This window comes from Rhinolophus ferrumequinum, chromosome 5 (assembly GCF_004115265.2).
Source record: "Rhinolophus ferrumequinum isolate MPI-CBG mRhiFer1 chromosome 5, mRhiFer1_v1.p, whole genome shotgun sequence".
Classification (NCBI taxonomy): domain Eukaryota; kingdom Metazoa; phylum Chordata; class Mammalia; order Chiroptera; family Rhinolophidae; genus Rhinolophus; species Rhinolophus ferrumequinum.
In genome coordinates, this window is record NC_046288.1 from 6,908,205 (window position 1) to 7,052,383 (window position 144,179).

General features: G+C 35.0%; 1 pseudogene; it reads right to left on the reverse strand.

Annotated features, from left to right (window-relative positions):
• Nucleotides 1-133,939: 133,939 nt before the first annotated feature.
• Nucleotides 133,940-134,679, reverse strand: LOC117022596 (elongation factor 1-alpha 1-like; annotated as a pseudogene).
• Between the last annotated feature and the right edge of the window lie 9,500 nt (nucleotides 134,680-144,179).

A 144,179-nucleotide genomic window follows, 5' to 3' on the forward strand; every position in this document is an offset into this window, starting at 1 on the left:
ATTATCTTATAGTTTTACTGTGTTTGAGGGATTAATTAGTAATTGACCTTCAGAAAATTAAGCAAAAAAGCATAAAATATGTCAAAAGTTAATTTAGAAAGTTGAAAATATAGATATGTCTAGTTTTATTTTTATTAATATTTTTATCAGACTTATTAAAGTATAAACTAAATATAATGAAATTCACCATTTTAAATGTATAGTTTAATGAGTTTTGATGAAAAGTACAGCTATACCACCTCTACAATCAAGGTACATAACACTCCCCCAAAATTCTTTCCTGCTTTTTGGTAACCAATCCCTCTGCTCAAACCTACCCTTAGATAACTACTTATGTACTCTCTATCACTACAGTTCTCCCTGTTCTAGAATTTCCAGTATATAGTCATTTGTGTGGCTTCTATGACTTAGCATAATGCTTTTAAGATCTATCCATGCTGCTTCATTTATCAGTAGCTCTGTAAAGAACTGTGAAGTGTTGGAAATTTTATCCTGCTTGCCTGCTAACAAGTGAGCCTGCCACAGTTTCGTAGATTCTAACAGAAGACACTAGACTGCTGAGTCAGAGATGAAGGACTTGCATTACTTATGACTCAGCAGGAAGCATGAGCTTCATCATGTTCTCTTTTCCCTCCAAGTCACCTAGTGCATTGGGTTTGTGTCACGGGGGAGGAACTCGGAGCTTCCAAGTCTGGCAGCAAATCTGCCAGGCAACGTGCCTAGCTTTCAACCCTGGAGGAAGACACTGTCTTCACTGTGATAGTCAGAAAACAGTATCACAATGAAAACACGATCTCCACCCTCCCAGGCTGCTTTTCATACAAACATCCTTTAAACGGCAGTCCGGGAAAAAGTTGTCACAAGAAGTATAGGAGTCCCATGGAACATTGTCATCAAAAAGGTTCATTCCTTTTTATTGCTTCATAGTATTCCACTGTATGGATACACAACAATATACTTATCTGTTAATCAGTTGATTAGCATTGGTTGTTTCTGGATTAGGCTAATAAAGCTACATTAAACATTAATTTATAATTTGCTGTGTAGACGTGTTTTCTTTATCTTGGTGAACATCTAAGTGTGGGATTTCTGGTTCATATGTTAAGTATATGTTTAATTTTTTCTTTTTTTGGAAATTATCAAAGTATTTTGCAAAGTGGTTGCCATTTTGCACTTCCAACAGCAAAGGACGAGAGTTTCAGTTGCTGCATATCTATGTCAACACTTTGTGGTTGTAATTTACATTTCCTTAAAAAATAATAATGTTGAACGTCTTTTATATGTTCTTGTTTGCCATTTTGTACCATCTTTGGTTAAGTTTCTGTTCAAATTTTTCTTTTTAAAAATCTGGTTAACTATGTTCTTAATGTTGAGTTGTAAGTGTTGACAAAGATTCTCATTGATCAAATTTTACACAGACTCCTCTGGTCTGTTTTTGACAAGGCCTCATCCTTGGGTCCTGTGTTCAGCCTTCCCAGTTCAGTTACGGTAACAATCCTGCTAAGTCAGTTTAGAGCGATATCAATCACCATTGATATCCAATCAAATTCCTCATCTTTATCTTTCATGTCTAAGCCCTTGTCTTGCCTTTACCAAGAATCTTGTAACGTCAGTTTAGCAAGAATCCCCCTACTCTTGATGTCTCCTCTTAGTTTTTCAATGACTTACCCCCTCACTCTGCTCAATGTCTTCTTTATATCCTGAGCTATCTTTGCTGTATTTGGAGATAAGCCCAATCTCTCTGCCCAATTGCAATAACCCCAGCCTTACTGAAATATAAAAAATAAAGTCTTCCTTACTGTTTTAACAAGTGTCAGAATAATATTTAAACAATGGTTTTTTTTTTAACATATATTTTACATACAGTCCATACTCAGATATTGAAATCTCTATTATTATTTTGTTTTACTCCTATAAATTTTATTGGATTTTGAATTTATCATCTCTGAAATTTCCATTTGAATAATTTTTATATTTTCCATTTTTTTTGTGCTTATATTCTCCCTTACCTCATTAAGCATATTTCTAATAGCTATTTTAGAGCTTTGTCTTATAATTACATTGTGTCTGCCCTTTCTGTCTGTTACTACTAATTAATATTCCTCATGTTATGTGTATGTTCCTACTTCTTTGTATGCCTGGTAAGACCTTCCTGATTATGAGACATAGTGAATTTATGTGTTGAGTGCAGGATGTTGTTTTATTCCATTAAAAGAATGTTGGATTTTGTACTGGCATTCAACAGTGGCTACACTCTTTGAGGATTTTTCCTAGTGCCCCAAGCTTTTAGAAGTCTTTTTATTTTAGGTGATGAAACACAAACTATTCCCATCTCTATGTTAGATCTGAGAAATGTTTGGTTGACTACTTGCTTTCTGGATTTTCTTTCTGACATCATGGACATTCTCTCAGATCTACTTAGGTCACTACTCAGCCAAAGACATGGGATTCCTCAGCAGATCTCTGGAACAGTGTGTATTTGTGTGCGCACGCGCACGCATGTGTCCCTATTTTCTGGTATTTTGTTTCATAATTTCCAGCTGCATCAGTTTCACTGAATTGTCTCTGCTCAACTAAGCAAGGCATCCCAGCTCCATTTATGTACCCCCTCCCTGCCTCGCAGGCCAAAACTGCCTCAAGGAAGTAAGCTCATTCCCTTGTTCCTTTTCCTCCTATGTTGCATGATGTCCATGTCTGATCACATTTTTTTCATATGTAGCTGAAATTCCTTATTTACAAATTCCATTTTGCTAATTCACCTACTTGCAAAAATATATTTGTAATATCCACATCATGGCTAGTGATGCTTTTGCATCGTTTGCAGCCATGCACAGAGTGGAGGAAAGTTTGAGTTACCCAACACACTCTTTCCCCACTGAAGCCCAATAAGAGTACATACACTCTGCCTTCCTGTTTCAATTCTCTTACTGTAAACAAGAGTTCTTTTCCCAGTCTGTTTAAAATCACTTTTTTTTTCCTGCATTTTTGTAGGGGGTTTTTGGTTGTTGGTGATTTCACTGTTTAAAATAGCCCTTAAGCTTAGTGCTGAAACACCATCTAATATTCCTAAAAACAGAAAAGCTGAGATGTATGTTAAGGAGAAAACATGTATGTTTATTCAGGCATGAGTTATACTGCTGTTGGCCCTCAGGTCAAGGTTAATTAATTAATATTATATATGAAATAGGGTATCTTGAAACATAAACACACATAAAACAAGGTTCCATTTGATAGGATGATAAAAATGTTGTGATAAGAGTCTCTGGTTGGTTTCTTTCTTCATTATAGGACATACAACTATATTCTCTGTGGTGTAAATGAATGTACATAAATATACATGCATTGGGAAAATTTACTTCTAAAGAACAAATATGCATTTAAAATTTTCAGCCAGAACACTCCTTCCTTCCCCCTTCCCCCCAAAATACATAAACACTAAGTAACCTGTTTATTACATGCAGTCTTTGTTTCTTGTTTACACATGTGCCCTAGACATGTTGTTATGTTTCTAATTTCTTGACACATTAGTAATTATATTCTAAACTGGACACCTCACATATCCGTCATCAACTTCAATAATGATAACCATCTTCAGACATCCCTACATAAATGATTGATTCTATTTAGGTGTGCGCATGACTAGATGTTTATCTATCTGTCTTCTTGAGAACTGGGCCTTGTCTTTACTAAATATTATCTTTCCCCTATTATCTAGCAGAAAGCCTGCTCTTCTAATAGTTAGTACCTGTAGACCCACAACTCATACACACACACATACACCCTGGAACATTGCTAAAAGGACTGTTAGACTGGGGTGTGTGTGTGTGTGTGTGTGTGTGTGTGTGTGTGTGTGTGTTTAAATCAGGGATAACCTTTAGTGCATATAAAATAGAGGTACAAAAGTGAACTGTTTTGTGGGAAGGTCCCCTTCCATACAGTCTGAAATTCTACTATTGAATTCCTTTGAGTTAGTAAGTCTGTTATTTTAAAAATTCAAATAATTATTTATTATGTCCAAACTTTGCAACTTAGCAGTATGATAGAGACAGTCTTGTGGTGATCACATTTTCTGATTTTCAAGGAGAGCTCTATGTTCATATAGCCTGTCTTTTAAATAAATTCTCCACTAGGTGACTTGTTTCAGTGTTCTTTTCAGAAAATAAAGTTGCCTATGCCTAATGCAGAGACCCCAAAGACTTACAACAGTCATTTCCCCTCTAAGTGTGAAATGCAATTAGATATATGTTGAGGAAACTGAAATTTGAAAGTACAGATAAATAGCCAGAATGAATTACTATATAAGGAAGGAGGCATTGTGAGGACTCTCAGCAGACCAAGGATTCAGAAAGGAAGTGGATACAGGGGTGGCTTGAAGCCAGAAGGTGAAATAACAATTTTGGAAGGCATTTGGAAAGACCGTAATTACATATTTACTAGATCCCAGCCAACTATATAATTGTCAAAATACACTGACAGGTCCCAATTTTTGTCTCTTCATACATTTAACCAGTGAAATTAATTCCATCATCTTATGCTTGTGATTAAACAATTTCCAGGAGTTCCTGAAATCTGCTGTTGCAAACTTGTTTATATTTTCTTGGCCTTACACCATGTGGAGGTCAAGTGCGCCAACCACAAGGTTTATGTATCCTTAACTAAAAGTATGCAGAGGTTATGTGATTCATTTTGTCATGTCTAGTTGCCCATGTGGCACAGGAATGCACTGCAGAAAGAAGCAAGGGTACTCTATACAGCATTCTTTCTGCACTGAGCACAAAAGACATTACAATATCTATGTGGCATTTTTTAAATACCCTGAATTTAAACATCCTGAATGACCATCTCAGATTCCTGGCCTAGGTGTGTCCTGGAGTCAGTTCCTTCACTCATCTGTTTTCATGATTTCTCATTGCCCTGAGGGAGAAGCTACAGAATTGATGGTGACAGTAATTGTGGCAAGAGATAGCCAACTTATTAAGAGTTGATAAATATCTATTTAGAAAGAATTACTTGGGCCCAATTTGGCAACTGTTTAAAGGTATGAACTTGGGGAAGTCTGTGGCTATTCTCAGCAAACTGTTAGTATCTTGAATTAGTCTACATCTTTCCATCCCCACTGTCCCTACTTCACTAGCCAAAATAATCTTTCACCCAGATTAACCATGGTGGCCTCTTACCTAATTTCCTACCTTCTGTCTTCCGCCCCATTGGTTCTCCAGACAGAATTCAGAATAATTTCTCTAACATCTGTTTATGTTAGTCTCCCTTTCCCTCTGATAAATTCCAGTCAAATCATGATCTGATTTCTGCTGAGGTCTTGTGTCTCATGTCTGGACAACTTCCTTTCATCAGTGTGCTCCAGTTAAATTTATCTTTTAGTTCCAGGTCTGAACCCATTCTTGAAATCTAGAACTATATTTTTAAAAAATCACTGGATATTTACTCCTGGAACTCTCATAGGCATTTTTTTTAATGTTTCTGTATTTTGTTTTTTTAATTTGTTTTTTTATGAGTTTCAGGTATACAAAACAACATAGCTATTCAACATTTATATACCTCACAAAGCAATAACCCCAATAAGTCTGTTACCCATCTGACCATACACATAGTTATTACAATATTGTTGGCTAAAAATAGATTTTATGCTGTACTTTATATCCCTGTGACTATTTTTTAAAATTATAGTTGACATTCAATATTATTTTACATTAGCTTCAGGGGTATAGCATAGTGGTTAGACATTTAGGGAAATAAATGAAAAAATAGAAAATTTTAAATAATGTGAAAGAAAAATTGAATCAAGACTCTTCTGGTTAGAATTGAGAGAATTTGATAGTTGATTGGGTAAAGAAGAGTTTTTCAATATTAAATTTTAAGTATCCAGCTTTAGAGTCTTATTGGAGGAATGAATAACGCAGACAGAAATAGGATCTAGTGGGAAAAATAGACTTCAGCTTTGGGCTATGTATAAATGGCATCTTTTTTTTTTTAAATTGTGATAAGAACACTTAACATATGATCCACCCTCTTTATAAAGTTTTAAATCCCATAGGCATCTTAAACTTACATAGCCCAAAGCTATGTATTACCTGGTCCCACCTTTTCTACCCTTGTTTTTCTATTCTGTTTGGTTTTTTTATTACAATTTTATCACATGTTACTCTGTATTGTTTTTTTTTAATATGTGCAAACCACCTAAATCCCTTCCTGGAATAAGATAAAATGAAATAAACACAAATGGCATTAACTAATTAGGATAATTCATTGAATATACAAATTTGTAATACCTGTCTAAATCTAAATTCCATCTTTGATTTCATTAGCAATAACCACTGAAAGGTATAGTTCTTGTGAAGGATCCTCTATCCATTTTTCCAGCACTTTCTTCAAAAAAGAATAATTTAATATTAAGTAAGTATATCACTCTACAGTTCATAATCCTACATTAGCTTATTTATCTTCCCACGAAAGTCCTCTGAGTCAAAAAGAGAAGATAACACTGTCTTCATTTTATGGATAAAAATGCTTCAAAAGTCTAAAAAGTTTACCTAAAACTCATAGAACTTGTAAGTATCAGAACCTTGGGCCTTGCTTTTATGCCATCAAGACCCCAAAGAACAAATCACAATTCCTACTGCTCTCTCCTAGAAGATCAAGGGGCACCAGATACTATCTGGGCTGTGGTTATTTTTCATAGGAGTTAAAAACATTTACTGCTGCTAAGTTTTCAACATTGCTAGAATTTTGAACCTTGAATGTAATGATGTACCTAGCTTTTAAATCCCAGTGTATACTGTTGCCTTTAAATTACTATCAAATAATTAAATTGAGAACCATAGAGCTAAGTGTCCTATGGCAGGGTGATTTTTCAAGGAGATGACTGCCAACATAGTTGATAACTGGATAGAGGGGAAATGTATCTGGTAAGTATCTTCTAAGGGGGCTGATAAATTCTTCATAATTAATTTAAGCTGTGAAAGCATTCAGATATAACATCTTGAGTTATTTACACCTTAACTGAAACCGAATTTTAGTGCTCTCTAGAGGGGGCTGTGAAGAATTGTGTGCAGCAGTGGTACTCATCTTCTCCTGGGCCACTCCAGCTTCACGGCCTGAGAACTACTTTGACATATGCTGTGAAACTGCATTTTCAAGTGTGTTTACAGCTCCAGTATTGATTGCACAATTCTGTCCAACTACCCCTTGCCAAAAACAACCCTGCTAGAGCCTGCACTGCTGGGAAGAAGTGATGCATTATTTAACAGTAGCTAATCAATATAAAACAAGCCGTCTTTGTTACAGCAGTCCTATTGATAGACTGCTTCTCCACTTTAATTTTTTATTGTTTTTCATTGATTTCTGAAACTCAATTCTGTATCTTACTTTTCTTCCATCAGTAACTGTGAGCTGAGCCCTACCTGACTAGAAATCTAACATCCTTCTTGAATCACAAATTCAAGTTAGATAACTTAATTAAGAAACAATTAGTTGAGAGTTTTAAAAAAAATCATTCAACTTCGTTCTGATCACATTTAATGAGTATGACATATCAAATGCAGGGTTTGAGGGAGGGCACATTAAGAAAAATCTGAAAAAACAAGATTTTTGCTGCTGTATCTGTTTTAGGGAGCAGGCTCTCAAATGTTCCCATTTAGCCTGGGTGAACATGGTGGGGGCAGTGGAAATTCAGGCATGTAACTGCCATTAACACTAATAGGGACTTGTCCTGTAAATTCTGCTATGTCAATGGAAGAATAGGGCCTTTAGTTTTTCTCTTTCTTCTTTCCTTTTTGCTTTTTATATATTTGCTGAATGGTCTAGAATAAAACATAAATGTCAGCTATGTTAGGCGTTGCTGCACCTGAGTGCTAACCTCTAATCAGCCAAACATAAAAATAAGATTATCTACCTACATAAACAGCATGAAAGGGGCAATCAGGTGCTAGTGGGCACACAGATGCATGTGGATGATGCAGCTTGTAGAGAGATGCCATCTGGTCCATTCATTTACTAGAGTGTTCTCAGCTATCCTTTTTGGCCTATTATAAAGCAATAACAATGAAAGTTGTGTTTCTAGATAACTCATACACATTGAAGATTTATGTACTAAAAATATTTTTGGTTAATTATGTCATCAATGAATATTTGTTGTTTTATATGTGCTTTCAGACTACAAGAAAAATTCAAATTCTATGCAAAAATATTAGCAAATACATGAGTAGAAAGAAAAATACCAATTGCCCCATTCCTACTTTGGTAACAATTGTTATGTTATTAAAATTTTGGTGTGTACACCCTGCAATTCGTTCTTTTTTTTCACCCCATATACAATTAACCCATGTTATTTGGAGTAAAAATTATACAGAATGTCAAGTCCAACTTGTACATAATTTTGTACAATGTAACTGAGGTTAGGTTATAAATTAATTTAGTAGTGGTTTATTTTTGTCACCACTATTGAAAAAGTCACTTTGACGTGGCATACTATATTAATATTGAATTGTATGTTTTCTGTGTGTGTTAAATTACAATTAATTTGGTAAGGAACAGAGGGTTGTCAATATTTATTCACCAGTATAGGTTCAACTATCCCAAGGCCAACTATCCCAACTATATATTTAATATATCCAAATTATTAAATAAAAAGATTAAAAACAAGCCAGAAATAAGTGTGAGCTCTGAGTAAATTGGAAGCAGGAAGCCAGAAGATCACAGGCAAAGGGGTTTATGGAACCGGGATGGTTTCAGCTCACAAATTAAAATAAAGTATGAAAAGAAAAATCAGAAGTCCCTCAGAAAGGGAAGGAGTCTAGGTGTAGATTTTCACTTATACCTATGGTGTCTCCATTCTAATTTTCTTTTTTGTTTGTTCATTTCACCCATTTCGCCACTTCCCACCCCTTTTGGCAAACATCAGCTTGATCTTTATTTGTGGATCTGTTTCTGTTTTGTTTTGTTTGTTTGTTTTGGTTTTTTACATTCCACGTATAAGTGAAATCGTACGGTATTAGTCTTTCTCTGTCGGATTTATTCCACTTAGCATAATGTCCTCTAGGTCCAGCCACATTGTTGCAGACAGCAAGGTTTTAGTTTGTTTAGCACATCTTCTTTTTCCATTAAACTATCGATGGATAGTTTAATAACTATTAATAGTTTAAAACCTATTGATGGATAGTTTAGCTAGGTTGCTTCCATATTTTAGCTATTGTAAATAATGTTGCAATGAACATATGGGAGTATACGGGAGAAGAATAGTTATAGCTTCTCAAAATAGTGCTTTTGCTTCCTTCAATAAATGCCCAGAAGTGGTATTGCTGGGTGGTAGTAGCTTTATTTTTTCATTTTTTGAGGAATCTTCATACTGTTTTTGCATAGTGGCTGCATCAATTTACAGTCCCATCAACAGTTTATGAAGGTTCCATTTTCTCCACGTCTTCACCAGAAATTGTTACTTGTTGATTTTTTTTATGATAGCCATTCTACAGGAGTGAGGTGTTATCTCATTGTGGTTTTGATTGCATTTCTTTGATGATTAGAGATGAGCATCTCTTCATATGTTTGTTGGCCATCTGCATGTCTTCTTTGGAGAAATGTCTACTCAGATCCTCTGCCCAATTTTTAATTAGAGTTTATTTTTGGGGTGTTAAATTGTATGAGTTCCCTATATATTATAGATATTAACCCTTATCAGATATATCATTTGTGAATATCTTCTCATATTCAGTAGATTGTCTTTTCCTTTTGTTGATGGTTTCCTTCATTGTGCAAGCTCCTTTTAGTTTGACATGGTCCAAACTCTTTTTAGTTTGACATGGTCCCATTTGTTTATTTTTGCTTTTATTGTCCTTGATTGAGGAGACATATCCAAAACGATATTGCTAAGATCAATGTCAAATGGAGTGTTATGATTTCAGGTCCTACATTTAAGTCTTTAATCCATTTTGAGTTTATTTTTGTATATTGTGTAAGAAAGTGGTCTAGTTTTATTTTTTGCATTTATCTGTCCAGTTCTCCCACTTATTGAAGAAACTGTCTTTACTTTAGTGTATACTCTTGTTTTTTTTGTTATAGATTAAATGACCATATACCGTGTTTCCCCAAAAATAAAACCTAGAGAGACCATCAGCTCTAATGCGTCTTTTGGAGCAAACATTAATATAAGACCCGGTCTTATTTAATATAACATAAGACTGGGTCAATATAATATAATATAATATAATATAATATAATATAATATAATATAATATAATGTAACATAATACAGGGTCTTATATCAATTTTTGCTCCAAAAGATGCATTAGAGCTGATAGTCTGGCTAGGTCTTGTCTTTGGGGAAACACGGTAAGTGAGGATTTATTTCTGGGTTCTCTATTCCATTCCATGGATCTATATATCTTTTGTTATGCCAGCACCACACTGTTTTCATTATCATAGATTTGTAATATAGTTTGAAATCAGGAAGTGTTATACATCCAACTTTGTTTTTTCTCAAGATTCATTTGGTCATTTGTGGTGTTTATTGGTTCCATATAAATTTTGGGAGTAGTTGTTCTAGTTATGAGAAGAATGCCATTTGTATTTTAATAGGATTGTATTCAATATGTATATTGCTATAAGTAGTAAGAACATTTTAAAAATACTAATTCATCCAATCTATCAGCATGGTATATTCTCTCATTTATTTGTATCTTCTTCAATTTCTTTCTTTAATTTCATAGTTTTCAGAGTATAGGTCTTTCACTTCTTTGGTTAAATTATTCCTAGGTATTTCATGTTTTTTGATTGAAATTGTAAATGGGATTGTTTTCTTAATTTCTCCTCGTGATCATTCATTACTGGTGGATAGAAATGCACCAGATTTCTATATATTGATTTTGTATCCTGCAACTTTACTAAATTCATTAATTAGTGCTAATAGTTTTTTGGTGGAGTCCCTAGGGTTTCCTATATGTCATCTGCAAATAATGAGAGTTTTACTTCTTTCAATTTGGATGCCTTTCATTTTTTTTCTTGTCAGATTGCTGTGGCTAGAACTTCCAACACTATGTTGAATAGACCTGATGATAGTGGGTATCTTTGAGATGTTTCTATCTTAGAGGGAAAGCTTTCAGCTTTTAACCATTGAGTATGATGTTAGCCGTGAGTTTGTCATATATTGTCTTTATTATTTTGAGGTATGTTTCCTCTATACCCATTTCACGGAGAGTTTTTATCATACAAAATGTTGGATTTGTTCAAATGCTTTTTCTGCATTGATTCAGATAATCATATAATTTTTTATCCTTCATTTTGTTAATGTGCTGTATCATGTTTATTGATTTATGGATGTTGAACCATCTTTGCATCCCTGGGATAAATCCCACTTAGTCATGGTGTATAATTCTTTTAATGTATTGTTGAATCAAGTTTGCTAATATTTTGTTGAGTATTTTTGCATCTATATATATCAAGGATATTGGCCTATAATTTTCTTGTTTGTTATCTTTGTCTAATTTTGGTATCAGGGTAATGCTGACTTCATAAATTTAGTTTAGAAACATTTCTTCTTCTTCTTCTCCTTCTTCTTCTTTTTCGTCAATTTTTTGGAATAGTTTAAGAAGGGTAGATATTAATTCTTCTATAAATATTTGGTAGAATTCACTTGTGAAGTCATCTAATCCTGGACCTTTGTTTGATGGGAGTTTTTAAATTACTGCTTCCATTTCATTGCTAGTAATCATTCTGCTTAGATTTTCTATTATTTCTTGGTTCACTCTTGGAAGGTTGTATGCTTTTAGAAGTTTACTCATTTCTTCCAGATTGTGTAATTTGTTGGCATATAATAATGCATAGTATTCTTTAATGATCCTTTGCATTTCTGTGGTGTATGAACATGCATACATGTATAAACTGTGTGGAGCACTACATGTATGTGTATAAACATATAAATATACCCTTATATGATCTGTTTTCATGGAGCTCACCTTTCTTATTCATGGATCATAAAAATTACCTCATATTAGATTAGATTAAAAAATCTCAACAGAAATAGATTTTCTGAAGCCTCAGTATTTTCCTCCTTATACATATCATAATGTAACTTACAAGGATGCATATTAGATAACCTAATTTGGTCTGTGTCATGCATGGTGACTCTTGTTTTCATGATATAGTCTGAAGAGTAATTTTGAAAAATTTCCAGTCTGATTAAAATATGTTCTTTGTTTAGCCTAAATGCACAATCATCAAGTAATAATAACAGCAAAACATGAAAAGACAAATGAAATAGAAAATATGAAACCACTCTAATGAAACATCCCCACATAAAGAGGTCTTTATTACTTTATAATTATTACAGTTAGCATGTAAAATACTCTTTTTGATACTATTATATATCCTTATCACATCTTTTCCTAATTCTAACAAAAGTTTATTTCTACTTTGTAGCCTGGGAAAATGAGGAGGCATAGAGAGCTTATTTAGGTTGTGAGTTTACATAATAAACTATGTGTCAGGTTATCAGAATTGTAATATAAAATATAAGATATACTAGAAGTATATCAAACATTTTATAGGCCAGGAGTGAAGTTTATGTTTAACAGGAGTTTTTGCATAATCCTCCAGCCCATTTTGCGTGTGTCTTATTTGCCTGCAATTTTTCCAATATTGTTTAAAAATTCAATACTTTCTATTAAAATAAGATTATGCAGTTATATAGGTAAAACATTTATTTTTTTCAGCCCTATACTTGTTTTCCTTTTCATTCCAAATTTCTCCTCCAGAAGCTATAAAATACTTCTAAAAATTCACGGATTACCAATGAAAGCTGTTATTCAATTACGAACTCGGCTGATTTCTTAAATAGATTCTTAGCTAATGTATTCCCTTAAGAACTCTAATCAGATAGACACAGCTAAATTTTCTCTAATATATTCACTAACATATTCAGCCGGGAAATAAGAGATATTGGTAGATAAACATAGTGTGAAGAGACATGATTTATTGTTTCATTATCTCAAAATGCTTTATAGATATATGATCCTTTAGTTTTAAAAAAAAAAAGCAAAAACAAAAAAAACAGACTGCCACATTTTCTTTAGTTTCTTTTTATAGCCTCCTTTTCTTTGGGGATAATATGGCTAAGGCTTCAGCATTGTAATGAAGCCACCAGCCATTCTCCATACAGAATCTATCCTCACTGATAGAGTCAGGTTGTCTTGTTGCATAAGGAAGACTGAAGATATACAGGCCAGAGAAACAAAGATAATAACGTTTTCACATTTTAGGTACATAATATACCTTCTCTGTTTCCTCCAATAGAAAAAGGAAATTGATGTCCCTTTTCACTAAAACTAAATAAAATATTTTAAATGAAAATATTTATTTTCCTAAAATGATAATATATTTGGTGGCTCCTCTTAGTCAATGGAGGTCATGTATTATTTTAAGAGTATAGATTTAGGACATTTCTCTAACTAACTATTATTGGCAGTTACCATTATAATTAAAATAGCAATGGTCTGATAACAGAACATACTATGAACAAAAGTTCTTCCAAAATATAATTCCCTAGCCCTGGTTGTAATATAAAGCATATATAACCATATTTTGGACATAATTAGAGTTGATTGTAACGTGATTTTATATATCAAAATAACACGCCACAGAACATAGAAAAATGAAATGTTTTAGGCTATGAAGCAAGTAAAGATTTATATGTGTGGCTAATTGGCTGGTAGTTCTTCACCAAGGACAAGAATTTCGGATTCCTTGAAAGAAGCAAATGTACTTGTACATGACCTTGAATTCATATTTAATCTTCCTCTGGGGAGTTTGTGTATTTCATAGGCATTTAATTTAATTTTTCAATTATTTATTTTTTCCAATTACAGTCGACATTCAATATTATTTTATATTAATTTCAGATGTACAGCATAGTGGTTAGACATTTATCTAATTTATGTAGTGATTCCCCCCGATTAGTCTAGTACCATAGGCATTTTAAATTCTCTTCCCCAGTTCTTTTTTTCAGAGTGTTTTTAGAGACAGCAGACACTATACATAGTTATTACGATATTATTGATGATATTCCTTATGCTATACTTTACATCCCCATGACTATTTTGTAACTACCAATTTGTACTTGTTAATCTCTTCACCTTTTTCATTCAGCCCAACTTCTCCTATCCATCAACCATCATTGTGTTTCCTTCGTAAATTATATAAATGTCTAACCACTATGCTGTATACCTGAAACTAATAGAAAATAATATTGAATGTCAACTGTAATTGAAAAATTTTGAAAAGAAATAAAAAAACTATTGATTCACACAAAAACATAAATGATTAAATGCACTTTGCTAATTGTAAGAAGCCAGACCAAAATAAAACAAAAAGAGTCAGAGTGGCAACTATTCCCCTAAAACACAAAGGGACAGTGAGGCTCATGACTCATCCAGAGTCACCAAGTAAATGCAGCACAAGTGAGGGCAGAATCAGATCACTCAGTTCAGTGCACAAGACCATTCTTCTTTCTCTTACCCACTAAAGAAAGTGTTTCAGTAGCTTTAATCATAAAATTTGACCTAAAAGCACGAGCAATTATCCCTGGACAGGGAATAACACATTTAACATAAAATTGGCCTTGTAATAAACTAATTATTTCAGCTCAATTTCTCTTTCTTTGCTTCTATAATGAAGGAAAGACAAACAGTAAAATTACAAAGGTGGACAAAAGGACAGAAATCCAGAACTCAAGTTCATGCAAACAACCATCTCCTGAATAATCAAAAATTGGCTGTGATTAGAAGCAAAGACGATATAGTTGTTATCAAGCAAACATTTAAATGAGACCCACTGAGTAAAATGTATATTCCAAAGCTCTTTATTTCTTGTAGAGGCTGAATTTGAAAAAATATTGATCTCTTCTCATTTACATCTTTGTGAAAGGCAATTAGTATTACCTATCTGTGAGCGTCAGAGAATCCTGCGAATTTGAAAAATATGGTTCTACTGCAGGCTTTGTAGGCTGGTAGTTCCAAACAAGATTTCAGTCTTTGCCTTGCTCTGAAAACTTCCTTTTCCAACAGTGTTACTGTGCTTGCCAAGAGTGACATAACCTTGAAGTTATTTGTTACATTTTCCAATGAACAATCCCAGCTTGTTAAGGAAATATGCAGTCTATATCATTAGCAAAGAGTACAATAGTGGACTCATAATTCAGCATTGAGTGGTGGGCCCAGAGTATTGCTTATTTCTGGGAAATCCCTCTGATTTTAGAAACAATCCAGTGTATTAACTCTGCTGGTAGTGTTGGGCTAGCTTCTTGAGGTTGTTAGTGAAGTGTGCCACCTCCTGCAACGCATGAGATCTTCAATATATTCCAGTCCAAAAAACATTTACACTTATTTTAATTGCACTTAACATATTATAGTGGTCTTTCTTTGAACTGGGATTGTTGGCAATGAAATAAAATCTTGACAGCAACTGTTACTATTTTTCTGATTATCAAATTAATGCACTCCTACTGCAGACAATTTAATAGTATTCTAAAGAACTAAATAGAAAACAAAATCACTATCTTACCAGCCAAAGATACGACAGTGAACACACAGCCTCATATAATTATCCAACTAGAACTAATTATCATGCAATATATGTAGTATGATTCAGGATAATAGGAATATTGATATAATGACACATTTACAGATTTAAACAAGAACCAATCCATTAATATTTTATACTATTAATATTATCTATTATTGTTTGTGGATAATGTGATATCTAGCAATAAGATTCTTCTGGGAAATACCATAATGGAAAATTTGGTTTGGAGAAAGATTGATGTGTGGAATTAACCTACAAGAAGTAGGTGCTTTCCGTTTTTCCTTTGAAATGTATATTATACTGTAGCTTTTGAAGTTCATTTTATTTTTGAATAAGTAATATTTGCATGTTTTCCATACAATAATCTATATATAGGAAGGGATATTTTGAAAACTCTTGTTTCCATTCTTATCTCTGCCTATTCCATTACACCTCCTAATAAGAAAAGATCTTTATTAGTTTTGTGTGTATATTTTCAGTTTTTCTTTATGCAATATAAGTACACATGAATATGTTTTCTTATTTTCTACCTGTTTTGCAGAAAGAGTAGCGTACTGTGTTGACTTTAGGCATCTAACAGTTCCTGCAAGACTTTTCCATATAAGTGTATAGAAAACTTCAGTTGCTTATGTTCATATAGTCAGAACTTCTATTCCCATGTGTGGAAGTACTACAGTTAAGTAGTTACCTATAGAAAGACAATTCCTTTGCAATATTTTCTAATTACAAACAATGCTGCCATGATAACCTTGCGAAAATATTATTTTGTACTTTTGCATACATTTAGGATAAATTCCCTGAAGAGGGATTGCTGGGTCAAAAAGTAAATTCATTTGTAATTTTGAAAGATTTTAACCTTCTTACAGATTTTTAACATTTTGCAATACCACCAGAAATAGAATTGTCTGTTTTTCTTCAGTCATACCAACATTCTGTGTTATCAATCATTTAAATTTTTGTGATTCTGATGAGTGAGAGATTATATCTCATTGTAGTTTCAGTTTGCATTAAACTTTTAAAAGATATTGAACATCGTTTTTACATGTTTGCAAATGTTGTGTTCCTTTTCTGGAAAATTAGTTGTCCTGTTCTCTGCCTATTTCTGTTGGGTTCTTCCTAATTTTTAGGGCACATTATACATTAGAGTAATTAACCCTTCATGATATGAGTTGCAAAGTTGTTGCTAGCTTTTTTATACCTATAATATTTGTTTTGAAGTGTGAATTTTGTTTTTTTGGGTTTTTTTAATTTTGTCTATGCACATTCCTTGGATTTTTATGGGATCAAATTTATCAGCCTATTATCACCACAGCCTAAATTCTGTCACTGTTAACCAAAATTCTGTATAATAGAATACATTACATATTTTAAATATTTTCTTCTTCATAAAGTAACCACTTAGAATAAGGCATTTTTGATGAAAGATAATGCTATGTCATCCTGAAGAGAAGCATTGCAAATCTCTAATTTATTTAAAGTTTAATATCATGTTTCCTCTTAAATCAAAATGTTAACACTACAAACTCTTGGGATTTGACTATTACGGTGTCTAATTCCACATACACAGTATGAAGCTTTTTATGATTATGAATGTTTGATGAATTTATATGCTTTTTCATTATGGAGATATAGATCTCAATATCAATTCCAAATGGTCTAAAATGCTCCCTTGGAAGATTAATATGACTCAGAATTTCTGGTATTGAATTAACTGTAGGAAAACATCAAGGGATATATGTGGATAAATGTCTCATGTATTCATAGTAGAAGGCTAAAAAAGTATAGGAATGACATTCTTATATGTTAGTTTAATGTTCGCATCATTTTATATTCAGTATACAACTGATAATACCTTGAGGTCAATAACAATTGGGAACATTTCCATCTGCTCTGGGCAGCTGGTACAGTAGTATGTGGTGATATTTGTGATAACTATCAACTTGTTTATTCAGCATCCACTGCCTTGGGTTAAAGTTTGAACATATCTTAAACTCTGTATGTCAGGAGTGTTTAGGACAACTCTATCATTTATTTAGCAAGTACTGATACCACTCCCTGATGGATAGATTCAGAGCTAAGCTCCAAGGCTCCAGCTCTAATTAGAGAAATCTCTGACAAATTCCCACAGCATTCCATTTGGATACGTATTGCTGTTCTGTTATGAACATTCTCTACTTGGCTTACCCACAGTGACAGCCCCACTAATACAATCCTGTCCTACAAGAACGGCTGTGGTGGACAGTATATCATTGGATTGATTTGATGGAGTCAGATTTTTTCCTTCTTAGCCTCAGAGGAGACTCATTCTGCCATTTCAATTTCCTATTTTGCAGGAATAATGGATGAGGCAAAGAGATGATAAATGCTGACAGAAAGCCAAGTCGTATTTTCTGCTTACATGAAAATACTCATTCTGAAAACACGGGGCCTCCTTTATCACACTTGACCAGAACTGCTCCTTCTTTTCCCATAAACATCTCTTTATTAACTCCTTAAGACATGTGCAAAAGGTCTCCATGACCATAAAACTATCTTACAAACATGTTTTCTACCATGGATACTTTATTTTGTCATTTAACAAATATAACTTCAACCTATGCTTATTCTAATTTATTTATTTATTTATTTTTATTTCTTAATGCCTTGACAGATCTCTTCATTCATGCATTAGTTTATTTATCAGTTATATACTTACTTTGTGTGGGCGATATACTGACATTGGCTAGTTTCTGTGACTACTCAGAAAAATGAGACACAGCCCCTGACTATCGGGGGCTCATGGTCGGTGGAAAAACATCCATAGAAAGAGACAATAATACAGTCATGTGGCAGGTCAGAGGGTCAGAGAGGTGGATGCTAGTTTTTCAAAGTCATGCTGTATTATTGAGTTAGTAATTTGTTCCACAATAATTTGCTTGGCTCCTCTGAAATCATTGAAAACCGGCCAAAATCCAACATAACCTGGTTGATAGGGGTCTAGCACGGGGTGTAGCTCCTGGAGACTTTGCTCCTGGGCCTTTCCTAATGTCGCTGTAGGCAGCTTGGGGAACAGCCCCTTCGCCCTTGGCACTCTGGGAATCTGCCATGACATGGAGATTACACTTACTTATCAGGCCTATTTCTAAAAATATTATCATATTTTTATTTCTGCTTTTGTATATTTGACATTTCTTTTCCTGAAACATCTGGGCCCCTTGTTCTTGATTATATTCACTTTGTATTTAACAACTGGCAGCTACTTGTCTTACTTTGCAGTACTGTATTTTGTTCCTGTCACTTGGGGGACAGCTTGTTGTCATGGAGAAACCAAAGTCTTAAGTGCTCATGATCTCGGCATCGAATTAATCATGCTGCATGAATCGTACCCCAGTTTAATTCTGGGTCTCTCTTAGTAGCCATGTGACTTTGGGTAACACAAAACTAAGAGCTTCCTTCCTTTATTATTATTGTTACTAATTTATTAATATTATAATATTAATTACATAACTTTTTATTACTAAGGAGATACTCTATTTAAGGCATTGTGATGGGTGCTTTGCATGAATTCTCTCATTCTCATCATGCCATCTCTCTTAATAAAAATCACATATTAGCTTCTATCATTGAGTGGCTAATATCTGCTCTGCTAAAACATTCTACCTATATTATTTCATTTAATATGCATAATAGTCCTATGAGATAGATGCTATAATTGACTTCATTTTATAGATGAAAAATTGGAAGCATAGATAATTTCACTTACTTTCCCTATGTTACACATTGAGCAAGAAAGCCCAATTCAAACCCAGGTATATCTGATACCAGAACAAGCCCAATTTCACACACACACAAAAGTATCTTTATTCATTAAAGTAATATATATGCATGTAAAAATATTAGAATCGTGAAGATGACAATAAGATAAAAATTAAAAACTTTGAGTCTCAATTTCTTTCCCCATAGGTGTACACTCTCATGCCAGAAATTGTATGTGCCTACACAAGCATATACTCACACCCACACACATGCACACATATTGTCTATGTCACAAATGAACTTGCTAACTGTGTTCAACAACTTGCTTTTTTCCCCACTTAATATATGTCCAAGCTATATCTATATGCCTATTTATGCATCTCTTTCCCTATTTCTGCCTCTACATATCAGTCATGGAAGGCTTCAGTAAAAGGTGACATTGAATCAAATGCTTGTAGGAGGTGTGAAGGGAGCTGTGAGGATCTCTTGGGGCAAAGTTACCAGACAAAGTGAACAGCAAGTGCAGCATCTCTGAGGCTGGAACACATGAGCTTATCAAAGGCTCAGCAAGGAAGTCACCATGGTGCAGGAGAGAGGAAGGTAAAGGAGGTAAATTTTGGAGGTGAGGGTCCTGATTGGGCAGGGTCTGATGGGCTATTGTATGGACTTTGACTTGCTCTGGGTGAGGAGGATAATCACTGGGCAATTTTAAACCCATGGGTGACATACCTGATTTACGTCGTATCTGATCCTTCTGGCTGCCATGTTATATACGTCATGTAGGGAGCAAGGGAGGAAGCAGGGATACTTATTATCAGGCTATTAATATCAATCCAGACAGAGGTGATATTAGCTGGTATCAGTGTAGAGTTGGGGAGTGAATGAAGACTGATAAATCTGTGGATATAGTGGGGGTGCCAAAAAAATGTATACACGTGACTTCTATTCATTTTTTGTTATTAGTATATATTATTACAATTTTAATATAGTTTTTTTTTCCTTTCTTAAAATTTGTATACATTTTTTTTGGTGCCCTCTCTATTTTATAGATCAAATTACCAGGATATACTGATGGATTGGATAGAGATTATGAAAGAAAGAAAATAATCAAAATGATGCCAGGGTGCTTGACCCAAGCAACAAAAACAGATGAGGAAGACAGTGAGAAAGTCAAGTTTGTAAGAGAAAAGATCAGGCATTTAGTTTGGGCATGTTAAAACTCACATTTGTATTAGACATCTAAGTAGTGATTTGTTTGGATAGTAGCGATCAGGGGAGAGGCCTGAGTTGGAGATATAAATGCAGGCATACCGCATTTTCCCGAAAATAAGACCTAGCCGGACCATCAGCAGTAATGCATCTTTTGGAGCAAAAATTAATATAAGACAGGGTCTTATATACTATACTATATTACACTATACTATACTATATATTCTATAATATAATACCAGGCATAATATAATATAATATAATACCGGGTCTTATATTAATTTTTGCTCCAAAAGACGCATTAGAGCTGATGGTCCGGTTAGGTCTTATTTTCGGGGAAACACAGTAGTTAGCACATAGATTTTATCAGTTAAAGCCTTAAAAATATAATACATCACCTACGAAAGATGTAAAAATAAAAAAAAATTAAGAAATGAACTCAGGACTGAGATTATATTAATATAATGTAAACGTTTTTGGTTTTGCTTTTTGACTTGGTTTATACTATTTTTGACAAAGTTTTCAGTACTGCCTCTGTACTTCTTAAAGGTAGAACTTTTTAATCTCCATTTACAAACAAGCAGAATCAGCAGCAATAATAAAGAACTTGAGGCTCAAAGGGATGAACTCATGTCTCCACAATCTAAAAGCTAACAGGCCTCAGAGCCTCAATTGGCCTCTCTGCATTCCTGATCTAAAGTCCAAGCTCTTCATGCTGACCAAGTGTCTCCTTATGGAGCATTTCCTCTTTTCCTTTTTTCACCTGTAGGGGAGAAAATGTAACTTACTTTGGCCAAAACATACTCAATTAAAAAACAAATAGAGTTTCTTTAGCTATGCTTATGTTGGGTCTCCTGTTGGATTTTTGTTGACATCTTACCATAGTGTCCCAGAGATTCAGATTGAGAGCCAATACTATTGTGTATTGTGTTCCAGACACCAGGCTCAGCCCTTTAACATTCACTAATTTCAGTAAGTCTACAATAACCCTGATGAGAGTTTTTATCTTCCTATCATTGAGTAGTAAATAGAGGGGGAAGAGAATCAAACGTAGGCCTCTAACAATTGTATTTACATACAGCTTTATTGATTCCAGAAGATGTGGATTTTCTCTATCATGGACTTCTCGGGGACTGATCTTTAATTTAGTCAGTTCTTTTCCTTGTATGCCTTACTTGCATATCCGTGGAATCCATTATGTACCTCTCATAGATTCTAGAACACTGTTGTTTTATTTTGGTTTTTTAATTAAAGTTTATCAGGGTGACAATTGTACAGAATTGTACACTGGAAACCTATATAACTTTACTAGAACACTTTTGCTTAATAAACATATCAGTCAAGGTTAACTGACTTGCCCAAGGTCATACAATAAATTAGTATTATTGTGACTGAGAAACAAACTCTGCACATGTCCCCTTGATCCAGGATATAACTGTATCCCTTTGGCCCAACTATTTTTATAGTTTTCAGGATTTGAAATACACATTTTACTTTTTGTAGAAAATACCACTTGAAGTAGGAAAGGCCATGCTAGCCTAGCATCTCTTAGCCTGTTACAAACATTACCTTCCAAGAGGCATATTAAGCAACACTTACCACAGGTATTCGGAGTTAGGGCCTGGTTTTTGAGCAGCTGTTTTGGCTGTGGCCCTGAGGAAGGTGAGCAGATCATTTGTGGGTAAAGTATTAGATAATCACCTTAAATCTGTTTTCTGATGAGGCCAGTGTGTTACCCAGGAGAGAGCTACTCATGATGTGCTTAAGGCATTCACCCAGTAGATTGCCTAAGCCTCATTTTTGGAGGCCTTGGGAGAATTCAATAACATTAGAAATAGATGAACAATGGGTCATTCTGAATCCCCTGCAGGACTAATTGCTAACACAGGAGAAAGCTCTGTCAGTGACCTAGCATTTATTGAGCATCTACAGAGCAAAAAAAAAAAAAAAAGAAGTATTGTGGACTCACACCTTTTCTGTAAGCCTAAATACACTCTCAACTAGTAAAGCCCTTTCCTTAAACTGTCTTGTTTACCAAAGATACCTGAAAATCTAGTATTAAAATGGGTGTGCTTCAATATTTAGATTTATAATCACTTGTTTTGAAAATTGAACAACCTGTGTCAAATTATTATATTCCTTTGGACATTGTTTTAATTGAAATTTTCTTCAAACTTGAATCATTGTATATTAAACGTTAGTGGTTCCTCTTTGGTTCTTTGGGTACTCCACACCTAATAGTTCTCCAGTTGCCATTACACTTCATCTAGCTGAAATCCCATGCCTTTTTGTTATCAGTAAAGCTTTAAAACAATCATTTTCAAATTGAAAGAACTGTGTCAATTTCAACAATAACTGTTTCTTTCTTAGATACAATATGATTTCAGTTTGAGCTAATTTTCTTAATCTATTGAGAGCTAGGACAGTGGTATGGGTTATGTCACCATATATGAGGGGAATATCTAAGTTCCTGCAGTTAAAACGTGAGTATGGGTAATCACTCTAAATGGATACCTGTTTCTCCAAAACAAAGTGTCCAGTAGGAAAAAGCTGCTAGCATTATGTATACATGATTTAAACTGCAAAGGGCATGATTTTAAAATCCCTTATAAAAATGAAGAAAAAGGTTTAAAAGAAGTATCTTTTCTGCCTATGGGTAATTCAGAATAATAATAATGCAAAATACTATTCATTTGTCTGTAGTATAGAATCATTTAATGGAGTCTTAGAAGCACGATACAGTGCATTGATTATTTAATCTCTTCATTTTAGAGGTGAGAAAAAGTTGTAGTACAATAATAGCAGTAGTAATAGTGTTGTAGGAAAGAGGGTTTTTGGCTTTACGCAGGAAAGAATTCAAGTGTGAGCCAGACAAAAGAGCAAAAGCAGTTTATTGAGAGGTAGTCCATTCCACAGACAGAGTAGAGACTACCCTTAGGCAAGAGACAGCCCTAATCCTGATTACAGCTCTGGTTTTTATTAATCAAGCTTTTTAATATGGAAATAAGGGGGAGGAATATTCTTACTAATTCTCGAAAGGGGTGGCTTTTTCTAGGAATTTAGACTACACTTTTTTGTTCTTATATGGTCCTCTCCAGGGGTGTCATGGTGCTGGTAGGTGTGTCATTTAGTATGGAGATCTATTACAATGACACTATAATGTGGCTGGTGGTTACTTGGAGATGAATCTTGTCTCCATCTTGGATTTTGGCCAGTTCTGGCTGGTTTCCTTGTCTCATCTTGATTTACTGGTCCTTTGTCTTCAGATGGCAGTTAGTGATTTTTCTTGGAAGCCCTGCCCTCGCCCTAGCTTAGTAATAATAATAACCATATAATAGCTGCAGCTAAAACTTATTGAGCACTTACAATATCACAGGGCACTGTTATAAGCACAGTATTAGCTTATTTCATCCTCTCATGATGCTATAAAATCAATACCATAAAGAAAGCACATTCATGTGTTCACATAACTTGATCCAACTCCTTGTTTGATGACAGCCTTAGGATTATTGTACTTACAGATATTTGCTTCCTTCTTAAGGATAAAGGACCACCTGTTGGTCTAGGGGCCTGAGCTAATACCCTCAAGTTTTTCACTGAATGAAATGAAAGAGCATCTTAGTTCATCCTACAAGGGACGCACGTGCACTCACTTGTGACAAACACACATATATCCACATTCTGAAATATATAAATTTATACTTGCAAGAATTTATATCTACCACATTTATATTCAGGAGGAATCACCCAACTGAAAATGGTCAAAGGGCTTAAAAGACATTTTTTCTAAAGAAGATATACAGATAGCCAACAGATTACATGAAGAGGTACTTAACATCACTAATTATCAGAAAAAGGCAAATTAAAACCACAGTGAGATTTCACCTCATACCTATTAGGATGTCTTTTACAAAAAATACAAGAGATAACAAATGCTGGTGAGGATGTGGACAAAAGGGAACCCTGTACACTGTTGGTGGGAATGTGAATTGGTACAGCCCCTATAGTAAACTACACAGGGGTTCCTCAAGAAATTAAAAATAGAACTACCATATCATCCAGCAATTCAACTTTGGGTATATATCCAATGGAAACAAGATTAATGTCTCAAAGAGATATCTGTACTCCCATGTTTATTTCAGCAATTATGCACAATAGCCAAAGCATAGGAACAACTTACGTGTCTGTTGATGAATCCCTAAAGAAAAGGAAATCTTCTCATTTGTGACAATATGAAGGAAGCTGGAGGGCATTACGCTAAGTTGTATTAGCCAGACAGAGAAAGACACATACTGTATGGTATCATTTATATGTGGAATAAAAAAAAAAGTTATACAGAGAGTAGAATTGTGGTTACAAAGGGCTTGGTGATGGGAGAAATAGGCAAAGGTTGATAAAAGGATACAAATGGCTAGTTATAAGAAGAATAAGGCCTGAGGATCTAATGACATAGTGATTATAGTTGATAACATTGTTTTCTTATAATTAAAATTTGCTGAGAGAGTAGACTTAAATGTTCTCACCAAAATAAATAAGTAAATTAAATAATTAATTAAATGCATATGTGAGGTGATGGATATGATAATTAACTCAATGGGGAGAATCCTTTCACAGTGTATACATATATCACATCATCACATTGTACACTTTAAATATCTTACAATTTTGTCTATTATATGTCAATATAGCTGGAAAAAAACAAACAGTGTTTCCATCATGAATATACAAAGTAGAGACTAAAAAACCCTAGAAAACAGATGATAACTAATATGAAGTTTATTGCTTTTAAAAACGAGTGAGTACTGTAAAATTTTGGAGGCTATAGACATTATTTTTCAATAATCTTAAAAGAATGTCTTTTTGTCTATTACATTTTTAAATGATATCAAATTTCTTGTTTTGAGCAACAAATTACTAAATGTAGTCATGTTATCAAAAAAAAACAAACAAACAACCTTGACTTACCATTTAATATATGATCCCTTGATGACACTGAGGAATTATTCTGTAAAGTTACCTGGATGTGTCCCTAGAACTCCTTATCCATACAAACAGAGATACACTTATATACTTAAATAAAGATCATTAAACATATGCAGAGTTAAAATAATCCACAAGACCTTTCTCCCCAGTGTATCTTAGCACAATGAGTAAATGTTGAAGGCAACAGTAGGAAGATTTCTCAACTAATTAGCAACGTGATCACAGAACTCCCTATTTCTTATCATCCCCTTTCTCCAGCAAATACTCTAAAATCTCGAACAGAACATGATCTAGCGATCCAAAAGTTACATGAGAAAACCATTAATTAACTAATTAATTTGACAAACATTCATTGGGCACCTATGATATGCCAAACAGTGGTCGAGGTGCTGGGGTTACAGGAGTAAACAAAAAACAAAAGAATAAAACCACCACCACCAACAACAACAAAAAAAAACACCTACTTTTACGATGTTTCCGTAATCAAAGAACTTTGTGTCATCTTGTCTCAAGTTTAAAAATATTCTGTTTTCTCAAGAATCTGGAGCCCATTGCTATTCCAAATATTGCTTTTCTTTGCTCTTGGGAGATAAACCTGTAGGAAGTGAGAAAATCAGGACAGGCAAAGGGAGAAGCTGCCTCACGATTAAAATGCAACTGACATCCGCCCATCTTAACCCAGACACTAAGTTGATACCCATTTCAAATTAAGGCAAGGCCTTCATCCCCCAATGTCATACAGTCATTGGTCACTGTATGAAATCTCTTCTAAGGTAGATTTAATTCTTTTAAGTGTCGTTTTGGAAATGCTAGCTTTTGTTTAAAAGAAAGAAGGTGCAATGCTTTAGGATTTACCAACTTGTGTTTTAGATGTAAATATTCTTTAATAAAAAATACATATGATTTGCAAACAATTTTAATTGTTATTCTGGGATCTTAGTCATCATTTATTTATATCTTTTTCTATCATTAAGACTTTTGTCTTTCACCTCTGTGGCTTCTTGAAGTGCAATAATCCAGGGAAGAGCACTGTCCCATCCATTTGTTTACCAGTGAAGAGGGCTACCTGACAGCTTCCCTGAACAAAATGAGCTTCCTTGTTAGAAGGTTGTTTGATCCTATCACAAACCTTGTCATCTGTTGAATAAAAATAGGCTAGTAAAAGTTGAAATCGTGCAAACATGTGAAAACATGCAGGGCTGCTCTATATGGACTCCTGAAATTCAAATGGCTCTTGAATAATTTTATGGCATTTGGGAAAATGTTATTAGGCATGAAGTCTACCAAACATTGGATATTTAAGTTGGCTTTTCTGACTATTTTCTTCAAAAAGTAATAAGAGTCATTTTCTTGGTAAAAGCTCCTACTATTTTCCTTATCATTTCTATACTCCTTCTCAGTGATGCCTCAATGCCTTACACCTTCACTCTCCTGAGGTAATGTATTAGGAAAAGGAAAAGAGGAAGACAGTAAGAGATAGAGAGAGAGGGAAGGAAGGAAGGAAAGAAGAATGGAAGGAAGGAAGGAAAGGAAAAAGGAAAGGAAAGGAAGAGAGAGAGGGAGGGTGGGGGGAGAGAGAGAAAGAGAGAGAGACAGAGAGAAAGAGAGAGAGAGAGAGAGAGAGAGAGAGAGAGAGAGAGAGAGAGAGAGAGAAAGAGAGAAAGAGAGAAAGAAAGAAAGAAAGAAAGAAAGAAAGAAAGAAAGAAAGAAAGAAAGAAAGAAAGAAAGAAAGAAAGAAAGAAAGAAAGAAAGAAAGAAAGAAAGAAAGAAAGAAAGAAAGAAAGAAAGAAAGAAAGAAAGAAAGAAAGAAAGAAAGGGCTTGGTCTTCAATAGGCAGGAAAAAACGTCAAATCTAAATTGAACCCTTAGCTCTCATTCCATGAGTAGAAATTTGAAGATCTTTTCCAGGTTTCTTGATATTTTTTTTTCTGTACTGTTTGAAAGTTGCATTTTCTGTGTGCCTATAATAATATTTTTGGAGAAATTAAAGACTGCTTATGAACATGTAAGTCCAGAAGACTCACTCTTGGCAAAATCTCAACACTTTTAATTCTCTACATTGGATATATTTAGGTTAAGTTTTTTGCCCAATTTTCCTTGCTGAGTTTTCAATGCCAATATGCAAATGATGAATAAAGTGACAGATATAACATCTTTCATTAATTTTTAAACATCTTTCTTTATATGAATTGTGGACCAAGAACAAAATATTTTAAGTACTGTAACACACAACAGTAAGCATATCCAGTATTCCTTTTATTTTTTAGAGAATTGGCATTGGGGTTGTTATTTTATCTTTGCACTTATAGTTAAATGTAGACCATTTTATTGAAAAATCTATTGGCTACTTTAATATCCTTGGCAATCAGATACAGTGTTTAGCACAACCAAAAGAGAACATTTTGTGACTACTATTCTTTGCCAGGCACTGTTTTAAGCACTTTACATCCATGAAATCATTTACACAACAACTTACGAAGTCGGTAGTAATATTACACCATTAAATCATGAAGAGATCATCTTGCTTGTCTTAAGTTACACAGCTAATAAATGGTAGAGTCAGCATCAGAACACAGACAATCCAACAGATATGAGGCAGTCCCCCCCGCCACCACCCCCCCACACAGTGTATTTCTTTTTTTAATTAAAGTTTATTGGGGTGACAGTTGTTAGTACAGTTCAATAGATTTCAGGTGTACAATTTTGTATTACATCATCTATAAATCTCATTGTGTGTTCACCACCCAGAGTCAGTTCTCCTTCCATCACCATATATTTGATCCCCCTTACCCTCATCTCCCACCCCCCTCCCCCCTTACCCTCTGGTAACCGCTAAACTATTGTCTGTGTCTATGAATTTTTGTTTCTCATTTGTTTGTCTTGTTCTTTTGTTGTTTTTGGTTTATATACCACATATCAGTGAAATCATATGGTTCTCTGCTTTTTCTGTCTGACTTATCTCGCTTAGCATTATACTCTCAAGATCCATCCATGTTGTCACAAATGTTCCTATATCATCTTTTCTTACCACCGCATAGTATTCCATTGTGTGTATATACCACAACTTCTTTATCCATTCTTCTATCGAAGGAACATTTTGGTTGTTTCCATGTCTTGGCCACCTTAAATAAAGCTGCACTGAACATTGGGGCACAAATGTCTTTATATATAAATGTTTTCAGATTTTTTGGGTAGATACCCAGGAAAGGGATTGCTGGGTCATAAGGTAATTCTATCTGTAATTTTTTGAGGAACCTCCACACTGCCTTCCATATTGGCTGCACCAGTCTACATTCCCACCAACATTTATGAGGGTTCCTTTTTCTCCACAGCCTCTCCAACACTTGTTACTATTTGTCTTGTTGATGATAGCCATTCTAACTGGGGTGAGGTGATATCTCATTGTGATTTTTATTTGCATTTCTCTGATGATTTGTGATGTTGAGCATTTTTTCATATGTCTGTTTGCCATTTGTATATGCTCTTTGGAGAAATGTCTCTTCAGGTCGTCTGTCCATTTTTCAATTGGGTTGTTTGTTTTTTTGTTGTTGAGTTTCATGAGTTCTTTGTATATTTTGAATATTAGCCCCTTATCGGAGGCACTGTTTGCAAAAATCTTCTCACATTCACTTGGTTGCCTCTTTATTTTGTCGATGGTATCTTTTGCTGTGCAGAAGTTTTTAAGTTTCATATAGTCCCATTGATTTATTTTAGCTTTTACTTCCCTTGCTTTTGGAGTCAAAATCATAAAACGCTCTTTGAACCCAAGGTCCATAAGTTTAGTACCTATGTTTTCTTCTATGCAGTTTATTGTTTCAGGTCTTATGCTTAAGTCTTTGATCCATTTTGAATTAATTTTGGTACATGGTGACAGATAGCAGTCCAGTTTCATTCTTTTGCACGTGGCTTTCCAATTCTCCCAGCACCATTTATTGAAGAGGCTGTCTTATCTCCATTGTGTTTTTTGCTTCTTTGTCAAAAATTATCTGTCCATATATATGAGGTTTTATTTCTGAGTTCTCAATTCTATTACATTGGTCTACGTGTCTGTTTTTCTGCCAATACCATGCTGTTTTGATTATTGTTGCCCTGTAGTACAACCTAAAGTCAGGGAGTGTGATACCTCCAGCACTCTTTGTTTTTCTTAAGATTGCTTGGGCTATTCGGGGTCTTTTGTGGTTCCATACAAATCTGATGATTTTTTGTTCTATTTCTTTAAAAAATGCCATTGGGATTTTGATGGGGATTGCATTAAATCTGTATATTGCTTTGGGTAATATGGCCATTTTAACTATGTTGATTCTTCCAATCCATGAGCACAGAATGTCTTTCCATTTCTTTGTGTCTTCTTCAATTTCTTTTAAAAATGTCTTGTAGTTTTCAGCATATAGGTCTTTCACATCCTTGGTTAAGTTTCTTCCTAGGTTTTTATTCTTTTTGCTGAAATTGCAAAAGGAATTGGGGTTTTTTTTATTTCTTTTTCTGAGATTTCATTGTTAGTATATAGGAATGCAATGGACTTCTGTACGTTGATTTTGTAGCCGGCAACTTTACTGTATTCGTTGATTGTTTCTAATAGCTTTTTGGTGGAGTCTTTAGGGTTTTCTATTTATAGCATCATGTCATCTGCAAAGAGTGACAATTTAACTTCTTCATCCCCAATTTGGATACCTTTTATTTCTTTCTCTTGCCTGATTGCTCTGGCGAGGACTTCCAACACTATGTTGAAAAGCAGAGGTGATAGGGGACAGCCCTGTCATGTTCCTGAATGTAGAGCAAAGGGCTTGTTTTTCACCGTTAATTATGAGATTAGCTGAGGGTTTGTCATATATGGCCTTTATTACGTTAAGGTATTTTCTTTCTATACCTATTTTATTACGTGTTTTAATCATAAGTGGATGTTGTCTCTTGTCAAATGCTCTTCCTGCATCAATTTATATAATCATATGATTTTTGTCCTTCATTTTGTTTATGTGATGTATCACATTGATGGATTTTTGGATGTTGAATCATCCTTGTGCCCCTGGGATGAACCCCATTGGTTGTGATGAATAATCCTTTTAATGCATTGTTGCATCCGATTTGCTAGAATTTTGTATAGGATTGTTGCATCTGTATTCATCAGAGATATTGGTCTGTAGTTCTCTTTTTTTGTGTTGTCCTTACCAGGTTTTAGGATCAGGGTAATGTTGGCCTCATAAAATGAGTTAGGGAGTACTGTCTCTTCTTCAATTTTTTTGGAAGAGTTTGAGCAGGATTGGTATTAGATCCTCTTTGAAGGTTTGGTAGAATTCACTGGTGAAGCCATCTGGTCCCGGACTTTGGCTTTTGGGAAGGTTTTGGATGACTGCTTCAATTTCGTTACTGGTGATCTGTCTGTTTAGATTTTCCAGTTCTTCATGGTTCAGCCTAGGAAGGCTATATGTTTCTAAGAACTTGTCCATATCTTCTAGGTTATTGAATTTGGTGGCATATAGTGCTTTACAGTATTCTTGGATGATCCTTTGTATTTCTGTGGCATCCATGATAACTTCCCCTTTTTCATTTCTGATTTTATTTATTAGTGTTTTCTCTCTTTTTATGTTAGTGAGCCTAGCCAAGAGTTTGTCAATTTTGTTAATCTTTTCAAAGAACCAGCTCTTTGTCACATTAATTTTTTCTATTGTCTTTTTGTTTTCTATTTCATTTAGTTCTGCTCTGATTTTTATTATTTCCTTTCTCCTGCTCAACTTGGGTTCCATTTGTTCTTCTTTTTCTAGTTCTTTAAGGTGCAAGTGAGGTTATTTATTTGGGATTTTGCTTGTTTCTTGAGATAGGCCTGTAATGATATAAATTTCCCTCTTAAAACTGCTTTCGCTGCATCCCAAAAATTTTGGTAGGATGTATTTTCATTGTCATTTGTTTCTATGTATCTTTTGATCTCTCCTCTAATTTCTTCTTTGATTGACCCGGTTGTTCTTTAAAAGTATGTTGTTTAATCTCCATGTATTTGTTTTTTTTCCTGCTTTCTTTTTGCAGTTGATATCCAATTTCAAAGCCATGTGATCAGAGAATATGATTGGTACGATTTCAATCTTCCTAAATTTGCTGAGGTTCATTTTATGTTCCAATATATGGTCTATCCTTGAGAATGTTCCATGTACACTAGAAAAAACTGTATAGTCTGATGTTTTAGGATGAAGTGCTCTATATATGTCAATTATGTCCATTTTATCTAATGTGTCATTTAGGGCTGCTATTTCATTATTTATTTTCTGTTTGGATGATCTATCCAAAGCTGTCAATGACGCATTTCGGTCCCCTACGATAATTGTGTTTTGGTCAATTTCTCCCTTTAGTTCTGTTAGTTGTTGCTTGGTATATTTCGGTGCTCCCTGATTGGGGGCATAAATATTGATGACTGTTATGTCTTCTTGTTGTATAGTCCCCATTACCATTATGAAATGTCCATCTTTGTCTCTTGTTACCTTTTTCATCCTGAAGTCTGTTTCATCTGATATCAGTATGGCTACACCTGATTTTCTCTGGATACCATTTGCTTGGAGTGTCAATTTCTACTCTTTTACTTTAAGTCTATGCTTGTCCTTGTAGCTGAGATGTGTCTCTTGGAGACAGCATATGGTTGGGTTTAGTTTTTTGATCCAATCTGCTACTCTATGCCTTTTTATTGGTGAGTTCAGTCAATTTATATTTAGGGTGATTATTGATATGTGAGGATTTCCTATCATTCTATCTTTAGTTTTCTGGTTAAGACTGTGTCTCCACTGTTTCTTTGTCTTTTTTGTTGTTGTCTATTATTTCTGTGGGTGGTACTCTGTGATATTTCCCTTTGTTTCTTCTTTTATTACAGTATATATTTCAGTTCTGGATTCTTTTTGAATGGTTACCCTTAAGTTTATGTAAAAGAAAGTTTGATATTTAGAGTATTCCATTTTCTTCAGCATGCCTACTTTCTCCATTTCCATATTCTGGTTCAGAACTTTACTCTCCCCCCCTTTTTATGTTTTTGTTGCCACAAATTGTCCCCGTTTATGGTGGTCGAATAGCATCCTTTAGTATTTCTTATAGTGCAGGTCGTGTATTAGAAAATTCCCTCAGCTTCTGTATGTCTGGAAAAGTGTTTATTCCTCCTTCATATCTAAAGGATATCTTTGCTGGGTATATTATTCTTGGCTCATAATTTCTCTCTTTCAACAGTTTGAATATTTGGTTTCACTCCCTCATTGCTTGTAGAGTTTCTGCTGAGAAATCTGCTGATAATCTAATGGGCTTTCCTTTGTAGGTTACCGTCTTCCTTTCCCTGGCAGCCTTGAGAATTCTCTCTTTGTCATTGATTTTTGACAGCTTCAATACAATGTGCCTTGGAGAAGGCCTGTTGGAGTTGAGGTAATTAGGTGTTCTATTTGCTTCTTGGATTCCAGGATCCAGTTCTTTCCACAAGTTTGGGAAGTTCTCATCGACCATTTGTTTGAATATACTCTCTGTTCCCTCTCTCTTCCTTCTCCTTCTGGTATGCCCATTATTCTTATATTGCTCTTTCTGATGGAGTCAGAAAGTTGTTGTAGAGTTCTTTCATTTCTTTTAAGTCTCAAGTCTCTTTCTTCTTCCATCCATGTCATTTCCAGGTTTCTATCTTCGATGTCACTGATTCTTTCCTCCATCTGGTCAACTCTACTACCTAAGCTGGCGATTTCATTCTTCATCTCTTCTATTGAGTTGTTAATCTCCAGAAATTCTATTTGGTTCTTTTTTAAATTTTCAATCTCTTTGGTAAAATGTTCATGTTGTTCTTTGATTTTGTTTCTGAGTTTATTTCTGTGTTTTCTTGCATTTCGTTGAGTTTTTCAGAACTGCAATCTTGAATTCTCTGTCATTTAAGTCATATATTTCCATATCTTTAAGTTCCTTTTCTGGAGACTTTCACTTTCTTTCTGAGCTGTCTTGTTGCCTTGGTTATTCATGGCAATTAATGATTTATTATTTCTCTTCCTAGACATCTACAGGAGTGGGTTCTACAACAGGTTGATAGGAAGAGGTCTTTCTTTTGTTTTCCAGTACTTGTTTGTAGAATGTTTTATTTTGTCTCCGACTCTAGCCTTTTTTTCTCTCTCACACTGTAGTGTTATGTTTTCTCTGCACTATTCCAGCTTCTTACACAATGGGGGGGGGGATTCCCTGGAAGGCGGGCTTCTCCTCTGTTAACAGTTTGCCTGGGTCATAGGGCACCACATCCCTGTAGGGATGCGGAGAGCTTTTGAAGTTCCAAAACTCTTTCTGCACCAGAGTCAGAGCCCATGTGTTTCAGCAGTTCTGTTTACTCCTTCAGGGATCCGCCCAGATTGGTGGGGACAGGGGCGGGGTGAGTTATGAGAATTGACCCAGAGCAATGGCTGCGACCACCACGAAAGCCGGTCCTGCTTCCACAGCTCCCTCCCCTTTGCAGGAACTAGTTGGGCTTCGAATCTGTGTCTGCAAACCACAGTTCTCAGAACTGCAAATATTCTGTTCTTTTGATCTGACACTGCTACTGTTCTGCTTCTAACACTGGGCAGGGGGTGCGGGGCGAGCTCTGGGAGGGTAGGGAGGGGGCGGCTAGTCTCAGTGCCTAAAGCTTCCATTCTCTGTAGCAGTGAGTGCTTAAACTACCATTTTCAGTCTTCCCTCAGTCTTTGCTCCGAGGTCTCTGCCATGAGCGTTGGGTTTAGCCGTGTTATATGCTGTCCCCTCAGCCCTGTGGGCTATAAACGGAGCCCTAGCAGTCCGAGTTCTTCCCTCTCCCCCAGCTGTGATTGTTTCAAGATGCGGCAGACACAGAGCACTAAGCTAGGTCTGCGTCCTGCGCCTGCACGGCCCCGTCTCACTTCTCCCTTCTCTCCTCCCCTGCTCACGCAATTTGCCCACCTTTAGGTGAATTCAATAGTGAGACTCTTCGTCTTGCCTGTCTGCTGTGCAGGGAATCATTTGTGGAGTTATAGTTTTTCAAATTGTTGTAAATTCCAGGGGAGATTTCCAGAGGCTCACCTCACACTGCCATTTTGACCTAAAACCTCTACACACAATGTATTTTAACTGCTGTTGGTAAAGTCCGTTGCATCTTTCCACTCCATTATCCTTTCCATCACACTTCCTCTCATGTCTGACTGCTCTGAAGGAACCCTGGACATTTTGGGTGTCTGTCAAAGGAGGAGTTGAATGGAGACATACTTAATTTGGGGTTTGGTGACTTATTTACATAGTTCACAGTTACTGCTGCATGTAGTTGTTACTACTAACTCTCCTGGTGTAGAAATGAGTTCTAGAAATAAGCTTATTGCTCACTCTGCCAATTCACTTGACATTGTGACACAAAGGTGCAAGAACATATAGGTCAGTGCACAATGCAACAGGTTCAGCAGTGTCCAACGGTGCACAGCACAAAAGTATGTCTAATGCAAAGAAATAGGTTTGAAAGACAAGCTTCTGTATGTAGACAAGCTTCTGTATGCAGACAGAAGCTTGTCTTGCAAACTTTATGGCTCATAAATTAAATAAGGTTAATAGAGCTGTTCGCAAATTTGACAGCAATCCTAAAAATTTACTTTACATTACTATTAATAAGTCATAAAGCTAAAATATTTTTTTCTAAACAATGAGAAATAAGAAACACATTTTCATCGACCATGCCAGATGGAAGACTAATTTATCTTTCTACACTCTCATAGAAAATAAGCAGCAGCAATCACAGGGTGGGTACACAGCAAAAAAAGACATATAGTGGAGAAAGTATTATGAAAGCATTTCAATTAGATAATGAAAACATGCTGCTTTCTAGATTTTGTATGTTCATAAGCTTTTAAAATTGTAACTTGTGGTGATTTATTTTTACATTTTAAATAAATGTTTACTTTCAGACCTATTTTTGTAATCCTAGAAAAACCTCTGTGTTTTTTTTTTAGGAACCCCCAAATCTGTCGTAGCTTCAGGTTGGGAGGATTAAACATGAGTCTGCTGCGAGGATCAACATGTACTTACATATGTTTTATAGCACATGGCACAGAAGAATCATTAATTTTTAATCTTTTATTCCTTTTCCTTTTAAAATATTACTTAGTGAGATAATGGAGTTTTCTGAACTTACTAGTCCCAGGGAGAAGCTAAAAGAAACTCTTTCAATATGAATCTTTTAAGCATACAAAAATATTCTTTAATTAACTAATAAGGTCTGATAATCCTGTGTCAAAATGTTTAATACACACATACACACACACGCAAGTTCAGACAAGTAAGTTTGCGAACTTTCCACTATGTAAGATATATATATAGATATCTATATCTATATGTCTATGTCTATATCTATATCTATCTATCTATCTATCTATCTATATCTATATATCTATATATCTATATATATCTCTCTCTATATATATATCTATCTATATATATATATAGATAGATAGATAGATAGATAGATAGATAGATAGATAGATAGATAGATAGATATTTAAAAACTACAACAACTTCTTTACTGATTCCTCTGACAACCCGGCAACAATTTTTCCCACTTCAATCCATGCTTTAGACTATATCTTGCCAGAAAGTACTTTTGAAAATGCAACTTTGATCACACCATTCTCCTGTTTAAAACCCTTCATTACTCTTGGGATACAGTACCCATTTCCTCCCATGTCTTGCATGTTCTGTTAGAATATGGTAACTACTTACCACTTCTCTCCTACCTAATTGCCCATATATCTACATTGCACAAATAATCCATGCTTTAAATATTCCCACACTCTTTCAGCCTGTAGATTTGTTTTACTTGGCCCATAATGCACTTAAAATCATTTCTTTGTTGCTAATGTTTACAAATTGGGAGATTTTACATAAGAATATTTGGGTTTTCACCTTTTCTTAAAATGCGACACAGTGTGCCAATATTTGTTTTGCATTTCCAGTGCCCCCTTTGGACAGCCCAGGAGTTTATAGATTTTAGCAGTGATCATTATTCCTGATGGTCCCTAACCAACTCACTTCACTAACATACACCATATTCCTAGCTTCTGTAGCACGGAGATTTCTGGACCCTGCCCAAAGTGAGATATTTAGTTAAACGTAGATAATACACAAAATTATTCTACCTTTTCTCCTGAATGCTTTGGCATCATTTAGAAGAAATATAAACAGCACATCTTCTCTGAGCTAAGAAAGCAGAATTTGAGTCAGTTTCTGAATGCTAAGAAACTGTAAGCTTTGCATATTAAATTAAGTTTGCTTTAGTCATTCTTCTCTGCAATTCTTATAGCTTTTTAAACTCTGCTTTCTAACTGAGCATTTTATTATACAATTTCTTGCACTGCTTGCTGCTTTTTCATGGGTGTTAGTCTTTATGAGGACAGAGCCCCAGAGAGCAGTTTCCAGGCTCTCGGCCTCACGTGGAAGGGCGCTGGCTCGGGTCGTAGATGGACGTCAGCTATGGCTAGTTGGCCGTCAGCTGTAACCAGCGAGCCACTGGCCACTAATATAACTGCCGTGGCTACGTTGGGGAGTCGAGGAGAGTCGAGGGAAGTCAGAGAGTTGGTCGGTTGGCAGAAAAGCAGACAGCAGGTCGCACGTCGTGTGAATCCAGCCTCCAGTGAGACTATAGTGGTATGACTCCCCTACCTATGGCTCCGTGGGTGTTCCTTTTTGCCCTCACCATATCCTGTGTTCTTATGTGGGGAGCGGGAGCTGAGACCCCATATGACACCCCGCGTGACAGTCTTGATTTTTCTACCAGACTCAACACTCACTGAATGTAGGAGTCATGTCAGGTAATTTATAGGAGAAGCTGTCAATGAACGCTGATTGATGATTCGATAAAGTGTATTATTCTAAACACTGGACAGATATCTTGGTCATTGACAAAGCTGAATTAGAACAAGTCAGCCAACTCTTTGGAAAAGATCATTGTCTGCTTCCATAAAGCAGGCCAGAGTAAAATAAGGATATGTTGTAATCCAAATCTGCCTTCTGCGTTCATTTTTCAACCCAGGAGTTTCTCAAGATAAAAATAGCACCACAGATGATTCTTTCCTTCCATGGGGGTGGGGGGAATGGGGGGGGTGGAGCACAAGTAAAATCTCTCAGTAGGTTCCAGCTCTGCCTTTCTCTGATGTCACCAGGATTTGCATGCCAAAGGGAAGCCTGCAGGCAGAGTGGCACTCTCTGGGGATAGGTGCAGCCCAGATCTGGAGACTGACAGCTCTTGGTCAGGGCACAGAGAAAGGCTCTGCAAGTAGCCCTGGCACCGCCATAGGGCTCCTTGGAAGAAACAGGAACCAAGGGCAGGCCAAGAGCTGGAGGTCAGGGAGGCTGCAGTTGCAAAATCTTACTAAAGACAGGGTTGTTTCTGCTTTAGGATAATTAATCTATTGAAGTAATGACAGTTCCCATAATTCGATGCTTCTTCTTTGTGCCTTACTTTCCAACTGATGCAAGGTTTTATAACTTTAGAATTATTTTCTTCTCTCAGATGAAGATAGGTTTAAGAGCTATATGACAGTATTCAAATGGATGCTTAACATTTCTGTAGACACTTATGAAAACTATTTGTCAAAGTTAGGTAACTAAATTGACTGGAGGCAACTGACCTCAGAAGGGAATGAAGATGACTGCTTCCGTTGTAAATCCTCACTCAGACATTGATGTCTTCCTTTCATATTGATTTGAATGAACACTGATGAATGATACAAAGCTCTGCCAAACTTCAGAACAAACAAATAGGGAAAATGACAAGACTATGACTACATATTTTAGTGATTTTTGGTAATGGATAATAAGATATACATGATTTTCATGAGTAGTCTATAAATTAAACAGTAAAATAAACTCATTTCAGTCAGTACTCTCTTTATGCAAAAATAAGTATGACTAAATGATAAATTAAACTGGATTAAATTTCATCCTTCCAGAGTAACCTCTCAAAATAGATTCCCTCACAGACTCACTGATCTATATGCATGTGCACAGCCTCTCTTTGAACATACACACATACATACGGACACTGGTACGTCTTTATGGGAGAGATAAGTATATTAACTGCTAGTACTAGTAGCAAAGGGAGAAGGGGAAGAAAGGGCTTAGCAGGTCACGATTTGTCAGCATTGACACTGTCCACATTTTAAGCTGGATCATCACTTGTTATGGAGCCTGTTATATGCATTGTAGGATGTTTAGCGAAATTCTTGTCCTCTACCTATGAGATACCCGTAGCACACCTCCCTTTCAGTTGGGACAATCAAAAATGTCTTTAGGTATACTGTCAAGGGTGACATCAGTAAAATGGCAAAAATAGGAAACCCCAGCCTATGTCCCCCTACAAAGTTCAATGATTAGGCAGCTACCGATGAACAAAAATAGCCTGGGAGAGCTCTGTAGTCCACTTCAGAAACTTCAGCAACACAGTGAAGAAAATAAAAGAAAGAAAGAAACAGAAAATAACTACACAAGAAGAAAAAGAAGACAGTTTTATTTTGCCTTCAAAATTCCACCCCCCAAGCCAGCATTGCTCAGTGCCGGGAGGGAAATTACTAGCTAGAAGAAGCTCCCATGCCAGGAAAGAAAGTGAATGACCGGTTTCCCCAACCTTTTGGTGCACCACATGAAGACCCTGCTTTGTTTCCACCCAACTCAGATCAGCAAAGCTGAGACACAAAGATGGCTAGGGACAAGGAGAAATAGCAGGGGCTACCAATAGTAGTCACATGGCTAGAGTAATAATAATTTATAATGACATGCACTGCAGACAAACCCAGCAGATTTCACTACTGACAAAAGAATGACAGAACAGCCACTATGGACCCCTTGCAGATTTCCAGCTTTCACCCCACAGGAATAAACATTTGTGGATGCCAGTTGCTTGAGTTCCTTCTCACTCCCTCCTTCACCGGCCCACTGGAACCCAAATACTGCACTGGAATCCAGCTCAGTCCTTTGTTGCTGCAAAAATGCAATATGCCAGCTTAGACTCCAAAGGCTGACCCGCACCTCACCACTGAGCATGAACATGGGACTAGTCCCTCCAGCTGTGCACTTGCATGCTGCTGAACAGACACCTGTCGCCAGTGTCCACTGCAGCCCACACAGCTGCGGGTGGGGTGGTGAGGGGGAACATGTGCAGCCACGAGAGAGCATGCCAACAGCCCTGGCCCCTGCAGCTGCATGTGGGCCTGAATTAGGCCCTGTCTTCTATCACTGGCCTTCATCACTGTGATCAACTAGCCCCTCCAGCTGTGTACCTGCTTACGTGTCGCCCAACCCCCATATCAGCCTCTACTTTCATGTGCCCATGGCAAAACCCAGCAGGCACAGCAGTGCATGCCAATAGTCTGGTCATCTAAGGCTGCCAGTGAGCACTTAGTTGGTCCTGGTCCTTGCTGCTTACCCTGGCCACCACCACTACATGTGTCATTACACAACTGGCCCCTGTCATTACACAGGCCCATCCAGCTGGCCCCTGCAGCTAAATGTGTGCATACCATCAACTCTGGCACCACTGTGGCCTGCCCTTGTCCGTAGCCTTTGGACCTGGAGGTGCAACTGAAGACACTAACAGCCCTTAAAGCCACTGCAGTCCCCAGCAGTGCTTCACAAGAACCACACAGTCATCAATGCTGTGAAACCTAGCATCACGAGCAAAAGAGATATCACCCCACCAGACCCTAGCCACCACGTGCCCCTATATGAGGCATTCTGTACCCTAAACACAGGGAAGAGCTTGCTGCAGCATGTCCCATGTCTAGGTAAAAGTCTTCTCTTACCAAAGTCAGCCCATAAAGTCTGGAAATGATTACTGTTTCTTGAAATATGCAGACACCTACACAAAGCTACAGGGATCACAAAGAATCAGGGAAACGTGAATCCACCAAAGAATTTCAGTAAACCTCCAATAATTGGTCCTACAGAAATGGAGATTTAGGAATTGCTTGACAAAGAATTAAAAAACCTCAAGAGGAGAAAACCCTCCTAAACTCATTTTTGAGGCCAGTATGACCCTGATACCAAAGCCAGTTATGGATACTACAAAAACAAACAAAAAATCTGCAGACCAATATCCCTGATGTATATAAATGTAAAAATCCTCAACAAAATATTAGCAAACAGAAGCCAAGCACAATAAAATGATCATACACCATGATAAAGTGGAATTCATCCCTGGGGTGCAAGGATGGTTCAATATACAAAAATCAATAGATGTGAAACACCACATTAATGAACGAAAAGATGAAAATCATGTCGTCATCTCAATAGATGCAGAAAAAGCATTTGACAAAATTAAACATCCTTTCATGTAAAATTGCTCAACAAATTGATTATAAAGAAATATACCTCAACATAATGAAAGCCATATATGACCAGCCCACAGCTGAAATCATATTCAATGGTGATATATTGAAAGTTTTTCCTCTAAAATTAGGAACAAAGCAAGGGTCCAACTCCCATCACTCCTATTTAGCATAGTACTGGAGTCCTAGGCAGAATTATCTGTCAAGAAAAAAAACATAAAAGTTATCTAAATTAAAAAGGAAGAAGTAAAATTTTCTTTGTTTGCAGATGATATAATCTTATATATTGAAAATTTTAAAGACTTCATTAAAAAATTGTTAGAACTAATCAATGAATTCAGAAAAGTTGCAGGATAGAAAATTAACATGCAGAAGTCAGTTGCATTTCTATACACTAACAATAACATAGAGAAAAATAGATTTTTAAAAATCACATTTACGACAATATCAAAACAATAAAATACTTTGGAATAAATTTAGCCAAGGAGGTAAAATCTGTGCAGTGAAAACTACAAAATATTGACGGAAGAAACTAAAGAAGACACACACAAATGGATTGATATCCTATGTTCATAGATCAAAAGAATTAATATTATTAAAATATCAATACTATTCAAAGCCAACTATAGTTTCATTGTAATCCCTATCAAAATCCCAATAGCAGTTTTCACAGGTAGAAAAACGTACTAAAATTTCTACCAAAAAAAAACTGAATAGTCAAAGTAATTCTGAGGAAAAACAAAACTGGAGGCATCACACTTCCTGATCTTGAGATATAGTACAAAGCTATAATAATCAAAAGAGTATGTTACTGGCATAAAAATATACACATAGACCAGAATCAATACCCCAGAGGTAAATCCTCACATATACAGCTAACTATTATTAGACAGCGGAGCCATGAATACTTAATAGGAAAGGATACTCTCTTCAATAAATGGTATTGGGGAAAGTGTGTAACCACATACAAAAATAATGAAATTGAACCCTATCTTATACCATTTATAAAAATTAGCTTAGAAAGGACTGAAACTATAAAACTCCTAAAAGAAAGCATTGGGATAAATCTTGATATGAGTCTTGGCAATTATTTTTTTAGATTTGATATCAAAAGCAAAAATTAATAAGTGAGACTATATCAAACTAAAAAGTCTCTGCAGTTACAGAAACAATCACCAAAATGGAAAGGCAACCTATGGAATGGGAGAAAATATTTGCAAACCATATATCTGATAGAGGTTAAAGTACAAAATATAGAAAGGATTCACACAACTCAATAGCAAAAAAAAAAAAAAAAAAAAAGACAAAGGAACTAGACATTTTTCCAAAGAAGTCATACAAATGGCTAGCAGAGACAGAAAAATATGTTCAATATTGCTAATCATCAGGGAAATGAAAATCAAAACCACAACGAGATATCACCTCACACTTGTTAGAATGGCTATCATGAAAAGACAAAAGACAACAAATTTTGGCAAGGACATGGAGAAAAGTGAACACTCTTGGTGGGAATATAAATTGATGCAACCACTATGGACACAGCCTGGAGTTTCCTCAAAAAATTAAAACTAGAACTACCGTGGAATCCAGCAATTCCACTTCTGGGTATACACCTAAATTCATGGAAAACGGGTTATTGATGAGATATTTGTACTCCCATATTCATCACAGCATTATTCAAGATTTCTATGGTGTGAAAACAACCTATGTTACCATCAGTGGATGAATGGATAAAGATGTACAACGGAATATTATTCAGACATTAGAAAAAAGGAAATTCTGCCATTTGTGATAACATGGACAGACCTTAAGTACATTATGCTAAGTGAAATACATCAGAGAAAGAAAAATGCTGTATGTCTATCACTCATTTGTGGAATCTAAAAAGGCCAAACTCACATAAACAGAGAGGACAGTAGTGGTTACAAGGTGCTGGCGGGTGGGGGAAATGGAGGAAATGTTGGTCAAAGGGTACAAACTTCCAATTATAAAATGAAAAAGTTCTGGGGATCTAATGTACAGCACGGTGATTGTGGTTAATAATATTATATTGTGTATTTGAAAGTTGCTAAGAGAGTAGATCTTAAGTGTTCTGACTATAGAAAAGAAATGGTAATAATGTGACAAAATGAAGGAGTTAGCTAATGCTGATAGTAATCATTGTGCAATATACGAGTATAAATATATCCAATCAACAAGTTGTACATCCTAAAATTATACGATGTTATATTTCAATTATATCTAAATAAAACTGGAAAACATCTCCAAATAGGGTCAAAATCACGCCAGTGAGAACTGGCTTAAATGATCTGGTCCTAGCCTTGTGCTTTCCTTTGTGGGGATAGAATAATTTTTACTGAATTTCAGATTAAAGCATGATGCTATTGAATGATGCTATCGGTATCTATGCGATCTCATTATTTGTATTTAAGAAGACCCTTGGGAGAATTACTTTATTTAGAATCGAGAATAGTGGTACTCCCTCTCAGCAATTTATTTGTGTGTCTCTAACCAGTTGCATTTTTAACTCATATTAGCACATACGTACGTATGTTGGTGATTTCCTACCTTTTCTTACTGTATATTGTAGTGAAAAAAACACACAAAACACTTTTTTCCAGTAGTCCAGCACGCTGCTTTTTGTTGCTGTTGTTGTTTTTTGGGGGGGAGGTGGGGATTGCTCTTCCAGCACATCAACTATATGGTTCAAATGAGGATTCTTAGTATTTCACCATGATTGATCAGTTCAGGGGTAGCAGCTGACCCAGAGAAGCCAGTAAAACTCTTGGCCTAAAGCAAAAAGTTAGTCTCTTTCTCGTGATGAAGTAGTGAATTATGGGTGGAAGTTTTTCTTGTCAGGAGAGAAGAAGAAATGGGAAAGTCCTGTCTGCTGGTGATTGTATCGCTGTTTCCACCTGACCCACAGGCCCAGCTCTACCCTTGATCTTTCTATGGATACACGTCAGTGTGACTTCTAAAAGATTACCAATGAAACAGTAGACTTAAATCTTTACACTCAGGTATGTTAAATCCTTACACTCAGGAACATGTATGATAACTTTTACAATATTGACCATTAAAAAATACCACAGGATTTCAGAAGGGAGGAGAAAATGACCACGGTGAGAGATTTACATTGGAGGTATTTCTTGAGGAGGACAATTAAGTGTGGGTAAGATGTAGATTTAAAAGTTTCAGAGACGGTGTAAATACTCTCTGTGTATATTAGTATATAAGGTCCAGTGGGCAGCACAGATTACAGGGTATATGTAATAAAAAGCCTTAAAAGGCAAGCAGGGACATTTGGAGGTATTAGATTGTGAAGAAATATATATTCATGTGTCTCATATTTTGTTCTTTAATTTTTCTGCATTTTTCTTTTTTTCCACTTAACTATTTTTAATTCATTAATTTTGTGTTCAGCTATGTCCAAATTGTTTTAAAATCCATTCTTGGAATGGAATGGAATAGATTCTTAATGCATTCTTGTCATGTATTTTATTTGTCAGATTTTGAGTGTCCAGTCAATCACTTTTTTTCTAATTTATTGGGGTGACAATTGTTAGTAAAATTACATAGATTTCAGGTGTACAATTCTGTATTACATCATCTATAAATCCCATTGTGTGTTCACGACCCAGAGTCAGTTCTCCTTCCATCACCATATATTTGATCCCCCTTACCCTCATCTCCCACACCCCTCCCCCCTTACCCTCTGGTAACCACTAAACTATTGTCTGTGTCTATGAGCTTTTGTTTCTCATTTGTTTGTCTTGTTCTTTTGTTGTTTTTTGGTTTATATACCACATATCAGTGAAATCATATGGTTCTCTGCTTTTTCTGTCTGACTTATTTTGCTTAGCATTATAATCTCAAGATCCATCCATGTTGTCACAAATGTTCCTATATCATCTTTTCTTACCACTGAATAATATTCCATTGTGTATATATACCACAACTTCTTTATCCATTCATCTATCGAAGGATATTTTGGTTGTTTCCATGTCTTGGCCACCATAAACAAAGCTGCAATGAACATTGGAGCACACGTGTCTTTATGGAGAAATGTTTTCAGATATTTTGGGTAGATACCTAGGAGAGGGATTGCTGGGTCATACGGTAATTCTATTTGTAATTTTTTGAGGAACCTCCACGTTGCCTTCCATAACTGCTGCACCAGTCTGCATTCCCACCAACAGTGTATGAGGGTTCCTTTTTCTCCACAGCCTCTCCAACACTTTTTGCTATTTGTCTTGTTGATGATAGCCATTCTGACTGGGGTGAGGTGATATCTCATTGTGGTTTTTATTTGCATTTCTCTGATGATTAGTGATGTTGAGCATTTTTTCATATGTCTATTTGCCATTTGTATGTCCTCTTTGGAGAAATGTCTCTTCAGGTCTTCTGCCCATTTTTCAATTGGGTTGTTTGTTTTTTTGTTGTTGAGTTTCATGAGTTCCTTGTATATTTTGGATATTAGCCCCTTATCGGAGGCACTGTTTGCAAAAATCTTCTCCCATTCAGTCGGTTGCCTCTTTATTTTGTCGATGGTTTCTTCAATCACTTTTTATAAACTCCAATTCTTCATTGAAAATCTCCAAATCTTTATATATTTTACGTACCCTTTATTCTGTGTTTTGAATGGACTAAGCATAGTTATTTTAAATTCATTGAAAAATAATCCAATAGTTGAATGATCTGTTGGTCTGCTCTTATGGGGTTGTTTTGTTTGTTTCGTTTTGTTTCCTATTATTTATTGTTCATAGAGACTTATTTCTTTATGTAGTAGATTAATTGCATTTACGACCTGGAATTTTATCCCTTCCTTTATCTCCCGTCTACAAATTGCTTTTTAAGTTTTCAGTGCTCTCACCCCTGGCATGGTGTTTTGCTCCCCGACTTGAGTTTAGGCTTAGCCATATGACATGCTTTGGCCTTTTAACAAAATGGCACAAGCAGAGACTTGAAAAGTGCCTGTTTCTTTTTGCCATCATACTCATCTGCCTTTGTTATGAGGATATGGACATATGAGCTTGCTGGAAGATAAGGCACATGGAGCTGAGCCAAACTATCCACATAATTCCAGCCAAATCAGACAATACTTGGCCAACTTCCAGTCAGGAGAGACTCCAAGAACTGCCCATCTGAAGTCAGTGTAGCTCACTGACTCTAGAATTGTGGCTCACTGACTCTAGAATTGTGGCCTAAGTAAATGTCGTACGACCCTAAGGTTGAGTAGTTATTTGTTAGTTAACGTTATTGTGACAATGTAGAACTTATATACTTCATATACCCAGTAAATTTTAGTTCTATGCTAGACATTGTGTACAAAAATGATAGTAGCTGAAGATGATGTTATCTTCCACCAGAAAAGGTTAGCACTTTATTTGACTCTCCTAGTCAGAGATTGGGGGCTCATTATCCTTAATCCAGTAATGAATTTAGCTGGATCAAGGCTGGGTTCAAGTTTTAGTAAAATTTCATCTGTCCTTGGTTTTTTTCCTGTTCTCAAGAGCATGGATTTTGAGGACTTTTATTTGAAAATCTTGTATGTCTTTGTTTCCTCAGTACCTAAAACCTGTAGGAATGTCTGCTTTATTTCTCAGAGGTTTTCTACTTAGATCTATAGCCTCCCTCTCTGGACAGCTTCATAATGTAGCAAATATCTTACAGGGGAGCTCTGCTGTCAATTTAAATTTCCTCAAATCTCTAATTTTGTCATTCCAGCTCTGTACCAAAGGCTCTGCTAGTTTTAAATCTCCCCCAATCGTTTCCTGTGCTAGAGTCAAAGCACCTAGTTGTGCCCATATCAGCAAAACCCCAGGAAAAAATTGATTGGTGATTGTTCACTTTGAATTTACTACTCCAGAAAGGTTTTCAACTCTCACTTATTTCTTAGAGGGTCCCACTGGACGGTCTTTCTCTCCTAAGCATTGTGATTTTACACTCTAGAGCTATTATGACTTAGCTGTTTGACCACCATTTCCACTTCAAACTTGAGCAAATGTTTTAAGGCAGAAGCCAAGCATGTGTTTGATTGAGATCCCTCGAGTCTTCAACTTTGTCACCTAGCTCCATGGGATTGCCAAATGCTGTGCTGGTTTTCCAGACCCTACGGCAGCTTCAGCCACTGGCCTTTACCCAGAATCAGCAAATACCCACAAAGACATCTGTAGCTCTTCAGTCTACCTCTGAAAGTTTCTCCTACCTGGGAATTTTTCTTTTTCTACTCCTGACCCCTCCCATTCTCTGATCCCTCCAAGTAGAAGATTTCCAGTCTCCATCTTTCTTAGTGCTTCTCAGTGGGAGCACTGCTCTGTCCTGTACACTCTACCACATGTGCAAGTGGAAGTCCAGGGCAGGATATTTACCTGGTATGCATTGATTGAATTTCTGAGGTGAAATTTTTATACACAGAGATAGCTTAACTCAGTAGGTGCTCAAGACATCTTTCGTGTTATTGATAATACTGACTGAAATGTGACGTTACTTGTGGAATTTTCTTTAAAAAAATCAATAAAAACTTCCATACAGCTTACTTACAATCATCTTTATGACTATCATCATTTAAGAATAAGGAACCTCTGAAAACAAGTTAATACTTGTGGAAGAGAATAGTATATATGTGTTGTATAATATGATATAGGGAGAAAGAGCTTCTTTAACTTGATATTTTAACAGAGAAGGAAATAACAGTGCATGTGGGGAAACAACTGAAAAAGGTATTAGTTGAGAAGAAAATGTTTGGTTAATTCCTTTTTATTAGTATGTTGGATATGGGAGATAAATGCTCTGGCTACACATTATTCAGGTCTAATTTCCTTTCTCAGTATCCTGGAAACTTTCTGTAAAACATTTACAATTGATGGAAGTTAAGAAAGTGACTTAGTTTTTATTTAGAAACAAAAATCTTATACTGTTTGAACAATATTATTCATTGAATTTCCTCTTTGCGTCTTTAGGTCACATCCTGCATGCCTTTACCAGCAAATACTGCAGTGATGTCATAGTTTTGTTAATTGCTATTTTGTTTAGTCTTGGATTCCACCTCTGCAAACAACCCTAGCTTAGATAACATCAGTTTCATATCACAGAATGAAACTATAATTTTTTACTTTTTTTATATACTTTTATATACTTTTATATATTTTTTTTACTTTTTTTATATACTTTTAGCATATAATTTTTACTTTGAATTGCCATTACCTTTTTCACAAAGGAACCAAAATTAAATTTCACCCATGAGATATCAGCCAAAAACCTGAACCAATAAAATATGAAAAATGTTCAGAATATTAAAAGAAAAAATGTCCAGCAACTTCTTTAATGGTTTAGTAAGGCTGTGTTGACAGGGAAACAATTGGTATAGTTCAAAAGATAAGGGGTTCAGACTCAGAAAATCAACATCTGAGTCCACGATTTGTAGCCATGAACACATTCCAGAACCTCTTAAACCTCTGAACACCTCATTTTCCTCAGCTGGTAAGTTATGGCATTGTGATGTAAAGATTTAAATAATACAAACAAAAATATGCTATTCAACTGTTTATCTGAGGTAAACATATTAAATATAAATTAAAATATGAAAACATTAGGTTAGCCCTGTTCCACAGTGCAAATAACACTAAGTTAAATACAATTTTTTATCTGCATCAGCAGAAAATCATGAACTTACCTACTTGACTGTTTGAATTGGTCCAGGACTTGGAACCATGCTTAGGGGCAAGTGGGAAGAGTTCACAGCATAGTTGTCTGTGCAGTGTAAATACAACATTTTAGAAAACATCATCAGACTGGGATTTTAATTTTAGCCCTTTTCGGAAACTAAATTTCTTTATACATATACCTTTGGTAGAGCATAAGCTTCAAAAATAAGGGGGGAGAAGAGGGCAAAGGGGATCAAGTATATAGTGATGGAAGGAGAACTGACTCTGGGTGGTCAACACACAATGTGATATACAGATGGTGTATTATAGAAATGTACACTCAAAACCTATATAATTTTACTAATGTCACTCCAGTAAATTTAATAAAAAATTTTAAAAATTTTTTAAAGAATTTAAAAATGTAAATCACCCCATCCAGAATGGCAAAAGCAGACAAATGTCTCGCTGACTCATGGACACTATGTTACTTCATGAGACACGTGAGTCACAAAGTTTAACAAATGCTCACAAAGTTTTATTGAATGTCATCAAATGCTTATAAACATTCTTGCAGAATTATGGAATATTACATATTTTAAAATTCCATTTTCACTTGTGATTGTGAAACAAATAATTCAGGTTGGAAACCTTCAGGGAGCGGTGACTGATTTAAAATATTAAATATTGTATTTTTACAAATGAGCCATCTGTAAAAGTTATTTTGGGTGTATATGTAGTTTAAATATATAATTGTACTTGTTTCGTTGAATATATAACACCCAGTCAGCTAAACATTTATTTTCTAGGACCTGGAAAATTTAAGTGGAAAAGACCTTGACTCTGACATGTAAGAGTTTACAATCTCCTGGGGGAAGTGAACATATAAGTAGATAATTTCAATAAATGTGATGGGGAAATTGGGGTCTTGTAAGGTGAGTTAAGCCTTAAACAGAAGAGGAGCATCTCCCCCTGTCTACCCAGAGAAAGCGCACAACAGACGTGAAGGTGTAACAACAGGCCTAAGGTTAAAGGAAGCCTGAGTTTGACAAATGAAGACCGGTTTGGCCTGGCAAGGGGTTAGGGAGAGTTATTTTGAATTGCAAAACTGTAATGTATTAGGAAGAGAAGGATAAACAAAGATAATAAATAGGCAGAGACCAAAAGAGAAAGGTTTATGTCTAAACATAAACTGTTAAAAAACTTGTGCATGAAAGTTGATAGGTGCTTTAATTGGAACAGCCAAAAACTGGAAACAATCCAAATGTCCATCAGCAGGTGAATGGATAAACATATCGTGGTGTATCTGTACAATGGAATTCTACTCAACATTGAAAGATTCCTCTACTGAAACATGCAACAACTTGAATGAGTCTCAAAATAACTGCTGAATGAAATGAACCAAACACAAACAATGACATCCTATATGATTCCATATAGACAAAATTGTAGAAAAACAAATCTACAGTTTCAGAAGGCAGATCTGTGGGAGGTAGGAGGTGGGGAAGGGAAGGATCAAGGAAACTTTTGATGGTGGTGGATATATTTATTACCTTGATTGTGGTGATAATTTCTTGGATGTATAGTTATATAAAAACTCACCAAATTGGACACTTTAAGCATATACAGGTTATTTTACATCAATTACATCTTAATAAAGCTGTAAAGGGTTTTAGACAATAGTCCTTAAAATGATGTAAGCAGGAAGATAGCATGGGCAATTTTATATTTCAGGAAATTAAGATGTATCCCTGGTTTCTCACATGGACAAAGAAAACTGGAAAATGACAATTGTTATACAGCAGTCTCCCCTTATCTGTGGTGGATACTTTCCAAGAATCCTAGTAGATACCTGAAACCACAAATAGTATGGAACTACACATACACATACACATACACACACACATACACACACGCACATGCACACGCACGCACACACACACACCACATACATTTTTTAATACATACATACTTAAGATGAAGTTTAATTTATAAATTAGGCACAGTAAAAGATTGACAACAGTAACTAATAATGAAATAGAACAATTATAATATATACTGTAATAGAGTTATATAGATGTGGTCTCTCAAAATATCTTATTTTACTGTACTCACCTTTTCACTTAAAAGAAGTACTTTGCATATACGAATTGCCAGAATAACTGCTCTTTCACTTTGGGGCCATTATCAAGTAAAATAAGTGTTACTTGAATGCAAGCCCTGCAATACCAATAGATCTGATTACCTAGACTGATACCAAGTGACTTCCCCAGGGTGGGGGGAGTGTATACAGCGTGGATATGCTGGGTAAAGATATGATTCACGTCTGGTGGGATGGAGCTGGGCAGTGAGGGATTGCATCACACTACTCAAAACAGCATACAATTTAAAACTTATGAATTGTTTATTTCTTGATTTTTTCTTTCAATATTTTCAGAACTCATTTGATCACAGGTAACTAAAACAGCAGAAATTGAAAATGCAGATGGGTGGCGGGAGAAACACTACCATAAAACGATTCTTTTCCTTCCTTTTGCTTACTCAGAAATGCAGCTCTTTAAAATTTAAATTTATTAGGGTGACATTGGTTAATAACATTATATAAATTTCAGGTTACGTCTTTATAACACAACATCTGTATACTTTTGTGTACTCACCACATGAAGTCTAGTCTTCCACCACCATATATTTGACCCCCTTTACCCTCTTCATTCTCCCCCCTAACCCCCTTCCCCTCTGGTAACCACCATTCTGTTGTCTGTATTTATTAGTCAATTGTTTATTTTGTTTGTTTGTTGCTTTTTGTTTTTAATCCCACATTTGTGTGAAATCATATGGCTCTTGTCCTTTTCCATCTGATTTACTTTGCTTAGCATAATATTCTCAAGATCCATGTTGTCAAAAATGACCTTTAATCTTTTTTTTATGGCTGAGTAGTTTATTCTATGTCTTCTTCATCCAATAATCCATCAAAGGACACTTAAGTTGTTTCCGTGTTTTGGCTATTGTGAATAATGCTTCAATGAATATAGGGGTATGTATATCTTTATTAATAAGTGTTTTCAAATATTGGGGGTAGACACCCAGGAGAGGGATTACTGAGTAATATGATAGCTCTAGTCTTAATTTTTTGAGGAAACTCCATACTGTTTTTCCATAGTGGCTGTACCAATTTACATTCCTATCAACAGTGTGTGAGGGTTCCCTTTTCTTCACAGCCTCTCCAACACTTTTGATTTCTTGTCTCATTGGTAATAGCCATTCTAATAGGTTTGAGAGATGTGAGGTGGTATCTCATAGATATTTTCATTTGCATTTCCCTTGTAACTAGTGAGGTTGAGTTTTTTTTCACATATCTTTTAGCCATTTGTATGTCTTCTGGGGAGATGCTTCTGTTCAGGTCCTCTGCCCATTTTTTAATCAGATTGTTTTGTTGTTGTTGAGTTGTATGAGTTTTTTATGTATTTTGGATATTAGCCCCTTATCAGTGGTGTTGTTTGCAAATATCTTGTCCCATTTGGTTGGTTGCCTCTTTGTTATGTTGATGGTTTCTTTGGCTGTACAAAAGCTTTTTACTTTGATATAGTCCCATTCGTTTATTTTTGCTTTTATTTCCCATGCCTTTGAGGTCAAACTCATAAAATCCTCTCTAAGACCAAGGTCCATAAGTTTAGTGCCTATGTTTTCTTCTATTATTTTATTATTTCAGGTCTTATATTCAGTCTTTAAACTATTTTGAGTTAATTTTTGAGTATGGTGTCAGACAGCAGTCTAGTTTCATTCTTTTGTATGTGGCTTTCCAGTTTTCCCAAAAGCATTTACTGAAGAGATTTTCTGTTCTTCATTGTATGTTTTTGGCTCCCCATTATATATTTTTGGCTCCTTTGCATGGATTTATATCTGGCTTCTCAATTCTTTTCTATTGGTCTGTTGTCTGTAATTCTGCCAATATTGTACTGTTTTGATACTATAGCTTTAGCTGTATAGTATAGTTTAAAGTCAGAGAGTGTGGTATCTCGGACTTTGTTGTTGTTTTGTATTTCTTTGGCTATTCACAGTTTTTTGTAGTTCCATGCAAATTTTATAATTCTTTAGTTGTATTTCTATGAAAAATGCTGTTGAGATTTTGATAGGGATTGCATTAAGTCTGTATATTACTTTAGAAAATAAGTTCATTTTAACAAGTTACTTCTTCCAATCCATGAACATGGAGTATCTTTCCATATTTTTCCATATATTTTTCAATTTCTTTCAACAATGTCTTGAAGTTTTCAGTGTACAGGTCCTTCACTTCCTTTTTAAAGTTCATTTATATGTATTTTATCCTTTTTGTTGCAATTGTAAATTGAATTGTTTCCTTCACTCTCATTCTGATGTTTTTTACTTAGTGTATAGGAACACAGTAGATTTTTGTATGTTGATTTTTGTATCCTGAAAGTTTAGAAACAATACCCTGAAACTATTAGAAACTATTAGAAATAGTATTATAACTATTGTATTGTAACAATACTTACTTATTGTTTCTAATAGTTTCTTGGTGGAGTCTTTAGGGTTTTCTATATATAGAATCATGTCATCTACAAATAATGGCATTTTTACTTCCTCATTCCCAATTTGGATGCTTTCTATATCATTTTCTTGCCTAATTGCTCTGGCTAGGACTTACAGTGGGCATCCTTGTCTTGCTCCTGACCTTAAAGGAAAAGCTTTCATTTTATTCCCCATTGAATATGATATTAGCTGAAGGACTGTCATGTATGGGCTTTATTATGTTGCGGTACTTTCTTCCTATACTCATTTCTTTGAGTGTTTTCATCATAAATGGATGAGGTATCTTGTCAAATGCTTTTTCTGCATCTATTGATATGATCATATAGTTTTTATCCTTTATTTTGTTAATGTGGTGTATCACATTGGTCGATTTGCCTATGTTGAGCCAGGCTTCTATCCCTGGGATCAACCCCACTTGATTGTGATATGTGATCTTTTTAAAGTAGTGCAGTCATTCTTTTGCTAGTATTTTCTTTAGTATTTTTGCATCTCTGTTCAGCAGAGATATTGGCATGTGATGTGTGATGAGTGTGTGTGTGTGTGTGTGTGTGTGTGTGTGTGTGTGTGTTTGTCTTTGCTTGGTTTTGGTATCAGAGTAATGTTGGCCTCATAAAATGTGTTAGGAAGTGTTCGCTTCTCTTCAATTTTTGGGAAAAAGTTGAAAAGGATTGGTATTAAATCATCTTTAAAGGTTTGGTAAACTTCACTAGTGAAACCATCTCGTCCTGGACTTTTGTTTTTTGGGAAGTTTTTGATTATTGTTTTGATTTCCTTACTAGTGATTGGTCTATTTAAGTTTTTCAGTTCTTCATGATTCAGACTAGAGAAGTTGTATATTTTTAAGAATTTGTCCATTTCTTCTACATGATCAAAGCCAGTGGTGTATAGCCTTTCATAATACTCTAGTATAATCCTTTGTATTTCTGTGGTGTCTGTTGTAACTTCTCCTCTTTCATTTCTGATTTTATGTCAGTCTTCTCCCTTTTTTCTTTAGTGAGTCTAGTCAGTGGTTTGTTAAGTTCGTTTATCTTTACAAAGTATCAGCTCTTTATTTTGTTAATTATTTTCTTGTCTTTTTGTTCTCTATTTCATTTATTTCTGCTCTGATTTTTATTATTTCCTTCCTTCTACTAACTTTGGGCTTCATTTTTTCTTCTTTTTCTAGTTCTGGAAGGTGTAATGGTAAATTGTTTATTTGAGATTTTTCTTGTTTCTTGATGTAGGCCTGTAATGCTAAAAACTTCCCTCTTAGTAACATTTTTGCTGCATCCCCAATAATTTGGTTCATCATATTTTCATTTTCAATTGTCTCTATGTATCTTTCATTTCTTCTTTGATCCAATAGTTGTTCAGTAGCATGTTGTTTAATCTCCACATATTTGTGGTCTTACCAGCTTGCTCCTTATAGTTAATTTCCAGTTTCATACCATTGTTTTTGGAAAATATTCTTGGTATAATGTCAATCTTCTTATGTTTATTGAGATTAGTTTTATTCCCCAAGATATGGTCTATCCTTCAGAATGTTCTGTGTGCACATGAGAAGATCATGTATTCTGTCATTTTGGGATAAAAAGTTCTAGAAATATCAATTTATTTTTTTGGTATAATGTTTAAATTAAGGCTTATATTTCCTTATTGACTTTCTGTCTTGATGATTTATCCATTGCTTCAATTCAGGTCCCCTACTGTAATTGTATTTTTGTCAGTTTCTTCCTTTAGGTCTGTTAGTAATTGCTTTATATATTTTGGTGTTCTTGGGTTGGGTGCATATTTATTGATAAGTGTTATGTCTTCTTGATGACTTGTCCCCCTTTATTATTATAAAATATCCATCTTTGTCTCTTGTTAAACCTATTCTCTTGACATCTATACAAGTAGTGCTACATCTGATTTTCTCGGGATGCCATTTGCTTTTAGTATCATCTTCTTTCCTTCACTTTGAGCCTATATTTGTCTTTGTAGCTCAGATGAGACTCTTGCTGGCAACATATAGTGGGTTTTATTTTTTTAATCCATCCTACTCTTTGGTGTCTTTTGATTGGTGAGATAAGTCTATTTAAATTTAAATGACTATTGATATATGAGGAATAACTGCAGCCATTTTATCTTTTGTTTTCTGGTTGCTCTGTGTCTCCATTGTCTCTTTTTCCTTGTGATTCTGTCTGCTATTTTTAGTTTTGTGTGTTTCTATGATTTTTTTCCTCAGTTGCTTCCATTTTTATATTTCATGTCTGAGCTCTGGATTTTTGTTTTATTATTACCATTAGGCTAGTGTAAAATATCTCGTACATACAATAGTCCTTTTTCTTTGATTGCCTTTTATCCTCATTCACCTGTATCCATTCAGTCCTTTTCTTCCTCTTCTTTTATGATTTTGTTGTCACAAATTATACCTTTTTATGTTTTGCATTCATTACCAAATTGCAGTAGTTTTATCTATTTTAATGCCCACTTCCCCTCCTTTAAACTTTATGTTATAATTAAGCATTTAATACCTTGTTCAGAAGTACATTTGTAGGCTCTTGCTTCTGTCTGTCTGTTTGTTAGTCATCTTACTCAAAGTTTTGTATACTTTTGTCTATTTCCTGTAGAAGAGCTCCTTTCAACAATTTTTTGTAAGGCAGGTTTTGTGTTAGTAAATTCTCTCAGCTTGTGTTTGTCTGTTGAAGCCTTTATTTCTCCTTCATACCTAAAGTATAACTTTGCTGGATATATTATTCTTGACTGATGGTTTTCTCTTTCAATTTTTGAATATTTCCTTCCACTTTCTCCTGTTTTGTAATGCTTGTGCTCACAAATCTGATGATAACCTTATAGGGTTTTCTTTGTAGGGTGGTCTTTTCTTTCCCTGAATGCCTTTATAATTCATTCTTTGTCATTAATTTTTGACAGTTTGCATAAAATGTATCTTGGAGAATGTCTTTTTGCATTGATATAATTAGGTGTTCTGTTAGCTTCCTCTATTCTATAGTTCAGTTCTTTCCATAGACTTGGGAATTCTCATCAATTATTTCTTTGGGTAGTCTCTCTCTTCCCTTCTCCCTCTCTTATCCTTCTAGTATACCTATTATCCTTATGTTGCTCTTTCTAATGTTGTCAGATAGTTCTCATAGAGTTTTTTCTTTCTTTCTTTTTTAACTCTTAGTTCTCTCTTTCATTTCTCCTGAGTCATTTCTAAGTTTCTGTCTTTGAGCTCACTAGTTCTGTCTTCCACCTGATCTGCTCTTATTAAAATACTCCTTTTGTTATTAATTTTATTCCTGAGGTCATTGAACTGCCTTTCTGAGTTTCTTGAATATCATTGAATTTCTTCATAACTGCAATCTTGAATTCTCTGTCATTTAAATCATCATCTCCCATGACTGTGTGTTTGGTTTCTGGAGACTTTTCATATTCTTTCTATACTCCCAAGTTACCGTGGTTGACCGTGGTACTTGATGGGTTGTTTCTCTTTCTGCACGTTAGAGGTAGTGAACTATGTTCTTGTTCAGATACTGTTTTGTTTTCAACAATTCAGCAGGTTGATGCCTAATGTACTTTCTTTTCACTATACTACTTGGAGCATCTCAGCTTTCTTTACGAGGCTCTAACTGGGGTGTGCAGTAGAAGGGAGGCAAGTTCATGATCTTGCAGCCTGTCCCCTCACCCCCACCAAATGGCTGTTGGTACCCAGGTGTTGTTTAAGCTTTCCCAACTTTCTTTATCATGCTCTTCCAAGGTTTGGGGACAAGGGAGATAAGTTTTTGATCTCATGGAGCTGCCCCCTTTCCAATAATGGCTGTTGGCACCATGGTGTTGTTTAAAGCTTAGCATCTACCTCTACCCAGCTCTGCCGCAATAAGGAAGAAAGAAGGGAGATGCCCCTCTTATTCTCCAGATCATAGTGTAAGGGCAGCTTCCTCGCTTCTCCACTGCTACTGTGCTTTCTCGAGCCACAGTGCATGATGACTTACATCTGAAGCCATTGTCCCTGTCCTTCCTCCAGCCCTGCCTCCCTTACTCATAGCAATATGCCCACCTTCAGATTTACCCATGCGTGGATCTTTCAGACATATTTGTATGTTAGGCAGGGTATCCTTTGTTGAGTTATATTTGTCCAACTTATTGTAAATTTAAGGAGAGAAACTATGTAGTCTGCTCACTCAGCCATGATACTGACATCACTAGAAATGAAGCTTATTCAATGCATGACTACCTGATTTTTATGTTAGGAATTAATTTTCTGATTTAGCTATAAGTAAGGCAACTTCTGATTACCAGTTTGACGAGTTTGGGAAAGGCTTAATGTTTCATAAGAATGAGATCATTTGGTGTATGCCTAAACAAGTTACTTTGATGTTTTGTTTTGTCTTCCACTGTGGACTACATTAATATTTTCATTTGCTCTCACAATTTAGAATACTGTACCTAGAAAGATTCATGAATACCTGAAGTGTAGTCCATGCTATTAGAGGTCATTTTCCGGTTAACTCATAAACATTTTCTTGTTTTAAAAAGAAAAATAATAACTTTTATTGATTGTTTAGCTCCCCAAGTACATTATATGCATTATACTCCTTAATCCTCACAACTTTATGAAGTATGTACTGTTATTTTCCCTACTTTACAGAAGGGGAAGCAGGCTTAAAGATATTTAGTAGCTGATTCCAAACCCTGTCTAGATGATGTAGACTCTATTTGAGCTTGGCAATTCTGGTTCCAGAGCCCATATGATTTGTCACTCTTTTTTTCCCCCAATACAATTTTCAACAATGTTCTTTATGAAATTTTATTCATTGGGTATTTTAAGTAAGAAAGTTATTAATGTATTTATATATTTAGCTGCTATCAATAAATAAAGAAAATGGCATACAGAAAGGTAAAGTGTCATATCATTAGAACAGAACTAGGCCTAGAAATTTAAAATCCTACCATATTTTATCCCAGTCATAGCTCTGTGTTTGATTTTGGAACCAAGAGCAGTGATGATTCCGTGACCTGGCGCTTGCACAGGATAGTGTAAGGTTGGGAACCCCTGAGGTGACACTGTCAAGCGTGTTTCTTTACTAACCACCGCATCTAAAAAACAAATGAACATAAAAGCTATGAGATATTTTTGATAATATTCTTCAGTTTTTGGGGGGAGGAAAGTAAAATATTAGACTACTTTGAAATCAAGAATATAGATTTTTACAGCTAACATCTATTCAAATGTATTTCTATACATTGATGTAGTTCAAAATTAAAACAAATGTATGTTCTTTCTTTTCTTCTATTATACAACTAAAGTGTTTTGTTTTTTAAGAAAACAAATTGTTTGTCTGCTTGCACTCTGTTAAATTATAGAACAGGTGATGTATTTTGCCTTTGAGTGTATGTAGAGGTAGGACCATGAATACATGTGTGTTATTTGCTGTTCCTTATTTAATAGTGCATTTAATTTTATTGGCCATGATAGAATCTGTTTGCCATCTTTACTTTTTTTCATTCTTTGTTTTACTAAGTTGAGGAGAGGTTTGGACTTTTATTGGAATCTAAATGGCATTCTCACACCTAATAACACTACAATGATTTTGAGTAAGAGAAATTTTAGTATCATAAAATTTCAAAAATTGGTTTCTGATAATACTCAATATTGACAAGGGCTGGACACACATCATGTTGTTAAGAGAGTACACTTTTGTGTCTTTGATGAAATGGAATTTGATGATATACATTAAAACTATAAAAACTGTTCACATTAAAATTGCTTAATACCATAATTTAACTTATATAAATCTATCCAGTGGAAATGGTCCAAAAACCTGCTAAAGGTATATGCATAAATTTTAATACTAACTATGATGCTGAAAATCTGAAAAGAATCTACATGTCCTGCTATAGGGAGATCTCTAAATTATGGAACAACCTTAGTGTGAATATTATCCAGGTGTTTGAAATGTATTTTTAATAAATATTTAATAAAATGAGGAAATAGTCATAGTACACAGTAAGGTGGGACATAATACGTATAAAAGTTCATATAAACTGATGCAAACTATAAAAAAACTTTTTTTCTTTATGAATTGATATGCATAAACATGATAATACAACAAAATTTAAATATGATTTTTTTCTGTGGTGTTGGAGATGATTTTTAGGTTTTTTTTTCTTTTTGATTTTTTGTTTGTTTCCCCTCAATATTATGTAGTGCACATGCATTATTTTAAATTGGGAAAGAGCCTCTCTCTACACTATCTGTCTGTATCTGGATCTGTGGCCTCCTCTCTCTCCTCAGGCTTGCTGCTTCTTCCAGCAGAGCTTCCCACTCAGAGTGTGTTCTCTTTTCATTCTTGCAGAAATAGCTGTATAATAAAATCCTCCAGGGTGTTTTTTCTGGAGAAGGAGAAAAGAACATATTCTTAGTAGTCAACTGTGGAAAACATTGCACCAGCTGACTGTAAAATTCTGAATCGCATGAAAGGAAATCCCAGATTAACAAGAGGAGGTTTCATAAAGTTAAACACCTCATTTGAAATGTCATGGGTGTGGTGAAAATACGTGATGACTTTTTTCCAATTATATCATCAGATCCTTATTTTACTATTATTAATTAATACTCAAAAAAACTCATAATCTTTCCTCTTCTTCTTCTTCTTCTTCTTCTTATTATTATTATTATTATTATTGTTATTATCATTATTTAATTTTGAAATAGGGTTCAATGTTTGATCACTCCTACAGAAAACTTTCAGTCTGAAGTTGCTGGCTGATGATACGTGCACCACTAGTCTAATATTTTATGTCTAAAGTGATTACTGTTTCTGTGTCAATTGGTGGTGGACATATTGAACTAATTTCTCCATAATATGAATTTGCAAATTCACTCTTGGGGAAATGAATGGATTCAATCCAACATGCTTCACTCTCTTTTCTGTCTTTTCTGATTTTTGTTCATTCCAAGAGAATTTAAAAATACCTGGAAAATGGATAATGCATTTTTTTCTGAACCATTTCCACAACTCATTTGGCTCACCCAGTAACCATATAAAAAGCATTGGAATGAACAATATTGATTTTCTTAGTCCCAGGTGCTTCAATAAGGCCTAAGGATGCTGCATTACTTTTCTAAAATCAGAAATTAAACTAGAGAAGAGCCAAAGATTCCCAGTTCAAATTTTTCTAACATTTAGTTCTCTACACTTTTTTGCAACTATAAGATGTTGGACTAGAATCTGGGCTGACCAAAAAATGTAATTTCCAAGTAACTGAATTATTTGCAGCAGTTGCAACTTAGGGGTTTCTGGTCAGAGGAAGGTACAAAGGAGCTAATGTTTACTGACCTCTCTGGGGTCAATAAATGCCAGTGGTTATTGTATGTAATTCTTACAATAACAGATAATAATTACGTCCATTTTACAAATGATAAACCATGAGACAGATTGACTTCTCTGAGATTACACAGTGTTTGAATGATAAAAATGGGATCAGATCCACACCATGCCCTATGTCATTTGTCCCACAACAGTTGGAAGGCAATACCAGCAATTTTATTGAGCATATTGGGATTGTCAAAGTTAAGAAATGTTAACCTGAGTTATTTGCCATGTCTTGGTATACCATTTCAAGTCTCAAAAGCTGCCAACTCAGCTTTGCATAATTTAAGCATTAATGGAACCTCACAATAACTGCTAAAAGAGATGTTTCTATCAAGCCATCATTCCACTTATAGGCCTTGTAAAATTGGAATTATTAAGATTCCAGAGGGATTTCATTACTGAGTTGTTTCCATCAAAATGCCTGGATATCAAAGCCTTAAGATTTTCTTAAGATAATATAGCTTTAAGATTCATTCTAGAATGTATACTCCAGATTTGTGGGTCTGTGTCTTCTACGTAGTAAACGCTTAGTGAATGTTGATTGCTTAAATCAATGAACTTTGTTTTTCTGAAATTAGATAACATAAAATTTAATATAGTACTTAGCCAGGCTATGATAAATCTAATTGCTGAAGTCAAGAACCTTGCCTATCAGTATACAAAAAACCACTGTCAGACCTGAGCATGAACTTCTGAGTTTCAATTCCCTGGCTATAACCACTAATCTATAGAGTTATTCTATTTCTGTTATTTTACAAAATAACTCGTATGTAATAAATGGTCAATACGCACATAACATGAATTAAGCAAAATGTCAGCTGTAAGACTCATATGGTTTTCTTTGGAGAAAAGCAGATTCATATATGAGATCATTCTGAGTCAGATCTCACTAACACTCTGGTCATTCATGTGTGCCATTTGCCCTACAACCTGTGCATTTTCATTGCTGCATTCAGAGCATAATGAACAGGCTTCTGTTTCATAGATAAGTTCCCAAGAGAAAATTGCATGCTGTTCATAATGCAATGTTTGTTCCAGTAAATTTAAAATTTTTTTCTCTTTCTTCCCTTTTATAACTTTCTTGCATCTCCACGAATACAGTAAGAATGATTTATATATCAGGTCACCATGTAACTCCTGCAAACATTTCTTGGATGAGACCCAAGATTTAAATGCTATGAAAACAGAATATTTCAGTTTATTCATGGATTATGTAGTACAATCTCTAATAGGGTACAAAAAAGGCTAAAATTGTATTTTAATCCATAGCTAAAGAAACATGAAACACGTTATAACAGCTATAGATTAATAATATTTTTCTGATTTTCAAAATTATCTTTCAAACTTTTACAAATTAATATTAAGTTTATATACTTAATTTAGGCTCATTCTTTGATTAAGAAATTCAACTATACCACAATATTTAGCACTTACACTAACTATATTTTGTTTTAATTTATCATATTACTTTATAAGGCTCACACTTTATAATTCACTTAGAAATCAATTTATTGATAGTTCATTATGTACAATACTAAATACTAGACGTGGACACACAGTTGATGCTGTTCGACTCTAAAGGCAAAAAAATCTCATTATTTGCGTAATATTTTTACTTTATAATTTGAAATATAAGAATATAAACAAAAATTCTAAGTTTTTATATTCTATATTCATATGTATGTGTGTGTATGGTATAATGTATGTATAGTATGGCTGTATTTTTTGAAAAGAATCCTTTCATATAAATTCTTGATCCACACGTTAGTCAGAAACAACAATAAAAAACACAAAAGAAAGAACAAAATAAAATTATTTTTACCTTTTTTATAGTTTGGGATAGGACTTCACTTTGTTACTGTGAAATCTTGGAGAATATTCACACATCCAATTTTAAAATAAATTGGCTAGGTAGGCATACAACAAATTGTCAGATATATGAGACTATATGATTAGAGGATTCTTGTCTTTTTAATTTTGGGTCTCTGAAGCTAAAACCTGATATGTAATCTGCATCATGAAAAATATGTTCAAAAAAGAGAGTGACATGGTTAGGTGTGTATTTTAGAAAGACAACTTGTTCCAAAAAATAGAATTGAGGTGACCCAGACTGAAAGCAAAGGGAACCATGAAAAGATTCACATGATCATCTATGACTATGTCATTGCCTTAAACCAGGAAGTGGCCATTCAGTTGGAAACAAGGAGACAAATTTAAAGATTATGTAGGAGTCACACTGCATACAAAACGCAAAACAGGTGAGAGACCTCAACGTCAGTGCTAAGATTAAAAATTCTAAAAGAAAACATGTAGTAAGTCCTCCTGACTTTGGGTTAGGCAAAGTTTTCTTAGATATGATACCAAAAGCACAGGCAACAACAGCAACAAATAGATAAGTTAGGCTTCATCAAGATCAAAAATGTTTGTGCTTCAAATACTATCACCAAGAAAGTAAAAATACAACTCAGAGAATGGGAGACAATATTTGCAGATCATATATATATATACACACACATTACAAGAGACTTATAACTAGAATATATAGCAGACTCATACAAATTAACAATAAAAGTCAAATATCTCAATTTAAAAATAGTCAAAGAATCTGAATATACATTTTTCTAAAGAAGATATACGAATGACCAATAAACACATAAAAACATGATAAACATCATTAGCCAGCAAAAAAATGCAAATTAAAACCACAATGAGATATGACTTCACACCTTCTAGGATGGATATACTTAAAAAGACAGATAATCACCAGTGTTGGTGAGAACTTAGAGAAAATAAACCCTTATACATGACTGGTGGAAACATAAAATGGTGTAGCTACTTGGAAAATAGTTTGGCAGTTACTCAAATAGTTAAAAATAGACTCACCACATGATTCAGCAAATCCATGCCTAAATATATACTCAAAAGAAATGAAAATGTATGTACAACAATGTTTATAATGACATTATCTATAATAGTAAAAAAAAGTGGAAACAGTTCAAATCTCCATCAAACGAGAAATGGATAAATATCCACCAATAGGATATTCAGCAATAAAAAGGAATGAAGTACTGATATATGTTACCACATGGTGAACTTTGAAAACACACTATGTGAAAGAATCAGTTGCAAAAGAATGCATATTGTTTTATTCTTCTATATATAATGTCCAGAATAGAAAATATGTAGGGAGACAGAAACTGTAATAGTTGTCTAGTGCTGAGGGAGATGGGGGCAAAATAGGGAGTAACTGCTAATGAGTACCAGTGGAGTGGTATTCAGTGGAGTGGTAATGAGTATTTTGGAGTGATAAAAATGTTTTAAAATTGATTGTGGTCATGGTCGCACAACTTTGTGAATATACTAAAAAAGGTTGAGTTGCGCACTTTAAATAGGTGAATTGCAAGGTATGTAAATGATATGTTAATAAAGCTATTGAGTAAAATAAAAGATTTAGAAAGCAAACTGATGACTCTCGGTTATTATTTAGATGTGAAGTAAAAATAAGGGAGGGGGAAGGCTTTTTAATTAGTCTGTGAGGTAGACGAGAGTGACAAGAAACACAGAAAAATGAGAAGAGTCATAGAAGAAGATGACTACCTCAGTTTGGGACAGCAAATTTGAGAAGGAGAAAAAGAAAAATCCATAGCACTGAAGTTCAAGAGCAATGCTTGGGGTAAAGATAATAAATTTGGAAATCAAGATTATATAGATAGTAAATGAAGTCATTGTGAGTGAGAAAAGGGCCCAGGGCAGATGAAGCCTGAGGAACACCAAAATTTAGGGGGAGTGTTTGGAAAGAAAAACCAGCTAAAGAGACAGATGATTCCTTGAAGTACATTATTTTTATAAGCTAATGTATAACATTTGTCACATAAAAACAGGATGTCAAGCAAGTTGTGTGTCACAAATATGCTTGGCTAATCTAAGGACTGGTCATGGAAATAAGGAAAAATGCTCTTTTTTATCTTTTTTCAAGTAATTGTCAATTCTTAGTAACTACTGTTTGGAAATAAAAAGAGTTTTAACAAGTAAAATCAACATAATTTCAAAATCTAACTTTCTTAATACCTAAAATTGTCCTTTGACCAAATTTGTCACCATATAACTGCTACTATGAGATTTATTCTGTCACTACACTATAAGCTCTTTGAAAGGAGGATGTTTATTTTTTTCCCTTAAGTATTTTGCATCTTTAAGAAATAATCTATAAATGTAAAATTTGTCTGTCATTAAAGCAGGGGTTTCCTACAAACAGGTTAATTTTCAAAAGGAGGCCAGTTATTATAAGGTCTTCTATTACTGGATAAATCAGGTTGTTTCTGTTACAGCTTATATTGTTCAGAGTAACTTCAGCACTGTTTATAATATGCTTCTTGGGATGCTATGTTCTTCAAGATGAACTCACTAGAACTACTGACTTGGCAGCCAGTGCTTTTTAAAACTAATGTACAAATGAGATAAGATTAATCAACTTAAATATTTACTTGAAAACTTTCCAAAATAATTATTTACAAATCTCAAAGCAGAATAACAAAATTTAAAGAGCAATTGCAGATACACTTTGCTCTCACATGCTTTTTTAAAACAAAGGACACAAAATACTAATATATTGGTCCTGATCAACTGTGACAGTGCTATTTAGAATATTTTAGCACGTGTCTTCTGCATAGGTGTGTATTTCTATTCAATTAACTTTCCAGAGGAAGTTTTAATTTTGCTTTCAGATTTCAAAAAGAAATATGCTCAGAACGCCAAATAGTAAAAGAAAAACAGTTAGAATGAGGAATGCTGGTATGAGGATTTCTGATGGATATTAGCTAGTAGATCATATGTTAAAATATTTTTTAAAATTTATCTGTAATAGGACCTAAGAACAGGAGCTTATTAGTTACAAGTTATAATCAAAATATCCCTTCCCCTTTTCACCTAAAGCTCATCCAATTGAATAATGTTTATGTGTCATTATCATGCAGTTTATAAGATCAATAGTATTTCTTACTTCAAAATTCTGACCTGGGATATTGCTTGGAATTTCCTACTATTGTTTTTTTCAACATTAAGGAAGGTCTTAAAAGGCCTCAAACGCCTAACATGCACCTCTCATGAGGAGGTCCAACATGAAAATGTCGACAAGAGGTGTTACAATACTCACTAAGTACAGAAAGTGCCAGCATTTTCACTGCCCCTTAAGCTCTCATCTCCAGGGAGGTCATCTGGTGAGTAGGCGGTAGGTACATGGAAGAAGTGAAAGCAAAGCAAATAGCCCTCTCTATATCTCTGAGTCTATTTCTATTTAGTTTGCTCATTTATTCTGTTCTTTAGATTCCACATATTAGTGAGCTCATCAGATGGGCACATGTCTTATTAGGGAGACCACTTCATGGACAGTGTAGATGCCTGACCACTGTATACCTGAAGCTGAAGCTGAATAATATTGAATGTTAACTATAATTTTATATATGGGATTTGGAGTGCAGCATAGGAAATAGAGTCAATGGAAATGTAATAGCTATAAACGATGTCAGAGGGGTAATAGATTGAGGGAGAAGGGTTATCACTTTGTGAGGGGTTTAAAAGTCTATTACATTGCTTTGTACATCTGAAACTAATTTTTAAAAAATAACCCTCATCCTCCTGTTTATGGTGGAGAGCACATGGGGGTGTTTGACCTGAAGAGGTGCACCACGGGCCAGGGTACTCTTGGGAACATTAAGGGCTTCTTTGACTTTGGAGAGAGAAATTGAATCAGAACAGATTTTAAGGAAAACAAGTGAAGAGCTGGTAGCTGTGATTTGACCATTGGCTTAAGGAGGAAGGGGTTAAAAGAGAATTTAATTTGTGTGTGTTGTCTCACCCTAGTCAGTAAGAGACAGAGCACCCGAGTTATGGGACAGAAGCTAGTGTGCATTTGGAAGGAGGAACCTCAGCCAGGAGGCTGCATGGACCGTAGTGGTTGCAGACTGATGTCAAGCAAATGCTGCCTTACTTTAATGATAAAAAGTCAGGAGGAAGTTCAACTGAGTAAAATGAATTTGGGCTCTATATTCTGTTGGATGTGGAAGATAAAAAAGAGGAAGGCTTTTTCTAAGGATTTTTTCTTAAACATTACAAACTTCTTCACATAGAGCAGACTTCTTGATCAGTGGCTTTAACGTATACCATTAACATTTACTGGGTTGGTATGCCTCTATTTTTATATTTAAAATAATTTAATTTAGCATTTAAAACTTTAGCATTCAGCATTAAAAAAATTCTGAGTCCATTAGCATCAAAGGGCCTGTTGGAACAGTACCACAGTATTCACAGCAGTGTGTAAATGTGTGCATTTTAATATTTCTGTATTAGCTAACAAAATAGTGAAATGTATATAAACTATCAATGATTGTAACTCTGTATCAGTTTCTCTGCCCCTGAAATCTATAAGCATTGGCAAGTGTCCCATTGTAATAGTACTTGTGAAAAATCCATTGATCTCACCATTATTTCTCGAGAAGAAGTGGGACATGTTCTCCTAGCTAATTAAGATTCTGATCTGATTTCTGAGCCCTACTACCATATCATATGTGATGGTTAATTATACATGTCAACTTGTATAGTACATAGTTTCCAGATCTTTGGTTGAACACTAGTCTAAATGTTGCTCTGAAAGTAGTTTTTTTCGTTTTTTTTTTTTTTTTTTAGATGACCTTAACATAAAACCAGCAGACTGTAAGTAAAGCAAATCACCTTTTGCAATATGACTAGGCCTCATCCTATCAGAGGAAGGCCTTAAAAGAAAAATATTAAGGTCATCTGAGGAAGAGAGAATTCTGCTTCCAGAGGACCTTCAGACTCAAGCTGCAACATTAACTCTTTTCGGTCTCTAGAACACTTATCTGATCTACAGACTATAGACTTGCCAGTCCTGGCAATTACATGAGCCAGTTTCTTAAACTAAATCTCTCTCTCTATACACAAACATATACACACACATCCTATTCATTTTGTTTCTCTGGAGAACTCTAACGTGCCATACCAGACCAGACCATGTGTCCCTATTCAATACTACATCAACTGAAATATAGAACTAAGTCTTTTTTCTTGATTTTTATATGTATAAACACACACAGACACATCCACATGGGACCTTTGTATAAGTAGCATATTTTTGCTAAAAATTCAAGAAGAAATACAGTGTATTTTTATAACATAAAATTTTTAAATTTTTGACATTTTCTCTAAAATATTTCATAATTAATTTTTTGCTCAATCATAAAAAATGAGAATTGATTAGATTCTTTTTTAAAAGATAGTAGAACAGACAGACCTACAGATATTTCAGTTTTTGACATTATCTGTAATTGATAGGTCATAATATTAAATAACAAGAGCAGCAGCTTTCTCAGATAACCAGCAATTATAAAAAAAAAAAAAATGAATCCACTGGAAATTTTAGAACAAATGCCGTAGCAAAATATATTCAATGCATAGATTTAATGTCAGATTCAATACAACTGAAAAGAGACTCTGTAACTTGAAGTATATAGATCAGAAGAAATTTCTGAGTATCTAGCACTAAGAGGCAAATGGATGGAAAATGTAGAAAAGAGCATAGGAATGTGCAAGATGTGGTGAAAGATATAGCATATGTAAAAAAGAGAGAGGAAGGAGTGGTAGTAATATGTGAAGAGATAATTTTTAAAAGTTGATGAAAGATATTAAATCACAATTTCAAGACACAGAGAATCTTAAGCAAGATATATAGAAAAAGCCATAGCTTGGCAAACATCGTAAAACTGTTAAGCAACAAAGAAAAAAATAATTTCTTGGAAGGAAAAAAAGTACTTTAACTTCAAAAAAGCAATACAGTTTTCCCTCAGTACCTGTGTGGGACTGATTCCAGGATCCCCTGTGGATGAAAAAATCCACAGATGTTCAAGGCTCTTAGATAAAATGGTGTGGTATTTGCATATAACCCAGGTGACCTCTTGTATACTTTAAATCATCTCTAGATTACTTATAATACCTTAAACAATGCAAATGCTATGTACATAGTTGTTATAGTATATTGTTTAGGGACTTATGAACTGAAAAATGTCTGTACATGTTCAGTACACACACAACCATTGTAGGCCTAGCTACATGGTACATGTCAACAACAATATAGCTTTTTTTTTTCAAATATTTTTGATAGTGGTTGATTGAATCCAAGAGTGTGGAACCAGCAGAGCTGACTGAATATGTCTGTTAGCTGACTTCTTAACAAAAACAATGAAAACCAGAAAAATATGTTTTAAAAGACTAAAATAAAATAAGTGTTAACACCTCGCATCGCTCACAAATACTAAAAATGTTTTTCAGAAATATGTTTCTAGATGGAGGCAAGGAGTGCATGAAGAAACAAACTGAGTGACTATATGGGAAAAATCTTAATAAATACCATCTGTATAAAATAATTATGTTTCGTATTATTCAAAATACAGTGATAATAAAATAATTGAAAAACAATAACACAGGAATCCTGAGAGGGCAAATACAGTTAGAGCCATAGGATTGTTTTTATTGGGATGTAAAGTATTGATTTATAGTAAGCGTAATAATTCAATAATGTAAATTTTGATGCCTAAAGGAGCCACTGAAACCATAGTGGAAGAATGCGTAACTAACAATCTAGCAAAAGGAGAATTTAGAACATATTGAATTCATCTAAAACAATGCAATAAAAAAAACAGCAAAAGGAATATAGATAAGGTGGTCAAGTAGAAGATCAATAGTAAAGAGTTGATTTAAATCCAATTTAGAAAACAGTAACAGAAAAATATATGCTATGCACAGACCCCTTAAAGAAAGCTGGCATAGCTATGCTAATATATAAAGCAGATTTTAAGGAATAAACATTAGTATTGTTAAGGACATTTTAAAAGGATCAACTAATAAAAGGACAACTAATAAAAGGATCAACTATCAGGAAGATATATATTTCTACATTTGAATGTTTTTAATAATATAGCCTCAAAAACGTAAACCCCACATTTTCAGAAATAAGGCAAATCCATAGTCATAGTTGGAGATTTTAATACACTTCACTCAGTAACTAATGAAACAAATAGACATTAAAAGAAACACACATATAGAAAGAAGATTTGAACAACTAATATAAAAAGTATATTCAAATGGCCAGGAAAGAAATGAAATTAATGTTCAACCTCACTGGTCAACAGAAAATTAAATTTAAAACCACAATGTAAAAGCCTACTAACCAATAGCTTAGTTTTAAAAGGCTGACAATAGTATATGTTGGTGAAGATGAGCTTACATGTGATTTTCGTTGGAGAGTAAATTGTAACAATTAGAAAAATTATTTGCATTATTCATTAAATCTATAGCTCAGAGAACTTTGCTCCCAGGATATAACCAACAGAAATGCTCATATGTATTTATCCAGAAATATGCACAAAATATTCACAAAAGTAATAGTTGTAAAAGACAAGGACTATATGTAACTGAAATGCTCATCTCTGTTACAAGGACATCAATTTTGGTAAATCCATATAATGATTCGCATCTGCAAGGAGAATCAATGAATTAATAGCATGCATAATAATCTAGGTGAATCTCATACACATAATGGTATGTGAAAGAAGCTAATTACAAATAAAGTCCAATCGTATCTTTCCACGTATATAAAATTCAAAAATATGTATAGTCCTGTAAGTCAGAAAGACAGTTACCTTTAGGGAGGAAAGAAATAATGGTTAATGGGAAAGAGCACAAGGGGAGTTCCTGGGATGTAGATAAGTTTTATTTTTTGACCTGAATGGTAGGTTCGTAGTAACTCAACTTTGTGATAATCTATTAATCTGTACAGTTAAGAGTTTTGTATTTTATTATATATATGTTTTAATAGTCAATGATGTTGCAATAACTATGTATAGTGCCAGGTGTGTGCTAGACTTATCGGGAGGATCACTGCATAAACTATATAAATGTCTAATTACTATGCTGTACACCTGAAACTAATATAAATAATACTGAATGTCAAAAAAACCCAACAACATAGTGTTTAAAATAGCTGTCGCGGACCTTCAAGAAAAAAAATCTATTTATAGTATTAAGTAAATAATATTGTTGTACAAAAATCTATTTTCCTTACTAGTTTAATCCCGATTTACTAAGTCTTCACATCTGAGTTATTTCCAGGTTCCTCCCTTGCAGAGAGGATTGTGGTACCCTTGCAAGGGATCCAACAATATTATCTATTAAAGAAAAGTCAAATTGAAGACACACTGTCAAAACATCTTAGAAGATAACATGGGCTGCTTTCTGAACTGTCATAACATCAGTTTGTCTTAAATGTGTAAGTCGTATTCAGTGTGTGTTACCACTTGTCAGATTTCTGAGTCTATATTTGGCTGTCCAAAAAAAAAAAAAATCCTCTGGTCCTTTTTCAGGATTTCAATCTGCACAATGTGACCTTAAGTTAGCAGTGGGGAATTATTCATTCTTGCTTTTATACCTAATATCTATTTGTAAATCCCCTAAAAAAACCTTGCCTATTATAAGTTCCTCCTGTCATTCACTAGCAGAGACTAAGAAATCTGTTCATCTTCTGTCTTTGATTTTTTCTTTCCTATCAGCTTTTCCCTGCTGTCCCATCTTATTAGACTGACTTTCCTCTTCCTGCATCCAGAATGTAGGATGTGTGTGTGTGTGTGTGTGTGTGTGTGTGTATGGGAGTACATGTTTCTGAGCAACCAGAATCTCGCCTACAGCAGATATTCGAGCATCTTCAAATTTCATGTTGGTTCTTGGCTATTTTCTTACTAGAAAACTGTCACTTTCTGATTTTATGGAACAATCCCATTTAAAAATATAATTTTTCTATTTATGTTAGGTTTTTGTTAGGTTTGTGTTGGACAAACCTTTTCTTCTGTTTTTTTCTCTCTTTCACACACACACACACACACACACACACACACATTTTATTGCTTCAAAGACTTCCTCCATCCCAGAGGATAAAGGCAAGTTAAACAGATGTTTGTTTGTTTTTTAATTCAATAGATGACAAACTGGTGCTTTTTCCTGGCGTACAAGTAAAGTCTATGAAATGTTCGTGAAATTTGGGCTATAGCTTTCAAAGTGCTTTTTGAATTTTGCATAAGTATAAATATGCAATCTAAAATTCATTGTTTTCTAGAGCAAGAAGAAGGAAAGAAGGAAAGAGTGAGAAGGAGAAGGTTCTGGAAATAGCTATATTTTCAACTCTTACCCTGGGAGGAAAATGTATTTTAAGAAATATATTTTAAGAAAGCGCTTTATAATCTGTTGTTATAATTTGGTTCATTCCTTTGGCTTTAATATTATTATTTGAGAAATCCAATGCATGTAGAATTCAGGTAAAAGAAGAAAAGGCTTTTAAGGAGGTCATAATGATTGACATGTTCCCATTTAGACATGCAAATCAACATATGGAGACTTACTGACAGGCACAAGTTCTCCAGCGAGGGAGCTGGAGATAGTATTTGGGAAACAACGTATGCTCAAGAAGAGCAGCCAAAGCTGGCTAATGCATGAAGAGTATTCCCATCGTTTTGGATTCCATTTCTTCTGGTCCTTAAAGTTCCTCTCTAGTTGAGGATGCTTTTTCACATCAGTGTGTGTCAATATAGACTTAAGATACTGGAATCCTGGCTACAAACAACAAACCCTTCCTCATGGAAAGAAAAAAAAAAAAGAGGTAAAAGCAGACCAAAGCCCTCCATTAATTTATGGGCATATTTTCCAAAGAGATCTAATCTGCTTTCTTATTTAAAGAGATCTCAGATATGCCCTATCTTGCACATCTGAATTAAGTACCTGACCCTCTTCCCTGGTTTGATTTATAGGACCTGCATCTTTACAATAGGTATCAGGTACCCTCTGGTATAATAAAATATGCCCTGGTGAAACTGAGGGTCCTGATTGAATGTATGATTTTGATTTAATATGTTGCCCCAGCACTCTATTCAGTTTCTTCATAGCATGGTCTGTAAGCCTTCGCCCTTTCCCCTATTAGTCATTAACCCCTTGAGGCAGCCAGAAACAACGGCCATGCCTTGGCTAAGGGTCACAAGGGATGAGCTTCTGTTAAGCTAAAGATAACATCATAACCTAAGTTGTGTTTTAGTTCCTGATCCCGAAAGCCAAATGACCCCTGGCCACATCCCCATGAAACCAGAATGAGGAACACCAAAGCTGACCTCAAGACCTGAAATTATGATTTACTGCCCTTACCTCACTCTTCACCAATCAGCAAGACCCACAACTCCAAACCCCTTACTCATGATGACTTGTGATTTTGTTCTATAAAACTCCATGTTTGTAAACCATCGAAGAGTTCGGATTTTTGAGCATTAGCTTCATTCTGCTGGATGGCACCGTTCATAATAAAATTGCCAATCTTTCTCCACTGCAATTCTCCGTATTTAGTACTTGGCTCCTCTAGCGCAAGGTGGATGAACTCTTCCTGCTCCATAACAGTGGGTCCTTTTTCTGATCCTGTCTCCATTTTCTTCTTTTACCACTCTGACTATCCCTTCAGTGTCTCCTTCAGAGGGCACAGAATTGGTAATGTGTGCTAGGCCTGTTTAAGAATTTATGGACAAAACTTAGCTGTGCAAACCTCAGTAGCAAGGCTTGGAACTGAATAGGAAAATAGTGTCCCTGACTCGTTCATGTTTGGGTTAGAGCAGAGGTCAATGTCTACACATTAAGCATGGGATTTGGAGCACAGCTCAATGAAATGTTGCAGCCTTGGAAAAAAACGTGAAATGGAAGCTCGCATTTGGCACTCCCTGTCTTGTTTGTTTGTTTTTGTCCCAAATTTCCCCAAGGTGTTCCAGATACTCACGTTGCTGCCAGGTTACCAGGCCACCTCACTCGTATGCCCCCTTTAGCTCTTTCCCAAATTGGAAGTGTTTGCATATTCCAGAGTACTCTCTACCTCCCTCCACACCAATTCCTTCAACATTCATTCTTCAATCCCTTCTCTTACTTACTGATAAAACGTAGGACTGAGATTACGTAAATTAATATAAATTATGTAAATTAGCTCACATGGTTAAAAAACCAAGGATCTGGGATTAAAATTCAGGCCTTCTTTCTCTTGATCCAGCAGGTTTCTTTTTGATCATTTCAATATGATGTTCCACTATTCTAGTTCTGAATTGCCTGTGTTTTTTGTGTTTTTTTTTATCATACCCTCTACATGAATTTATAACTGTTCCCATTCCAATTTTCGATGCACATATTTATTGGACCATAATTTACTTTGGCAATAGGAAACCTGTAATTTTATTCTAGAAATGTTCTACATCATCTCTTATGGTATAAACCACGTTCTGTTTTAGTTGGAGAAAAACTGTCAAAAGTTGGTCTGTTTCTCATATAATATGATCTAGACAATTGCACTTTTTACTAAAAACACTATCAACAACAGTAAAAAAACAGATTTGGAGTTGAGAAATTAACCAAATATTCAGAAAACCTGTGAAAGCAGTGACTAGATTAACCAGGCAGAATACAGAAACTGTAATTAAACAAATTAAAAAAACTTTCCTTGAATTGTATCTCTAGAAAGAATTTGGTCACCACTATTGTTCTGTACCTTACAGTACCTTGGCGACATCAGGTTAGCATGGCTAGGCAGCAGGAGAGTTTGTTGGATGAGCTCGTGTATATTTAACAGCTCCACAATGCTGGGAACATTTATGAGGCTCATTATGTTTCAGTTCTTGTTTAATGGCAAGTCCCTACTTGGGCAGGGGAATCCTGCTGATTTACTACTTATCAGGAATAAATTACAGTTTAGAACTCGAATTTTTTATGGTATTCTTTGTGTCAGCATAAATAAACTTAGTTAATAGGGCTATTTCCCATTGCCTATTAAACTGGTTGTAAGTAGAAGGCTTCCTAGCTTGTGAGAGAATATCAGCAAGATGAGAGAATGAATCATTTTACCTGAAAGTGTTTATAATGTTGAGGGCTTTGGAAAATAGATGTCAAATGCTGCAAGTTATCAGCATTTCTTAACACTTACTTTGAGCTTGTATCTTTTACTTTCCATCAGCTAAATAGTGTTACTCTTGAAGAAGCCATTAGCACTGGGGACTGAGAAGTCATTCTTGATGAATTAAATAGGTGGAAATGCCTGCTCATCCCAAAATGCTGTCCAGTGTCACCATCTCTGTGTATTGTTCTCTTAATGGAATCCAGAGTGATGGCCTCACAAGCTTGGAGGAAAAGTTCACAATTTTGTAATTACTGAAAGGGAAAGTGGAATGCCATTTCTAGGTCTTCACCCACAGGGATTTCGTGGCACCCACCAATTCCCCCATTTCATTTGAAGAAGCAGCTTTTTGGTATTAGTTAACATTCAAGGAATAGTTCCGAGTTTTACAACTGCAAAAGGGTCATTATTTTTATCAGTGTGCTGGAGGTTATTTTGAGTCTGACTATGGAGGGCCGATTCAATAAAATCTCAGCCTGAATCTCCCAGCAGGATGCTCAAACCATGGGAATCCAACAGGAGAGCGCACATGGGCTTCTATGATACTGAACCAGGCTGAATTTTCATTTAATCATTCTCAAGAAATCAAAAGACACTTTGGGATTAAATGGCAAACCTTTTAACTAGGAATTCCTCAGCTAAATGGCCAATTAGCATTTAAACTGCAGAAGTGCATTAAATAAGAGGGAAAGAATAACTGAAGAAAGAAAATATCTTCCTTATTAGTTAAAAAGGTAAACCAGAAACATGGAGTTCTGAAATAAGCATTTTCTTCTAGGACAGGGAAGTTACCAATGGGTTTTGTTGCAAAGGAGAATGAAAAAGACCGAAATTGTTTACTTATGTTCATGCTTTTAGCCCTAATTGGCAAAATTAGTTCAATTGAATGATATTTGAAGCCACCCTCTAATTATATGTTTTACATCACGTTTAGCAAATAACAGCTCATTTTTTATGTCTTAAAATTGATTTTTAAAAAATAAGTTCTTTTATGTACTGGAAAACAAAAATAATACATTTATTTAGAAATGGCCCAGATTCAATTTTATGTATTCATAAAATCTTTGGCCCATCAAAATTTCCTTCCCAATTTTCAAATGTGCACCTCAGGGGCTTGGAGGCCAAATAGAATAAGACTTAGCTTAGGAAAAATAAAATAAAATAAAACATACTTCTGGCATGACTGCACATAAAGAAAACTTAAAAACATCCAGAAATGTAGTTGAAAATGGCTCTTAATTGTTTATAATCTTTCCTCACATGTGACCATTTAATTTTCAGCCACTGCTCTCCTCAAACTCATTAAGTATGTAAATTTTAAATGTTGGTTCTCCACCAACATTTAAAGATGTTATTGTTATTTCTTTGTGTATATACTTTCAAAAAATTAAATTATAAACACATGAGACTGTTGCACTCTGCCATATTCTTCTCCTTGTCAGTCCGTCACCATGGTATTCCAGTCAGATTCTATGACATGGACTTTTGTAGGATGTCATGCTTGGTGAAGACCAATAGGTGTGGACTGGAAGGGATGTGACCAGTGCTTACTCTGGTCGTTATTTTCGCAACAGGATGATGGAGTTAGGGTATCATAGGTCAGTCGTGATTTTCATACAGATGAGGAGAGGATGCATTTTGAAGATAGGGGGCAGTATATATTGAATATACTACAATGAGTGAGACAGCCCACACAACTTCACAATGTCTTGCTGGATATTCATAGAAGCAAGTCTCTAATTTTCTATACCTAAAAACTAAATAAATCTTTTTTTTAATGTATAAATGCAAACAACTTTTGCAGGGTTTTAATATGCACTGAATTTTCTAACAATGCAAAAAATTACATAAGTGGAGATAAGCCTGAATGCAGGTTTAGTTCCAAATTTTAGAGTTGTTTAACATTTTGGAAAATTGGATCACTGGTGGAATCACAGTTGTGGTATGATACAATACAATACACTTGTAGCCATTTAATTTTAGCCATATAAATTTAGGTCAGTTACATTATGAACCTAGGTATAGGTAGGAAGGGGACTACTTTATAATATCATCTAATAGTTGTGCCTAGGCATAAAATAAATATTTTTGTTATAAATTATTTTTTATTTATTATTTATTTTACATTAGGACACTACAATAATTGTTTAGAATTATGTAATTTATATTACATGAATAATAGATTATCAATTTATTCTATTTCAAGAGCGCAAAATGGTGTTTCAAACTCTTAGTTATAAAAAATGAGATATTGAATCTGATAGGACTGAGGATGAGAAAATGTACGCCATATCTGGGGGAATTTTCACATCTTAAATATGGACACACATGGAAGCACTCACAAATGCACACACATGTACACATAAACAGAGCTTGAACTCTGAAATAGCATGCCTATGTTTTTGAAATTGTTGATTTCAATCCTTTAGTGAGCCATGGCATCAATACATGGGTTGAGACCAGATTTTTATAATGAAACAAAGTAGAACAAATGAATAGAATAGAATAGAATAGAATAGAATAGAATAGAATAGAATAGAATAGAATAGAATAGAGTAGAGTAGGGTGGGTAGGGTGGGGTGAAGTCCCATGGCATGGCATGGCTTAGAATAGCAGAGATGATCAGTTTTGTCTCTGTTTTATGTATCTGTACTTATGAAAACATGTTGCACAATATATATTTTATTTTGGTTCAAAAAGTTGAAAGACATTGTGCTACACTGCTATATTTAATTCAGTAAGGAAACAACATTTTCAGGCGTTAGACATTCATCTCTACCTGAAAGGTGATTTTGATGGTGATTGACAGGAGAGGAAGAAACCTGAGGATACCAATGAGTACAACATAATTGAGTCCTCTGCTTCACAGTTTGCCTTAGGGGAGGTAATAATTCTAGACACAAAGTCAATTCTTCATCCTCTTTCCTCTATTTGACCACTACTGAATGCCCTTCTCTCCTCTACAGCTAGAGGAGTTTTTGCTGTTTGCCTTGTATCATTCTTTGGTCTTATAAAAATAGGTAGAAATGATTCTCCAACATTCTTGCCTCCCTTGGCCCTGTTCTCCCTTCCTTTCACTGCAATTTGGTTCAGATTCTATGTCAACATAATGCTGCTTCATCCTGGATTCCTCACTTCAGGGATCCATAATGTGATTCTTTCTCTTCTGCTTCTTTGAAACTCACCTAATTTCTATCTCATTAATCTGTAGCATTACAAATGACGAACATATTATTTTTTTATATTCTCTTTCAAACTAAAATACTAATGGATTTGTGTGTGACACTTTCTAGGGTATATTTTTATTTTTAAAAGAAGCAAATATTAATGAGAAGGAATGAAAATGATGTAGTAGACATATTTGGCTGGGGTAATAGACGAGTGTGGCCATTGAGAGAGTTCTTTTCACATAAGGAAACTATGAGAGCCACTGACTAAACAAAACTGGTCTAAGTTAATGCTCCAGACACTGTTTTAATGTTTTAAGCATGATGAAAATTAAACCATTTTTATATTTTTCAAAAAAATTAATTTAAAAATGTTTTCTACTGAAGTCAAATTTAGAGTGACTTATCCCATTCAGTTATGTTTTTGTTGACTCTTGGGCAACCATTTTAATGGAATATCCTTTCCCACAGTCTCTGAGGTCCAAAATTTCTTACTCTCTTTATGGGCTAACAGAAAAGCCACCACTTTAAAACATCCACTATCTTTCTCTTTCTCCTCAGAACTATCTCAACACTTCATTTGCATTTTTGTTCAATTCTTGACGACTTTTTTTGCCTTTTAATATACACTTTAGTTGAGAAATGCTTTGTATATAGTAACACACACATTTTTTTTAAGAATAGAGTTCAGTCGTTTCAGACAAATGAATACAACTACGTAATCTACACCCTGGCCCTGATGCCACTACCAACCTTTTAGATTTTTGTAATAACAGCACTCCAACTGCAAGTACCAAAATCTTTAATAGTTATCTAATGCTGTATTTAAAAATCACCTCAAACTTAATGGTTTAAATCAATGATAATCATTTATCTCTTACAATTCCTGTGCATTGGGAATTGAAGAGCAGCTCAGCTCAGTGGTTCTTACTCAGAGTCTCTCATGAAGTTGCAGTTAGACTGTTACTAGAGTTGGGGTCATCTCAAAAGCTACTCTACTCTCATGTCTGTTGCCTGAGATAGGGAGACCTAAACCTTAGGTGTTGTAACAGCCAAGATTCTCTCTATATCTATTTTCTCCATGTGACCACTCCAGTATGAAAGCGTTAGGATAGCTGGTATTCTTATCTAGTCTCTACTGACTTCCAAGATGCATATTTTGAAAGAAAAAGACAACCAGACAGAAACCATATTGTCATGATAAAGAATCAAAAGTCATCCAGCATCACCACCATAATATTCTACTGATCAAGGCAGGTCTACTTGGAGAGAGTATAGACCTCCCAGTTCATTGGAGGAGTGTTAACACTAAACTAATAAGAAGACCATATGGGATAAGATGTATTTTGGAGTAGCTTTCTTTGGAAAATACAATCTACTACATGCACTGAATTTCTTTAACTGACATTTGAATATTAAGCTAACTTCATTCCTGGAATAAAGCACATTTATTTATGATGCTTTTCCTTTTCATATAATAGCACTGGATTTGATTTGCTAGCAGTTTATAAAGGGTTTTGTTTGTTTTTTTATGAAGTAAGAAATATGGATTTGTAAGCTTTTTTGTAATATGATTATTAATTTTTGAAATTAGGATTATGCAGTACTCATTATTTGCAAAGTGCTTACTTTTATTCTGTTTTCTGAAAGAGCTTGTGTAAGACTAGTATTCTTTTTTTCTTAAATACTTCAGAGAATTCAACAAGGGGGCTTCAGTGTCAGTGGTTTTCAATTAACAATTCGTTTTATTTAATAGATTTTGAGTTATTCTAATTTTTTTTCTTCTTATGTCATTTTTATCATTTGTATCTTTAAGAGATTGGTCCATTTCAACTAAGTTATCATATTTATTGGCAAAAAATGTTTTTATTTGTTTATAATATTCCCTTAATTCCAGTAGATTCTATGGTAATTCCCCTCTTTCATTACCAAAATTGGTGATTAATATTTTTCCTTGACTAATCTAGAATGTTGTGATTTTATTAACCTTTTGAGGGAAGCAATTTTTATCAATAGCTTGTTTATTTGCTATTTCACCGTTTCTGCTCTTAATTGTTTCAATCCTTCTAATTGCTTTAGTGTGCTTTTTTTTCTTCCTTAAGATGGAAGCTCAGATAATTATTTGAGACCCTTTTTCTTGTCTAAAATAAATCCCCCATATTTTCATATGTTGTGTTTTTATTTTCATTCAATTTAAATACATTTCTTATTTCCCTTGTTCCCTCTTCTTTAATCCTTGGGTTGTTTAAATTTTTAATTTTCACATATTTGAGGCATTCTAAAATGATCTTTCCATTTTTGATTTCTACTTTAATTCCATTGTGGTCAGACAATGAACTTTGTATCATCTCAATCCTAAATTTTAATGAGACATTATACGTCCCATCATATGTTCCATTTGTTGAATATTCCATGTGTACTTGAAAAGAATGTGTATTTTGCTGCTTCAATGAAGTGTTGTATGCGTGTCAGTTAGGTCAAGTTTATTGATAGTGTTGATCATATCTTCTATTTCCTTCCTATTGTTTCTTTGGCTTTGGTTTACTTTTTGATTAATACTTGAGGCAGAAGAGTAATGTGTCCAATTATAATTACAGATTTTTCTATTTGTTCTTTAATTCTCTCAGGTTTTGTTTCATGTATCTTGATTTTCTTTTATAAGGTATGCACATATATATGTCTCCTTTAATAAATGGCCCTTAAATCATTATTAAATATCTTTCTTTATCTTGGGTAATATTCCATGTGTTGAAATATACATTTTATAGCAACTCCAGCTTACTTATGATTAATGTTTGCATGGTATATCTTTACCCATCATTTTGTTTTTAACCTAGGTTTTTGTCCTTATATTTAAAATGAAACTCTTATTGAACAAATTAAAACCACAATGCGATATCACCTCACACCTATCAGAACGCCTATCATCAATAAATAAAAAAACAGCAAATTTTGGCAAGGATGTGGAGAAAAGGGAACCCTTGTGCAGTGTTGGTGGGATTGCAAATTGGTGCAGCCACTATATAAAACAGTATGGAGATTCCTCAAAAAATTAAAAATAGAACTATCTTATGACCCAGCAATTCCACTTCTGGGTATTTATCAGAAGAAATCCAAAACACTAACTAGAAAAGATATGTGAACCCCCATGTTCACTGCAGCACCATATACAATAGACAAGATATGGAAGCAACCTAAGTGCCTATCACTAGATGATTGGATAAAGACAATGTGGTACATGTATATAATGGAATATTACTCAGCCATAAAAAATGAAATCTTAATATTTGCCACAACATACATGGACCTAGAGCATATTATACTAAGAGAAGTAAGTCAGACAGAGAGGGACAAATACCATATGATCTCACTTATATGTAAAATCTAAAGACCAAAGCACCAACAACAACATAAACCAGACTCATAGATACAGAGAACAAACTGATGACTAATAGACTGGGGGTTGGGGGGCTGGGTGAAAAAGGTGAAGGGATTAAGTACAAATTGGTAGTTACAAAACAGTCATGGGAATGTGAAGTACAGTACGGGGAATATAGTCAATGATATTGACTATATATAGTAATAACTATGTATAGTACAAGGTGGGTGTTAGACTTTTTTGGGGGATCACTCCATAAATTATATAAATGTCTAACCACCATACTGTACACCTGAAACTAATATAAAATAATATTAACTGTCAACAATAATTGAAAAAATAAAAAAAATTATTTTAAAAAAATGAAACTCTTGTTAAAAGCATAAAGTAGGGCTTTGGCTTCATTTTTTCCAGTCTGACAATCTCTATCTTAAATTGGAATTTTTCATCACTTATATTTAAAATAGCTATTAATAAAGTTGGGTTTACTTCTACTCTGTTGTCATTTTTTCCTATTTGTCCTATCTCTGTTTCCTTTTCCTTCTTTGCATTGTTTCTCTTGGATAAGTGTTTTTTGCATTGTCTTTGTGTTAGAGTTGCATTTTATCTTGACCATTGTCTCATTAGCTGTATACCTTTGTTTTAATTTTAGGGGTTGCTCTGTGTTTTGCAAATGAAATTAAGTTATCAAAGTCTACCTTGAAATTAATATTATGTACCACTTCACATATTAGGTGATAAATTTATGACAACATACTTTTACTATTCCTGTCATTCTTTATGCCATTGTTGTTATATAATTTACTTCATCTATTGTACAACCCATAATATATTGCTATTATTTTGTTTGAAATATTCAAGTTTTTAAAACAAATTTTTAAAAGTGAAAATATCTTTGTTTATTCACATATTTCTCACTTTCATAGTTTTCATTTCCATGTGTAATCCAAATTTCCATCTAGCATTATTCTCATTCAGTCTAAAGAACCGCATTTGACATTTCTTTCAGTGCAGGTCTGTGATGACAACTTCCTCTAGTTTTATTTATTTTAAAATGTCTTTATTTTAATTTCATTTTGAAGCATGTTCACTGGGTATAGAATTCTAGTTTGACATGTTATTTTTTCTTTCAGAATTTTAAAGATGTCATTCCATTGTCTTTTAGCTTGCATTGTTTCTAGTAAGAAATACAATCCTTTTTACTTATTTTTTCCCTCTACTTGTGATGTATTTATTTTTTCTTGCTGCTTTTTACATTTTTCTTTTTATCATTTTTTCCAGCAATTTGACTATGATAGTTCTATAAGTGGCTTGTGTGTATGTGTGTGTGTTTGTGTGTGTGTATGTATGTGTGTATTTAATCTGCTTGACATTTACTGAGCTTTTCAAATTTGTGAGCTGATATAATTTGGGGCAATTATTTCTTCAAAAAAGGTTTTCTGCTCCAATTTATCTTTCCATTGCTTCATGGACTCCAATTATATATATATGTGGGAACACCTGCTATCTTCCCATGTCATTTGGACTGTGTTCATTTAATTTTTCTGTACTTTTATTTTATGTGCTTCATTTTGAGTATTTCCTACACCCATAGCTTAAGATTTCTGGTATATTTTTGTAGAGTATCCAGTTTACTATAAAGCACATCCAGTGATGATTTAATTTCAGATATTTTTTTTTAAGCTCTAAAGTTTTCATTAAATATTTTCTACAGATTCTATTTCTCTGTCGAGCTTCCCCATCTGTTTCCTATTTGCACCCATCATTTTCTTTGTCTTTGTTTGATAATTACAACATTTCTAACATCTCTGGGTTTGTTTTAATGACTTTTTGGAAAAATATTTCCATGATTGTAGGTCACATTTTGTTTTTTCTTTGTTTAGTAAGTAATATAAAACTATGGTGCCTATTATGCATGCCAAATTTTTTTTTTTTTACGTGAGTATTGTTTTTCATCTGGCCAACAATTAATTTACTGATGGTTCTACTTCATTTTTCAACAATTTTTAAAGCTTTATGAGGGTACATATACAACTATCGCTTATAGAGCTAAAATAGTCTAACTTCTAAATTGAGGCTCTGAGTTCTCAGATACCTGGTTTTTCCGGAGAGATCTCTGTGTGCTGCTTATTATTTGTCCAAGAACTAAAGGAAATGCCTTGTATATTTCCATGGTGTCTTCTCAGCACAGTTCTCTGCTATGTTTTTGCCTATATTATATAATTTACTTCATCTGTTGTACAACCCATAACATATTGCTATTATTTTGTTTGAAATATTCAAGTTTTTAAAACAAATCTAGCCTCCCCAGCAACCCAGAACTTTGATTTGTGCCTACTCATGCTCTTCTCTGCTTGGACACCACTTCTCTGCATTGTTTATAGGGGAAAGCCTGGAGCAATTATGGAGCTCATCTCACGTGTTTTTAATCTCTGCAGGATCACAGTCCTGCATTGCCTGTGCTTCATTGAATAATTGTTTATGGTGGCAGAATTATTCTGATATGAGTTCTTCTGTCATGACAAGTAGCAGAAGTTCCTCTTGTTAAGCTTTTACTTTGCACTGTAGTTATTCTTGTCTAATGCCTCAGTTTGAGCGCAGAGTCTATGCATTGTTCATCTTTGTTTTCCCTCCAGAGCATTTTCATCACCTATTATATGCTATTTATTATGTTAGTTATTTAATTTGATTAAATATTTAATCAGTAAATACTTCGAATAAATAATTGAAATGAATGACATAAAACACCACAGGAATTATAGGAGTAATTTAAAAGACCTTAAAATTCATTACACATACTCATTTTCTTTCACTCACCAATTTTTTTATGTTCTGCAACCATCATGAGAACACCTGACTTACTAATCCTCTCTTCTTCCCTCTGGTAATTCAAACCTTTTTATAATAATCATAACACATGTGAGAAACTAAGAAGCATGGAGAAAGCAATCACTGACAACCATTTGGCAGTGTAAGTATTTATTGGGAGCCAATTGGAACATTCTTTTTTATCTTTTGTGTTGCTTTGCAGGTTGTTATTCTCTACAGCTGCTAAAGTCCAACTTAAATCATTCTTCACAGTCACACAGGCAAAGTCAACATTACTGATGATTGTGATAGCTCAGTGGTCACGAAAACCCTGATAAGAAAAGGTCAGCCCTAAAGATTACCAGTGTTGCGTGGAATAAGTGTCCAATTAAAAGTCTACTGCACATGAACATAGAGAATTTTCCTTTAAGCTAGTAAATGTACTTTTTTCTCTTTTTAAGATTGTTGATCTTATCAATAGATTAAAAAGCTAAGAAAATGTTTAGCTTCATATTACATAATAGCTAGAAAATAACTTAGTTGCCAATAAGCAATTTGTAAACGGTCCCACTCGGTTGAATTACTTAGATATTTCTTCTGCTCTATGATTCTGTCCTTCATCTATATTAATACTTTGCTAATTCTCAAACCTCTATAGCTCCTAAGGTCTCTTTGCTCTTCTCCTGTTCCTAAGAATAAGACAGTATTTCACAGATCATGTCCACTCCTCACATATCTGAACTTACCTGGGACTACCCTTTTGCTTATGTAGTCATCTCTCGTCAACTCTCTTGAAAATTCCACACAGCAATTATCTTCTGGACTTGAACTATCTCCTGAATCCCAAAGTCACATTTTCTACTACCTCCTAAAATATAGCCTTTATCATAGTTGATGTTGCACTATAATTATTGCAGTCTTGCCTTTTAAGGATGGTTTTTTATCTTGGCATCCTTCATGATAGCAAGGTGCTTATGTTGACCAGCGCGCCCTACAATCACTTTCACTGTGACTATTCAAGTCCTCTCCATAAGCACTTCACTCAAAACTTACACCATATTTAGAGTCCCATGATCTACATCAATCTGGAATCATGCATTCCACCATCCGTCTCTGTCTCATAAATTCCTGCTGTCTAGGACTTTATGAGAAAAAAAGCTGAGACATACTAGTGGGTTAATATGTTATTTCTGCCAAAGTAAAAACATTCTTATTTAACAGGAACTTTGGGTAGATAAGGAGTGACTCGCCTCTAGAGAGTTTCTGACTGAGTGGCAGGCTGATAGGGGTGATATTCTGGGGCTGGTACGATTTTCAGTACCCCTACAAATCACACCGTATAAGTGGCTGACAAGTTTATCTGTGTCTGGGAGAGGACATGGGTGATTCATTTAAACATGCACCATGCACTCACTCACAAATGTACCATGGCCCTCCAGTTATTTGAATGTGAGATTCCTGAGAACAATAGGTAATAGGAACTACAGCATTCACCTGCCTTCAGCTCCACAGGAAGCTGATAAGGGCTCAGCGATGGGCTGAGTCTTGATTCATACAAGATAATTTTTTTTAATTCCAAATCATATCTTCAATTTTGTCTTGTTATGAATAGAAATGTTAATGGAAAATATAGGCGGGATCTCTAGCAATCAGTTGGGATATTAATATTTTGAGCCCTCTCCATTTCTACCTTTAATTGCAACTTTACCTCTGTCTCTAGATTATATGCCCAGTTTCACAATTAAAAACCGGATGTTTTATAATAATAAGGTTTTAGCCCTGATGTGGGGAAAAGACTGGACCCTCAGTATTATTGTACTATGAAAAGCCAAGTTCTTAACTGCTTTAAGACCATGTAGAATCCGCCTCCCAATAAATGATTAAGACGTGTTCTAAAAACACGTTTGGATTAGTGCTTTTCTTTTGATAGAAGAGTGGAGCAGCGCTGATGGCGTGGTATCTCCTACATTCCACCAGGTACATGTTTCTCATAAAACAAAAATTACGACAATGCATATACTCTCTCCTCCTCCCCTGACCCAAAGACTTTTGTCAGTTAATACATTCTGTAAGATTATCTTGGTGACAGTAGTCAGCAACTTAATTCAGAAAATACAGGCAACTGTTCTTTTAGACCGGTTGAAGACTATTTTGTATAAAAATTCCAGGAAATAGATATGGTAGGCAGGTGGTGACACTCATAACATTATAATAGGTCAAATAATTTTAATTGGCTCGCCTGTTTGGCCGTAGTCCTAAATCTTGGGTCAGTTTTATTGAAATTAGATATTTGGATTTTGTGAGCCATAGATAGAAATGTATATGCAGTCACTTAGGCAAATGATTTAGAAAAATCTTTGTTTTAAAACTATTTCAGAAAGATTCTACAGAGTCTGAAAATAGAACTAAATATCTCACTAAGAACCAAGTACCTGAAAATATAGCCATGAACAGGAATTTAACTTATATTTAATTGAACAATATGAACAAATGCTGAGAAAGGATGTATACGCCAACACATACACATGTGGGTGTATATAGTTTTCATTTTAGTATGACTTTAGGAATATTGAGAAAAGTTCAGCAAAGTTACCAGATACAGTCTTATCAATATAAAGAGAGTTTGGATTTTGGTTTAAAACAAACATGAAATTACAAAAGGCTATACACACATCCACAAAGGAGAGAAAGTATTTTATTAAGACACTTATAATTCTATGAGTATCCAAATTTTAATAGTTTTGTATATCTTATAAAAAAATATATTATTTACTATCCCGCCAAAGAAGAAAATGAATGAACTAAAACTGTGGGTATAATATGAAAACTAAGAAAGAAATGAAGCAGAATCAAGAGATTAATTTATTCATTTACTCATTCACTTATTTAAAATAGTTATTGAGTACTCTCTATGTACTTGGCACTTAATATCCATGATATACCACCTAAAAAATTCTAATAATAAAGAATCCTTAATCAGTATTTATTTTTATATTTTTGTGCAATTAATATGTTGATATGATTTAAATTCCATGAGGAAATAAAGTATATTTTATATACCTCAAGTGCTGCAATTCTAGGGAATATATAAATATAAGGCATGTCTTCTTTTGCAAATAGTATAAAATCAATTTGGATAGATAAGATTAACACAAATGAGAGAGAGAGAGAGAGAGAGAGAGAGAGAGAGAGAGAGAGAGAGAGAGAGAGAGAGAGAGGGGGGAGGGAGGGGGGGAGGGGGGGGGGGAGAGAGAAAAAAAACCCAGAAAATGAAATTTAAGGATTAAGATGTATATTACAGATTTTACACCATACCAGTGCAGCCTGCTGTCACGGGAGCGGGGGAAGGAGATTTCAAAAAATAAGTTGGGTTGTGACCTGAGACATGAAAATGCACTATCCAAGTGGATGCCATGACAAAGTGGGGAAAAAACTAAGTAATAGATATGAAAAGAAAGATTATATATATATATATATATATGGGATAGAATTCCCTATAAACAGTTTTTTTAGGAATGGAGAGGTACGTTTGGAAAGAAAAGAAATGTGTTGGGCCTTGAGTAACAGTGTAAAGAATTTGGGTTTGTTAAAAAGGAGTGACAGATTGAATTTATTTAAGGAAGAATCTCACAAAAATATGCAAGCTAGAGTTAAGAAAGAAAATCTTCTTGTTTGACATAGCCCTACTGGATATGTCAGAAAATTAGTGTTCAATGGAATTATAATATGTTTTGTGAAAAATTAATAGTTGGGAAATATTGGGTTAAAGAGTTGGGCAGATTTTCTTACTGCAGAAATCCCTAGAGCCTTTAATTTTTAAACCTCCAACCATGGAAAGCTGTATGCACCATTTTTGTATTTATTTGATCATGGGACACAAGAATGCAGTTTATGCAATATTGTTCTAGGTGTCGATTGACGCATTAAGATTACAAAGATCTTACAAGTCGTTTGGTGTAACCACCTATCTGCACTATCAAGGCCAGATGGTCCTGAGAACTCCACTGAGCATTCAGAGATAAGACTCTCCAATGATTACTTGGTTATCTCCCAAGACAACCTTTTCTGTCTTTACACAGCTCTGGTATTAGGAAGTTCTTCTATATGTTATCTTTCTCTAATAATCAACCACAGTTCTACTAATATCTCTTCTGTTTGGAAAAAAGTTTTGGTACATTATTAAAATTCACATCGTTTCATTTAAACTTTAGCTGGAGACTTGCTGGAAAAATTATTAAGAGAGTTAAGTTTTGGCCAAATTAATGAGTTGTAGTCTACTGAACCAACATTATAGTGTGTACAGTAGGTTTATGGTCTTTGCCATAAATATGCAGTTGGAACTTCCCCCTTGCAATTTCATCATGACAAATTTAGACATAACCAGAAAGTTTATTTCTAATGACTGTTGAAAAAATGAGCAATTCTAATTCCCAGATTCAAGGGATCATGATAAGTACTCTGATTTAGCAATATTTTTATCCCCCAAATAGACTGTGTTACATGGCTTCCCACTATGGTGAGGACAAAGTAGGTCATGGCATAACTCGTTGTTTGTCAGGGAGTCTGTGGGGTACCTCTACAGGTCTCTGTCTTTGTATTTCCCTTTTTTGGCCCCACAGGAGTTTTAGAGATCATCCGATTTCATTTAGTTTTTCTCAGAAAGATAGAATACTTAGGCACTTGAGTTTCATTTCTGTTTAAGGATCTTTCTTTGACACATAGAACATAGAAAAATTGTAATCAAACTAGTGATTACCAAAAAGAGAAAAACATGTAACCTCAAGAAATAGACAAACATTAACTTCATAAAATAGGGTGCTTTTTGATTATATTATTTTGAATTATTACATAATTGTTCATAAAAGGTCACCATTACTACTTAATACATGAATAAGTGTTTTATTATGTCGTGATAAACAATCTGTAAAAAGACTTATTTTGTAACGAAGGGATTATATATATATATATATGTATATATATATATATGTGTGTGTGTGTGTGTGTGTGTGTATATATATATATTTCATTTTAAGAATACCAGGGTTAAGGTAAAACAAAGCATATCTGTCAATCGTTTATCTTGAATTATCCATCAAAGTAGAAATATTTAAAAATAATTTTGTTCACAATATTTTGTAATTCAGGTTACATGATTACATATACATTATTATATATATTAGATATCATCTAATATATACACAGAGAGAAAAATGTTTCACTTCCACAGGGATGAGAGCAAATTCAAAACAAAACAAAACAACAACAAAAGCAGAAAATCCAAGCTATTTGTGCATATGCATTAAACACTAGAGCTAATTCAGTGGGTCAAATAATATAACATTGAGTTTTTTGAAAAAGTTAATAGCACAATGCCGTGTAAGAATGTACTATTGATGAATTTGTTTATTTGCATCTGAGCTATGTTTGCTTATTATCAAACACTACTGCTTTCCTAAAAAATGGAAACTTTTTACAGTCATCATGAAAATAGTAATAAGCCAGATAATTACTGTAATGATGGAAAAAGTTGGAAATGCAATGTACAATTTCATATTAAATCAAAATCAGAGTATTTTTTGGCCTGGCTTGCTAATGCTTTCTGCAACCATAAAATTTGGCTGCAACAGGGCAATACAATACTGGTGAGAAGACACTGGGAGTATTACTACTTTTTTTTTTAAAGGAAAAAAGAAGAAACCAAAGGAATATGACCAATGCCTGTACCACAGTGAATGTTTACTCCCATAATAAGTGAGGAATCAACAGTTATTTTGGATTAGAGCTGTGGCCTGTAGGTAGGAGCAAACCATTTGTGTTAATGTCCTCGGGCGTTGGAAGGCCTCACCTGGCAAATGTCCGAAGGGCAGGGCAGCCACGCTGCCTGTGCTCTTGGCAGCATTCACACTGGCTCACAGTCCCGAAGTGGAGCGGATTCTCATTTCCCGTTAGAGGGGAGGAGACCAGGAGGCATCGGGGCACATGTCAAAGCAAAATATAACAAATGCCCCCCTTTTCTTTTTGATGTAGCTCCCATATTCACTATTAAAGCCTAGCATTCATAATCTTAATGAGGGGGCAGAAGCCTAGACTTTTTTGCAAGGAACTTTCTCCCTAGCAACTTTTCTTCTCTCTTTTCTGGCCTCTTTCTTGGCTGATGTAGTAACAGTTTATTTCCATGAGAGACTCTGAAAAGAACTTGACTTTAAAATGTTAGGTTTGTTTTTCCTCCTGTTCTCCTTGGATTTTTTTTTTCCTTAAAAAAATAGAGGGGGAACAAATACTCTTGTGGCAAAGTCATTGTTTCCCTAAAACTAAAAACCTTAAAAACACACATGCCAAAAACACAATGACCTTCTGGAAGTTTGGAGATGAACAACCAACTTAATTTTTTTTTTAATTAATTTTAAGGTGTATTTTCTCTTCAATACAATTAATATTGTCACAGTTTCTCCCTTAATCGACTTGTGAAAAAACATGTGCCCCTTTCAAGTTCCAAGTCCCTATTTCGTAGACAATTTTCTTTGTGTATCCTACCTTCTGCCAATGTTTCCTGCTTACAATGCTCTCAGTTTTTAGCAATCAGTATTTAGGTTACATTAACAATGTGGCAAATCCAAAGATTTAATTTTTTTGGAGTTAGAATATTTTAAATTTCATGCTTTTAATTGTGTTTTCAGAGACACTTTAATTTTGCTTTTATTTTTTTCCTTCGGGAAATCAGGGATCTTTTAGAGCAATGGTTACTTTTGTTTTCATGGAAGACTTAAATCCTATTTATTTGGTTGCTTTTTTTCCAGGAGTCAGATTAAAGGTTATCTGCCTCATAACTTCAAACTGGTGATTTGGCTCTATGTAATAACTGACTTTGTTGTGATGATTTAACTTATGTTTTGGTATGCCTAACAGCAATTATGGCTGTAGTGTTGTCATTTGCATAAGCTGCACCTCAAAGGAAGTTAACACATAATAGTATATTGCTAGAATCTGTGGAAAATTTTAGTTATTTCCCTATAACACGATGGGCTTTAATTGAAAATACATCAGCAGTGTTCAAAGTAGAAGTATGTGTATCTAATTATGTGCATAGATAATAGGCCAAGATTCCAACATCTGGTACTTTTGTGTAATCCTGAATACCTGACTTGAGGTTTCTCAGCCAGGGACCCTTTTGGACACGTGTATAGTGATATTCGCAGGGCTCAGACAATGGGGCTGACAGGGGAGGCAAAGCTTCCTGTTCTCTTCAGTCCTCAGGGATGTGGAGAACTGCTTTTCCGGTTCATGTTCTTTTTTCTCCTAAACTTTCGTACAATAAACTTCTATATTTTTTCATTTCCCTTCTTTACAAACTGAGTTGGCACTGAGAGCATTATGTGTAGGGCCCCTTACCTACTGTAATATTTTTTTCCTTTTTGGAGTTAGTTATGCCTCTTGTCGATGTTTTCCTCCTGCCTCCATTCATGCCTGTGCAGGATCAGGCTTTTATAAGTCTAGAAAGATTTTGGAGGGGCTACCTTGGGAAAAATGAACTAACAATATTTGTTGAGCAACTACCGTGAGTTCAAAACTGCTGAGATCTTTACACAAATTCTCTGGGTGAATATTTCCGGCCCTGGAGTATTCAAACTTGAGAAATCTGCTAGGAAACAACATAACTTCAGTCTGAGCCAATTCTTGTTTCACTCAAGAGACCCAGGGAGGTCAAATCATTTACCCAAGTTCCCATACCTTCTTTGCTGGGGTTGAGTGGGGTCAGGGAGTAAAACAAAAAAAAAAAAAAAAAAAATCATCATCCTCATCACAATAAAAACAACCTGTTCCTCTGATAGAACAAATGTTTTTTGTAATTGCAGACATTTTTTTAGCTGCAATGTAAGCCAAATTCTATTTTTACTTTCTGTGGACAACGAAGTTGTTCTCACATAAAAGTCCACACATGGTGTCTTTTTAAATAGACACAAAATCCTATCAAAGTGCTGTCCTCTCTTACTCCCCTTCTGCCCCCCCATACACACACACACACACACACACACACACACACACACACACAGCCAAGTGTATTTAGCATTAGTATTCACGGCACCGTGGGCTAGAGACACTTTTTGAAATGATCTGGATTCCATTGTTTACAGCTCACTGGACAGGACTACTCTGAGACAGTATGGCAGACGACCAGAATGCCAGGCACTGATCTGGGCCCTGTGGCCTCCACACAATGACCAGAGGGAGCTGAATGAATCACTGGGAAGAAATACTGAATTGCTTGCAAAAAAAATTATGTGAGAAACTATTAGACCAGACGCAGTGTAAGCAACAGAGGGACCTTGATACTGTTTGGAAACAGATGCTCCTAGACTTCTGATGCAGGGATAAGGGGCGGAACATCTCAAATTTCTTTTGAGCAATTCTATTGTCAAAATAATGAAAACAAGAATGTGGGTAAAATATCTTTTACGTACATGTTACTACAAACACAAAGCAACATACTATTTTTCCTAGTGTTCTTTTTTGCTTAATACATTATCTTCCACTGCAAATTATTCAAAATTCTGTCTTTTTTCCCCTAAATTATCCATGATATTTTTATTTCTTTTAGATGAATTAAGATCCAACTGGCCTAGGAGAATTCCTCCAACAATTCAAGCTATCTTTCATCACAATTTTTCATTTTCTCCTCTCTATTTAGCCTGTTTAGAACATTTTGACACTAAAACATACAGAATATTTTGCAAGGAATATCTTTTTCTTTTATACATATCTCTTTTAAATCCTTCAACGTTTAAATGTGACTTCTCTTATTACGTGTTCATTTTTGTTTATACTAGTGATTTGTGCTTTGTGTTCATTTTCACCTCTATAACTAGGTTGTAATATCCTTGAAAGATAGTATCCTTTGGACCACAGCACATATCACACCTTTACATCTCTGCACCCAAAGACTCAATGCAGTGCCTTGATGTAATATCATTCCAGCATATGTTGCAGAACAGATGAGGTCTTGGTTAATTAAATATTTTATGAGCCTAACTCATATTTCCAATGAGATCATAAACTACAAGAACAAGAGCTATGCATTTGACTCCTGCTGGTACTTGGCAGATAGTAGGTATTTAAAATAAATATAAGTGAGATGAAATAAGGAAAGAAACTATCACAGTGAGTAATTTGTGTTCCGCATTTGCTAGCATCCTGCTATCACTACCAGCCACTGACACTGACTGGGTATATACTACTTGTGAGACATTGCCTCACATAGTTTTCATGCATTGTCTCATTTAATTGTTTCTCCTATCTTATGATATCGGCATAATTACTACCCCCACTTACAGGCAAGAAAATGGAAGCACAATAAGGTAATTAATTTGCCCATGTTCACACTGCTCAAAACTGATAGAGCTGGTATTTGTATCCAAGTTGTCTGACTCCAAGATTAAGGAATTAACCATAAGTACGTAATTTATGTCGTAGAGAACTCAATAATAAATATTTACATTTTATTAGGTTAAAATTTACATATAATAAAATTCACTCTCCTGAGGCTTAGATAATAGTTCTGTGAGTTTTTACAAATGCATACAGTCATCTATTAACAAAATGAAGATGTACAATAGTTCTATCATCAAAAAATTCCTCCATGCTACTTTGAAGTCAACCCTTCTTCCCACCCCAAGCCCTGGCAACCACCTATCTGTTTTCTATCCTCGTGATTTGATTTTTTTCAAAATGGAGTTGTGCAATCAATATGTGGCCTTTGAGTATGGCTTCCATCACTTAGAATACATTTGAGATTCATCCATATTGAGGCTTGTGTCAGTAGTATGCTCCTTTTTGTTGCTGATTAATATTCCACTGTATAAAAAAATGTACCACAGTTCACCCATTCACCAGTTGAAGGGCAACTGAGTGGTTTCAAGGTTATGGTGATTATGGTGATTAAAACCACTATAAATATTTGCATACAGGTTTCTATGTGAACATAAATTTTGTTTCACTTATAATACTAGAAATGATATTAATTATTAAATATTTATTAGTAATTATAAATTTTAATAATGCTTAGGAGTGAGATTATTGCATCATATGATAAGTATATGTTTAGTTTTATAAGAAACTTCCAAACTCTTTTTCAAAGTGGCTGTAACATTTTGGATTTCATGCAGAAATTTATACCTCCATATCCTCACCAGTATTTGATATTGTTATTTTTTAACATTTGGCCATTTAATAGTTTTATAATTTTAGGCTTTTCATTTAGGTCTATGATCCCCTTTGAACTTTGGTTTAAAAAATAATGAAATGTGTGGATCAAGATGTGAATTTGTTTTGGCATATAAATGTCCAGTTGATCTGGCACCGTTTGTTACAAAAAGATTATCTTTTCTCCATTTAACAGTCTTTTCATCTTTGTCAAAAATCAGTTGACCATATATATATATATATATATGTGAGTCTCTTTCTGGAAACTCTTTTCTAGGAGTTAGCAAACTTTTTTGTAAAAGGGACAGATTAGTAAATATTTTAGTCATGGGGGCCATGCAATCTCTGTTGCAACTACTCATATCTACCATTGTAGTGTGGAAGCATCCATAGACAACATTTAAATAAATGAGGGTGGCTATGTTGCAGTAAAATCTTATTTATAAAAACAGGCTGTGGGCTAAATTTGTCTTGACTGTACTTTGCTGATCCTTGCTCTATTCTATTACATTTATCTATGCGTCTATTTTTATGCTAATATAATGCTATCTTGATTAATGTAGTTTTATAATAAGTCTTGAAATTAGGTAGAGTAAATCCTCTAAAATCATTTTGAAAATTGTTTGACTATTTGCCTTTCCACATACATTTTAGAAACGCTTAGTCAATTTCTCCAACAGATCCTGCTGGTATTTTGATTGGAATTATGCTGAACCATTAATCAATTTACAAGCAATAGACATCTCAGCAATTTAAAAGTTTGCAACTATAAACATTCTCTCTCTCTCTCTCTCTCTCTCTCTCTCTCTCTCTCTCTCTCTCTCTCTCTCTCTCGTGTTTATTGATTTCTTTCATCAGTGTCTTATTTTGGAATGATGTAGTATCCTATATGTTGCTGGATTTTATTTGCTAGAATTTTGTTGAGGATATTTGCTGATTCTCTAAATCTCATTTTATTTTCCTCTTCCTAGTCAAACAGAAACAAAGTCTTTCTTTTCTGGCCTCCCTCACAGTTATTTTGGGGCCATGTGATTATTTCTGGCCAATTGGACAAAAGTGATGTATATAATTTTGAAGTTGAAATATGAATTCTTTTTCTATCTTTCAACCTCTGCCAAGGTGATTGTGATGCTAGGGTGGGTCCTCAAGGTGGAAAGAGACTGGATCACTGCTTCTAGTTCACTATTTGGAAGGGGAGAAACTTTGACCTACAGCATATTTTGGTTGAGTGGATAAGAAATTTATTAAGAAGTCACTGAGCTTTGGGGGTTAATTTGTTATACTGTAACACAGTGTTAATTAGCCTGTCCTATAAAGTAAAAATATAGATTCCAATGGGTTACTATATAAGAAGAAGTAAAATAAAGATTATTATTTAGGTAAAATAACTCAGTTCAAGACCACACATCCATTGTCCTGCATTATGACCAAACTTGATTAAACATTTCTTTTAACTAGTGAACAAAATATGTATCCTAATGAATCACTGCCCTTCAAGACTTAGTCAAAAATAGGAAGAGAGTATTTTCTAACATTTTGAACTGAAAAGTTTTCTACAAAAATAATTCCTGGAGCAGTTGGTCCGTTTCCAAACGTCAGAGAAATACAGAATTAAGATTTCCAACATGAGAACACATTAGAGAGATTCAGTTAGCTAACAGTGACACTTGTCAGATCTAAAAATGATCAGTGAGCACATGTGATTATCAGTCAAGGTCAATTAAGCATAATGAACTCTCTCAAAACAATTTACATGAGTCAGTTACTGATCACACCTAACAGCTGGAAAGAACAGTAGATAACAATACTCTAATGGAGTTATCTTACTGCCCTAAGTCATTGTTTTACTTAAACCAATCTCTTTTAGCCACTAAATGCTTTATAAAAGAAGCATATAAACCAGTAAGCTTAACAAAAGTCCATCAATCCTAAATCATAGTTTAGTTTGCATTAAGAAAATAAGGGTTAATGATAGACATGTTTTTATAGTTATATGCATTAAATTTTAAAAATTAGAGTAAATATATGGGACATTTCTGCCCAATTATCAATCGCCTAGTGAGGTATTTTTCTTAATATGTTTAGAAATTAAATATGTGTGGTATGGAAATCATTAAAGTCTCAGAAACTGGGGTTTCACATAACATATGAATTTTATACTGCCATACAATATTACCTGTAGCAAGTATCTTAACTTCTTAGAGAATAAATTCAAGTGTGATCATTCTAAAGATTTACTTAATAACCACAAAAACCTTGATATGAAGGAACATTTTTGGTAATTCTATACATTTTATGTCACCTTTCAGTGAATGAAGTTTCTACATGTAATCAGACTGGCCCTTGGGGTAAGAGAAGTTCTCAAATGAACATGGAGGTTACCCACATAGGATCTACTCCAATAGCATTTGGGCATGGAGATTACATATGTACTTGCAGGAACTGCCTCTGCACTTCCGAAGGAAATTGGTATTGTAAGCACTATTCTTGCCTACACGCATCATTTAGGAATACATAAACAGATGCTGAATTGGTATTCCTTCGAGAATGTATATCTCAGTAGCAAGAAAGAGTCAAACCCAGTCCTCAGAAGGAATGGGCCTGTGATTACCCAACATACATTTTCCAGATGTTTCCACTTGCCTGCCATTATCACCTTCATCCTGCCAAATTATATTTCTCTTCACTTTGTTTTTGCTTCATATAAGTAGAAAACATTGTCCCCCAAAACTTAGACATTCATAAATTCTCTTCTGACTGCTGTTTTCATAAAACAAAGTACAAACTGTAAAATTATACAACGTCTACTAGGCCAGTGAGATTTTGATGGGGGAGGGGGTAATATTACTCCCCTCCTCTCCTACCCAAGAAAAATTTCACAAAATCCTAAGTATTTGAGATTGTTAGGGATATTAAAAAAGAGCATGGATTTAAGCTCATTGTAAAATACTTTTTCAGAGGTCCAAAGATGAAAAGGGATCTTTTCCTGATGGGATCAGGAGAAATCAGGTCAGGGCTTTGTTAGCCCGTTATCTTCTAGTCTTCTGTTTTTGCCCTTCTCTTCCTACTTTTCCTTTCCTATCTAATCCAAAATTGAATTCAATGATGTTACCAATCTCATATGATATTTAAGGTGTGCCTGAAAGTAGGTCAATCTTATGGGATTAAGAAGAGTTTGCTAATCCAAATAAATATTCTAGAAAGAGATGTTTTTAAGAAATGGACTTCCTGGTGCTTGCACTCACGACTCTATCCCCCTCTCCATTGTCAGGAAGTGAAATACATAGATCAACATTATTCAGTAGTAGGCAGAAAAATAATTCAGTCAATAGTTCTGTTTAAAGGCAATACAATCTAAAAATTTAGTAAAACCAAAAGGCAGTCCTGCTATATTAATGAGTTCTATGGATGTGAGTTGACACAGAAAATGCTCCAAACCACAATTAGTAATACTGACATAGCTGATACTACCAATATACTACAGCTAATGTGACTACTATAACTGCTACTACTATGAACCACTGATAATATCCTTGCCCCTAATAATACCTTAACATTGTACAACTCTTTATAATTTATTTTTTTAAAGCCAGAGTTCTTTTATTTACTACTATATTGTTTTTAACTAACAGAACTAAAAGGAGAGGAAGAGTTAGCATAGTCCTAAATTCAAATGCGCATTTCATTTTCCAGTAATGAGGAAAAAGCATTTTTAGGCTACAGGTAGAATCCTAGCTCAACAATTAATATTTGATCTCCATTCTAGTTGTGATATCAAAATATCACAGCTGGCATACATTTTACACAGCCCTGCAATTAGCTACATTGACTCGTCTTGGGCATGGAGATTACATATGTATTTGCAGGAACTGCCTCTGTAGTTCCTAAGGAAATTGGTGTTGTAAGCACTATTCTTACCTACACGCAAAATTCTAAGTGAAAGGCCAGCTTAGAACTAATGCAGTTAAACCAGTGCAATCTAATACCCAGCTGTAATTTCCATAGACAATTCTTGCTCTCTCTGTAGCTAAACTTCTCAATCTATGATTTGCCCTCACCTAATTTGGTTAAAATTACTAGTCTTCTGTCATTCACGGGTATCTTTTTGAACGTTTATATGCAACCTTTTCAGTCTCTTGGCATCAGTGCTTCTCTACTTCTCTGCTTCCCTCCCACCTCTATGACTGATCCTGGCAGATCTTTCTACCTCAACTGCATTCTTTACCTCCAGTTTTTTCAAAAATTATGGCCTTAATCTTTTCTCTTCTCCCTAGACACACTCTCCTTTTGAAGACCCAGTTTCATGCCTTCAACTATCCCTTCTATGATTATGATAAATAATTTATCTACCTTTCTACTCTTGAACTTTTACTCACGTTTTCCTCCAACTTTTCCAGCTAATACACCATCATTAAATATTTAGTGAACATATAATTGTGGGAATTATAGATGAAATAGAAAACATATGCCTTGGCTTCCAGGAGCTTCCATTTTCAGGGAGAGTTATAAAGACCACATACATGATATATTCACTTTAACAAACAACTTTCTCCTTGTATACAAAAATAAACTTGTCATCTCCATATACCCATAACATCTCATTCCCCATGTAGTCCACTAAACTGACTTGAAAATTGTCTATTGACTGTATCCTCTTTGAACTATCATAGACAATCAATATATGATGTTCTGCTGAAACTTCTTATGAAGTATGTTTGGATTTAATACTTTATTTCTATTTAAGCTGCTATCCTCACACTTGGATTTTTGCCATAGCTTTTTAATGAATTTCTCAAGTTTTTCATCCTCTTCTTCTAAACCAGCCTGTCCACTTGTGCTAAATTAATCTTAAAGTCTTCTTAAATGCCAGGAGTCCTTCCCTTACAAAACCAGGATACTTTTGTCTTTTGTTGTAACACCTTTTCATACACCAACATCTATTTATCTAACATCACATTACTCACTATTTTGGTTTTATTCGAATCTTATATTTATTTGAATCTTAAGAGCTTGATCAACGTTTAACTTTTCCAGGAAAGTTTATCAAGTGGATTGCAGACCAAAATGGTCTTTTTTTCTGATCCTGAATACGTCAATTTATATTGTTCTATTTGTTCTTTAATTGTTTTATATAAAGCTGTCTTATATCTCAACTTTCATTTTAAGCTCCTTGAACCTACACAATGTCTTTTCATTGCCCATAAAATAGGTATATTCGTCCATTTCTAGATCTTCTTATCCCTCCCTATTGAATATATTTAATTTTAAAATTAATAATAATATAGAAACATTTTATATTAACACGATTTCTTTACTACATTGATTCATAAAGAATTTTAAAATGTAAAACACTTAAATAATCATTTCACATAATTTACTAATTTACCATAAATTCTTACTGATGTGATCAACTTGGTCTATTTCACTCTGACCGTGGATGCTATAAAAGTCATCCCATAAGCAGGGTCAACTCATGCAGGCAGTAAAACGTTTTCAACATTAAAGAAGCTCAGGTTAGACTGACAACGTGATTCATTCTTGAAAATCAGCATTCACATTCACATTATATTATGAAAAGAGAAAACACACACCAATTAAAACTGACATTTTCATCTTAACTGACTCATGAAGATGCAGTGTTCAACTACAATTTGCTGACAGGTTTATGCATCAATTTTTGTGGCCTGGGCTGAACTTACATGATCTATCTACTATTGCAGTCTCTAGAACATGTATCTCACAGAATGCCAGTTGTAGGTCAATGGACAATTCTGAAAATAAGAACACAATGTCAAAGACAACCTTGCCACTTCTTAAAATGTATTAGCATAAGACATATTAACATTGATGTATGGGTTATGTTGGATGAAACTAATCTAATCTGTGGCTTAGGAATTGCTTTTTTTCCCCTGCCAAATGAGTCAGTCAAGATGGGAGTCTTATTTTTTTCCAAGAATATAATATAATATATATATATATTTATATATAGGGTCATTATAACAAAGATAAATAATGATTGTTGTATTGCAATGTACCATCATAAATAACATTATTAATGAATTAAGTCATCGTCATGCTATTATATCTAAATGTAAATATATAAAAATAGATAAAGTATAAAAATGTGTATAACTATAGAATATTTCGTTATATTTTTCTTTTGCAGTCTATGTAATATTTTTAGTGTAAAAACAAAATTGTGAACATATTAAGTTTAGAAAATAGAAGCCTCACACTTGAACCTAAAAATCTGCAGGCTGAATCCATTTGGTTTCTCTTCCAAATTGAGGCACTGTCAAAGCAGACCATCTTGTTTTAATTATGTGATAAATCATGAACTTGGAACACTTTCTACTAGACTACAGAGAAGGATGCTCTTGTCACAAACAGTTTCATGGCATAGCTGTCTTAAATATGGTAGGGCATTTTAAAAAAATGGGAAAATAGAAAAGAAACACTAAAAAATAAGAGATCCTTGATAAGAATTGGGTGTCTTGTCACAGTGACTACTGAAATCATAATAAAACCTAGCACCTATCAGTAGATATATCTATAAAGGCCTCCAGTGAAAGACTAGAATACAGTGGGCTCTGGAACCAGGCAGGCTTATTCATATGTCAGGCCATGAGCAATCTATTATTTGTCACCATTTCCCTCATCTGTAAAATGGGGATAATAACCAGACCTTCTACATGAGCTTGTTATCACAATTAAGTGAATGAACTCCTGTAACACATGATAAAAGGTTCTTGGGATGCAATGAACATTCAAATGTTTGCTATTATGAATATTACTGGTTGTATAACATTGAGTAGAATATTATAAAAACTCATCTAGTTTATAGTGTGATCACTCAATTTATTTTGGCCTCTATGAACCTATGTTCTCAGGAGGAAATCCATCAACATATTTGGATGCACAAATTTATATTCTCATAATCAAATCCTTTAATCATAATACTAGGTGGAGGATGTAATCAAATGACTGACATGGACCAAGAACATTTTTATCATGGTCCTCTTCTTGGCTATTGGTTTTGCTCTGGCCTGCCTAGAGAAATTACAACAGCAGTGCATTCCCTGTTGAGCAGGGTCAGAAATTTTTAAAACTGAAATCATATGATATGGGAGCCAATCGGCAAAGATTTCTGGATATCTATTATGTTTGCCTAAAATTAAATAATTATTTTATTTTTGTATCAATGCCTGTTTTAAAAATGATTTTTTAAAATTTTAATTTTATTGTGGTAAGAATATTTAACACGAGCTCTATCCTCTTAATAAACTTCAAGTGTATAAAACATTATTTTTTACTGTAAGTACGATATTGGACAGCAGATCCCTAGAGCTGATTCATTATCACTCAACTGAAACGTTATGCCTGTTAATTAATTACCCTCTTACCCTCTGCGACATCACCTGGTAACCATTACTCCAGTCTTTGATTTTATGAATTTGACTGTTATAGATACTACATATAAGTGAAATCATGCAGTACTTGTTTTTCTGTGTCTGGCTTTTTTCACTTAGCATAATGTCCTCTAGGCCCATTCATGTTGTTGCATATGGTAGAATTTCCTTCTTTTTTTAAAGTTGACTAGTATTCCCTTGTATATGTATATACCACATTTTCTTTAAGCATTCGTCTGTCAATGGAGATTTATGTTGTTTCTACATCTTAGCTACTGTGAATAATGCTGCAGTGGATATGGGAGTGATAATATCTTTTTGAGATCCTGATTTCAATTCTTTTGGATATAAACCCAGAAGTAGGATTGCTGGATCATATGTTAGTTCTATTTTTAATTTTTTGTAGAACACCCATACTGTTCTCCATAGCAGCTGCACCATATTGTATTCTCACCAGCAGTGTGTAAGAGTTTCAATTTCTCCACACACTTATCAGTACAGGTTGTCTTTTGTTTTTGTCACAGACATTATGACAAGTGTGAGGTGATATCTCCTGTGGTGTTGATTTCTATTTCCCTGATGACAAGTGATTATGAGCATTATTTTCATATACCTGTTGGCCATTTAAATATCTTCTATGGAGAAATGTTTATTCGAGTCCATTACTTATTTTTAAAATAGGGTTATTAGGTTTTTTATTATTAATATTTCATTATATTTCCTCATATTTTGGATATTAATTCATTATTAGATATATGATTTGCAAATATTTTCTCCCATTCCATATATTTTCATTTCACTCCATCGATTGTTTTTCCTTTGCTGGGCAGAAGACTTTTAGTTTGATATAGTTTCACTTGTATATTTTTGAGTTTTTGCCTATGTTTTGGTGTCATATCCATGAAATTATTGCTAACAATGCCAGGAAGAGTTAGTTCCCTGTGTTTTCTTTTATGAGTTTTACAGTTTGAGGCCTTACATTTGAGTATTTAAGGAATTTTGAGTTGATTTTTGTGCACAGTATTGAATAAAAATCCAAATTTATTCTTTTGCATTTGAATATCCAGTTTTCTCAACACCCTTGTTGAAGAAACTGTCGTTTCCTCAATATGTATTCTTGACATTGTCAAAGATCAGTTGAACAGTTATGCATGGATTTATTTCTGGGTCTTCTATTCTGTTTCGTTGGTCTATATGATGGTTTTGACTTAAAGTCTATTTTGTCATATATAAATATAGCCACTCCTGCTCTTTTGGTTACTATTTGCATGGAATATCTTTGTCCATTCCTTCACTTTCAGTGTATTTGTGTCCTTAATTCTAAAGTGAGCATACACACACACACACACACACACACACACACACACATACACACACACATATATATATAGTTGGGTCATGTTTATTATTATTTTTATTATTATTCATTCATTCATTCATTCATTTACTCTGTGTCTTTTGATTAATTTAAACCATTTACATTCAAAGTGATTATCAATGGGAAAGTTTTACTATTGCCATTTTGTTAATTGTTTTCTGTTAGTCTTATAGTTCTTTTGTCTGTTCTTCTCTTTCTGTCTTCTTTTGTGTTCTGTAGACTTTTCTGATATGCTTTGATACCTTTCTTGTTTTCTTTAATGCTAATTCTATAGTTTTTCTTTGTGTGTGTGTGTGTGTGTGTGTGTGTATTTGTATGGTTTCCTTGGGGTTTATAGTTAGAACAGTCAAAATTAAGTTGATAATTGTATGCAAAATAATTGTGTGCAAAAACTCTATACAGTACTTTAACTCTCCCTCCTCCCCTTATTATTATTGTCACAATTTCATGTTGTTTAAACATATTTGTGCTTATACTTGTTTTTAATATTTTTGTATTTTCACTTTTATTTGGATTTAAAGAGATATATCCACCCTCAAAACAATAACAGTGGCCTGTATTTGTCTATAAATTTTGTCTATACATTTTGTCTATACATTTACCTGTACCAATGATTTTCATATTTTCTTATGTTATCATATTATTCTTCAGCATCCTGTTGTTTCAATTTAAGAACTCTCTTTAGCATTTCATATAAGACAGGTTCAGTCTAGTGGTGATCACTTCCCTTAGCTTTTGGTTTTCTGGGAAAATCTTTATCTCATTTTTCTTTTTGAAGGACAGTTTTTCTAGGTATGATATTCTTGGTTGGCACTTTGAATATAGCGTCCTAATTCTTTCTGACCTGCTTGGTTTCTGCTGAAAAATTCACTCATTTTCTTATGTAGGTTCCCTTACATATGACCAGAGACATTCTCTTTCTATTTTCAAAATTATCTCTTTATCTTAGTTTTTGACAATTTGATTATATGTCTCAAGTGTGGATTTTGGAAGAGTTTATCTTATGTGGTGATTTGTGTGCTTCTTGGAATATATATCTGTTTCCTTCTATAGATTTGGGAAGTTTTCAGCCATTTATTTGAATAAGCTTTTTGTTCATCTCTCTCTCTCTCTCTCTCTCTCTCTCTCTCTCTCTCTCTCTTTCTCTCTCACTCTCTCTCCCTGCCCTCCCCCCCTTGGACTTCTATAATGCACATATCATCTGTTTGATGGTGTCACAGATGTCTCTTAAACTTTCTTCCCTTTTTTTCATTCTGTTTTCTTTTTGTTCCTTTGACTGAATTATTTCCAATGACTTGCTTTCATACTTGCTGATTCTTTCTTCTGTTTAATTTGGTCTGCTTTTGAACCCTGCAATGAATTTTTTAATTTGAGTTATTACATTCTTTAGCTCCCTAATTTCTGTTTGGTATTTTCTGTATTTTCTATCACTTTGTTCAATTTTTCACTTTGGTCATGCATTGTCCTCTGAACCTGTGTGGGCATCTTTTTGACAGATATTTTAAATTCTCTGTCAGGTAAAGAATATCAATTTATTGCATTAAGACCAATATCTAGAAACTTACCTGTGCTTGGACATGGTTGACTGTTTATTTTTTTTTGACTGTGTTTGTGTTTGTACATTAGTCCTAATCTTCATGAACTGACCTCATAAAGAAAATGAGCCCATCAATCAGTACAAACAGGGATTCTGGGGGCTTTTGCTACTATTTCCCTCCTCAGAGAGAATTGGGCAGCTGTGGTTTATTTCAGGATACTAAGATGAGCCAGAAGGTTGAGCACTGGCATATGCCAGTCCAAGCTGCCATCTTCATTCTCCTTCAGGTCACTGCACTATGGTGAACCCCATGACTGGCAGGTCAGTGCTCTGCAAAACCACCTTTAGGAAGTTGGTGCATTGTATGTGCAGCTTTGCTCTTGTCCTCTCTGGAGGGAAGCTGAGAGCTGGGCTTTTTTCAATTTCCTCAGTCTGTGCTGGAGAGGAGTGGTGTTATGGTGTCTGGAAGCCTGAACTGCTGTCTCCATGCTATCCCGGGCTGCTAGACTTTGGTGGACCCATCTAAGCTTTAAGACTGGCAGAATCAATGTCGGTTCTCTGGGGAACCCGCTCGGAAAAGTTGGCTCACCAGATATGCAAACTAACCCCTCTGTCTTCTAGTAAAAGCCAGGAGCTAGAGGATTTCTTTCTGATTATATGGCACTGTGCTAGGGTTAAGGACTCCTGTACGAGGATATCCAAAATCTCTTTATCTGTTTATGTGGATCTGGTTTCATGGTAACCTGGAGTGCAATAGTCCTTCATTTGCTTTGTAGGTTTCTCATAATGGAAATCTGTGAATTGTTGCTTAATTGGTGGGGAAGGATGGTCCAGGTGTTCCTATTCTGTCATCTTACTAATGTCACTTTCAATACCCTTTTTAAAATATGATTTTTTTTAATATCAGCCAGTTTATCAGATCCATTCTTACTGATATATAATGCTACTGCTCACCTAGTGCCCTATTTACATAGCAGTTTATCTCCACAGATTCTCTAAACCCAGACTGAATAGTAAGACTTTCTTATATAAATGTGGTAGCTGAGGATGATAATCTGTATCTTGTACCTCTTATGTTAGTCACACATACAAGTGTTTTGCATTTCAACATGCTCTTCATGTTCATAGCCCTTTCTATCAGGGCTTCATTTTGCTCTGTTTATAGACATGGTTTCTAATTCTAGCAACATTAGGATATCAGAGTTTATTACTTGAAGATCTCTCTGTGTTACAAAATTCAGTGTATGTTGATAGCTATATGAATTTCAAAGCATGTCATCACATCATACAAAGAAAAAGTCCAAGTACATAGATGTAGGGTGCATAATACAACCATGACCTTCAAAATATATGTTGTGCCCTTGAAAGAAGAACATCAGAGTAATCAAATAGGAAAGTTCAAAGAGACCTTGGAAATCAATGACACTGCTCCTTTTGCCAGGCAAAATTATACTAAAACCACCTGGGATTGTTCAAAAGTAAGCTATTTGTCTTTGGTTGCTTTTCTGCTTTACACTAGTCAGAGCTTGTTCATTTTTTAATCTCAAAGTTATTTTGTACTTCAACTACTGTTTAGAATTGTCAAAATCTCTTGTTCATTGAGTTGTATAATATACCTTGCCCACATCCAATCCTTTGCCCAATTTAAACATCCACATTCTTATTGCCCCTTATGTTACCATGATGAATTGATTACTTCCTTAAATGTCACACTTATTGTGAACATGACTGGATTTCAGCTTGTTGTTTTTGATGTATTTTACATTAGTTTTAAGATAACTTTTTAAAGATTATAGCCAAAAGGGAAATAAGAAAACAATTTCATGTATCCCTTAAGAGATATTCAGAACATTAATTTTTTTCCAAACTATGGTCACTAAAAAACTCAACTGAGATGATAACAGAGAGCTTCATTCTTAAGAAGATATAGAAGCAATCAGGGCCCCCTGTTTTACTGCAAAGAATATCAAAAATCTAATTCCTAAAAATGTAAAATGTTGCCAAGCCTTCCAGCTATAACGCATCAAAGCTTTCAGGGATTTCCAATTTGTTCTTTCATCTTCCTGCAGTGCTGTGTAAATACATAGTGGCTTGAACAGCTCCATGTTGTCTTTCTTCCAAAGATATATTTTAACAACCTAAGTGCTGCTAATTTTAGGATTTGGGGATGGGCATCTAACTACTGACCAACATGTTGGTTTCATGCTTTGAAAATCATTTAGCTATCAACAAACACTGAATTTTGCAACGTAGAGAGATCTTCAAGTAATAAACTCTAAAATTCTAATGTTGCTAGAATTAGAAACCATGTCTACAAACACAGCAAAATGAAGCCCTGATAGAAAGAGCTATGAACGTGAAGAGCATGTTGAAGTGCAAAACATTTGTATGCATGACTGAAACAAGAGGTACAAGATACAGATTATCATCCTCAGTGACCACATACATTTATTTAAGAAAGTCTTACTATTTAGTCTGGGTTTAGAGAATCTGTGGAGATAAACTGCTATTGTAAATAGAGAGGGCACTAGGCAAGTAGTGGTACTACGTATTAGTAAGAACCAATCTGATAAATTGGCTGATATTTGGATATTTTGTATAGCTGATATTTTGACAATATTGAGTCTGTCTATCCATGAACATAGAATATCTCTCCATTAAACAGTCCTTTGATTTTATTTATCAGAGTTTTATAGTTTTCCTCATATAGATTTTACACATATTTTGTTAAATTTATGCTTAGAAATTTCATTTTTTTGGACCCTAATATAAATGGTATTGTATTTTTAATTTCAAATTCTACTTATTCATTATTGGAATATAGGAAAGCAACTGACTTTTGCATTTTAACTTTGTATCCTATAACTTTCCTTAAGCACTTATTAGTGATGTCATAGGTAATTGCTAGTTGGTCAGTTAAGGCCTCCAAATGATTGGTAGACATGATAAAAGAGACCTAGTCTGACTTATTTCATTTAGTATAACATCCTCTAGGTCCATCCGTGTTGTTGCAAATGATAAGATTTCACTCTTTTATGGCAGATTAATACTCTATTATATAAATGTACCACAATTTCTTTATCCAATCATCTACTGATGGGCATTTCAGTTATTTCCATATCTTGGCTATTGTGAATAGCACTGAAGTAAACATAGGGGTGCACATATTTTTTCAAATTAGTGTTTTGGATTTCTCTGGATAAATACTCAGGAGTGGAATTGCTGGGTCATTGTCAGACTGAGAAAGACAAATACCATATGATCTCACTTACATGTGGAATCTAACGTGCAAAATAAAAGAGCAAATAAAACAGAAATAAACTCATAGATACAGAGAACAAACTGATGGTTGCTAGATGGGAGGGGCATTGAGGGGTAGGTGGAAAAGGTTAAGGGATTAGGGAGCACAAATTGGTAGTCACAAAATAGTCAGGGGGATGAGAAATACAGTATGGGAAATATAATCAATAATGTTGTAAAGACTATGAGTATGTAGGGTGTCAGATGAGTACTGGATTTATCAGAGGGAATCATTTCATAGATTATATAAATGCCTGACCACTGCACTATATACCTGAGACTGATATAAAATAATATTGAATGTCAACTATAATTAAATATATATATATATATAGCCACGGGATGTGAAGTACAGCATAGGGAATATACTTAGCCAGTGGTATTGTAATAGCTATGTACAATGTCAGATGGGTAGTAGACTTTGTGGGGTTATCACTTTGTGAGGGATATAAATGTCTAATCATTACTTTGTTTTGTACTCCTGAAACTAATTTATAAAAAAAGAAGAAAAAAATCACATTTAGTAGGTTTATGTTATGTTCACACCATCCAGCCACATTTTCCGTTCAATAATTCACCCATTACTGAAGTCATTACATCTCATTTGGGGGAAGAGAATAACTCTGGTGGCCTATTTTACTCCCTCCAATATCACTTATAATAAAAATTCTGATTTTCTATTTTTCAGTTTAATGTGACCTTTCTCTGCAATGAATAAAGTGTTTATCAACTAGAGAGAGACAGAGGGAGGGAGGGAGCGAGGGAGTAAGGGAGAGAGAGAGAGACAGAGAGAGAGAGACTGAGACCTAGTAATGATCCTTTAAATTAGGAGTTTATGTGATAAATTACAATTGATTTTCAAATGTTGAACCAGCCTTGTGTACCCGGAATAAATCCCATTTGGCAGTGGTGTATAATTCTTTGTATACATTGTTGGATTTGATTTGCTAATAGTTTGTTGAGGATTTTTACATCTTTGTTTATGAGATTATTGGTTTGTTAGTCTCTTCTTATAGTGTATTTTTCTGGGTTTTATAGTAAGATGATGCTGGCCTCATAGAATAAATTAGGAAGTATTTTCTTTGCTTTATTCTCTGAAAAACATTGTAGAGAATTGGTATAATTTCTTCCTTATATGTTTGATAGAATTCACCATGAACCCATGTAGGCTCATGCATTTTCTTTTCCCTCACCGCACCCTCTAAGGATTTCCATCTCTGTGCTTATATTACCCATCTATTTTCAAATCCTGTCTACTTTATAAGTTAGAACGCTTAGCATATTTATCATAGTTGTTTTAAATTTCTAGTCTGATAATTCCACAATCACAGTTAATATCTCATTCTGAATCTTGCTCTGTCTCTTGATTTTTTTTTTTTGTCTTTTGCCATTTGCTATGACTTATAATTTTTTTTGATAGCCAGACACAATGTATTAGGTTCAACTAATTGCTGTAAATAGGTCTTTACTAATGTGACAGTAAGTCGGAAGGGAGAAGAAGTGTACTATAGTCTTAAAATTAGGTCTCAATCTGTTAGTGAGTCTATGCTGTAAACTATGAACTTCACAAGTGTTTTTTATTTTTTCCCTCCATTTAGGTAAGACAGGATGGCTAGACTGAACTATAGTTGAGTATTGCCCTTCTTCCATATAGAAGGCAAGCATAGACTAAATTTGGCTGTTTCCCCTTTCCCAAGTCAGTTAGTCTCTGATAATACCCAGCAGGTTAGGCTCTGTGTAACTAGTTCCTCCTGAGCGCAGGCCTTGTTAAGAAGAACAGACCACTCTGAAATATTTCAAAAATGATTCCTCTTACCCCACCCCATTGTGGGAGACACAAGATTTTTCTCTGAAATTTACTCTAGAGACCAGGTCGGGCTCCTTGAAGGGAAATCTCACAACATTGTGGAGGCCCTCGTGACTGGGTTTGTAATCCCTGGAGTTTTTAAATCGGAGTTGTCCACACTGAATGTCCAGCAAATAGTCAATTACAACTCTGGTTTTCCTCCCCCAGTACTAGTTTCCACAGCATTCACTGTTATTGAGTCTCTGTACTGGTCAATTGTTATCCTCTGTATTTGACTGTCTGTCTGTCTAGTCTTTGGGGCAGTGGTTTGCCTGTTTCCTCACCCCTATTAGGGATCTTAAAAGAGTTGTGATTTTTCAGTCTGGTCAGCTTTGACCTTGTTTATTAGGATGGAGTAGAAACTTCCAAGCTCCTTACATATGGAATCAGAAACTGGAAGTCTCTTCATGTTTTTCATAAATATTTTGATTGATATCAGATACCTCTCTAAGGAAATCATATTTCTTCAAATAAAGAAATATTTTCTGATATTTAGAAATCTCCTCCATTTTATTTCATTTTCATGACAAATTTTAAAAATCAATGTAATTAAATGTTTTAAGGTCATTCCATTATTCTTGCAGCGTGGGAATGAGTTTTTGATTTATAAAAGTAGGGACTCACCCAATATTTCTTCCGTTTATCCTTTCCTAACTTATTTTATTAAAAATTATAATTGGAGCTGCCTAGTAACAGAAGAAGTTAAGATCAGAGTAAAATTCATCCCAATGCTCTTTTTAGTACTATCAGAGCATTTCACATTTTCCTGAAAAAGCCATTTTTTAAAAAGTACCAATTTACAGACAAACCAGAGTTATTGGCTTCTTGAATTGACACTAATGGAAGAAGCAGAATTAAATACTAGAGGAGAATAATTGAGGTTGATGTTTAAGCAGGAAAGATTTAAATAAATGGTTATATGCCAACATTGTATAGCTGTCAAGCCACATTCTCCTTATACAGTATTTGATATTGGTATTGGTATGCAACAGATAAGTTTTATAAGATTGTAGTCCATGTGGGCAGAGAACATATCTGCTTGGTTATTTTCTAGTGTCTAGTGCATAATATATACTCAAATATTGAACAAATAATAATTCTAGACCACATGAAAAATTCATAGGAAGCTTTTGAAAATTGGACATATAGTTTAGTAACCCTATGAAGCATGTGTATAACAGCAAACTGACTCTTTTGGTCAGAGATAATATTTCTGGGAGGAGCTGACTTTTCTACTAAAAAAGATTAAACTGACAAACAAGCAAAGTCTCTAAAGTATTGGGCACCAAAAAGTGGTTCTCTTCTCAGTGGGGAATGAAAAACAACAAGAAATGAAAATAAATGAATATCATACACTGAAAAACCTGAGCATTAAAAAATGGTGCTTAGGACAATTTCCAGACAGACAAGATGGTGGAGGAGATCAGTGCTGTGCTTGCCTCCTCTCACAACCACATCAAAATTACAACTAAACTACAGAACAACCGTCATTGAGAATCACCTGAAGTCTAGCTGAACTGACGTCCTACAACTAAGGACATACAGAAGTCACCTTGAGACTGGTAGGAGGGGCAGTGACACAGAATGGGCTGGTCCCACATCATTAAAAGTTGGGAGGGATATCTTGGTCAAAGAGGTTCCCCTTGGATGAGCGAGGGGTCCCAGTCCCACACCAGAATCCCCAGCACAGTTTCCCGGTGCTGGGGAGAGAAGTCCCCATACTGCTTGCTGTGAAAACCAGTGGAGATTTTGGCTGAGTGAGGCAGAGGGCTGCTGGAGTCCCAGGCATTCCTCTTAAAGGAACCACACATGACAGACTCATTGACAGACTCACACTCTCTGAGCTCCAGAGTTGAGGCAGCAGTTCAAATGGTGCCAGAAACGTGTGGGGAGAAACTGGGTTATCTGCCTTCAGGTCAAGGGCTGGAAGGGCAGCTTTCGCCCAGACAGAGCTGTCGGCAGAATCCATTGTTTCCTTGTTGATCCCTCGCCTCTCCAAGCATGCAGATGCAGGTGGCCACAGTGTCTGAGTCCCCACCAACTTAGCTAACACTGTTGATCTGCCCCACCCTAGTAATCCTGGAGACCTTGCTCCACCCAACATTTGGTACACCCAAGCCAATTCCAGTGAATTTTCCATACAAACTCTGTTTCTTAGCTCATGCTGTGGACTTTCCTAAAATCTCTCAAAGGTTCACAAAACCCAAACAAGTAGCATCTGGCTTTTGCATGTCCCATACCTCTTGCTGAGCAAGCCCAAGCCTGGCATTGGCAGCAACAGGCCTTGGTTTGTGGTTTGGGCCTCTGGGAAAACATCAAGTATATGAACATTGGCTCACAGGAGTACCAGAAGGAGAAAAGAGAGAACAAGGAATTGAAAACCTATTTAAAGAAATAATGATGAAAAAATTCCCTAACCTGGTGAAGGAAAAAGATATGCAAGCCTAGGAAGCACACAGAGTCCCCAACAAGATGAACCTAAAGAGGCCTACCCCAAACACATCATAATTAAAATTCCAAAGATTAAAGACAAAGAAAGAATCTTAAAAGCTGCACGAGAAAAGGAGGTAGTTTCCAACAAGAAAGCTCCCTAAGACTATCGATGATTTCTCAACAGAAACTTTGTAGGCCAGAAGAGATTGGAATGGAATATTCTAAGTGATGAAAAGCAAGGACTTACAACCAAGATGACTCTACCCAGCAAAGTTGTCATTTAGAATCGAAGGGCAGATAGAGCCTTCCAGACAAGAAAAAGCTGAAGGAGTTCCTCACTACCAAATTAGTGTTCCAATGAATGTTGGAAGGACTTCTTTAAGACATAAATAAATAAACAAATAAATAAATAAAATGGCAAAACTACATATCTATCAACAATTGCTCTCAAGGTAAATGGATTAAATGCTCCAATCAAAAGACAGGGTGCCTGAATTGATAAGAAAACAAGACCTTTACAAGAGACTCACTTCAGATTGACAGACACACAGACTGAAAGTAAAGGGATAGAAAAAGATATTTCATGAAAATGAAAATAAAAAGCAACAACAAAAAACTGAAGTAACCGTATTTATATCAGACAAAGTAACTTTGAAACAAAGGCTATTACAAGAGACAATAAAGGACCCAGTAATCCTACTTCCAGGTATTTATCCAAAAAAAAACTAAAACTCTACTTTGAGGGGATGTGTGCATCCATGTGTCCATTGCAGCATTGTTTACAATGGCCAAGATGTGGAGGCAGCCTAGGTGTCTCTCAATGGATAAATGAATAGAAAGGAGGTGATATATATGAGTGTACACAATGGAATATTCTCGGTCTCAGAAGGGAATGGGTTCTTGCCTTCTGTGGCAGCATAGATGGAGCTGGAGGGTATTGTGCTGAGGGGAGTATGTCAGACAGAGAAAAAGAGATGCAATGTGATTTTGCTTATATGTGAATCTAAAAAATAAAATAAAAAGAGCAAATGAAATAGAAACAAACTCATAGATACAGAGAACGTTTTGATCGTTGCTGGATGGGAGGGGGTTTGTGGAAGGTGAAAAAGTGGAAGGGATTAAGAAGTACAGTTGTTTGTTACAAAGTAGTTATGGGGATATAGGGTATAGCATAAAGAACATAGTCAATAACATTGTAATAAGTATGTATGATGTCAGATGTGTGCTAGATTTATCTTGGTGATACATGGGAGGGGAGTTGGAGGCAGGGTGAAACGGTGAAGGCACTAAGAAGTACAAATTAGTGACAAAATAGTCATGGGGATGTAAAGTAAAGTTATATAGGAAATATAGTCAATAATGTGGTAGTAACTATGCATAGTGCCAGGCAGATACTAGACTAGTCAGGGGGTTACTTCTTAAATTATACAAATGTCTAACCATTATACTGTATACCTGAAATTATTATAAAATAATATTGAATGTCAGCTGTAATTAAAAATTTTAAAAAGAGGGGGGAAGGTGAAGGGGAATAAAAGTTTCAAATTTCCAGGTATAAAACAAATAAGTCATGGGGTTTTAATGTACAGCATAGGGAATATAGTCAATAATATTGTGATTGCATGGTATGGTGTCAAATGGTTGGTGGACTTCTCATGGTGATCACTTCTTTAGGTATATAAATGTTGAATAACTATGTTGTACACCTGAAACTAATATAATAGTATATGTCAGGTATATTTTAATATAAATATTTAAAAACTTATGCTTATTTGTAAAGTAAAGAAACTAAAGTTTTCACCTTTCTCATCCTTCCCAGTGTTACGAGTATATGAGAGAAACTCAGGGAGCCAAGTGCACAAATGAAGACACTCCAGAGACAGTAGAAGTCCTTGGGCTCTGAAAATATTGGAAGTGAGGCTTTAAAGTAGAAAGAGCCCAGGAGTGCCACATGCATGCCACACTAGTAAGAAAACCACACCAGGAAGACACTCCATCTTCTCAGCCACTAGGAGTGAGACAATAATATACAGATGACTAGATATTTAATTTTTACAAACAATACATTATACAATATGAATGTCTCTCAAGTTGTGTCATTTTCTAATAATTAGAATTCTTATATTTTGTATTAGTGCTTACATGAAGGATGGATTAATGAGTGTTTGTCTTTCATCACCAATATTTATAAAAAAGAAGTAGAAACTGAGCAAATAGGCCATATTCCATGAAACAAATTCCTTAAATGTGAAAATATATTTATAGATACATTGACATACATGTTACACCTATGTTTCCTTTAACTTCTCCTTGTATACCAATTTCCTTTTGTTTTAAGTAATGAATAAAACACACAAATTGATATTGACATGTGTGCTATTTTGAATATCAAAATAAAAAATGAAGCCGTTTTTGTTTTGAGAGCAGAGATCATTTGGTGATGGTTGTGTTTCAAGATGCTTCATGAGGCGTGGCTAACAGAAAAGGTAGAGAGCAGGGCAGCGACACTTTAGTGTAAAACAGACAATGGAGGATGCAACTTGCTCATGTAAAGGGTTAATTTGGGTGTGTGAAGCAAAATAACTAAAGGATAAACCAATTTCTAGTCATGATTTGGGTAAACAGAAAGCATATAGAAAACCCAATTGGCATATGGAACTTAAAAATTCCCTCCAGATTTTAATAAAAATAAGGAAGTCAATTTCACTTTTTTCCCCCTGATATTTAGAAACAAGACTCTGGTCCTTGGAGAGGGAAACTAATAAAAGCTCAGGGGTTTTGGAGGGATAGGTAATTTAGTGAAATAGAAACTCAGAGTAGGAATCAAGTCAGAAACAATGTCATATATACTGGGATCCTGGGGCAAAAGCTGTAAGTCAGGGGAAAGAGATGGTAACAAAAAAGCAGATGAAAAAAATACTCTTTAAATATTTATAACTGTAAATCATGTATCCACAAATGAAAGTAGCTTTTTGTGCTGAAACAATAACAAAACAAATGGAATTCTAATGGACTCAAAGAATTTAAGTGCTGCCTAAGAGCCTAACATAACACACAAGAGTGACTTTGGGAATACAGACTATATTTAATCTGTACTTGAAATTTATCTTAATGCAAAAAATTGAGCAACAGAAAACTCTTTTTTTTCCTATTTAAAAATGCTTAAAAAGCATTAGTTGACAGATGTCTACTTCAATAGATAAAATACCCTTTTAAAATTATGCCAGAACTATTTTTCCCCCTTAAGTCTTCATTATGCTGTAGTATAGCTCACTAGCCTGGCTTGCTTTGGGCAAAATGACTCATACCTCAGGTGTTAAGGAAGCTCTTCCTTCTATTGCATATATGTGTATATGGAATTACTAATTAAGCCAACTCTGTGTGCATAAATTTGGTGACTTAATTAGTAGAGTTGAATTTTAAAACTTATTTCTATAAATGACCTAGTCTATAATAATATCTGTCCCTGTGGGCTGCAATTTTAAGAATTTTAATCATAATCTCCTTTTCAAAGTAAAATCTATCTCAAGCCTCTTTTCATTAAGCAAACTATTTATATGAAATGCTTGGCAAGCAAGAACAGATCCCAAGCTCTACTTAGCAAATAATAACAACCAAAAATACCCTCTAAATTCATAGTTAATGCTTTCAACACTTGTAAATCCAAAGTTCATATTTGGGGTGTGTGTGTGTGTGTGTGTGTGTGTGTGTGTGTGTGTGTGTGAGAGAGAGAGAGAGAGAGAGAGAGAGAGAGAGAGAGAGAGAGAGAGAGAGAGAGAGAGTGTGTTTCCAACTACAAAGGCCTGAACTTGATATACTTTTCAACTAAGAAATATCAGTTCAGAAAAAGAGAAAAGTGGAAAGTGTTGGGCGATGGGTAAATAACTTAGATAAGAACAATTGATAAAGGTTAATAAGGTAATGTCTGTGAAGAAACTGAATTGCTCACAGCACATTCCATACTTCCTGCATGTGTTTTGTGTCTTACAGGTTAAGTGTCAGGTAGATATTGTTCACAAATGCCTGGTTGCTCTCTCCCCTATGCACACACAGGCAACCAGCCCTTCTAGCCCTCTTACACATAGGTGTAGCAGTAACGAACTTTTTTCTTTCCTTGAACCCTAAAGGGGTTGTGTTGTGTCAATGCAACCATAGATTGAAACAGCCTGAACCTCTGGTTGCTCAATGAATGAGGCAAAGCTTCCCTGAACAGTCACCAGGCTTACTGACATAACAGACTGGTTCTCTATGTGAAAATGCACATCTAGAGATATGGTTAACTTTCCCCCATGTCAATGAGGTTGTAAAGAGGAAGAAATTAAACATTTGTCATTGAACAGTGTCTTAGTTGTTTGTACTGCTATAACAAAACTCCACAGACTGGGTGGTTTATAAACAACAAATATTTACAGTTTACAGTTTTGAAGACTTGGAAGTTCAAAATCAAAGCGCCAGCAGATTTGGTGTCTGGTGAGAGCCTACTTGCAGGTTTATAGTGACAAAGACTAGCTGGAACTTGAAGCAAACATAATCAGTCGGGATGGTCTATGGGAGGAGCTAGAGCTTTTGGAAGTTCTCTCATTCTACATAATAACGAGAACTCTGCGGGAGACCTACAGGGAGAACTCTATGTTTTTGAGAAAGCTCTATGGGTCTAACTTTCCCTTCCATTAATTTCCTTTTCCTTTCTATAAATACCCCTCCATCTGGGCATGTAGCCTGTCATGTCTGCATGCACTGGATCACATCCCTTTCTTTTCCCAAAAAATCTTCTTTGGTGACGAAACACCTAGTCAATATTATTTTTCAGTAGACATTTTGGGGTCTTCTCTGGGATCAAGAGAAGAACAACCTCAACAGCTTCAGGGCAGGTGAGCAACCAGCCAGTGGTGTCTCACATACAGCCCCTTTGTCTCAATGCTTGATGTCTGATTTGGAAGCTTAGGATAAGTCTTCTCCTGGAATCGAGCTTATGATCTTTACATGTTGAAGCTCTCAGGAATTGCTTAGAGGTGTGTGTGTGTGTGTGTGTGTGTGTGTGTGTGTGTTAAAAAGGCCTTTCTTGTTTGTCTATCTGTTGTCTGTGATTACTCGATTTGGCACATCAACCTGATTTCAGAAACAGGTTGTTCTTTGAGACAAAACTGGCTTTCGCCTAAAGATCTTTGTGGGGACAGAGGTAATTTCTACTGAAATTAGTCAGTTTGGCCCAGTATGAGACTGTGCCACTCAGCACAGCCTATAACTGGACCCTCTGAGTGTCGGTTATTTTCCTAGAATTGGCTTTTAGCCTTCGGTCTAGTCCCTGTTGATCAGACTCTTGTAGAGTGAGGCTGGCTGGTGTCTGACCTGCACATTGTTTGAGCTGTTGTAAACTGTCTTGGGCCCGTTGTTAGAGAGAAAAGTCTCTGAAAAATGGCACCTCAGCTATCTAAATATTTTAAGACCATCCCTCCTATGCTCAGGATGCTGACTTAAGCACATGGTTAAAAGCTGCAGGCAATTTCCGTGTGCATATCTAACTAAATGGACAGATCTGACTAAAAGTAATTCAGAGAATCAGTGGACACTCTAGGGACCTTTGAGATTTCCAAACTTCACTTTCTTAAAACTGGATTGGACAATAATAGTGCTAAAATTGGTAAAATTAAGTGGAATGCCTATTTTCAATGGTATTTTGAGGCTTCCAAATAAGCCCAAGAATCTGCAGTTGCCTTTTTGTAAAATAAAGTCTTAAAATTAATAGGCTACTGAAAATTTAAAAAGAGAGACAAATGGTGTCCAAAGCCACAAGCTCTTCCTCTGCAGTGCTGTCTTGCCCTTCCCCCTCTACTCCATTGTCTCAGGATCCATCTTCAGGTCCACCCGGTTCTTCTATGGAGACTTTGCCTCGGCTTCTTCCCCAGCTCCTTTGCCTGAAGCTCCACCTTCCACGCTATCTTGACTTCACTGCCACTTTCCTTACCTTTGTTTCTGCCTTTGGTGACATTTTTTCTTGAGTACTTTCCTACTTTTTCTTCCTCTGATCTTATCAGTATTTTCCCTGATTAAACTGGGGGTTCTAACAAACTCCACGTGTACTATGTCCCCTGAACTAAATCTGATTTATGAGCCATTGTAAAGGAGTTCTCTAAAGTAACTGAGAGGAGAATTTAATAAACCCACCTGCTGTTGGGCATCCTAACTATCAGATTCCCTTCTTTCTTTTTTTGCATGCCTTTGGGGTACTCACTCAGAAATATGGGGCTCAACATAGACCCCTAGGATACTATAGCCAGCAACTGGACCCTGTGGCTCAGTGACAGCCATCTTGCCCTAGATCCATTGCTGCTACTGTCCTCTTGGTTAAGGCTACAGAAAAAAAAATTGGTACGGGATTCCTTCTCACCATCTTTGTACCTCATACAGTAGAAGCTCTCCTGAACTCTCACTGTACCAAGTATTTTTCAATTAGTCATCTTACTTCCTATGAAATCCTTTTGTTACCTGCTTCCCATAACTCTTTCACATTGTAATAACCTTAATCCAGCTACTCTTTTCCCTTCTGAAACTCATGAAGTGCCTCATGACTGCTTCACACACACTGATGAATCACCTCATGACTCCTCCTAGTCAACATTATTTTTCAATTGACAATAGACAGCCATCCTTTTGCTTGTCCTCACATGGTAGAAGGAGCAAGGAAGTGCTCCCAGCCCTCTTATATAAGGGCTTTGACACCATTCATTAATGAGGGTTCCACCCTTACGATCCAGTCACCTACCAAAGACCCGTCTCCTAATACCATCACACTGAGGCGTAAGGATTTCAACACATGAATTCTGGGGGAACATCTATCTATCATCTATCATCTATATATCATCTACTGCAGATGGTCAAAGGAAAGTGTCACTGAGTGAGTGACCTCAAACAAGTCAGGAAGCTGCCATGGAGAAGAATGAAAGAGCTCCAGGCAGAAGCCCTCAACACCACTAAGAGACAAAGAAGTGATGAAAAGGTCTGGCTTAGCAGACCAGGTTTATGAACCACAGTCTCTCTACAAGTTACCATTGCATCTTGTTTGGCAACCTGGACCACCATATTCAACAAGTTCACGCATTCTTTCCTATCATTAACTTAGTTTCTTCTACTCAAAACAGTGTTAAAATATTACAGTTCTTAAGTCCATAGGTTAAGAGGTATTAACTATTCCTTTCTCTGACCTATAGTATGGATGAAAACTGAATATTGAGCCAATAACTAAATTTATTTGTATAGAAACCACTGATTTGGGATAAGTTATGTATTGAATTAATTCATTTATTATTTTGACTTCTAATTGTATTGGTTTTGGGGCCTTCAGGATATTCTGAAGGTATATCTGTAGAACTAGAAACTCAAAATTTAAATTTTAGCTTTTATTGTTTTTCAACAGTTAATATTACGGGATACTTTGGTGACACTAATCATTCCTTTGATGATTATGTTCTGGTTATTTGTTGCCACCTAACTACCCTAAAACAAGAAGTTAAAAATGACTACCATTTTATTATACCTCATAAATTCAGGAATTTATATCAGGAATTCCAGCATGTCTCAATTGTGTGATTCTTCTATCTCAGGTGGCATTGCCACTCAGTGGTAGTGAGCCAATGGCTGGAATGGTTTGCAGAGGTCAAGAAGTTTTCATGCATGTGGCTAGTGCTTTGGCAGAGGCATTTGGAAGCCTAGATTTTGCTGGGTACCTTCATCTATTCTTAGGGCCTTGCCATAGGGTCTCTCCAGCAGAGCAGTAAACATTTACAAGGTGGCTCAGGGATCCAAAATTCCAAGGTGAAGGAGCCAGTCCTTTTAAAACCCAGGCCCAGAACTGTCACAGTGTCACTCTGCAACATTCCATTGGGCAAAGCTGTTCCAGGCAAGCCCTGGAGTGGGTATGGCAGATGAAGTGTGGAAATAGATCTACCTCTTAATAGGAAAGCTGATGGAAAAGCATGAAAGAATCTGTGGTCGTCTTTAATCTTCCACAGCCTCAGACCAAGGGACCACACAAACAATGTGGAGGCTTAAGTCCAAATCAAACTTAGAAAGCTTGAAGCCTGGTTTAATTCTACCAGTAATAAATTACCAAAATAAACTAATCCTGCATTAAAACAGTGCTGAGATAAAAAAAAAAAAAAAGATCTCTGCATTCCACTCAAAAAATTTAAATGGCATGAACAAATGCAACATCAAAATTTAATGCTTTGTTTTTAGAAAAAAAACAAATGAATTCAATCTTTGAATCTGCTTGTTCTTCAATATTTATCTTATTATTCCTTTTTGTTTTCAGAAATCATTTACAAGAGTTCTGTGTATGATCATCTATTTCCATAAAAGAAGAAAATATTATTATCCAACATATCCAAACTTATGATGAATGCTGATGCCAAAGAAAGGACTAAACATACAAAAGCACAATAATATCAAGTTTTATTTATCTAAAGAAGTGAGTGAGGGTGAGAGTCTACAAGCATCTGCACAATCAGAGGCTCATTCATTTATGAATTAACAGAAAGGACTTTTCATCACACCTTTGTCATGTTTCCTTCCAGTTTCTGTGACATCTTTAGGTGAAACACAGAGGAGCTAATACCATATTAAAACCAGGAGGGAAAATTTGTATTTAGAAACAAAAATAGGTTGTTTAACAAGGTATGTTTTATATAAAACAAGATGTGCACACACACACACACACACACACACACACACACACACAAAATAAATCAGTTAAGCATTATTGTCTTTCTACAGTTTATAATCAATAGTAGCATATTATTTTTGTTTGGCAAAGATTAATCTCATTTTCGTCCTGTAGTATAAGATTGATAATGGGTCACATAGAGGAAAAGATATTCTTTAAAACATTGCTTGTTTGATATAAAAAAAGAACTCTAGGCAAATAAAGCTATATTTTCTTAGAAAGAAAATATAAAGAACATTGAATCTTATGCTCTTTATACTAAATATTATTAAATACTTAAAACGTCAGTGTGGTTATTTTTATTATTATTTCAGCCTTACTAAAAATCTGGATCATTCAATGGTTGATTTAAGCCTCCTATATAAAATAATAAAAGGAACAAGTGGAACAACACATCAGAAATAATCGCTATATATGTAAGCAGTTATTAGTTACAGATAATTAATTCATATTTTTCAATTGTATTTTTAAAATCTTCATGTTACTTCACTGCAATATATATAAATATTATAGCTTCAAACTAAGCACCATTCATTGATTTGTAATGGAAAACACTTAATAATTCCATAAACAAGTGCTTACATTTATAGTAGTTTTTCATGGAAAGTTTTTATGCAATAAAATCCCCTTTTATTAATTATATGCATATACATATATGCATATATTCATATATATTTTCATGTCTTTATTTACATTCCTGAAGTATTCTATTTGATACCATTATAAGTCTCATTTAATAGGTTTATTAGGAGGTCATAAGGTATAAGGTTTATGTGAACAGTTACTTTTGATATGGGAATTTTCTAATATCATAGGCAGCTTTCATGGGTTTACTTTCATCGGGTATTTGATTTCTGTCTTTTGTTTTATGTAGAAAATATATACCTTGACATATTGGGAACGTATGTAAGTAAAAATCTATTTGTGATTTTTGTTAGTAAATTAGAATAGATTTAAACACAGGTTTTGAAAGTCACAGAAACTCTAAAATTATGCTTCTCTTGGTCCATGTATCTGTACATGTAAGACTTCATTTTTCTTATTATTTTAATCCATATTCATCTGTGTTTTATAAGTATCCTCATTACACCCACTTGTTTGATTTTATAGTTATCTCCTTTCCTTTTCTAGTGAAATATATATATATATATATATACACATATATATATATAGTTGAATATGAGTTAATTGTGAAAAATGGCTGCCTTAAAAATTAATTTTATCTTAGATAATTAATAAGTATAGAGCATCTATAAAGTGAGATAAAATTCTACTACACATGTCAAACACAGTTTTGAACCTCTCATTTAGGGTATCACCCACCCAGACGCAGATTCAAAAAAGACTATCAGGATGATGAGAGATTACGACAACAAAGTCACCTTTAAGAAAGGATATAACTTACGATGAGGAGAGCTCGAGGGCAAGCAGTTGCCCAGCATGTGTGGTAGAGCTTACATTTGTTATGTAAGGCTCCAAGGGGTATAGTCAGATACGAAAAATAGGAATTCATTAGGTGTGGGCTCCCTTTACACTAGAGTTATCCCCATGCTAACAATGAGAATGGAGCTGTTCACATAATACAGTGACTTGACTAGAGTCATATGCTAAGACATGGTGTCGCCAAGCTTGCAGTGCATGTTTTCTTTCCATTGGGCCATATGGAAGCAATGGCTAGCTAACTGGTGTGGGAAACACATTGTTGCCTGCCCTTCCCTCAAGGAGCAAGAAGACTTGGATTCTAGTTTTGTTCCAGAATCATGATATACTTTCTTTTAAAAATTAGTTTCAGGTGTACAAAACAATGTAACAGACATTTATCATTTATATCCCCCCACCCCCATCTACTATCCCTCTGACATCGCATATGGCCATTACATATGATATACTTTTAAATCTCATTTATTTCCTCCAAGATACAATATTAAAGCCAGGATGTACAGTTTTAAATACTGTGCTGTAAAATAGGAAAAGACACAAATCACTGATGTAACTTCTTACATTAGACATATGATCAAAGATTTGTTCACTTTCTTTTTAAATCAGGATGATAAATGTATTAAAATGCTTCTAGAACATTACTCAGCAACATTATGTATACTAATATTTAATTTGAATCACACAGACAGGCCAAGACACAATGTAAATTTTTTCCCTATTAAATTCAAATTTCTTTTTATTATGAAGAAGAAATATGAAATATGTGTATAAAACTTACATTCTTTGGAATAACATAAAATATATTTATTAGTAATATAAGATGTAATACTTGAAAATTCTCCATATAGTACAATATATATATTAAAAACCATTAATTTTTAGAATAATTTTCCTTGGGGATGGCCATAAGATTTTGTTTATTTTTTAGCAAATAATTGAGTTCTGGCAGTACCAGTAACAATTCTAAGTACTAAAGGTTAAGAGCTGATTAAGATTCAGCCCTCCTAAATAAAAACCAGTCTAGTCACAAATTAAGGAACAAGTCATTTTAATACCATGTTGTTATAAACAAATATAGGCAAGCCATATATGATAGGATTTTATTTTGTGCTATTAGCTTTATTATAAAAGATTCAAAAGAAGTAAAGATGTTTTATCATCTGTAGATGGAAGACAGGGGCTCTCCAAATGTGACTGAGGTAATTATTTTTCCTCATTGAAGTGGGTTAAGAAAAAGAAAGTAGGGGCAACAAATACATAATCTTGAAAACAATATTTTTATAGATAGGAGATTGGATACTAACCTGTTATAGATGTCAACAAAAATTCCCAAAGAGATGTGTAAAAAGGAGACTATTCAGGTGAACAGTTTGCATACTCAAGAGATGCAGCCTCTGGTGAAAACCAAAAGTGTGCCCTACTGAGACACAGGGGAGGCCACCTTTTATAAAGAAAGTTCCTGCACAAGTTCCAATTGGTCCAATTTAATGCAAATGAGGCATCCAAATTCGTACAGTTCTGATTGGTCTAATGCAGTTCCATTTAGTTGGCACCATGCCTTCTGATTTGTCATTATGGAGCAGTTCTGATTGGTCAGTATAGATGCAAATGAGATATAGTTGCATAGTTCTGACTGGATAGGACAGGTCTCAAGCCATTGGTCAAAAAACAAAACTAGTAACTTCCTTATAATGCTTGACACAGATGGCAGGAGCATAGCACAGGACATGGAAAGCTCAGTATGTGGCTTTTCCCTGAAATGCAGAGGGCATGAGAGGCTTCTGTCAACAATGGCTACCAGACTCTAGTTATGGATTAGGCCCAGTTAACCATGAGAAGTCCTCCTTGGCAGATATATTTTTTCTTAGGGTTCACATAGAGATAAGTCTAAAATATTTTTTGTTTGTTTTTAATAATAAAAAATACTGTAAGATACTTGAGAACTATGGGAAAAGAAACTGGAGTTTCTTCAGAAGAGAAACGTGGTATGAGTAATAGAGCAAAGAAGTAAGAAGAAGTGATAGCTAAAGCCTCAGAAGAGGATTTCTTCTTAAATACGGATAGAAATAGTTATTTCTCTGAGAGAGGAGCAACACAGACAAGGTCGTAGTTGGAGGACATTATCATTTTAAGAGAGAAAACATTCACTGCTAATGATCCATTTATCGCCATCATTTTAAAAATCTAAGGGAAAGGGATAATTCACAGAAGAAAGTAGAGACCGTTGAAGCTCATTTTCCTAGAGGGCATCTGTTTACCAAGAAAAACTTGTACTAAAATTTTAATGGTAAGATAGAAGTGAAAGTGGAGAGTCTGTCCAAGGTGGGAGTCAAAAAGAAGACTCTTCTAATGCTATGGAAGCTCACCAAAGGATACGGCAAACCTAAAATCTAAGCCTCTATCATGGGAATTTCAAGGACTAATGATAACTGAGTAAAGATCAATAAATATCTAAAGACTACTTTTTGCAGGGAAAAAAAATGCCTCAGATGCAGTAAGGAATGCAGAGAAAGAAACTGGCAAATATGTGGGTAATATAAGCAAGTATTCGCTGAATTAATAACAATAAAAACTTGTAAGATTAAAGAGAAAACAGACAGAAGTAAAATAAATGACAAAAATTTAAAATGGGAAGAGATTACAAGACTTAAAGTGTTCTAAAATTCATGTATTGGTTCTAGACGATAGTGGAGATACTAAAATTAAATTATAATAATGTAGGATGCAATTTTTCTCATAAACTAGATAAAAAAGATAGTGAAACAAGTAGAATGATTAAAAATAGCTAATACCAAAAGAAAGCATTAAAGAGAAAAGGAAAATTGAACAAATATGATAAATAGAAAGCATAAAAATGATGAATTAAACCAAAAATATCAGTAATAACAAAAATATTACTGTCTTATTTAAAACATAAAGACCACAAAACTTGAAAAAAAAGGATTGTAAAGAAAATAGCAACACCAAAATAATAACCAAAAAAAAAAAAAAAAAAAAAAAAGCTGGTGTACTTTTATTAATAGCAGACAAAACAGGTATTAAAACAAAACTAAAAATAAAGTATTTTTAGAAATAAAGTGGTACAGTTTTTAAAGATAAAATTATAGTTCCTCAAAACAGTGCCTTAAATATATAAATAAAAATTGACATAAATATAAGTTAAAAATAGACAAAATAATCAAATTAGAAAATTATAGCATATTTTCATCAATAGACTTAAAAAACAAAAATATAGTAAAAGAAATTTGAAGAACATAATTAACAAACATTATTTAACAAACATTACAAAGAAAATTCTTTTTTCAAGAACTGTAGAATATACATTCTTTTCTAACATGCACTTTTTTGCACATATAATTGCACAATTATAAAAACTGACCATTTCCTGAACAATAAATCAACTCTCAACAAATTTCAAATTGAAATAATATAGCAAATATTCTATATACCAAAAACACAATTTAATTAAAATGAAAATCAATTATGAAAATAAAAGAAAACTATAAACCTTCCCATATAAATGAGGATTAAGAAATATAGTTCCAATAACTCATTAATCCAAGTATAAAAATGACAAAGTTTTGAACCGAACAATAAATAAAATGCATATCTGAAGTTGTAGGATGTAGCCAAACAGTAGTTTAATGGAAAACTATGGGCTTGGTGGTACACATATTTAAAGAAAATACAATAAAAGATTTAAAAGTACGTATCTCAAGAAATAAGAAGAATAACGGAAAGAACAAAATGAACTCAGTGAAAGTAGAAGAAAGTTCTAGATAGTATGGAAAAAAAATCAATAGATTCATAGCTTTAAAATTAGAATCTTCTATTCATCAAAAGTCACTATTAAGAGAGTGAGAAGGCAAACCACCAACTCAGAGAAGATAATTGTTTTATGTAAAACTGACAACAGATTGGTTTCCAGTATTTATAAATAACATCTATGAAAAAAAGTTGCTAAATTGGCGGGTTTTTTTTGTTTTTTGCTTTTTTAAAGACTAATAAAATTGAAACACCTCTAACAGTATTGTTCAAAGTAATCAGTTGCAGGCAAAATAGCCTATATCAGAAATGTATAAATGAACACCCAACAGATACAGAAGATACTGAACAGATAATGAAAGGATATCAAGAAAAGCTTTCTAACAATATTTTAAAATTTAGAGAATTGGAAATGTCCCTTGAAAGAAAAATTAAAATTTACAACTCAATAGAAATTTGGCAAAAATAACAAAACAGGGTGGTAAACCCCTGCAGACCCGGCAGGCCCTGTGGCAGCAGGCTCCCTGAAGTCTCTGACAAATGCAGGCTCCTCGCTATCTCAGCTCTGGCCAGTTCCCAGGGCCCGGGGCAGCTACTGTGGACCCAGGCTTCAGGTGGGCTCCTGGAAACTCAAACTGCAAGATAGACCCAGGGCCACGCTGGCCATTGCGGATCTAGACTCCAGACTGGCTCCCGTGAACTCAGTCAGGGTCCCTACTTGCCCAGCACCAGATTAGCACCCTCACCCCCATAGGCCTAACCTCCAGGCCGGCTCACACAAATCCAGGCTCCATGCCAGCCCCAGTGCCAGACAAGCCCCCATGGCAGCAAGATCCCACTGGGCTCCAAAGGACCGAAGCTCCTGGCCCACTCTAGCCCCAAGCCAGCGCCAATAGACCCAGATGAACATAACACCCCACTGATCCCCAGTATCAGATCAGTCCCCATGGACCCAGGTTCTAGGCCAATCCCCATAAAACCAGGCACCAGGCTTGTCCCCCATAAACATCAGCACCATGCCTACTCACATGTCGATGCAGTCACCAGATCTCCCAAATCATGGACTTGAGCAGCAAGCCCACCTGCAGACACTACCTGTCAGTCCACACAGAATCTCAGGATGAGCTGGAGTGGTGAAGGGGAAAAAAGCTAATTGTTTCCAGAAAGGCTGCAGCACTTTACATTCCCACCAGCAATATACAAAGATTCTAATTTTTCCACATCTTCCCAACACTTTCTTTCTACTTAAAAAAATAACCATCTTAATGGATGTGCAGTGGTATCTCATTGTCATTTTGACTTATATTTCCCTAATACCAGTTTGGTTTTGTTTTTTGAGCAGGAACAATTTACAACCCCCAAATGACTGTTCCCCCACTACCCCTGGACCCTTACACCTCCTGCCCTGCCTCTTTTTTTTTTAAGGAAGAAACATTGTCAGTAGACAAATGATACTGGAATCTTCTGAATAGATTTCCCCACCAGTCTCTGGCACTTTACAAAAGAAGGCATTGCATGCCCAGTCAAAGATAAGTTTCAATTATTCATATAATTTCAGAATACATATGACAGCTCTGCTTAGATTATTCCCCAAGTGATGCGATGTCATATATTGAAGTGAAAAATGGAGCCCTCCTTTACTTCAAACTGTTTTCATACACACAGAACAAGTGAAAAATATTGGGAAACTTCTTGAGAATTCAAGATCCTTTTGACCTTAGCTTGGGAAAAAAAAAAAAAAAAAAATATATATATATATATGTATATATATAGGAAATATTGCCTTGCTGATTCAGAGCTAAAGACTCTTGGCCAGAACAACTTTCTGGAGTTCTTTTCAGCTGAACCTGTGAGGTCGGGCATTCAGGGAAAGTGCTAGAGTGTTAAGGACATGGTGAGTCCAACACTTCTTATCTGCTGTGCATCCATTCAGAGGAGACCAGGAAGAGGCTGTCACCTTGAACTAAATCTAGTTTAGAAAAGGTGACTGAGCATAAAGCTAGGAGAGAATTTCTTCTCTGAACCTAGCAGGCAGGGTGGGTTAGCTGTAACCTTCTTATCAGTTTATTTTAAAATCCTGAGAGAAGTCAGCACATTTTAAAAAACACTTAAGTCTATTGTTTCCTTCTTGGGGGGAAAAAGTGCTAAAGAATTTTAAGCTCTTCTTTAAGCAGCACCCTAACTCAGAGCCAGTTTAAATTTCTTTCCTTCATAGATTCCCGGAGGCATCAATATAATGAAAAAGTAGGCACCAGTAAAACACTTAACCCAGTTGTGTCTGGAGAAAAAGTCACATTTTGGATGACCCATGAAAAAAATCTCCAGACATTTTATTCTCATCACAGCCCTGCAGGCCATTCTCATCTCTAGTGGATACTAGTGAACTACTGCCCTCTAAAGGTTATGACCTGGGGTACCAGTAAGTGCTTATCACTAAAAACAAGACTAAAATAATACTTACGGGTGTTTTCAGGAAGTCTGAAAATGAAAGCTGTGGAATTATTCCTCTTGTTCCCCTATGTAGATTTACTCACAAGATTTACTCAGCTTTCTCTACTATCTATTCTTAGGTTTGCTAACTTCTCCCCCTTGGCCTAGGTTATGTCTTGAGTTTCTCATTCATTCTGAACTTATCCATTCCTTCTTCCTGTTCTCAGCCAGCAGTGGAGAAGTTAACAGGATTTTGAGAGTAACCTGAGGGAGGAGGGAAATGCTATAGTTTAATTTGTCAATATAAGAAACATCCAAACCTGTAGAGAATTATTTTAATAGTTTATTTGAGCCAAAACTGCCAACAATTGCTAGGAAGAAAGATCATAAAGGATCCGGAAAATGACAGCTTTGCAATTTTTTGTTATTATTATTTTTTAATGCATTGAAAATTAAGAAGGAAATGTAAGGAATATTATTACATGAAGATAGGAGAAAGCAAGGCAGGGATTGGACCACAGGATAATTAAGATTATGTGCTCTCCTGAGGGTGGTCAAGCTTATGGGGAAGTTATATTAACCTGGATGCACAGAAACAATGGACAGAGCTTGGTTAAAGCAAAGATAAACCTTTTTCTTAAAAAATAAAATTATGTGCCTGGAGTATGAATACCCACCATAACCCCAGTCAAGAATTTATGATCAGATCACCCTGTGAAGTTAACTTTCTGTAGAACCCTCTTCCCCCCCACCCCCACAAGTTCTAATTTATTAATTGCCTCCCTCAACAGATTTTAAGCTTCAGAAGGAAAAAGATTGTCCTATTTGCCAATGTTTCCATTGAGTAAAGACCAGTGTTTTTTATGTATTAAGCTGTTATTAAATTTTTAAGTAAATTACTTCTCGAAGAAATAAAATGCCATTCAGTTTCCCTGTACTTTTGCCATCTAGTTATTTACTTGCCCTTTTTATAGGCTCTTTCTCTTGTGGATGAAAAGGGGTGCTATAATAAATCATAAATTCCTCACTGGGCATGTCACTGTGGGTAGTCATGCCCCTGGCCTATAACTTCTTTAAGGAAAGATTTTTAAGCCCTCTCATTTGTTCTTGTGCATCGAGGTTAACACACCTTTGAAATGGCAGAAGTAATACCCCTCACAGGTGTAACCACGCTCAAGAGAGCTCATAGTCTTTGTAATCCAATCCCTGCCTTGCTTTCTCTCACCTTCCTTGCTTTCCATCCTTCATTTCAAATTCAGAAATGAAACTGCAAAACTGTTATTCTCTGGAGCATTTGAGATCTTGTTTCCTGGCAATTGTCATCAGTTTGGGCTCAAATAAATTCTTATACAATTTCTCTACAGGTTTGGATGTTTTGCACATCAACACTTTTTAAAACATCACACCATATTACTCATGTTGCTCCTTTTTCCTGGTATTATCTTAAGGGGTTCTTTTTTCCAACAATGTTTAACATTCCTTACCCTATCTTATTTTTACATTTCCTGAAAGTCTTCCTGTGGTATCACATTTAGTAACCATTATTTGATTTGTAAATTTGTCTGAAAAGAACATCTTCCATTTCAATGATTAAATGCTCAGGTAGTTCAGTTGTAGACTTGCCCTTTAGAATAAATTGATATAGATACAGATGAGAATGGAAAACAAATTAAAACCTCTTTAACATAGTACTCTTTGGGAAAGGGTCAGCATCCATGGGAATTGACTTTGACATATGAAATTAGGTTTTGGAGGACATGAATGTGATTCAGAACATGATCACTTACTTCACAGTGAACCGTTTTATTTTTGAACATTTTTAGTTTTCAATGAACTTCCTTTTAGATTTCTCTTTTGGGTTTCAGACCAACCCTGTGTGGTAGCTACAGGAGGTTCAGACATCCTTATTTCAAAGATAAAGATACTGAATATAAAAATGTAAGTACACCTCCTCTATGGGCACCTGGTATATTACATGTAGTAAGTATTCACCATATCCTCTAAGTGTTTATTCACTTATCAACAAACATTGACTTAGCTTCTATTGTCACACCAGGTACGTTGCTTGATATTGGGGACACTTTATCTAGAGTCAGAATGTTTCCTACATAAAAACTGACACTGTAAAGAACAATACAAAAAAAGTGATAAAAAATATCACTTGCTCTTAAAGTAATCATAGTCTATTGGAAAATTAACAACAATAATGACATCATAAGAACAATTTCAAACTACTATTATTAATTATATTTGGGGTGCAATAAAGTGTCTGTTTAAGGAAATCAAAAAGATTTTGTTACTAGGTTTCAACTGACAGGGAAAACACAAACTGTAAACTGAGAGATAGGTGGGCAGAATTATTTTATTTGCTCTGCATGGCTGTCATAAACCTGTAAAACTGATACTATGAACAAATTCTAAAACACCTTGTTCTGAGAGTCTGACATACTTGTGAGAATGAATTAGTTTTCTTCCTTTGAATAGAGAAAGCAAGCCCTAAACTAAAGAATGTTAATACCCTTCACATCTGTCTTGTTTCTCTCAGGTTTCAGATTATACAAAGTACCACATTAATACATAAAGATTAATTTAGTTGATATATACGAGCTCTCACCAAACTGTAATCTGGGTTCTCCATAGCACTTATACCCATGTGTGACTCTTCTCACAACTTTTGCAAAAGTGAATTTTTACATGAGGAACAGTGGCGTCCAGGAGGAATACCAGAATCACCGAAGGAGATAGAGTGTCTAAATAATATGATTCCCTCTCTCATTCCCTCAGCCACTCCTCCATACCACACAACTACTGCCAAGGCCTCAAAAACAGTGCTTCAACTTACTGAATCATCCAATACAGATACATTGCTCACCCTCAAATGTTGACCATAATAGAAAATTGAGTAGGGATGACGAGACCTTTCACACATGGATAAAGAGAGGTACATGAAGGGGAAAAAAACAACAACTCATTTTTACCATGTTCTGTGTCACTTCATTTTGTTGGCGTTCATTTTCTCTTTTTATCTGTTCTCCAAATTATCAGGTGTTTTATTGGCCCTACATGACCTAGTTTTGTTCTTATTTCTTTGACTGAATATCTTACAAAGTGACCTGATCTTTTACAACAACTTTTGTCACCTGTTGGAGAAAATCAAGAATTAGCACCATCTCTTGATAAAAATGCCATATTACAAATATTTGTTGCTTGTTACAGTGATTGAATCTAATTACAGAAGAAATATCATTTATGTTTAAGGAACTGGGCTGATGTTTGGGAGAGGTTAACTCTCTTCTGTGGAAAACTGCTAAAAATCCAAGTTCACATCTCACTTCACTTACAGTCAGAATTTCTCCTCTATAAAAACCCAGACTATAAAGAATCCAAGGGAAAGTGGGCTTAAAACCAGGAAAAATGTTACAAATCTGCCAGTGAAGCCACTGTGAGCACGATTCATGTGAGTCATTAAACCAAATAATAATAATAATAGAATTTTCTAATGGTAAAATTCTATTTTTAGTACACTTTTATGTGTGTTTCTGACTTGTTTTCAGATCTTTTGTTCAAGGGAGGTAGAACAGATATGGGGATATTAAATTGCCAGGCAAGGAAACTGAGATGATTTGCATACTATCCAATGTTCGGCTAATAGGACTATTTTCCCTTCAGGCAATATGTGTGTGGTTTTTTTGTTCGTTTGTTTGTTTATTTGTTTTTGACTTAGATCAGTTGGACTCAGGAAGCTGACATCTTATGTCAAATTTCTCTCTCTTTTGGTAACTATATAAAGTGGTTTTGGCTTTTTGTTCCAAAATCTCTAACAGACATTTCTATCCTTTTCTACTTTAAACAGCATAATTACCAAAAACTAATATTTCAAAATCCAGAATAATATAATGATGTTTTATATTTAATACTCAAACTTGCCAATTGTACAATCAATGCATCAGTAGGAAAAAATGCCATGTCTAAATTCCAAAGTCATATGATATACTAAGTCGTTATAGTGATCCTGCACTTTTGGATGGTCCATAAATTTAATTTTGAAAGAATTCAATATGGAAAATATGTTGTTTTTAAAGGCATTTTCCCGCTGTTGAACTATATAAAATAACTTTTCTATCATTCAGGTTAATATTTGACTTCAAAGTTTTCATTTTTATTGTGAAAAGAATGAATAGATAACATTTTATTTCCAATTACAGAGGAAACTTAGAAAAGATGGCACATCTTTATTGGTTGATTGAGGCTGGTTTAAAGAAATCAAATTTGTATCAAAATAATGAAATTTCCTTCATCAAAAAGCCATTACTTTTAAAGCTGATATCCAACCTCTTTCTCTTCTGATTGCCACCTTCATCCCTTTCCCGTCTCTCTATGTTCCTTGATAATAGAAAAAAAGTGGAATCATTAAAGGACTTTTATAAAAATATAATTGGCATTACCTCTGTGCTCTTAGGCTGACTTCTGACTCTCCATAGCTGAAAAATTATTTCCCTCTCATTCTCAATACCTCAGCAAATCCCTATTTTCTCACCTGTTGGTTCTGGCACCATCCAAACACATAAGGCCTGGTGGTCTGACTTTCTTGCGTAAAATAGAAATTCTTATGGAGTATGTTTTTCCACTTCCTTTAGCCTCTGTAGGCATTTTTTTTACCACACATTGTTAAAAAAAAAACTACTCATAGTGTGTGTGTGTGTGTGTGTGTGTGTGTGTGTGTGTGTGTGTGTGTGTTCTCTATGCGATGGATGAAAAGGATTTGTGGCATATGAGCACTGTGAGTATCCAGTTGATTGCTATGGGGGAAAAAAAGGCTGAGAATCAACAGAAAACTTTCTGCCTTGTCCAGATGTCATCACTACAAGTGTCTTCTTTGCTATCGAGTATCTGTTGCAGCCACACCTATTAATAGTTATCATGCTTTCCATTATGGGAGATTATTTCTGGGATTTTTGAGTACTCAGCTAGTAGATGATGGAATTGATAAGCCACTGCAAACAAATCACTTTGAATTTGAATATTTATTCCTCTCAATTTTGTATTCCTGAACTTTAATTGGTCTTTGCCTCCAAAGGACTGCCTAGAGGGAACTTCCATTGGCCACACAATCCGTCTTTCTTTCATATTCTTACTGTGTGAGTTATATGTACCTAACACTCTCATTTTGTCGTTGTTACACATCATCAGTCCTTGCCTTCTTTGTCTCTTGCCTATCCTGTTCTACGTTAGGGCTTTCAGTTGTCAGAAATTTGGATGATGCTGGGCAGAATGAGTCCCTATTCTCTGTTCATCTTTACTATTACGCTAGTATGACAGTTTTGTAGCTAACTTAAGTGTGTTTGCTTTCAAATGTAAATTTTATAATTTTATGTGTGTAAATTGTTTGAAATATCTTAAAATAGTTTCATATGAAAGGATTTAATTTAAAACCAAAAATTCTCTCTGGGAAAGATAGGAAAAGTATTATAACCGTTTTAAAGACAAAGAGTCTAAGGATTACAGAATTCAAGAGGTGATCCTTACATTTTAGACTTACACTCTAAAATGGCAAAAGGGCTTCTTCAGGGATAGAAGAATATTTTTTTAATGTTATATAACTACACTTTGTTTCCCCAGTCAGTAAGGGGGGAGAATGCATCTAATATTTATTTTTTTTTTCTCATTAAACTTTGTCTTAATGGGTCTCAAAATTCTGTGAGAGATTTTTGGTCACGTTGTTTCCATTAAAAAGTACTGATTTTAAAAACTAATAATTTACAAACCGCCAAACAGAAAACCTAACTGATCCACAAAACGTCCTGCTTTCCTTCTGAAGGTTTTACGATACATTGTCATTGTTAACCCGTCTTTCACTATTAAACTGAAATGGCCAATTGAGACACACAGTTCTGAGACACTTCTTCCACCACTGATTAAGACCGGGGTGGCAGGTATTGGGGATAATATTTCTTTAACCTTCTGAGCTTTCTGGGCAGACTTAGTGACTTTGCCAGCTCCAACTGCCTTTTGGTCCACCACTTTAATGACATCCACAGCAACTGTCTGTCTCATGTCACGAACAGCAAAACAGCCCAGAGGAGGATAATCAGACAAGCTCTCAACACCCATGGGCTTGCCAGGAACCATATTAATGATGGCAGCAGCACCTGATTTCAAAAACTCTCGGCCATCTTCCAGCTTTTTCCCAGAATGACGATCAATCTTCTCAGCTCAGCAAATTTGCAGGCAATGTGAGCTGTGTAGCAATCCACCACAGGTATGTTTAGCACTGATTTGGCCTGAATGGTTTAGGATAATCACCTGAGCTATGAAGGATCATTCCATTGATGGATCATTTTTGCTGTCACCAGCCATATTGCCATGACAAACATTTTTGACAGACACGTTCTTGACTATGAAGCCCACATGGTCCCTGCTTTACTCAAAGTTTCATGCTGCCTTTCAACAGACTTGACTTCAGTGGTAACATTAACTGCAGCAACGGTGACCACCATGCTAGGTTTGAGAACACCAGTCTCCACGCAGCTTACAGGGACAATACTAATACCCCCAATTTTGTAGACATCCTGGAGGGCAGATGCAGTGGCTAGTCAGTTAAACGAGGTGGTGGCAGGACACAATCCAAAGCTTCAAGTAGTATGGTTCCACTGCATTGCCATCTTTACGGGTGACTTTCCATCCCTTGAACCAAGGCACCTGGCTCCTGCATGTTGTCACCATTCCAACCAGAAATTTATATAAATGCTACTGTGTCAGGGTGGTAGCCAATTTTCTTAATGTAAATGCTAATTTCCTTAATGATTTCCTCATATCTCTTCTGGCTGTAAGGTGGAATCTATTTTGTTAACACCAACAGTTAGTTGTTTCACAGCCAGGGTGTAAGCCAGAAGGGCACGCTCATGGGTCTGCCCATTTTTGGAGACACCGGCTTCAAATTCACCAACCCCAGCAGCAATAATCAGGACAGCATAGTCAGCATGTGCCTGTAATCGTGTTTTTGATAAAGTCTGTGTTCTGGGCCATCAGTGAACGTCACATAGTATTTGCTGGTCTCAAATTTCCACAGGGAGATATCAGTAGTGATCCCACACTTGCGTTCAGCTTTCAGTTTGTCTTAGACCCAGGCATACTTGAAGGAGCCTTTTCCCATCTCAGCAGCCTCCTCCTCAAAACTTTTGATGGTTCTTTAGTTGATCCCACCACATTTGTAGATCAGGTGGTCAGCTGCGGTTAGACTTACTTAAATCTATGTGTCCAATGGCAACGATGTTGATATGAGTCTTTTTCTTTCCCATTTTGGCTTAGATTCAGCAGTGGTTTTCACAACACCTGTATTCTGGCGGCAACCCATTGTGAAAAGAGCAATATTTATTTTCTATTGAGTGCCATACTAAGCTCTTTTACGTCATTTCATTTTTTCCTTCCATAAATTTGTGAGTTGATGATTAGCCTTATTTTTAATAGACGTATGTGTCGATGCTCTATGAAGTTATTTAGCATGCCTACAGTCATACACACAATACCTGCCAGAGCCTGGATCTTAACATAACCTTTTGGACTTCAAAGTAGGTAGATGACAGAAATCTAGTGTAAGAAACAGATAATAAGAGGGCAAATGAAACAGGCAGAGCAGTCTAGAACGGCCAGACAAAACACATTTCAGAAATGATTCCAATACAGGTTTTTAACATATTAGTTTATACTTGGGCATCCACAGTCACTCCACCCACCTTCCTTTTAATACAGTTGAGCTCTAGTCACATTTTCCTTGGCTGGAAAATACAGAGTCTTCTAAGTGGAAACCTTGTCTTCTCCTTTGAATCCATAGTGGCTGTGTCTGCTGAAAGTTCATTCTGCACCACAATAACATTGAGTTAAAATTGTCTTTTGAAAAGTCTTTTGTTTACTTAAGCACCTAAATGAACTAGAGACAGCTTGTAATAGGAAGCTGACTATTCCTTTTTTTATATAGCATTCTTAAAAGCCTTCTTTAAAGGTGAGAGATTGAGTTGATTAAAAAAATAATTTGCATATATTAAGGAGGATTAAATTGTCATGTAGAAGAGTGCCTCACACACTTCCAGCGGAAATAGCACCACTATTCAGAAACATTTTTCATTTGGGTAAAAACAAAAATTATTCAGAGTTTGGTCACTGTGTCTACAATTTTGTTAAACTTAAAATAATGATTCTATGATAATCGTGTTCATTCTCTTCTAGCGATAATGGAGGAAAATAACATTGGTGTAAAGATATAATAGGGATTTGAATGTAATAAACAATACTTTGGTTTTGTTTTGCATTTTCTGGTCAACTTATTGGTGTAACAAATGAAGAAAACTCTTCACATTGAAGAACATTATATTTTAAATTGGAGTGATTCCTGTAGAGCTTATGGAATGCAAACTAAATATTGACTAAGTGATGCTTGGATTATTAAAAAAACAAAGGAAGAATCAAAACAGTAATCGCTGAAGTAGAGACGTATCTTTTTAAAAGATTTTTATTAAAAAATATTTCTAACATAAGACATTATATCAGTTTCAGGTGTACACCATAGTTGTTCAACATTTATATAGCTAAATAAGTGATCACCGTAAGTCCATGTGGAACATTTTCCAGAATAGAACATATGTTAGGCCATAAAAGAAGCCTCAATAAATTAAAGAAGATTGAAATTATATCAAGCATATTTTCTGACCTCAATGGCATGAAACTAAAAATATATTGTTCAAGACAGTGCTTACTTTCTTCAAACATACTCTCACACTGGGATGCCCATTAGCTCAGTTGGTTAGAGCATGGTGCTAATAACACCAAGGTTCCAAATTCGATCCCCACATGGGCCACTGTGAGCTGCACCTTCCTTAAGAAAAATAGAAGAAAAGAAAGAAAAGAAAACATACGATCCCTCTTTTCTTTTACATCTATAATTAGACTCAAATCCCAGCAAGCCCCTAAGGTAAGGTACAATGTACAACCCATGAGGAGGTATGTTATGTTCCAAAATGACTACTTGAGTTTTCTAATTTATACAGACAGAAATCCAGGAACATGTTTGGGAATGAATACAAAGGGGGTGAAATTATAGTGGAGGGAGCATAAAGTTGCATCAGGCTGGATTTGTTGACACGGGCTCACTCAGCATTCAGAATTTACTGTTGCAGTTCAGGAAGTTAGGGCTCTAACAGTTTATTCATTTGTTTGGCTGAAAGTTGGACCAAAAGGTACCAATAATATGCAGAGCTGAGGCAAGTTTCTCCAGAAGGCTGTATATTCTCTGAATCAGCATCCAATATATGGTGCGGTTTCTCTGATAGCCAGGATTCACAGGTTCAGGAATCAATGAGTAGAAATGGGAGTGAACCATTCACTATCACCGCTAGTGACCCATTAGCAAAATTTCACGTCCTGTTCCCATGATTTTACGCTCTGCTGGCCTAGACATATTACTTCTAGGGAAGAATGCTTCCATAAGAGACACAACAATGATTCCACTGAACTGAAAGTTAAGACTGCCACTGACCACTTTGGTCTCTTCATGCTTCTGAATCTACAGGAAAAGAAGGAAGAAACTGTGTTGGCTGGGATGATTGGTCCTGACTATGAAGGGGAAATTGGACTACCCCAATATATAACAAAAATTATTGTTAAATTTATATGATAGATAGTATTTAAGTTGTTGGAGAGTAAGAAGAAGAGTAAACATCACTCAAGGACTTTACCTCTTCTATATTCAGTTGTACATAACATAGTTATATAATGTTAGGAAGAATTATGACCTTGCTGTCATTATTTGGAGATTAAATGTGGTTGAAGGAGAAATATATGAGTGTTATATTGACAAGGGGTAGACTTGTGATGGTTAATTTTGTGCCAACTTGACTGACGACAGGATCCCCAGATTAATTATTTCCAGGCATGTATATGAATACATGTTTTAGATGAGATTAGAATTTGAATCAATGGAATCAGTAAATGGCCCTCACCATTCTGATTGGGCATCACCCAATCCATTGAGGGTCTGAATTGAACAAAAAGGCAGAGGAAGGAGGAATTCATCTCTGTTTTTTTCTGTCTCACTGCTTGAGCTGAGACATCTCATCTTATCTTCTCCTGCCCTCATAATGAAAATTACACCATTGTATCCACTGCTTCTTAGGTCTTTGGACTTGGACTGAATTGCACTACAGACTTTCCTGAGTCTCCTGCTTGAACAAGGCTGGTCGTGGGACTTCTCAGCCTCCATAGTCATGTGAACCAATTCCTCATAATTGTTTCTCTTTTCTCTCTTTTTCTCTCTCTCTCTCCCTCTCTCTTTCTCTTTCATCTATTTATCATCTATCTATCTATCTATCTATCTATCTATCTATCTATCTATCTATCATCTATCTATCATCTATTTCCTATGAGACCTGTTTCTCTGGAGAACCGTGGTTAACACAGGGGATGCAAACTGACACCTGGATTCTATCCTCAAGAAACTTGTAATTTAATTGAGGGAAACCTGAAATTAACAGAAGTAACATTTAAATAATAGCAAACTAGTATGCACCTGATAAAGTATTAAAATTGCTAAGAAGAAGTAGAAATAGTAGAGATGTTAAAATGATAACATCTTTTGCATATGTGTGGAATATATCAGTTTAATCGTGTCACCTTTGTATTTTGCTACCTTGAAGAAAGGCTTACGTTTTGGTGAAGTGCTCATTCAATAACTCTTTCAGAGTCCTGAAATATATTGGTTTTAAAAGTAAATGTTTCATTCTTTTAGAATGGTTTTCTTTACTATAGATTCAACAATAATTTAGAACATCACTTATGAATTAATTAAATGCATGTATCCTTTAATGTACACAAACTTCTGTATGAAGCAATTAGGATTGTTTGTTTCTGTAAATGCTGAAAGGCAACAGGGCCGTGATATGCTGGAGATGGCTCATACTGGCTCTAGAGAGCAAATTGTTCAATATTCAGGAATTTTGCCATGTGTTTGTTAAACTGTTAATAGCTTGAAATCGGCAATAATGGGAGAGTTTACACTATGGAAATTGGAAAGTGATACAAATGAGTATTTTATTTCCCCCCCTGTAGAGCCAGTTTAGTAGTACACTATTGAATGGATATGTCCTAGAAAAATTAGACACGTACCTGGTCCAAGTGGAAAACAGAGTTGAGTCTAAAGGAGCTGTGGGCACAAATTCATGTCAGCTAGGTTAGCTTGTAGATAGATAAACCATAACATATGTGAGCTGAAACAGCATTTCATGTGCTGCAGCAACCTCTGGAGCGTAAAAAACAGTAATCCCAAGTGTCTATAAGCTTAAGAAAGCTTGTTATTTTCCATTTGTTTGCTTATATGATTTCTCCTATTTTGAAGCATATCTTATTCTTTAATGTTTTGCCTCCAAACCCCCTACCCTCAGAAATGCATACACACTCACACACACACACACACACACACACTTGTCTGAATACATCCTGAGGTATCAATACCTCCTTTTTAAATATTGCATCCCAATTCAGGACACATCTTTGGACTTCATTAGGTATTAACCATACCCTGCACATATTTGAATAGAGAAGGTTTATTTAATGGGAACTGAAACTGGAGAGGACCACAAGGCAATGCTCTCCCTCCTTGTCTGGTTGTTCATGTTCCTTACAGAAATATAAACAGTAGCGCAGAAGGAAGATGGGTGAGGAGATGTGGTTGAGCAAATCATTGAACAGATAAGAAATGACATCCACTTTGTTCTCTCTTCCAATCTCATATACACATATATATATACCTTGTACTATGAGGCCTCACGCCCTAGGGTCAGAGAAATGAGTGAGCTTTATAACAATAATTACCCTATAAAATTATAAAAATTTTGAGTCCAACATTTACAGAGCCACTGATGCCTCTCTAAGAAGTGCACTGGGAAGCAATGCTTGACATCTGATGCCCTGGGGAATTTCATCATTGTGATCACTGTGCCCAGCTATGAAGGGTGCTCTTTTCTGCTATTTATCATCATAATTTAATACCACATAAGCTAAGATAAATTAAGATAAAGTAACAATGGAATTAAAGCAATATATATTCCATGATGGAATTTCAAGTGCTGCTATGAACTAGAGAGGAAACATTTGTTGACTTCAGGGTATTTTCTCTTACCATAAAACTACACAGATAGATGGGTGATCACAGAATCCTACTATATCCCATCTATGTAAAAAAAAAGTAAATGACTTAGGTGCAGGGCAAGGTCAAATAATTACTGGTAAGTAAGAAATTATTTTGGCGAAAATCAAGAGATGATAACTTTGGAAGGATAAACTATTCACACACCCCAGGATGATTCCTGAAGCACCTCATGCCAAGCAAAGTAATTACTTACTACTTAAATCATGTATTAAATTATTCACAAATCATCCAAGAAAAGATAATTCCACTGGGAGTTTCTGATACCAAAGAAACAAAGATGTTTCACTGAGTATTCCTCAGTACGCACATCAATATTGACTACTCTGGTTTAGTATGGTTCTTTTTTTTTTTCTTTTACCACCAATACCACAAATCTTGGCAATATATGTCCTCTGCTTATAAATGAGTTTGCTTCTGAAAGTTCATTTATAAAATCAAATGTTTTGAACTTTTCATCAATTTTGATAAAAACAACGTTAAGTGGTAGTGAGGGCCTCAGCTTGACTCATTAAAAAATAACTATCCAAAAATTGTCCAAAGGAAAGTGCAAAATAATAGCACTTTGAGGACACTATTAACATCCACATGCATGCTCTTGATGTATATCTTGTTTCCCCAAAAATAAGACCTAGCTGGACAATCAGCTCTAATGCGTCTTTTGGAGCAAAAATTAATATAAGATCCTGTCTTATTTTACTATAAGATCGGGTCTTATGTAATATGTAAGACCGGGTATAATATAATAATGCAATATAATATAATATAATATGATATAATATGATATGATATAATATAATATAATATAATATAATATAATATAATATAATATAATATAATAAACACTGGGTCTTATATTAATGTTTGCTCCAAAAGATTCATTAGAGCTGATTGTCAGGCTAGGTCTTCTTTTCGGGGAAACACGGTATATGTGATTCCTTGGGAACCCAGTGAGTTTTGTTCCTCTTATGATGCTGAGAAAACTTTACTGAGAAAAATAAACTCCTTAGAATTGCAAAATTGATGACTTGACACCATCCACTAGTAGATCTGTCTTTGTAGGCAGAGAAGTATCTTCATGCCATAGTCTTCAGTTAAAAGTGAAATACACAGAACTTCTCATCGCCTTTATCCTAGACTACCATTAAAAATACAAACTACAGGAACATACCTTTCCTATATTATTACTCTGACTTGGCCATATTATTCTTCCCTAGCTCATTTTTCCTTTGCTTACTTTCAGATCAAGACTTTCACCTGCGTACCCTCCCCATTGTAATAAAATTGCTCTATACTCTAACTTTTTATTACATCCTCTCTTTCCTAGTCTTGGCAGAAACCTGGTTAATCCAAGGGAACATGTTATTTCCTGCAACCTTCTCAAGTATAAGTTACTTATTAACCTATTTTCCAAACAATAGGAGACCAAGAATAAGACACAGGGCTGTCACTTTCCTTGTTTATATGTGCTGCTGCTCAGTTATTTGCTAGCAAGCTTGGAAAGAATACAAACAAAAAAAAAAACAAGAACAAATGCAACAATATAGTTTTGTGGGGTTTTTTTTTGTTTTTGTTTTTTTTTCTGTTTGGCATAACGGAGTCTTTTTCTTGCCATCTCCTTACTTTTTGGTCTTTCCCCTTTTTATGCATCAATTGTTTTGGCCCCCCGTGCCAGGATGTCCTCTCCAGGCCTGTTATATTTCTCAGGCCAATTTTTATCCAACTTTCCAGTCTATAACCATTGAAGTCCTTCATGTGAATGATCTTCACTACCACTCATTGTAACAACTCACTCTCTTTGGATTTTAGTACAATCTGGAATTTCTCCACCACTGATTTCTTATAATTTCACACTCACTATGGTTAGCTTCTCACAGCTCATTTACTTTCTTATTCCCAAGACTCTATTATTCAGTTGCTCCAAAACCTTCTGTAAAACACAAAACAGAAAAATTAAATACAGTTCCCAGACAACTACATTTTATCCTAAACTGTCAGACTCATTTTGCCCTTGCTATCGGCTCCCAGAGTACCTTACATTTTCACCTTCTCCCTGTTGATCTGATATCTTAAATTTGTATGTACAATATCTCTTGCAAAATACAAACCTGGATAATCTAACATTGTCCTTTCCATTCCTTACCCAAGGCTGTTAAGTGCTACTCAAGAAAAAGCAAGTAATCATGAAGGCTGAAGAACCTCACTTGAATCTTGGCAAGCTCCTTCTTGCATTTCTAAATTTCAGCTGAAATGAATGCCTTTTTCTGTCTATAATTCATGTCCTTCTTCTAGAGTAGCTATTGCCTACTACTTCACTGAGAAAATTGAAACCACTAAGTAAGAATTTTCTTAATTAACTGTCTTGGTATCTACAAATAGGGCTGCCTTAATTATGAGGCATGGTGCCCAGAACCCCACAACACTTTCAGGAGCCAATGAAATGTTTTAATTTATTTTAAAATCAGAAGGAAAAAAAAAGAATTTTTTGGTTGAAAAACATGTTTTATTGTATGATATTAGTATATTCACTTTTATATCCAATACAATTTTTAACATCTTTTATGGAGTCCATGAGGACAAAATGTCCAGGGCCAGTCACAGTGCAACCCTGCCTGCAAAGTTGCTCCCATTTGCACCTGTTAAGGTGACAGCCCCCTGTCTCAGTAGAACTGGTGATCAGACTCTTGACCACGTCTTAAACTGGCACTTGTGCCCTGGACCTGTCATGCTTTACTCCTTTGAAGACCTTGTTCCATCAGTGATTCCTTCCAGAGAACTGAGAGTCCAGCTATCCTCTTTTAGTGGCACATAGTCCTCAGTATATACAATAGTTATGTTCTATCAAGTCATGACAAATACTGAATTAGTGAGTAGTAAACCATAGCTCTTGGGAAACATAGAGTTATGTTCCTGTGAGCCTCTGGCCGTAACATTATGTCAACTGATCAGTACATAATCATGTTTTACGTGTGTTTCTCTTTAAAGACACATAATGTACTATACATTGTTGATTTATTGACATTAAAATAATGGCCGACAACACCATAACAGGACAGCAGAAAGCTTATCTAATATGCACATTTTCTCTGTAAGACGATCACAGCCTTAGGAACAAAAGCTTAGGAACAAAAGCCAGCACTTTCAGCACTTCACTCAGGAGCCATTTTAAACGCTGAAAATCACCAACGAAAAGCATGAAAACAGTGACACTAAAGAGACCAATGAAAGGACACTTGTTTACAGTATGAGAGCTGAAACAAGAAGACAGAGTGTCACCTTGTTGGAATTCAGCTGAGAGCATAAACATTAGGAGAGTCAAGTTTTCCCCTGCTCTGCATATACACTCAAATTACCATGAAAACACAGTGAGTATTGGCTTTGGGGTTACAAATACAGTTTTCAAGTAGGTGAATTAATGAATATGGAATCTGTGAATAATGAGAATTGATTATATAGGTGTTACAGACTAAATTGTGTTCCTCCAAAATTCCTATGTTTAAAGTCGAAAGCCCAGCACCTTAGGATGTTGCTGTATTCAGAGATAGGCCCTTTCGAGAGATAATTAAGTTAAAATGAGGTTGTTAAGGTGTGCTGTAATCCAGTGTGACCTGTGTCCTTTTTAGGAAAAGGAGATTATGACACAGAGAGAGAGAGACACTGAGAATGTATGCACACAGAGAAAAGGCCATGTGAGGACATAGTAAGGTGGCCATCTGCTAGCCAAGGAGAGAAGCATTAGGAGAAACTAAACCTGCCAACACCTTGATCTTGGATTTCTATTCTCCAGAACTCTGAGGAAATAAA